We start from the raw sequence: 141,734 nt of genomic DNA on the forward strand, positions 1-141,734 counted from the left end.
AAAATGAAAAATAAAACAGTGGATGAATTGTACTGTATTTCCATATGCAGTGCTTTTTGATTCCCCATATAGTGTTTCCTTATGCATTTATGGCAGAACAAATGGGTAGTGGCCTCACCACCCACTACCTCTCAGGACCTTAATTATAAATTTTAGCTCCTCCCACAGTCCATGTTCTTTTTTCTGTCTTCACCTCATGTGACCGAGGGAAATGTAAACACAAAGAAGAACCAACAAGATCTGACGTAGGATCTGGTTTATTTGGGAGCAAGATTTCAGATTTGATTGGTAAACTCATAAAATCCAGAGGCTTGAGAATGATGGACGCTCCATGGGCACAGGCGAGGGATTGTCTAAGGTTACTGGAGGCAATGTCATCAACTATCCCCATGATATCCTGGGCACACTGGCATCTCAGAGATTTTAACCTAGGTATACCCGGTCCCACTTATTACCTGTATAATTTGACCCAGTATTTGGATCATTTGCTGGGGATATATTTCTTTAGCCCTAGCCCTCCATGGAATGGGAGTAGGGACTCCTCAATGTAAGTGTCCGCAAATTTCTGGTTAAGGTGGTTGATGAGGGTCCGTAATATGAAAAGGTGGCCATGGGCTGGGTTGTCACAGGGAAGATTAACAGTGTTATTATTAAAATGCAAGCAACTTGGCAGCATTTCATAGCGGACTCTGGACATTCTTGCAGAATATATGGGCATACATCCTTGGACTAGTAGTGGTGTTGGGTTTTTTTTTTTGTAAGACCCATGTGGAAAGGCAGGCTCCCAAACGTTTTTAAAAAAAATGTATTTGTGGACTTCCACTTTGCCACACAAGGTGAGGTGGGATTGGCCGCTATTGTTTTCTGGCCATAAATATTTGTCTGTTCACAAACAAATTACAGAGAAAGTGTCTGTAATAAACAGATTTAAAAATGCAGTGGTTGAATGCTCTCAATGGCCTCTCGTATACCACTTGGCTGTGAAGGCAGGGATAATTGGAGCCTCCATAGTAGAGGGTGACCACAGTGGGTTGCTAAGTTCATAGGGTAGCTTGTGCCTCTGTGCTACCCTTGATCACATGCTCTGCCTTAGCCTGGCAGCCCTCTGACCTCACTGACTGACGATGCTTGCAGAAACCGCACTGCCTGTTGCCCTCCCATCTGGTTGAGGTGATCCCCCTTCAGTAGCAGAATCAGTGTCACTGTTCATAGCAGGATCAGTGCCCCTTGCCTGCTCCTCTCTCCTAGCTCGCTGAGCTGGTGGTGGCTGGACACTTTATATCAGCGACTCCGAGACTTCTAAGGGAAGCCACTCCGCATCTGACGCTTCTAGTTTTTGCCCTCCGCTGCTGTCCTGCAGAATGGCCCAGGCCTCTTCTGTCGTATATATCCTCTTTGACATCTTAACGAGGCAGACACAGGTAGGTGGGGATATATATATATATACATATATATACATATATATATATATATATATATATATATATATATATATATATATATATATATATATATACACAGTATTTATATACCTGGGGATGAGTAGCACAAACCAAATTTTATGCAATACTATGCAAAGCATGCACGCAGCACTGGAGATCCCTAGTCTCCATAAGAAATATATAAATACAAAGGGGCTGCAGCACACAACAGGAAAGCAGTGACAGGGGCTCCTGGCCATGCCCCAACACGTCTAAGCTCACCAACTGCGCCAGTGTCCCCAATCTGGTGAGTCCTACTCTAACCAGGCAAAAATGCTATTTTTTTTAATCAGCGTTCTAGTGGAAACTATTCCCAAAGCCCAATGGTCAACTAAATGGGAGAAAGGAAATTAAAAACACCTCACCTTCTACTAGCTACTGATTGAACTATGAGCTCCGCTCATTTATATGCTTAACTGTGCTGGAGGTGGGCGTGGTTATGCACACTCACAGGGGAAAATAATATATACCAGGGGATGAGCAGCACAAACAAAATTATATGCAATACTATGCAAAGCATGCACGCAGCACTGGAGATCAGTTATCACGCTTTAAGAGTGGTGTGGCGGGTTCTGACATGGTAGCTTTAACCAGGCAATGTGCCCATTTACAGTGGCAGTGAAGCATAAGTTCATTGTATTGCAAGCTTCATTGTATGGTTGCACTGTGTTTTTAATACACGGTGCAACTTTTTGCCAGCGTTGTGTTGCGATGGTATTGAAACCCAATTGCATAGTGCGAATGGGCCCTATGTGTTTTTTACAACCCACATATATTGTTGTAATAAAATGATTCTTTAGTTAAAGCTGTGTTGTCATATTTTATTTTCTCAGCCTACCACAAGATAGCGCTTCTTGCTCACATGCTGTGCTGTTTGATTGGGATGGCTCCTTAAGGCGGATCCGAGATGAAAAACTAACTATAACAAGTAACTTGTCTATATATCTTATGTAAAGTTTAGATCGTTTACACAGCAAATCTAGCTGCAAACAGTTTTAATAGAATATGATTATTTAATCATGTGATACAATGACAGCAGCCATGTTGCTTGTAAACATTACACAGAGGCAAGCTTATCTGCATTTTGAGCAAAAAAACCTAATCCCCCCTCCTCCTCCCTCCTCCCCTCTGTCTCTGCCTCTGAAATCTCTGGCTAGTAATACCTCCCCCCTCCTCCTGCCCAGACTGAGCTCCCATGAGCCCATGCTACTGTCTGAAAGTGCCTCGGCTCTCTGAAAACCTGTGGGTCTGGCTCGTTTAGTTTATAGGGAATTAGAGTATTAAAACTAAAACAAAAAAGTATTTGGCTTGAGGAATGCCCTATAAACAATAGGAAAGGAACACAATTATGCAATGAGTAAAAGTTCATCTCGGATCCACTTTAAGTCATTTGTAACAGTTTGTTTGTTTGTTTGTTTTTTTGGCTGCCAAGGAAAAAGGGGGTGAGGCGAGGCCAAAGCTGTAAATCTGCTTTCTGAATGTTAAGAATGTTTTTTTTTCTTGTAAACATTACAGATTTTTGTGTAATCATTAACTGTGCTCTTATGGTAAATTAAGTAAATAAACTGACTTCAGTTCCCCTTTAAAAGATCTGTCTGCTTGGCAGAGTCATGATATGACCCAACAGGCCCAAGCCTCACATCTGGTACATTTGGTCAGAAATTACACAGTTTAAGAAGTATGCCTGATAGATGGTCAAGGGGAGACTTTCATATTAATATTAATGGTATGTTTTGCTTTCTTGACTTTAGGAGAGGTAGGTGTAAATGGCTGCTTAATTACAATAGCTGTAACTTCTTTAAAAACGTTAGCACTTTGAAAAGCGCTTGGCTAATGTATTTGAATTGGATGGATCACACCAGAGCAATGTGATTTAACGCGGGTCCTGCAGCATTTCTGCTGATTTCTGAGGCGATTCAGCCTCAATGTGAAGTATAGGAAAGTGGAAAATCGCTCTGAAAAGTGGTAGATGTGGGCGACTTTCCAAGCATTTTTGTTACAGAAGCTGTTCAGTTCCAGTTCTACTGTAACAAAAAATAAAAAACGTTACACCAAAACGCTCCAAAAATTGCTAGGCATGATTAGAAAATCGCTAGGCACATGCCTAGAATCGCTCTGAAAAATCACTACAAAAAGCGATGAGTGTTTGCGATTACACTAGTGCTTTTTGGTGTGCACTGACCCTAAGGGCTGGTTCACACGGACACTTGTGCAGTGGTAAAGGATGGCGCTTGTCGTTTAAGCTCTTCCCATTCAAATGAATGAACAGAGCCAGTACCATCGTTTGAGCAAATGCTGCATTTAGATCTTGATTTTTTTTCCGGTCCTCTGAGGCGATCATTGATGCAACAAGCTGAAATTTAAGGAGGAAATGTATAGCTGTGTCTTATAGTCACCTTCCTCAGTGCATGTGAGAATGACTGTTGACTCCACTTGGATATTGCATGAATACAGTACATCCAATTGTTATTTTGAAGAACAGACATACAGTTGCTATGGACACCATGTATAAATACTTCCCACACACAAAGTCCTGTGTTGCAGTTTTACCTCTTCTAAGGGTACAGAGAAACCTGTTCTGGTTTACTTGAAGACCAGGGCCAACTGATCATGCCACCAATGTCACATGACTAGAGATGATGACAGTTAGCCAACGGGAACAGCTTAGTGAGGCAGGGAGGGGCAGCCACAATTTACTACTCAGGCCTGAGTTTCACTCCATTCATATAAAAAATAGAGCTGTAAGGGAAAGCAGGACGAACTAAAAATTATGGGTATAAATACATCTAAATATAGATGTAAAGATATAAAAAACAGTTCTTTGAGATGATGTGTAAAGCATTTTTACTGCAAACATTTGAAATTGATTGCAGACAAAATCATATAAAAGTCTCAATGACACAACTATAGAAAGTCCTTTTCATGGCCATTCTGTGTAAATGTGCACATTATATTCAGAAACAATGCATAACGCATGATAATAAAAACATGCTCTTTTTTATATCTATGTATTTGCTCAGTATTTTGCAGTTTGTTTCTGCTTTCCATGGTTGTTCTCCTTTTTCCCAACGTTTTCCTTTGGGAACCTGTGGCATAAATGTTTGTGGGGAATTGTAAACCAGCATGACATGAGGAAACCCAAGTACCCTTAAAGGGACCTTAGAGCAGAGGAATGAAATGGAAATCTGTACTTACCTGGGGCTTCCTCCAGCGCCCTGTAGCCCTCGAGGTCCCTTGGCACTCCTTTGGGTCCCCCACCGTTCTCCCGCTAGTACATAGTCATGTCACTGACTGTCCTCAGAGGAGCTCACAATCTAATCCTACCATACTTATAGTCTAATGTCCTACCATATTAATATTATGTATTTATATAGCACTGACATCTTCTGCAGCACATTACAGAATACACACTGACTGTCCTCAGAGGAGCTCACTATCTAATCCCTGCCAAAGTCATAGTGTAATGTCCTAACATTATTATTATTATTATTATTATTATTATTATTATTATGTATTTATATAGCACTGACATCTTCTGCAGTACTGTAAAGAGTACATAGTCATGTCACTGACTGTCCTCAGAGTAGCTCACTATCTAATCCCTGCCATAGTCATAGACTAATATTTTCACTATAGGATTGTTTGGGGGGAAACCAGTTGACTTATTAGTATGTTTTGAAGATGTAGGAGAATATCAAGTATCTGAATGAAATCTGGGGGCACTTATACCTGGCTTCCTATATTGGGGGAACCTATACCTCGAGTGATACTGGGGGCCCCTATACCTGTACCTGGCTACCTAACCAGGGGGCACCTATACCTGGCTACCTAAAACTCATAGCAAAAAAAGACTTCAAGTGATCTCCACTACTGATTATCACTGTATGCGTGCCAAATGCAGTCCTGTGGAGCAGCTCACTATATACACCAGCCTGTAAAGAGGAACAATAACTGAGATGTGGCCGATTAAGAGGGGGGGGCGCACTTGGGCAGCTCAGCCTCTGTTGGTGATAGACCTTGTCCCGGCCCTGAATGGGCACCTTTATGTTGATAGTTTTAGTTCAACCAGAGGACACTTCCAGGGCTACGTAGTTCCCCTACTCCTACTGTATTTTCCCAACTCGGTCTGTGGGAGTGTGCATTTGATTTTTTAATTTTTTTTTAATATCAGTTTATTTTCAGTTTATTTTATGCATTGATATGGAGGCCTGGACTGAGTGGAACATTTTCTAATTGCAGATTTTTCTTTTTTTTTTCTTCAGACATGATGTGATTGGAAATCCTGCACACATATTGGCCACATCGTTCAGCATCGGATTTGGGTATGGTGGCAGCACTGCACACCTGAAGAGTGTATTAAAAGACCCTTGTATCATAAAATCTTTCTCAAAATCATGGCAAAAACAGTTCCTTTTCATTTTTGCTTCTCAAGCATTTCCATTTTTTTATCACTATTACGCAAGTTCCTAATAGAGCTACTTACAACATTTCATTTATTCTGAAAATGTTAATTGATCTTTAGCTAATGTTTCCCTCTCATTCATTTACTGTTCCCTCAACACTCAAGTGCTTGATGGGAATACAGCTATCAGCATATGTTGTTTTCATTTACTGTACACAGCAGACAAGCTGGATGGTGGTTAGTATTTACGCTTATGGAGCAGCTGCGGGCAGCTGTTAGCTTTGTACTCTAAATGTGATCATCACTGCATTCAATCAAATCAGTCAAATGTAACATGACGAACTCGAGTATGAAAAGACGTAACTAATTTGTTTGCCTTATGACACTTAAAAATTAAGATGTCAATGGTTACATTTATAAACAAAATGGGTATGAATGTTCTTGTGGGGCCCCATCTAAACCTGGAACATGGAGGAGGAATCCAATTGTAGGGAAAAGTGGAATAATGGAGTTTTAAATGCAAGCTGATTTAAATTTAGTAGCAAGAAAAAGTATGTGAAGCCTTTGGAATTATATGGATTTCTGCACAAATTGGTCATAAGATGTGATCTGATCTTCATCTAAGTCACAGCTATAGACAATCACAGTCTGCTTAAACTAATACCACACAAATAATTAAATGTTTTTATTGAACACACTATGTAAATATTCACAGTGCAGGTGGAAACAGTATGTGAACCCTTGAATTTAATAACTGGTTGAACCTCCTTTGGCAGCAATAACTTCAACTAAACGTTTTCTGTAGTTGCAGATCAGACGTGCACAATGGTCAGGAGTAATTTTTGACCATTTCTCCTTACAGAACTGTTTCAAATTCAGCATTATTCTTGGGATGCCTGGTGTAAATCACTTTCTTGACATCATGCCACAGCATCTCAATCGGGATGAGATCAGGACTCTGACTGGATCACTCCAGAAGGCGTATTTTCTTCTGTTTAAGCCATTCTGTTGTTGCTTTACGTCTATACTTTGGGTCGTTGTCCTGTTGCAACACCCATCTTCTGCTGAGCTTCAGCTGGTGGACAGATGGCCTTAAAGAGACTCTGAAGCGAGAATAAATCTCGCTTCAGAGCTCATAGTTAGCAGAGGCACGTGTGCCCCTGCTAAACCACCGCTATAGCGCCGCTGAACGGGGGTCCCTTCACCCCCAAACCCCCCATTGCGACACTTGGTCGCAGACTTGGTCGCTCCTGGAGGCAGGGCTAACGGCTGCAGCCCTGCCTCCAGTCGTGTCTGTCAGCGGCGCATCGCCGCCTCTCCCCTGCCCCTCTCAGTGAAGGAAGACTGAGAGGGGCGGGGGAGAGGCGGAGATACGCGCTGACAGACGCGCGTGGGGCAGGGCTGCGGCGGTTAGCCCTGCCCCAACCAGGAAGCGCTCCCCCGCATTACGGAGGGGATTTGGGGGATCAGGGACCCCCGTTAAGCCGCGGGATAGCGGCAGTTTAGCAGGGGCACACGTGCCCCTGCTATCTATGAGGTCTGAAGCGAGATTTATTCTCGCTTCAGACTCTCTTTAAGTTCTCTTGCAAAATATCTTGATAAACTTGGTAATTCATTTTTCCTTCGATGATAGCAATCCGTCCAGGCCCTGATGCATCAGCAGCCCCAAACTATGATGCCTCACCACCATACTTCACAGTTGGGATGAGGTTTTGATGTTGGTGTGCTGTGCCTCATTTTCTCCTCACATAGTGTTGTGTGTTTCTTCCACAAAACTTTTGTTTCATCTGTCCACAGAATATTTTACCAGTAGTGCTGTGGAACATCCAGGTACTCGTGCAGCAATGTTTGTTTGTTTTTTTGGACAGCAGTGGCTTACTCTGTGGTATCCTCCCATAAACTCTATTCTTGTTTAGTGTTTTACGTGTCATAGATTCGCTAACAGGGATGTTAGCATATGTCAGAGAATTTTGTAAGTCTTTAACTTAAACTCTAGGATTCTACTTCACCTCATTGAGCATTCTGCGCTGTGCTCCTGCAGTCATCTTTACAGGAAGACCTCTCCTAGGGAGAGTAGCAGCAGTGCTGAACTGTTTCTATTTATAGATAATTTGTCTTACCATGGACTGATGGACATCAAAGCTTTTATAACCCTCTCCAGCTTGATGCCTAGAACCCACTACAAAACACTATCGCTAATCGCAATTGCTAGCGTTTTGTATGAGCGTTTTGTAAGCGATTTCATGAGCGTTTTTAGTAGCGAGTTTAAAAAGTGTAAGGTTTTTGCCAGCGATTTTTTTAGTGATTAGCATTTTTAATTCTGATTGGTCCTTTCAATTAATTTAAATTTTTTTACAGTGTGCAGTAACTTCAAAACGCCAGCAAAATCGCTAAGCGTTTATATACTTTGCATTGCAGAAATGCTAACGCTAACCACTAACGCTACATGCTAAAAATGCTGCATGTCCTGAGTTTTGCAATTTGGTAATCGCAATCGCTCTAGTGGAATTTGGCCCATCCATTAACATTAGCTGAGCGTTTAGGGAAATCACTAGCGGTTTGAATCGCTCCCTAAACGCTCAGAAAATCGCTCTAGTGGGTTCCAGCCCTTATGCAAGTCAACAATTCTTGAACATAGGTCTTCTAAGAGCTCTTTTGTGGGAGGCATCATTCACATCAGGCAATACTTCTTGGGAAAAGCAACCCCAAAACTGGTGTTTTTATAGGGCAGGACAGCTGTAACCAACATCTCATTAATTGGACTCTTGGAGATGTCATTAGTCTAGGGGTTAACATACTTTTTCCACCTGCACTGTGAATATTTACATGGTGTGTTCAATAAAAACATGGAAACATTTAATTATTTGTGTGGTATTAGTTTAACCACTTGAGGAACGCAGTGTTAAATCCTCCTAAAGACCAGGCCATTCTTCATTAACCACCTGGGCGGTATGGACGAGCTCAGCTCGTCCATCACCGCCGGAGGCTGCCGCTCAGGCCCTGCTGGGCCGATTTGCGCCAAATAAAGAGCAGCACACGCAGCCGGCACTTTGCCAGCCGCGTGTGCTGCCCGATCGCCGCCGCTCTGCGGCGATTCGCCGCGAGCAGCGGCGAAAGAGGGTCCCCCCAGCCGCCTGAGCCCTGCGCAGCCGGAACAAAAAGTTCCGGCCAGCGCTAAGGGCTGGATCGGAGGCGTCTGACGTCAGGACGTCGGCTGACGTCCATGACGTCACTCCGCTCGTCGCTATGGCGACGGTGTAAGCAAAACAAGGAAGGCCGCTCATTGCGGCCTTCCTTGTTTATTCTGGGCGCCGGAGGCGATCGGAAGAACGCCTCCGGAGCGCCCTCTAGTGGGCTTTCATGCAGCCAACTTTCAGTTGGCTGCATGAAATAGTTTTTTTTTAATTTAAAAAAAACCCTCCCGCAGCCTCCCTGGCGATCTTATCAGAACGCCAGGGTGGTTAAATAGGCCACTGCAGCTTTAAGGCCAAGCTGCAGGGCCGCACGACACAGCACACAAGTGATCTCCCCCCCCCCCCCCCCTTTTCTCAGAGCTCTGTTGGTGGGGTCTGATCACCTCCAGGTTTTTTTGTTTGTTTTTTATAAATATTTATTTCATTATTTTTTATAAAATGTCTGTAGTTTTTTTTATTATTTAAATAACCCTTCCTCCCTAGCCTCCCTCCCCCCGCCTGCCTATCACAGCGATTGGCTTCAGCCTATCACAGCGGATCACTTCTGTGTCCCCCAGGGGGACAGCCGTGTCACCCTAGTACAGCCTAATTACAGCGCTGTACACCCTAATTAGACGGCGGTTTCGCCATCTAACAGTTTCCCGAGCGGCGATCACCACTTGGAGACTGAAGGCGCTCCGCTCACCAAGCAGGGGATGCGCGCGCAGCCTGCTGGCGATCTCCTGCAAAACAGAGCCCCAGGACTTTACGCCGATAGGCATTAGGCGGTCCTGGGCTGCCGCCGTGGCCACGCCCATCGGCGTGACGTGGTTGGGAGGTAGTTAAACAGACTGTTATTGTCTATTGTTGTAACTTAGATGAAGATCAGATCACATTTTATGACCAATTTGTGAAGAAATTCATATAATTCCAAAGGGTTCACATACTTTTTACTGCTACTATGTATATACCGTATATATACAGTATATTTTGCTTATCATCACAACTCAGCTTAGTGTCCAGAGAGCCATGGGTCATGTGCAGTCACATCCCACCTGGCAATTGCATTATAGTGGCAAAATAGGCTAAGGGATCTCAATTTGCAAACCCTTTGCTTAATAATGGTGCTCATCAATGAGACACTTCTATGTACAGTATTTGCGGGAATTCCTAAAGTAGCACATCAAAGTATAATCACTCAGTTTACCCTTCTACTACATATTTGGTAAGATTGTACAATCAAGATTGTATCATTAATGGGCGTTTTTTTTTGTAATTACTACACATTTATATAGCACTGACAAAATTTCTGCAATCCTTTGCAAAGTGCACTCAAGAAAATACATCACTTTCTATCTTACACATGCAAGTGGAGGAAAGAGCTGCCTGGAATGAGATAAAACTAGGTTCAAACTGATACAATTGAAAGGAAGAGGTGGCTTACCTCAAAGGATGACACTAAAAAGGTGTAAGAACACAATTCTTTATTTAGGCAGTGGCCACATGTTTTGTGGGTTCAACGTACTTCATCAGGCCAAATACTCGTCCCTAAAATCAGTAAAAACATTTACTAAAAACTCTGCATCTCTATTATCATTTCTGCTAGGCTGCATGTCCTTAGGTATTTAGACACATCAAAATGGTATACAGTATATCTGTGAAACACAACATACAACCTAATACAACATAAAACATATCAGAACCAGTAACAATTGTTCAAAAGCATATTATTTAGATAACATTGATGTAACTCTATAGATCACTATGATTGTGATCCTATGACCATGTATAGAAGTTATGACATTGGTCTTTTCCAAAAGCTATTTATATTATATATTATGTAATATATAATCTATGGCATATAATCTGTCAGCCTGTAAAACTACATAAAGAAAAAACTACTAAAAGATAAAAGCAATCCAATGAAGATGGCTTGTATATTTGACCTGTATATAAACTGTTACCTATATTTAATATCGATTTATTTGTAAAATTGATTTATTATAGGTAGATATATTTTTTCCACTAAAAAAACAGAAACATCACATGAGCATATACACATGTAGACCGTCCACAGGAGACTTGGCATGCCTAATATAAGTGACCTGTTGACAGAAGGTAAATTGCACACTTAAAGGGAAGGTCTACACAAATAAAAAAAAAAAAATCTACTTACCCTGAGCTTCCTCCAGCCCCTGGCAGCTGTCCTGTGCCCTCGCCACAGCTCCGCTTTCAGCCAGGGTCCCCTCCGGTGCAGTGTCTGTCATAGATCGCACAGGCCGGTCCTTGATTGGGTCAATCGCTCAGAGTCAGAAACTCGGTCTCGCTGTCGCTTTGCGCATAGATGCCCATATGTGGATTTGCAGTCTATGAACTGACTAGCCGAGAGGAGTGTCCTGACTCCAAAGGATTCACCACACACGTACAATTCAAAAGCTTGCCACCACCTTTGAATCAACACAAGACTGTAAATACAGGGAGTGCAGAATTATTAGGCAAGTTGTATTTTTGAGGAATAATTTTATTATTGAACAACAACCATGTTCTCAATGAACCCAAAAAACTCATTAATATCAAAGCTGAATATTTTTGAAAGTAGTTTTTAGTTTGTTTTTAGTTTTAGCTATTTTAGGGGGATATCTGTGTGTGCAGGTGACTATTACTGTGCATAATTATTAAGCAACTTAACAAAAAACAAATATATACCCATTTCAATTATTTATTTTTACCAGTGAAACCAATATAACATCTCAACATTCACAAATATACATTTCTGACATTCAAAAACAAAACAAAAACAAATCAGTGACCAATATAGCCACCTTTCTTTGCAAGGACACTCAAAAGCCTGTCATCCATGGATTCTGTCAGTGTTTTGATCTGTTCACCATCAACATTGCGTGCAGCAGCAACCACAGCCTCCCAGACACTGTTCAGAGAGGTGTACTGTTTTCCCTCCTTGTAAATCTCACATTTTATGATGGACCACAGGTTCTCAATGGGGTTCAGATCAGGTGAACAAGGAGGCCATGTCATTAGTTTTTCTTCTTTTATACCCTTTCTTGCCAGCCACGCTGTGGAGTACTTGGACGCGTGTGATGGAGCATTGTCCTGCATGAAAATCATGTTTATCTTGAAGGATGCAGACTTCTTCCTGTATCACTGCTTGAAGAAGGTGTCTTCCAGAAACTGGCAGTAGGACTGGGAGTTGAGCTTGACTCCATCCTCAACCCGAAAAGGCCCCACAAGCTCATCTTCGATGATACCAGCCCAAACCAGTACTCCACCTCCACCTTGCAGGCGTCTGAGTTGGACTGGAGCTCTCTGCCCTTTACCAATCCAGCCACGGGCCCATCAAGACTCACTCTCATTTCATCAGTCCATAAAACCTTAGAAAAATCAGTCTTGAGATATTTCTTGGCCCAGTCTTGACGTTTCAGCTTGTGTGTCTTGTTCAGTGGTGGTCGTCTTTCAACCTTTCTTACCTTGGCTATGTCTCTGAGTATTTCACACCTTGTGCTTTTAGGCACTCCAGTGATGTTGCAGCTCTGAAATATGGCCAAACTGGTGGCAAGTGGCATCTTGGCAGCTGCACGCTTGACTTTTCTCAGTTCATGGGCAGTTATTTTGCGCCTTGGCTTTTCCACACGCTTCTAGCGACCCTGTTGACTATTTTGAATGAAACGCTTGATTGTTCGATGATCACGCTTCAGAAGCTTTGCAATATTAAGAGTGCTGCATCCTTTTGCAAGATATCTCACTATTTTTGACTTTTCTGAGCCTGTCAAGTCCTTCTTTTGACCCATTTTGCCAAAGGAAAGGAAGTTGCTTAATAATTATGCACACCTGATATAGGGTGTTGATGTCATTAGACCACACCCCTTCTCATTACAGAGATGCACATCACCTAATATGCTTAATTGGTAGTAGGCTTTCATGCCTATACAGCTTGGAGTAAGACAACATGCATAAAGAGGATGATGTGGTCAAAATACTCATTTGCCTAATAATTCTGCACTCCCTGTATATTAACACACTGCAAACACTGTAAGTTAACCCTTAGCTGTATGCAGGGATCGGCACCAGACCTGTTTATCTGTGCCCTATTCGAGCATACGGGTTATAATTACAAGATACTCTAGAACACAAAGTAACGTTTTCGGGGGAGTAAGTACGATTGTGTACGTTCAGGAACAGGTCATAACCGCTAAACGATTTTTAAACGTTTAATAACAAAAATGCATTACACACATTTACATATACTAATTAACATATACACACAAAGCTTAAAATAAAAGGGAATAATTGTGAAAAGGTTTACTTAGCCCGTAATGCAGTCTGTGTGGGGATATTTCCTTCTGGGAGAAAAAATGCAAAGTCCTTCGTTTCAGAATCGGAGGCCTTTAGGTATACTTTGTAATCCAAACTGTGGTTACAGTTCCAAGATGGCTGCTAACCACATGGTCCTCCTGGTTAGCAGCAGCAGGTCGAGCTGTAATCCAGATGATGTTAAAATGGAGGACTGAAGTCCGCCTGCTGGCAATGGGCTTTTGATGAAGCTGGTTTGGGGGTGTGGCAACGCCTGCCCCCTCTGAATTACCCACCAATGACAGCCCACCTCCTTCTAGGAGGATGTTGAGCTTAAACTTTAAAACTCTCTAACTCATAAACTATACATGTCATATTTGGCTGGATAGCAGATTAATATTCCTCAGATTATGACAATTCCTATGACATCAGACTTGATAAGGGTAGAGGGTCCAGTTCCTGAGAAGTTTAATAACTTGGTTGTAGCATACCCCTTGCCCCTCAAGACTGGTATCAAAACATTCAGCAAGACACTAAAATGCCAGGGCAGTATAGGAACCCCGTAAGTGACCCTATTTTAGAAAGAAGACACCCCAATGGAATCCCGTTAGGAGTATGGTGAGTTCATAGAAAATTTTATTTTTTGTCACAAGTTAGCGGAAATTGATTTTTATGATTTTTTTTTTCGCAAAGTGTCATTTTCCACTAACTTGTGACAAAAAATAAAATCTTCTATGAACTCACCATACTCCTAACAGAATACCTTGGGGTGTCTTCTTTCTAAAATGGGGTCACTTGTGGGGTTCCTATACTGCCCTGGCATTTTAGGGGCCCTAAACCATGAGGAGTAGTCTTGAAACCAAGTGTCTCAAAATGACCCGTAAAATCATAAAGGTACTCATTGGACTTTGGGCCCCTTAGCGCAGTTAGGGTGCAAAAAAGTGCCACACATGTGGTATCGCTGTACTCAGGAGAAGTAGTATAATATGTTTTGGGGTGTATTTTTACACATACCCATGCTGGGTGGGAGAAATATCTCTGTAAATGGACAATTGTGTGTAAAAAAAAAAAAAAATTTCATTTACAGAGATATTTCTCCCACCCAGCATGGGTATGTGTAAAAATACACCCCAAAACACATTTTACTACTTCTCCTGAGTACGGCAATACCACATGTGTGGCCCTTTTTTGCAGCCTAACTGCGATAAGGGGCCCAAAGTCCAATGAGCATCTTTAGGCTTTACAGGGGTGCTTACAATTTAGCACACCCCAAAATGCCAGGACAGTAAACACACCCCACAAATGACCCCATTTTGGAAAGTAGACCCTTCAAGGTATTCAGAGAGGGGCATGGTGAGTCAGATTTCATTTTTTTTTTGTCACAAGTTAGAAATGGAAACTTTTTTTTTTGTCGCAAAGTGTCATTTTCCGCTAACTTGTGCCAAAAAATATAATCTTCTATGAACTCACCATGCCTCTTAGTGAATACTTTGAGATGTCTTCTTTCCAAAATGGGGTCATTTGGGGGGTATTTATACTATCCTGGAAATCTAGCACCTCATTAAACATGACAGGTGCACAGAAAAGTCAGAGATGCTTCAAAATGGGAAAATTCACTTTTTGCACCATAGTTTGTAAACGCTATAACTTTTACCCAAACCAATAAATATACACTTATTGGATTTTTTTTATCAAAGACATGTAGCACAATAAATTTGGACAAAAATGTATACAGAAATTTTACTTTATTTGACACATTTTATCACAGAAAGTAAAAAAAAATCATTTTTTGACAAAATTCATGTGTTTTTTTTTTTTAAAAGATTCTTTTATTTTGATTTTCAAACAGATATATGAGATACAACATACAAGATATATGAGACATAAAGAGAATACAGAGGTTTTGTCATAACAAGCATATACATCAAGGGAACTGTAAGACATCATAACTGAAAACTCTAATCAGTACACTTATGTCAGTATATATTAACTATCAAATCCAGCCACATACCAGCGTGACCGGTATTAACCACATACGGCTTGATTCACAAAGCGCTGCTAACTGTTAGCACGCCTGTGAAAACCCCCTTAACATGTCTAAACAAGCTTTTCGCGCACAAAACTTTATGCGCATAAAACTTTACGCGCGTACTGCACATTAAAGCCTATGGGACTTAGCACGCATAAAACTTTGCGCGCATAAAACTTTGCGCGCGCAAAGTTAGCGCGCGATCTGATTGAGAAATCCGGTGCTAACCTACTTAGCACCCTGGTTAGCGCGTCTAAAGACTTTAGACGTGCTAAGTAGGTTAGCACCGCTTTGTGAATCAAGCCCATAGTGTATTCTGGAAATCTTATGGGCTAACGGAAGTTTACCTTAGATGCAGGTGAGTGGGTGCGGGTGTCCACCTGGTTGTTTATATGCAAAGGGTGGTCCTGGGCCCTGAGGGAGCTAACACCAGGAGTCACCATAGCACTAGATTAAGGATGGAGGGCAAGTAGCACCCGCTTCTCCAGGCCCAGTATAACGGGGTCAGACTAAACTTAAAGGGGGAATGTCGGTCCATATGAGCGGACCAGTAGGCAAACCCCATAGTCCTGAAAATCCCTTGGGTTGCGTTGGAAAACTATGACCCAAGGATTGACAAAAAAGGAAAGACAAGGAGAAAGAAGGAAAGAACAGTGAAAATGAGTTTAGAGTAGACAGAAAAAGTAAGAATAAGATATGTCGAAGGACCGCCCCTAAAACCAACCTCCATTCCCTAAATGCCAGGGGAATATCATGAGGAGGACAATTAAATTATGGACCAACTTGCAGAGAAGTAGCTCTAGATCCTATACCTACAGGCTATACTCCCATCCCTTACCCCTGACCAAGACAGTTAGTGCCCTGGGCAAGCACAAGGGTCCGATAGCGGTCAGATTCTTTAAACTCAAACCAGCCATACCATGTCTTCCAAAATTGTTTATGTTTCTCATGTATGGTTGCAGTGAGCTCTTCCATACATCTAGTCTGATCAACTTCACGTAACCACTCCAAAGATGTGGGAGGGTCCGGGGATTTCCACTTTCTAGCTATCAAAGCCCGGGCTGCATTAACTAAATGCCTTGTAAGTGTTTTCTTATATTTTCGAATAGACCATGAGTTGTGGTGTAGTAAAAAGAAGGCTGGTGAGTCTGGTGGGAGGAAATCTGTAATTGTGTGCATAAGGTCCCTTATGTCTGCCCAGTATTGGGTAATCCTACTACATGACCAAAATATATGTAAGATAGACCCAGTATCCTGCCCACATCTCCAACAAAGGGGGGACGACCCTGGGAACATTTGATGCAACTTAGACGGTGTGAGGTACCATCTCGTAAAGATTTTATATCCTGCTTCTTGATTTTTGGAAGAAATAGAGGATTTATGAGAGAAGGTGAGGATTTTCTCCCATTGCTTATCGGAGAACGTTAATCCCAGGTCATGTTCCCACTTCTCTTTGTATGTTGAGGCAGGAGTTTCAGGCTTGTTAAGGAGTGAATACATAAATGAAATCATACCCCGCATTGGGCCTTCCCCTTGGCAAGTTTGTTCAAATGGTGTTAAAGATCTACTGAGGCCTATCTTGGAGCCTTGAGATAAGAGGAAGTGTCTAAATTGGAGCCAGGACCAGTGATCTAAAGTTGTGGAGTTCAAATCTTGCCGCAGTTTCTGTAGAGGGACCCACTCACCCATGGATAAAAAGCTTTGCGCTCGTAAATTAGGGCATTTGCGCCATGAAGGATAGCTTTTAGTGGAGAGTCCAAGGGGGAAACTGGGATTGTCCAGTACAGGGAGCAAGGGAGAGGGCCAAGGCGATATAGCAGAGTCTTGTCTATATTTTGCAAGGGTCTTGAGTGTCTGGGTTATTAAGGCAGCTGCAGGGTCTAGCCCCGTGGATAGCGGAGCAGACCAAGTCGATTGCACCAGGTAACCCGCCATTATCTCATCCTCCAAGCCCACCCAACGTTTGAGTTTTGCATGCCTGTGCCAGTCTATGATTCTGATTAAGATAGCTGCTGGGTGATAGAGGCGAGAGTTTGGGACAGCCATCCCACCTGATTCTTTAGGGGCTGTTTGAAGGGCATATTTAAGTCTTGGTTTACGGCCGTTCCAAATAAATTTCGAAAATGTTTGAGTAATTGCTTTAAAGAATTGAGAAGGGATAAAAATCGGGAGGGTTTGGAATAAATAAAGTAAGCGAGGCATAATAGTCATTTTGATAATATTCGCTCGCCCAAACCATGAGAAATGTGGTTTGTCCCATTGTTGTAGGTCTTTCTTAATGCGTTCGTGGGTGGGTATAAAGTTAGTCTGGAACAGGTATTTTGGGTTCTGAGTGATCTGTACCCCTAAATACTTCAGAGCTGCCTTGGGCCATTTGAAGGGGAAATTTGATTGCAATAAGGATTTTAGGTCTCTTGGGAGAAGGACACCCAATGCCTCGCTCTTATCGTAATTAATGGACATATTAGATAGTTGGCCTTATCTCCTAAATTCCATTAGTAAGTTGTGCAGAGAGATATGTGGGTTGGTGAGATAAAAAAGCAGATCATCTGCGTAGGCAGCTACTTTGTGTGATGAGGATGGGAGAGAGATACCTGAGATGTCGGGGTTATTACGTACTGTACGCAGAAAGGGTTCCAAGGAACGGGCAAAAATTAGGGGAGAGAGTGGGCACCCCTGTCTTGTTCCATTGCGGATAAAAAATGCCTCAGAGAGTACCCAGTTTGCTTTTACTTTAGCATGGAGACCGGTGTACAATGCCAAAACCCGCTTTCGCATTTTGTCCCCTAGGCCCACGTGACTCAGAGTCAGATCAATGAAGTCCCAGTCCACCCTGTCGAATGCTTTCTCTGCATCTGTGGATAATAGCAAGGTAGGGGTGGACCGGGACCTCACCCAGTGTAAGATATCCAGCATGCAAATTGTGTTGTCCCTTGCCTCCCTCCCCGGGATGAAGCCCACCTGATCTGGATGTACCAAATCAGGTAAGAGCGGAGCTAATCGATTTGCCAACATTTTCGCATAGAGCTTGAGGTCTACGTTTAAGAGAGATATGGGTCTATAACTTTGGCATTGAGATGGGTCTTTTCCCGGTTTTGGCAGGACTAATATTCCCGTAAAGTCCCTGCTATTTCCTCGTATTTATGGAGAAGCTTAGAGTTCTTATCCTTAATACCTGCAATATAGTTAGAGTTCTGTTGGGTTTTAAGGGCTCTTGCTAATATAGAGCTACATTTATTTCCGTATTCATAGAAAGTGCGACGGCATCGTTCTGCTGCATATTTAGCCCTATGGAATAGAAGATTTTTAAGGGACTCCCTCTGTCTAGTGAGTTCAGATAGGATCGTGGGGGACATAGTTTGTTTGTGTTTCAACTCCATATCTTTAATGGAGGTTAAAGTGTCATGTATTTCCTTTTCCCGGACCCGTTTCCTTCTGGCTCCTTCCCTGATCAATAAGCCTCTTGCATAGCATTTATGTGTTTCCCACAATATAAGTGGGGAAGTTGTTAATTAGGAAAAATTCCTCCATGTCGCTCTTGAATCTTTTTAAGAACGCTTGGTCCTGGAGCAGTGAATTGTTAAGGCGCCAAGAAGCAGAGCCTCGTCTGCATTCCCCTAGGGCAGGGGTCTGCAACCTTTAAGACATAAAGAGCCACTTGGACCAGTTTCCGAAAAGAGAAAAAAAACTGGGAGCCGCAAAACCATTATAAAACAAATCGTTAGCAGATATGACCCCCATATGCACAAATAGTTAGCAGATATGACCCCCATATGCACAAATCTATAGCAGATATGACCCCCATATGCACAAATCGTTAGCAGATATGACCCCCATATGCACAAATCGTTAGCAGATATGACCCCCATATGCACAAATCGTTAGCAGATATGACCCCCATATGCACAAATCGTTATCAGATATGACCCCCATATGCACAAATTGTTATCAGATATGACCCCCATATGCACAAATCGTTATCAGATATGACCCCCATATGCACAAATCGTTAGCAGATATGACCCCCATATGCACAAATCGTTAGCAGATATGACCCCCATATGCACATATCGTTAGCAGATATGACCCCCATATGCACATATCGTTAGCAGATATGACCCCCAAATGCACAAGCATTACACTGCAGGGCTATGAGAAAATGGCCGCCCGAAGTCCTGCACTGCACTGGTCCGGTGGTCTCTCTGATAGGCTGCCGGCCAGGGACAGCACACGTCACACGCACGCCGCAGCCACTGACACCGGAGCCGCGGCAAAGGTGAAAAAGAGCCGCATGCGGCTCCGGAGCCGCGGGTTGCAGACCCCTGCCCTAGGGCAAGATCCACCGATATCGGCGCATGATCTGACAGAGAGATGTTGCCAATCGAGGTGGAGGCAGAAACTGACAATAAGTTGTGAGAGATAAATATATAATCAATCCTTGAATAAGAATTGTGTGGGAATGAGAAAAATGTGTAATCTTTTTGGGATGGGTTATGCATTCGCCAGACATCTATTAGTTGCATGCTATGGAGAAGCGTCTTGCATTTATGAAGGAGCCGTCGGGAGATCGGGGATTTTTGAGAGGAGCAGTCTAGGCTAGGATCTAAAGTTAGATTAAGATCTCCTCCAATAGCTATGCTCCCTTCAGCAAATGTAGAGAGTTTCGCTAAGAAGGCCTGAAGAAAGGAGGTTGGGTGTTGGGGGCATAATAGGAGCCAATTGTAATTTTATGATTAAACACTGTACCTTTTATTAGGTTAAATCGGCCTGTGGGGTCATTATATTCTGCAGCCAAGAGGAAAGGGGTGTCCCTAGAGATCAGAATGGCTGTACCCTTTGTTTTAGAGTCCTGTGGGATGCTGTAAAAGGCCTGTTAATAATATCTGTTGTGCATCTTAGGAGGCTTAGGGCCCTTAAAGTGGGTTTCTTGAAGACATATAAAATGGGCTTTTTCTTTATGGCACATATTTAGGATAGAGGATCTCTTTTCAGGTACATTAAGTCCCCTGGCATTCAGGGACATCATCTTAAGTGACTTCTGGAATATGAGCCAGCAGGAGGCGGTCCCCTCGACATTTTGGGAGAGAGAGAATAGAAACAGATAAAGAGATGGATAGAAATGAGTTAGAAAATGACAGAGTTATAGGTAAGAAAAGGCGTGTAAGAAACCACGCCAATAGTAGTAGGATTAAACAAGCAAAACAAGAATTACCTTTAAGACACATGATGGCGTATGTGTCAAGGAGTATTATCACTTCTGACAGGGAACCCAGGTTTCATCCTGAGTATCTGGCAATTGCCGTGTGGTAAGAAAGGCCACACCCAAGAGGGTTGCGCTTCTCCGAACCCCCGGCCTGCTCGTGTGCACCTTATTTAGGTTATGAACAGTATAACTAGCCTACTTATACAATACTCTATTTTTCTCTCATAGGGGAAAATATTAAACCATTAAACTCCATTCCCGCAACCAGAAAGAGAGATAAAGTGCTATCCCCCACTGTCCCCCCCCCCCTCCCCGTACCGAACCAGTCCCCCCACTTATCCCATCCCTCTGCCCTCCCAGGATGGGGCTAAATATTAACCCAGTGCTCGAGACTATTGCATAAGTAAGATATTATATGGAAATACAAAAACCCCTGCTGGAGACTTATAGCATCACAGAGGGCACACTGACATTAAGAATCTGCAGAGAAAGAGGCTATCCCGACCACATCCCATGAGGGGACCCCTGCCTCCCAACAGCCTCCCCCCCATACCCCGCCCCCCCCGAAGCTAGGTGCTCAAATCCGCATCCCCCAAGCCAGAGGCAGCACAGCCCCCCCCCCCCCGGAGGCCCGCTCGCGCGCGTGCCCCAGGGGGGGCCACCCCCGGGAGGAGGGCGCAGAGGCCCATCATTGCGTCCAGGGAGAGGCCGGTGGGGGGGAGGCATATACAAAAACCCCCCCGCAACACCCCAGCACCCCCGAGTGACAGGAGCTTAGCAAAAAGTACCATTAAGCAAAGAATAGGAAACCAACATCACACAAAAAAGCCATAAACCTCTCCACCCTTCTCCCCATGAATGATCACAAAGTCCAATGAGTACCTTTAGGATTTCACAGGTCATTTTGCGGAATTTGATTTCCAGACTACTCCTCACGGTTTAGGGCCCCTAAAATGTCAGGGCAGTATAGGAACCCCACAAATGACCCCATTTTAGAAAGAAGACACCCCAAGGTATTCCGTTAGGAGTATGGTGAGTTCATAGAAGATTTTATTTTTTGTCAAAAGTTAGCGGAAAATTGATTTTTATTGTTTTTTTTCACAAAGTGTCATTTTCCACTAACTTGTGACAAAAAATAAAATCTTCTATGAACTCACCATACTCCTAACGGAATACCTTGGGGTGTCTTCTTTCTAAAATGGGGTCATTTGTGGGGTTCCTATACTGCCCTGGCATTTTAGGGGCCCTAAACCGTGAGGAGTAGTCTGGAAATCAAATTCCGCAAAATGACCTGTGAAATCCTAAAGGTACTCATTGGACTTTGGGCCCTTTAGCACAGTTAGGGTGCAAAAAAGTGCCACACATGTGGTATCGCCGTACTCGGGAGAAGTAGTACAATGTGTTTTGGGGTGTATTTTTACACATACCCATGCTGGGTGGGAGAAATAACTCTGTAAATGGACAATTGTGTGTAAAAAAATCAAAAGATTGTCATTTACAGAGGTATTTCTCCCAAAGCTAGGTGCCCAAATCCGCATCCCCCAAGCCAGAGGCAGCACAGCCCCCCCCCCCCCGGAGGCCCGCTCGCGCGCGTGCCCCAGGGGGGAGGGGGGGCCACCCCCGGGAGGAGGGCGCAGAGGCCCATCATTGCGTCCAGGGAGAGGCCGGTGGGGGGGAGGCATATACAAAAAACCCCCTGCAACACCCCAGCACCCCCGAGTGACAGGAGCTTAGCAAAAAGTACCATTAAGCAAAGAATAAGAAACCAACATCACACAAAAAAGCCATAAACCTCTCCACCCTTCTCCCCATGAATGATCACACTTCTACTAGCATACTACGCAGCAACTCGAGTATTCCCTGTCTGAATAAATGATGATCTTAGTTTCTATGGTCTGCATAGTAAAACACATGTATTTTAGGAAAACTTATAATTATATCTAGCAATAAGGGAGCACCGTAGCCATTAGGAAAAGGCGGATATGTGAGTACCCTATCGTTAATGTTGAATGTTGACCATAACAGACATTATAACAGGGGGATGTTAAGAAAAGTGCGATATCACCGTTTTCTCTAAACTTCCTCATCATGAGGGCTGTGGGTGTAGGGAGGCATATTCTCAGGGTAGTAGGGGGGCAAAAAGGAGCTCGAGGACCAGTGTATGATATATCGTGTCCAGATCAAATCTCCGGGTGCAGGGCTCACCGGGAACATCGACCCCCCCCCCGTGGTCGGACAGCCTGAGCGTGAGATAGTACGAGGCCTCGTGAGGAGCGCTGGAGCCAGGCCCAAAAGTTCTGTGCAAATGTCCAGAGGGGGTAGGTCACGCCAATGTCCGCTTAACCACTTGAGGACCTAGGGCTTTCTACCCCTTAAGGACCGGCCACTTTTTTTCCATTCAGACCACTGCAGCTTTCACGGTTTATTGCTCGCTCATACAACCTACCACCTAAATGAATTTCGGCTCTTTTTCTTGTCACTAATAAAGCTTTCTTTTGGTGCTATTTGATTGCTCCTGCGATTTTTACTTTTTATTATATTCATCAAAAAAGACATGAATTTTGGCAAAAAAATGATTTTTTTAACTTTCTGTGCTGACAGTTTTCAAATAAAGTAAAATTTCTGTATACATGCAGCGCGAAAAATGTGGACAAACATGTTTTTGATTTAAAAAAAACCCATTCAGTGCATATTTATTGGTTTGGGTAAAAGTTATAGCGTTTACAAACTATGGTGCAAAAAGTGAATTTTCCCATTTTCAAGCATCTCTGACTTTTCTGACCCCCTGTCATGTTTCATGAGGGGCTAGAATTCCAGGATAGTATAAATACCCCCCAAATGACCCCATTTTGGAAAGAAGACATCCCAAAGTATTCACTGAGAGGCATAGTGAGTTCATAGAAGATATTATTTTTTGTCACAAGTAAGCGGAAAATGACACTTTGGACAAAAAAAAAAAAGTTTCCATTTCTTCTAACTTGCGACAAAAAAAAAATGAAATCTGCCACGGACTCACCATGCCCCTCTCTGAATACCTTGAAGGGTCTACTTTCCAAAATGGGGTCATTTGTGGGGTGTGTTTACTGTCCTGACATTTTGGGGGGTGCTAAATTGTAAGCACCCCTGTAAAGCCTAAAGGTGCTCATTGGACTTTGGACCCCTTAGCGCAGTTAGGCTGCAAAAAAGTGCCACACATGTGGTATTGCCGTACTCGGGAGAAGTAGTACAATGTGTTTTGGGGTGTATTTTTACACATACCCATGCTGGGTGGGAGAAATATCTCTGTAAATGACAGTCTTTTGATTTTTTTTTACACACAATTGTCCATTTACAGAGAGATTTCTCCAACCCAGCATGGGTATGTGTACAAATACACCCCAAAACACATTATACTACTTCTCCTGAGTACGGCGATACCACATGTGTGGCACTTTTTTGCACCCTAACTGCGCTAAAGGGCCCAAAGTCCAATGAGTACCTTTAGGATTTCACAGGTCATTTTGCGGAATTTGATTTCCAGACTACTCCTCACGGTTTAGGGCCCCTAAAATGCCAGGGCAGTATAGGAACCCCACAAATGACCCCATTTTAGAAAGAAGACACCCCAAGGTATTCCGTTAGGAGTATGGTGAGTTCATAGAAGATTTTATTTTTTGTCAAAAGTTAGCGGAAAATTGATTTTTATTGTTTTTTTTCACAAAGTGTCATTTTCCACTAACTTGTGACAAAAAATAAAATCTTCTATGAACTCACCATACTCCTAACGGAATACCTTGGGGTGTCTTCTTTCTAAAATGGGGTCATTTGTGGGGTTCCTATACTGCCCTGGCATTTTAGGGGCCCTAAACCGTGAGGAGTAGTCTGGAAATCAAATTCCGCAAAATGACCTGTGAAATCCTAAAGGTACTCATTGGACTTTGGGCCCTTTAGCACAGTTAGGGTGCAAAAAAGTGCCACACATGTGGTATCGCCGTACTCGGGAGAAGTAGTACAATGTGTTTTGGGGTGTATTTTTACACATACCCATGCTGGGTGGGAGAAATAACTCTGTAAATGGACAATTGTGTGTAAAAAAATCAAAAGATTGTCATTTACAGAGGTATTTCTCCCACCCAGCATGGGTATGTGTAAAAATACACCCCAAAACACATTGTACTACTTCTCCCGAGTACGGCAATACCACATGTGTGGCACTTTTTTGCACCCTAACTGCGCTAAAGGGCCCAAAGTCCAATGAGTACCTTTAGGATTTCACAGGGCATTTTGAGGAATTTGATTTCCAGACTACTCCTCACGGTTTAGGGCCCCTAAAATGCCAGGGCAGTATAGGAACCCCACAAATGACCCCATTTTAGAAAGAAGACACCCCAAGGTATTCCGTTAGGAGTATGGTGAGTTCATAGAAGATTTTATTTTTTGTCAAAAGTTAGCGGAAAATTGATTTTTATTGTTTTTTTCACAAAGTGTCATTTTCCACTAACTTGTGACAAAAAATAAAATCTTCTATGAACTCACCATACTCCTAACGGAATACCTTGGGGTGTCTTCTTTCTAAAATGGGGTCATTTGTGGGGTTCCTATACTGCCCTGGCATTTTAGGGGCCCTAAACCGTGAGGAGTAGTCTGGAAATCAAATTCCGCAAAATGACCTGTGAAATCCTAAAGGTACTCATTGGACTTTGGGCCCTTTAGCGCAGTTAGGGTGCAAAAACGTGCCACACATGTGGTATCGCCGTACTCGGGAGAAGTAGTACAATGTGTTTTGGGGTGTATTTTTACACATACCCATGCTGGGTAGGAGAAATACCTCTGTAAATGACAATCTTTTGATTTTTTTACACACAATTGTCCATTTACAGAGTTATTTCTCCCACCCAGCATGGGTATGTGTAAAAATACACCCCAAAACACATTGTACTACTTCTCCCGAGTACGGCGATACCACATGTGTGGCACTTTTTTGCACCCTAACTGCGCTAAGGGGCCTAGAGTCCAATGAGTACCTTTAGGCTTTACAGTGGTGCTCACAATTTAGCACCCCGCCCACTTGCCAGGACAGTAAACAAACCCCACAAATGACCCCATTTTGGAAAGAATACACAACAAGGTATTCCATGAGGGTAATGGTGAGGTCATTGAAAATTTTATTTTTTGTCACAAGTAAACGGAAAATGACACTTTGTTAAAAAAAAAATAAAAAAAAAATTCTGCTAACTTGTGACAAAAACTAAAATCTTTTATGAACTCACCGTGCACCTCACATAATACTTTAGGGTGTCCTCTTTCCAAAATGGGGTCATTTGTGAAGTCTGTCCTGGCATTTTAGGGTCTCTGCAATCATTACATGTATGGCCAGTATTAGGAGTTTCTGCTATACTCCTTATATTGGGTATACGGGTAATGCACTCTGGGCTGAAAGGAAAAATGAACGGCAAACATACCTTGCTCCACATCAATGGCAGATCTTCCTCCACATCAATGGCAGTGATAACCTCAGGAGAGAGACACCCCGTGCCACCCTGCACTCAGGGTGAGCCACCAACTTATGTGACTGGGCCTCAGAACTTTAGTATACAGCATTATGCCTGTAGGATACAGCAATATGCCTGCCAATAGAGATGACTCTGTGTGGCATTAAAGCATCATCATAGGCCCAAATCACATATAAACCGGGGGTGTCCACACTCAAGGGAAATTCAAACATGCCGTCTTATATCGCCAACCCAGGACAGATCAGCAATATCAAGCATGAAAACCGATCCTTCTTCCGACTTTTATGCTTACCCGTTTGGTTTTCAAGCTTACCTCTCCTCTCCCTGCGACAATGTGCGAAAGACCACTGAGTGTGTGCCTACTCCTGTGTCTGGAGTTCCCTAGGTTCTAATAGTGTACCTGCTCGTGGTACCTCTCAAAACACTCCCCTACGCATAGGCCAGGGTGGTCAGGACATTTGGGACAATAAAAAACGGTGTCAGTCCTTCTTCTAGCACTGCTGCAGACACGACAACGTTTTCTTCGGATGCGTTGACCTGGGGTACTCGGAATCTGATAGGCGTAATGCCTTCCATGCAATCGGCTAGTTGCATCTGGGGGGGGGGGGGGGACCCTGACACCTCCTGGATACAGGATGTCCAGAATGATCTGTTCCTGAAATTGAAGGAAAGATCCAGTTCTCCCAGCCTTACTGTAGAGAACAAAGCTGTTGTATACTGCCAATTGAATCAGATAAAAAGACACTTTCTTATACCAGCGTCTTGTTTTCCGGGTAACTAAATAGGGCGCTAACCTCTGGTCATTGAAGTCCACCCCTCCCATGTTGACATTATATTCGTGGACGACAAGGGGCTTTTCAATGACCGCAGTTGCCCGTTGAATTTGGACTGTCGTGTCTGTGTGAATGGTGGACAGACAGTAAACGTCCCTCTTGTCCCTCCATTTCACCGCGAGCAGGTCTTCAGTACGCAAGGCGGCCCTCTGCCCCCGTTCAAGTCTGGTGGTAACGAGCCATTGGGGGAAGCCCTGGCGACTAGGCCGCGCAGTGCCACAGCATCGGATTCCTTCTAACTTTAAGTGCTGAAAGAGGGCCACACTTGTGTAATAATTGTCCACAAAAAGATGGTACCTCTTCCGGAACAAGGGTGACACCAAGTCCCACACAACCTTTCCACTGCTCCCCAGGTAGTCAGGGCATCCGACCGGCTCCAATTTTGAGTCTTTTCCCTCATAGACCCTAAAACGACATGTATAGCCTGTGGCCCTTTCACAGAGCTTATACAGTTTCACCCCATACCGGGCGCGCTTGCTTGGGATGTACTGTTTGATGCCAAGGCGCCCGGTAAAGCGTAAGAGGGACTCGTCTACGCAGATGTTCTGTTCAGGGATATAAGCATCTGCAAATGTTGATGACAGGTGGTCTATGAGGGGCCGAATTTTGTGGAGCCGGTCATAAGCAGGGTCTCCCTTTTCATGACAGGTTTTGTCGTCGTTGAAGTGCAGGAAGCGCAGGATGGACTCAAATCGTGTCCTGGACATGGCAGCAGGGTACAAGGGAACATGATTTACTGGGTTCGTATTAGACCAATACGACCGCAGTACATTCTGTTTCATTAGTCCCAAGTGAAGGATAAGGGCCAAAAAGATTTTAATGTTGGAAACTTGGACTGGTTTCCACCAGAAAGGCTGGGCATACATGCTCTCCGGGTGCTCGGTGATGAATTGTGTGGCTTTACGGTTGGTCTCAACCACAATTAAGTCCAAGAGAACCTGGGTGATGAACAGCTGCAAAAAGTCTAGTGCTGAAAGAGAGCCACACTTGTGTAATAATTGTCCACAAAAAGATGGTACCCCTTCCGGAACAAGGGTGACACCAAGTCCCACACAACCTTTCCACTGCTCCCCAGGTAGTCAGGGCATCCGACCGGCTCCAATTTTGAGTCTTTTCCCTCATAGACCCTAAAACGACATGTATAGCCTGTGGCCCTTTCACAGAGCTTATACAGTTTTACCCCATACCAGCCAGGCGCGCTTGCTTGGGATGTACTGTTTAATGCCAAGGCGCCCGGTAAAGCGTAAGAGGGACTCGTCTACGCAGATGTTCTGTTCAGGGATATAAGCATCTGCAAATGTTGATGACAGGTGGTCTATGAGGGGCCGAATTTTGTGGAGCCGGTCATAAGCAGGGTCTCCCCTTTCATGACAGGTTTTGTCGTCGTTGAAGTGCAGGAAGCGCAGGATGGACTCAAATCGTGTCCTGGACATGGCAGCAGGGTACAAGGGAACATGATTTACTGGGTTCGTATTAGACCAATACGACCGCAGTACATTCTGTTTCATTAGTCCCAAGTGAAGGATAAGGGCCAAAAAGATTTTAATGTCGGAAACTTGGACTGGTTTCCACCGGAAAGGCTGGGCATACATGCTCTCCGGGTGCTCGGTGATGAATTGTGTGGCTTTACGGTTGGTCTCAACCACAATTAAGTCCAAGAGAACCTGGGTGATGAACAGCTGCAAAAAGTCTAGGGCCGTTCCTAGATGAGCTGTCGCCACCTGGACTCCAGACTGGGCGGTGAAAGGGGGCACTACAGGTGCGGCTGAATCAGGCCATTGCCAATCTGGTTGTGCCAGCACCTCTGGGAGTCTATGGGTACTACGGGCCCGTCTTCTTCTTGGTGGCTGCGACGGGGGTACTACTGCACTTGCCACCGTACCAGTTTCAACTTCCATGCTGACGCTCACCACTTCGCCAGGGTCTACAGAAGTACTGGTACCAAGTCCAGGAGATGCTGCGCTGCTGGTGCCTGCCTCACCAAGAAAACTATCAACAGCGCTAGCACCACCCTGCTGCCCTTGAGGCGGATCCTGCGCCACCTGCGGTCTAACGACTTGGGGTCTGGTACGCCTGGCTCTAGCCGGGACCAAAGCCTCGTCATCACTTTCGGTCAGGGAACCACTGCTTTCTACAGGTTCAAATTCGGACCCGGAAGATTCGACGGATGATTCTTCCCAAAAGAACTCATCCAACTGGTCTATGTACCTGTATACCTCGTCATCGGAAAGCCCCCTTCTTGCCATTTTGGATTGCTAAATTTATGGGGTTTTCCTCCGAGACTACCCAGAAAAAAAAGAGCACCTACCTAGCAAAAAGGGAGTATTTGAGAGGTATTGGGGTTGGTGGGAAGTGGGGTCTCAGAGGCAATCAAACAATCACGGGACAATCAAATACAATTACAGCACAATCGACTCCAATCACAGCACAAGCAAATCTGATGTACTCGGAAGGTGGTGGTTGGAAGTGGTGGGGGGGAGGGTGGGGTTGGGTGTGGTGGGGGGGAGGGTGGGGTTGGGTGTGGCGGGAAGTGGGGTCTCAGGCAATCAAACAATCACGGGGCAATCGAAGCTGATCACGGGACAATCAAATACAATTACAGCACAATCGAATCCAATCACAGCACAATCAAATCTGATGCACTCGGAAGGTGATGGGGGGAGGGTGGGGTTGGGTGTGGCAGGAAGTGGGGTCTCAGAGGCAATCAAACAATCATGGGACAATCGAAGCCGATCACGGGACAATCAAATACAATTACAGCACAATCGAATACAATCGCAGCACAAGCAAATCTGATGCACTCGGAAGGTGGTGGCTGGAGGTGGTGGTGGGGGGGGGGGGAGGGTGGGGTTGGGTGTGGCGGGAAGTGGGGTCTCAGAGGCAATCAAACAATCATGGGACAATCGAAGCCGATCACGGGACAATCAAATACAATTACAGCACAATCGAATACAATCGCAGCGCCAAAGCAAATCTGATGCACTCGGAAGGTGGTGGTTGGAGGTGGTGGGGGGGGGGGGGAGGGTGGGGTTGGGTGTGGCAGGAAGTGGGGTCTCAGAGGCAATCAAACAATCACGGGGCAATCGAAGCCGATCACGGGACAATCAAATACAATTACAGCACAATCGAATACAATCACAGCACAAGCAAATCTGATGCACTCGGACGGTGATGGGGGGAGGGTGGGGTTGGGTGTGGCGGGAAGTGGGGTCTCAGAGGCAATCAAACAATCACGGGACAATCCAAGCAGATCACGGGACAATCAAATACAATCGCAGCACAATCGAATACAATCGCAGCACAATCAAATACAAGCGCAGCACAATCGATACAATCAAAGCACAGTCAAATACAATGCACTTGGACGGTAATTAGGGGGGGGGGGGCCTGAGGGCGATTTGAGGGGGTGGGGGGTTGATCAGGAGCCTGCACGGGGCAGACTGAGTCCTGATCTGATGAGAGGCAGACACAGGGGGTTACTGATCGCAGATCAGTTAGTGATTGCTGGGGAGGACAGATGTAAACAAAGAGCAGGGGATGTAATCAGGAGGGGGGTATGAGGGCAATCGAGGGCCTGGGCAGGTGATCGGTTACCCCCGGGGGCAGTTAGGGTCTGCTCTGATGGGTGGGGGTGCTGAGGGGTGATGGACAGGTGATAGACAGGTGATCAGAGGGGGATCAGAGGGGGATCAGGGGGTAAGGTAGCTGTATACAGATGTATACAGTATACAGGGGGGTAGTCTGGGATGGGGTCTGGGGGTGATCTAAAGGTGGGGGGGGATCAGGGGTGACTAGGAGGCAGTTAGGGACCTAAACTAAGGGGCAGCGTCGCTAGTTAGTGGCAGGTGGGGGGGGTGGGGGTTTTGCAGGGGTGCAAGGGTGCTGGGCAGGGGTCTGCTGGGGTGATCAGGGGGGGTATGAGGCCTGGGGTGGGAGATCAGGGGGGCTGTGGGTAAAAAAAAGCTGTGTGCTGGAAAGACTTACAAGTGCTTCCTCCTCGCTGGTGGTCTCTGCAACAATGAGACCACGAGGCGAGGAGGAAGCACGTATAAGGCACTTTGTTTACCTAACAAAGTGCCTTATACACTCTGATTGGCCCCATGCACGGATTCCTCCGCTCGCCGGCGCTGCTAAGTGGCCGGCGAGCGGAGACAAAATGCCGGGCTTCCGACTCCCGGCGGAGGATCGCGTCACTGATGACGCGATCGCTCCGCCCATGCCCCTACAAGGACTGCCGCCTTTGGGCATGAGCTGGTCCTTGTGGGGTCCACTTCCCGGCCGCCTCTGTGCGTTAGGTAGTCGGGAAGTGGTTAAAGCAAGGGTTGTAATCTGCGGGATCTGACCTTGAGGTAAAACGACAGGGACCCGTACAATTGGGTAGGAGAGGTAAAAAGCAGTCCGGGGGCTGGGGGGCAGCAGAGCGACAGCATGTGACAGTACTCACGTAAGTTTAGCGGCGAGGACCGCGTTTTTAATGCGGTCGGGTGACCTCCAGAGTGTCCGGGTCCCAATCAGGTAGAGCCACGGAGTCCATCAAAAAGGCCTGAAACAAAGCAGGCAGGTCTGTCGGGTGGCGAAGGGAGAAAGACTTGGAGCCATGTTTCATGACTAGCTGAAAGGGGAAACCCCAGTAGTATGTCGCTCCCATATTCTGTAGTACCTGGATCAAAGGCTTCAAGGCTCGTCGCTGTATCAGGGTGGAAGGTGCCAGGTCTTGGTATAGATTAATCTCCGATCCCTGCCAGGAAATGTCTCCTGCGTCACGCGCGGCCTTCATGATGCTATCTTTCTCCGTGAAATTATGCATTCTGCATATGATATCCCTTGGAGGTTCGTCATCAGCAGGCATGGCCCTTAACCACTTGAGGACCTAGGGCTTTCTACCCCTTAAGGACCGGCCACTTTTTTTCCATTCAGACCACTGCAGCTTTCACGGTTTATTGCTCGCTCATACAACCTACCACCTAAATGAATTTTGGCTCCTTTTCTTGTCACTAATAAAGCTTTCTTTTGGTGCTATTTGATTGCTCCTGCGATTTTTACTTTTTATTATATTCATCAAAAAAGACATGAATTTTGGCAAAAAAGTGATTTTTTTTAACTTTCTGTGCTGACATTTTTCAAATAAAGTAAAATTTCTGTAAACATGCAGCGCGAAAAATGTGGACAAACATGTTTTTGATAAAAAAAAAAAAAACCATTCAGTGTATATTTATTGGTTTGGGTAAAAGTTATAGCGTTTACAAACTATGGTGCAAAAAGTGAATTTTCCCATTTTCAAGCATCTCTGACTTTTCTGACCCCCTGTCATGTTTCATGAGGGGCTAGAATTCCAGGATAGTATAAATACCCCCCAAATGACCCCATTTTGGAAAGAAGACATCCCAAAGTATTCACTGAGAGGCATAGTGAGTTCATAGAAGATATTATTTTTTGTCACAAGTAAGCGGAAAATGACACTTTGTGAGAAAAAAAAAAAAAAAGTTTCCATTTCTTCTAACTTGCGACAAAAAAAAAATGAAATCTGCCACGGACTCACCATGCCCCTCTCTGAATACCTTGAAGGGTCTACTTTCCAAAATGGGGCCATTTGTGGGGTGTGTTTACTGTCCTGACATTTTGGGGGGTGCTAAATTGTAAGCACCCCTGTAAAGCCTAAAGGTGCTCATTGGACTTTGGACCCCTTAGCGCAGTTAGGCTGCAAAAAAGTGCCACACATGTGGTATTGCCGTACTCAGGAGAAGTAGTATAATGTGTTTTGGGGTGTATTTTTACACATACCCATGCTGGGTGGGAGAAATATCTCTGTAAATGACAATTTGTTAATTTTTTTTACACACAATTGTCCATTTACAGAGATCTTTCTCCCACTCAGCATGGGTATGTGTAAAAATACACCACAAAACACATTATACTACTTCTCCTGAGTACGGCGATACCACATGTGTGGCACTTTTTTGCACCCTAACTGCGCTAAAGGGCCCAAAGTCCAATGAGTACCTTTAGGATTTCACAGGTCATTTTGAGAAATTTCGTTTCAAGACTACTCCTCACGGTTTAGGGCCCCTAAAATGCCAGGGCAGTATAGGAACCCCACAAATGACCCCATTTTAGAAAGAAGACACCCCAAGGTATTCCGTTAGGAGTATGGTGAGTTCATAGAAGATTTTATTTTTTGTCACAAGTTAGCTGAAAATGGCACTTTGTGAAAAAACACAATTAAAATCAATTTCCGCTAACTTGTGACAAAAAAAAAAATCTTCTATGAACTCGCCATACTACTAACGGAATACCTTGGGGTGTCTTCTTTCTAAAATGGGGTCATTTGTGGGGTTCCTATACTGCCCTGGCATTTTAGGGGCCCTAAACCGTGAGGAGTAGTCTTGAAACGAAATTTCTCAAAATGACCTGTGAAATCCTAAAGGTACTCATTGGACTTTGGGCCCTTTAGCGCAGTTAGGGTGCAAAAAAGTGCCACACATGTGGTATCGCCATACTCGGGAGAAGTAGTACAATGTGTTTTGGGGTGTATTTTTACACATACCCATGCTGGGTGGGAGAAATACCTCTGTAAATGGACAATTGTGTGTAAAAAAATCAAAAGATTGTCATTTACAGAGGTATTTCTCCCACCCAGCATGGGTATGTGTAAAAATACACCCCAAAACACATTATACTACTTCTCCCGAGTACGGCGATACCACATGTGTGGCACTTTTTTGCACCTTAACTGCACTAAGGGGCCCAAAGTCCAATGAGTACCTTTAGGATTTCACAGGTCATTTTTGTTTCAAGACTACTCCTCACGGTTTAGGGCCCCTAAAATGCCAGGGCAGTATAGGAACCCCACTAATGACCCCATTTTAGAAAGAAGACACCCCAAGGTATTCCGTTAGGAGTATGGTGAGTTTATAGAAGTTTTTATTTTTTTGTCACAAGTTAGCGGAAATTGATTTTAATTGTTTTTTTTCACAAAGTGTCATTTTCCGCTAACTTGTGACAAAAAATAAAATCTTCTATGAACTCACCATACTCCGTATGGAATACCTTTGGGTGTCTTCTTTCTAGAATGGGGTCATTTGTGGGGTTCCTATACTGCCCTGGCATTTTAAGGGCCCTAAACCGTGAGGAGTAGTCTGGAAACCAAATGTCGCAAAATGACCTGTGAAATCCTAAAGGTACTCATTGGACTTTGGGCCCCTTAGCTTACTTAGGGTGTAAAAAAGTGCCACACATGTGGTACCGCCGTACTCGGGAGAAGTAGTATAATGCGTTTTGGGGTGTATTTTTACACATACCCATGCTAAGTGGGAGAAATATCTCTGTAAATGACAATTGTTTGATTTTTTTACACACAATTGTCCATTTACATAGAAATTTCTCCCACCCAGCATGGGTATGTGTAAAAATACACCCCAAAACACATTATACTACTTTTCCTGAGTACGGCGGTACCACATGTGTGACACTTTTTTGCAGCCTAGGTGCGCTAAGGGGCCCAACGTCCTATTCACAGGTCATTTTGAAGCATTTGTCTTCTAGACTACTCCTCGCGGTTTAGGGCCCCTAAAATGCCAGGGCAGTATAGGAACCCCACAAGTGACCCCATTTTAGAAAGAAGACACCCCAAGGTATTCCGTTAGGTGTATGGCGAGTTCATAGAAGATTTTATTTTTTGTCACAAGTTAGTGAAAAAATGACACTTTGTGAAGAAAAACCAATAAAAATTAATTTCCGCTAACTTTTGACAAAAAATAAAATCTTCTATGAACTCGTCATACACCTAACAGAATACCTTGGGGTGTCTTTTTTTCTAAAATGGGGTCACTTGTGGGGTTCCTATACCGCCCTGGCATTTTACAGGCCCAAAACCGTGAGTAGTCTGGAAACCAAATGTCTCAAAATGACTGTTCAGGGGTATAAGCATCTGCAAATTTTGATGACAGGTGGTCTATGAGGGGGCGAATTTCGTGGAACCGGTCATAAGCAGGGTGGCCTTTTAGATGACAGGTTGTATTGGGCCTGATCTGATGGATAGGAGTGCTAGGGGGGTGACAGGAGGTGATTGATGGGTGTCTCAGGGGGTGGTTAGAGGGGAAAATAGATGCAATCAATGCACTGGGGAGGTGATCGGAAGGGGGTCTGAGGGGGATCTGAAGGTTTGGCCGAGTGATCAGGAGCCCACACGGGGCAAATTGGGGCCTGATCTGATGGGTAGGTGTGCTAGGGGGTGACAGGAGGTGATTGATGGGTGTCTCAAGGTGTGATTAGAGGGGGGAATAGATGCAAGCAATGCACTGGCGAGGTGATCAGGGCTGGGGTCTGAGGGCATTCTGAGGGTGTGGGCGGGTGATTGAGTGCCCTAGGGGCAGATAGGGGTCTAATCTGATAGGTAGCAGTGACAGGGGGTGATTGATGGGTAATTAGTGGGTGTTTAGGGTAGAGAATAGATGGAAACACTGCGCTTGGGTGGTGATCTGATGTCGGATCTGCGGGCGATCTATTGGTGTGGGTGGGTGATCAGTTTGCTCGCAAGGGGCAGGTTAGGGGCTGATTGATGGGTGGCAGTGACAGCGGGTGATTGATGGGTGGCAGTGACAGGGGCTGATTGATGGGTGGCAGTGACAGGGGGTGATTGATGGGTGGCAGTGACAGGGGGTGATTGATGGGTGATTGACAGGTGATCAGTGGGTTATTACAGGGAAGAACAGATGTAATTAATGCACTGGTGAATTGATAAGGGGGGGTCAGAGGGCAATCTGAGCGTGTGGGCGGGTGATTGGGTGCCCGCAAGGGGCAGATTAGGGTCTGATCTGATAGGTAAAAGTGACAGGTGGTGATAGGGGGTGTTTGATGGGTGATTGATGGGTAATTAGTGGGTGTTTAGAGGAGAGAATAGATGTAAACAATGGATTTGGGAGGTGATCTGGTGTCGGATCTGCGGGCGATCTATTGGTGTGGGTGGGTGATCAGATTGCCCGCAAGGGGCAGGTTAGGGGCTGATTGATGGGTGGCAGTGACAGGGGGTGATTGACGGGTGATTGATGGGTGATTGACAGGTGATTGACAGGTGATTGACAGGTGATCAGGGGGGATAGATGCATACAGTACATGGGGGGGGGGGGGGGGTCTGGGTGGGGGGGTCTGGGGGGGGGGGGTCTGGGGAGAATCTGAGGGGTGGGGGTGATCAGGAGGGAGCAGGGGGCAGGGGGGGGATAAAAAAAAAATAGCGTTGACAGATAGTGACAGGGAGTGATTGATGGGTGATTAGGGGGGTGATTGGGTGCAAACAGGGGTCTGGGGGGTGGGCAGGGGGGGTCTGATGGGTGCTGTGGGCGATCTGGGGCAGGGGGGGGGAGAAATCAGTGTGCTTGGGTGCAGACTAGGGTGGCTGCAGCCTGCCCTGGCGGTCCCTCGGACACTGGGACCACCAGGGCAGGAGGCAGCCTGTATAATACACTTTGTAAACATTACAAAGTGTATTATACACTTTGTATGCGGCGATCGCGGGGTTAACATCCCGCCGGCGCTTCCGTATAGCCGGCGGGATGTTGCGGCGGGCGAGCGGTGACAGGCGCCAGCGGATGATCGAGTCACGGATGACGCGATCGCTCCGCCCATGCCCTTAGAAGGACCGCCGCCTCTGTGGGTGAGCCGGTCCTTCAGGGCTCCACTTCCCGGCCGCCCCTGTGCGTTAGGCGGTCGGGAAGTGGTTAATGCTCTATGCGCTCGGTCAAACTTCAGGCGTTGCTCCGGCGGGCGGTTCAGCAGGCCATTAAAGATGGATCGCAGGGTTGGTGTAATATCTTCCGCAGGGACCGATTCCGGCACTCCACGTACCCTAATATTATTACGACGGTTCCTGTTCTGTAAGTCCTCCATTTGCGTTCTCAGGACGCGATTATGGGTAAGTTGTTTTTCTTTTGCTTCCTTCAGCTGCGCCACTTCTGCGCGTAAAGTCTCTAGTCCGCTCTCCACCGAGGTGACTCTATCCGACAGGCCTGTGATGTCTGTGCAGATGGCGGCTATCTCCGCTCTTGTAGAAGTGACTATCCGCTCTGTCTGTTCGTCAAGGTCCTGCTTCGTAGGGAAGCTGCGGAGATACTTCCATATATCTTCTAAATTACACAGCGCTGCAGGGCCTGCTTTGAAGGACGAGGTAGTTTGTGATGCAGAAGGTGCGGCATCTGCCATGTTAGAGGCCTCTGGAGCCGGGCCAAGGGCCTGGAAATAACGGGTCACCGGTCTTTGAGTCGGAGTTGGAGGGCACCGGTCAACAGCAGGAGCTTTCTTGTCGCCCTTCATACCACTTTGGAGGCTAGGAGAGAGAATTTTCTCGGCTAGAATAGCTTTTAGAAGTACACGAGGCCAGGAGCTCAGCACACGCACGTCCTTACTCCTCCATGGTTGCCTCCGCCCCCAATTCATGTGTTTTTTGATGAATATAATAAAAACTAAAAATCGCAGCAGCAATCAAATAGCACCAAAAGAAAGCTGTATTAGTGACAACAAATGGAGGTAAAATTCATTTAGATGGCAGGTTGTATGACCGAGCAATAAACCGTTAAAGCTGCAGGGGTCTGAATGGGAAAAAAAGGCTCTGGTCCTTAAGGGGCGAAAAGACTGTGGTCCTTAAGTGGTTAACCTAGTTTTAAAAGTGACCCTTTCCCCCACTTGTATTGCTGTACTCCCGCTGGGAGTTGTGGTTCCTAGCTTTGGCTTGAGTCCTTGTTTTAAAGAAAGCGACAGTCTTGAGAAGATCCAGCGATCACGTGAGTATAGATGGGTTCATTATCCCCACCAGCCTACATCTCCCTCATTTTTCCTCTTGGATCCACCAGTACTGCACTATTTGGGCTCCTCTTGTCTCTGGGTTTTTTGAAGATGCTAATTCATCATATCCCCATGTTGTTTTATCTCACACATGGCTCACAATCTAATGTCCCTAAAGTATCAGCAACTATCAGTGTTTGTGTGTGTGTCGGGAGTAGAAAAATGCGGTCAGTATGTAGAAATATGTATTCTCCAATTGTTAAATGGTGAGAGAGACTTTAGAACTGAATTCCTGGAATTCCAGGACTTAACCGGTATACTGCTGCGTAGCCCTAAGCTACACATAATTAAGAATTGAAAAACTGTTTTTCTGTCCTATGGGCAATGTTAATTTGATTGCTGCACTGTAGTTCAGTCTGTGTCTGTGTGTGGCAATCTCTTATGCTGCCTGTGCGGCTGTGTGAAGTTGCCCCCTGACACTAACATACTAACTTGTAAAAATAAGTTAACAGTAAGCGTGCCACATCACGCTGCTTAGTGATGAGTTAACATGATCATTTTCGCTTCTTCATAATTTTCGCAGTAACGTCACATTATCACACAGATGAGCATATTTGTAAATATGTATGGGCATGAGAACACACATTTTCTCTGAATACATTGAAGCCTATGAGAATAAGAAAACGCAATATTTGCTCAACGCATTTAAAGAGGAACTCCAGTGAAAATAATGTAATAAAAAAAGTGCTTTGGGGGCGTGGCTGGCACGGTAAGGAGATGGCTGCTTCTTAGCTTCGCTCAGCGTGACCGACTGCTCTTGCTAATCTTTCCAGCTACCTAGCGACTTATTTGGCTCCCCTCTCTCATAAAAAAGTGCTTCATTTTTACAATAATTATGTATAAATGATTTAGTCAGTGTTTGCCCATTGTAAAATCTTTTAAATCCCTGATTTACATTCTGACATTTACTACATGGTGACATTTTTACTGTTGGCAGGTGATGTAGCTGCTGCATGCTTTTTTGGCAGTTGGAAACAGCTGTAAACAGCTATTTCCCACAATGCAGCAAGGTTCACAGACCGGAAACTGCCAAGAGTACATACTCAGAATTTCTTTGTGGGAGGGCTTTCACCACAACATCAGCCATACAGCGCCCCCTGATGGTCTGTTTGTGAAAAGGAATAGATTTCTCATGTAAAAGGGGGTATCAGCTACTGATTGGGGTAAAGTTAAATTCTTGGTCTGAGTTTCACTTTAAATCTATGGGTAGGAGAAAACATATTTTCAAGAAATTTCTAATTTTTGCAAAAATGTGTAAAATGTTGAGTCATTGTGAGTTCATGCATCATAGTTACGATTAAAGTGAACCTGCAAGAAAATAAACTGAAGAGATATACAAATGTATCTATTCTCCTAAAATTACTTTTTTAGATATCCAACAGTTTTATTTTACTTTTAAAAACTTAAAAAGTAAATTAAATGTTTTATTGTCTCTGCTCAATAACAGTCTTTCAAGTGCACAGAGCTAAAATATACGAACTGTTGACCTGCTTTATCTATCCCTTGCACTCAGAAGCTGTACTCTGCCAGGCAACGGTTTTATGACTGTAGTTCCTTACCAATGAAGATTATGCTATAGTTCAACTGGAAAGACACTGTAACTTGCATACCTGAATGTTTAACTCTTTCAGGCAGAAAATAAAAAAAGGAACACAGTCTAGTTATTAACATGCTTGGCGCTGTACATACACGTGTCTATTTCATCATGTCACATGACACTTCAAGTATCACATAAGTACAAAATTTATTTTGAAGTACAAGTTTCTGAAAGCGTTCTCTATCAGAGTCTATATAGTCCAAGCGTTATAAATAGTCCTTATCTTCCCTTTAGTACATATAATCCTCTCACCAGATGTTGTTGCTGATTATATTATAGATCAGCAATGACAGCATTGGTTGATATCTCAATCTTCACCGGAATCCACGTTCTCCAAGATACGAATTACCTCAAAGGAATATATATGGAACAAAACATAGCGTAATACTGTCACATGTATTGTGATAATCACCGTGCACCAACACACTGTGTATGCTTCTGCCTCACGCATATGAGCAAATTGTACGCTCACCAGATATTTATGCTGACCACATGGACCAGCCAGTGCGCTTGTAATTGATTGATCTCTCCTATAGATGTGCACGCGTTGACCTCACTCCACTGTGAAGTGTCCAAGTTGCTATAAACTCAAATCAGTAAAACAACATAGCGTAATCCAGTACACGGAATATGAATCCACTCCTTCACCTCAGTGCAAACAGCAAACCACCAGTGCTCCTAGACATGCAAATAGTACCAGCCATATAATGGCTGACCTCAAGATGACCAGCAATAGCGTTTGTATGGCGTTTGTATAATCTTCTATGGCCGTTACCATATACACAATCCAGTATCCTCCTGTGTGTTTGCAGCGCTGGGCGTATCTCACGTATGTACAGCCGCCTGTAAACCTCTATATGACACCTTACATTCCTCCAGAACCGGTTCTCTTTATGGTAATTACACGCCTGCCTGTCGTCTCTCCGGTGTCACCGGCTCAGGTGTTCCTCTTCCTCTGTGAGAGTCCCGGCACCTGCTGTCCGGCACGCCTGTCCGCAGGATTGTCACACAGCCGAATAAGAAGAATTGACAGCAGGAGGAACTGGAAGCAGACAGCTGTGATCGAGCTGTACATACGTGAGATACGCCCAGTGCTGCAAACACTGGTGGTTTGCTGTTTGCACTGAGGTTAAGGGGTGGATTCATATTCAGTACTTTGAAACTTCGCTTATGATTTCACAATGTAATTGCAAATTTTGCTGCAAAATTAATTGGAGCTCATCACGTGTCAAGTCTCGCTGTCAAGTCTCCTATTAGTTTCTTCTGATGGCATACTTTAGCATTTTGGAGAAGAAGCCACACATTTTCTGTGGATATAGGCTGCCTCAGACTATTTTGTCGCTTCATGTCATCCTGGAAACACTCAGTGATGTTGAGATCAGGTTCTCTGTGTGTGCCATATCACTTCCAGGAGTCCTTGTTTTTCTTTATGCTTAAGCTAGTTCTTAATTACATTTTTTTTAGTTGAGTTGTTGGAAGATTCGCAGTCGTTTTCCTGATCGCTTCCTGGTTGGATCTGTGCAGCCATTGCAAGCGATTAGAAAATGACATTCCCGATTTTAAAAGGCAGTTTTTTTCCCTTGTACCAACTGGCAGGAAGCCTGGTGCCTGTGACTTGTTAATTAGCAAGAGGTGTAAAACTCAGTTTGTCCAAGCTGATCTCACACTCAGATGTTAATTAACAAACCAAAAGCCCTTTTCATACAGGGAGAGCCCAGGAAGCTAGTCACAGCTTGAAACCAGACAGCCTGGCTACAGCAATAGCAGGAAGAAATGAATGTTGTATACGATTTTTTGCATATTTACGGAATACCGTAAATAGGATAGTTATGAGAGCAGTATCATTGGATTCATAGAGTCGTGCTGAATCTCTTGATACCAGTCTAGCGGGGCCAGGGGCCCCTACAACCAAGTTATTAAACTTCTCAGGAACTGGACCCTATACCTTAATCAAGTCGGATGTCATAGGAATTGTCATAATCTGAAGAATATTAATATGTTATCCGCGCTAATGTGGCATTTATCGGTTTTGAATTACAGTGTTTCATAAGTTTAACCCTAAATCTCTCTCAGAGGGAATGAACTGTGATTGGTTTGTAATTCAGAGGGGGCAGGCGTGGCCACACCCCCAAACCAGCTTCATCAAAAGCGCATTGCTAGCAGGCGGACTTCAGTCCTCCAAATTCCATCTTTATGAGAGCCTGTCTGCTGCTAGACAGAGGAGCATGTGGTTAGCGGCCATCTTGTCTGAACTTTGCTACTGAACTAGAACAAAAGAACTTTACAAGTTTTCCCAGAAAGGACATATTTCCACGAGCCTAAGTATTTTCTTCCCTTTTATTTTCATACTGGCTATTAATGTTTCTATAATTGTTGATTTTAACGATTTTCTGTATATATTAATTATTTATATTGCATTTTAATAAAACAACGCTAAAACGTCATTTTGTGTATTCAGCTACCCTGCTATTCAGCAGCACAAACTGAACCTGGTCTCTGAAGAGTCGCTACTATTGTCACTAGCTAGACAGAATAGAGTGTGTTTAACTGTTTTTATTTGCAGGTCTAGACTTAGCCAGTCAGTGGGCTCCCCTGTCCCATGGTAACAGAGGTGGTGGCAGTTCTACCCGAAAATAGTGTGTAATTTGTAATTACCGTAACTCACAGGCTCCCTTCTAGTCGGTCTGCTGCCAAAATTCAAGCAGTTTCTGCGCACCAATTGCGACCACAGCTTGCATGGTCTGTGTGCTGAAACAGATTAGAAGGCATTTTGTGGTCCGGCCACTAGGGGCCCTGTGACACTACTGCAGAATAAATTTGGGGTCATTCAGATGCCTCCCTTATGGTATTGCATGGTGAATAAGTATCTGCTTGTATTTCTCAGTATTGAGGACAACATTAATTTTAACCCAAATTCTAAGTTCCACTTGCAGAATTGCAGCCAATATTGCTTCATTGTTGTCTGCAGATACTCAGTATTATAATGCTCTCCAGCCCAATGTCAAACAAATTGCTTTCTGCAATAACCAACTATTTCAAATTTTGACTCATCAGTCCAGAGCACTTGCTGCACTCCAGTTCTTATATTTTGTGCATAACAGGGTTACCCAGGTTTGTTCTGAAGTGGAAGGTATGGATTTTATTGCCTGCATTTCTTCCATGGAGATCTCATCTGGCCAAACATCTCTGAACATGGACAGTAGATGGGTTTATTTAGGATCCACAAATTTGTGCCTCTTCTGAGCTGATGAACTCCCTTGACATTTTTTTTTTTTTAATGGAATTAAGGATGTAGTGTCTTTTCTCTGGCACACTAAGTTACCTTGGCTTTATTATTATTTACTAGAAATAAGCCCGCCAATTAAAAAAGGGCAGCACTCCTCCGAAACACACGCACAGCCGCCCATCCCCTGCACCTGAACCTGTACTTCTGCTGTCCCAAGTCCGCACATGCACACTGGCACAAACGTATGGACACAGGGACATGAGAGAATTCAGGGACAGTTGGCTTTATTATGTAGGATTGTATTTATAAAGCGCTAACATATTATGCAGTGCTGCACAATAGACACATGGGATTAACATACAAGGTAGGCCATACAAGGAGCTCACAACAAAAAAGTAGATCATGCAAGATCATGCAAATGTCTAACTGTAGTTCAATGTCTTTGGTAAAAATAGATAGTCTATTCCAATTTATGAGAGGGTGCATGATCAAGCACACTAGGCGGGAGGGCACTGTCAGTGGCATACAAGCTGAAGGATGGGGCTAGAGACACAATAGGTGCATGTGGTGAGAGGGTACCCAGCAGAACGTATTATGGTACTGATGCGGAAGGGGTGGGGGGTTGCGGGGGGTAGGTGAGTGTGAAAAGGTGGCTTACCATCACTGTCCAGTACTGGTACTAACACCAGAGGAGCAGCATGCCTCACCCTATTAGTGCAATGCATGTTACTGGGCAGGCCATGTTACTGGGCAGGCCCAGATTTAACTCACAGGTTGTCCTGGCACTTTACACTTCACCCTCTATGAACCTACAAACCCCACCACAAGTGTGCTGGTTGGCCCCACTGTCACTTCTTGTCACAGGAGCCCTAGTGGTCGGAACGCAATTTTCCTTCCAATCGGTTTCAGCACACAGACCATGCAAACTGTGGTCGCAATCGGTGCACGGAAATCGATGGAATTTGGGCAGCAGCCCGACTAGAAGGGAGCCTGTGAGGTACGGTAATTACAACTTACACACTATTTGAGGGTATATCTGCCACCACCACTGGTATGGGGGTCCCTTGCAGACACTTTTGAACAATGCACATCTTTGGGTGGAGTCTCAAGTACAGCCCAGGGGTTGGACAGGGGCGGTTAGCTCCCTGGGTGGGTTTCCCATGCCCACCAAATATGACATTTGTCATATCTCGGCTTACGCTTTCCGCACACACATGACCATCACATATTTATATACCTCAGAATATGCCAGTTTATATGATACCAAACTTGCTTAGGGTAGAGGATTCAGTTTCTGAGGAGTATAATAACTGGGTTGTAGGGGCCCCGGGCCCCTCTCATCTGGTATCAAGAGATTCAGCATGACCCTACGGATCCAATGATACTGCTCTCATAAGTACCCTATTTACGGTATTCTGTAAATAGGCAAAAAATTATATAATACCTGCTTCTGCCCGTCAGTCTGTGGGAAGCAGGTTTGGAATAGGCTTCCTGCTGGGAGTAGCTTCCTGGCTCTCCCTGTATGAAAAGGCTCACCAAATGGTGGGCAATTGACATCTGCCTGAGGTAAATAAAAATAAACATTCTTCCTGGACACAGGCTTGGCCCAAGCTAATTAACAAATCAAAAGACATCCTGTACCTAAGTACTGCTAGCTCTCTGCTGAGGAAAGAGGGAGCCCAGATTGACTGCAGATGCTCCTACACAACCAATCTAGATTCTATCGATCTTAACCGCATCGATGCAGAGAATAAATTGTTCTGCATGGGCGGTTCAAGGACGCGGCTGCGGCTAAGCAACCGTCCGTCACACTTCTACCTTACGTCTCTTGCTTGTAGCTTTGGATGCCACTTAGTATTAGGTAGCCAGAAGGACCCTCAATATTAAGTAGCTAAAGGTGCTCCCAAGTATTAGGTAGCTAAATGAACCACAGTATTAAGTAGCTAGAGGTGCCCCTGACTGAAGGGAGATCTCGTTAGTGGAATGCCGAGAGCTTGGTGAGTAACTTCTCATTTACACTCTTATCAGAACTCTGCATAGGGAGGGAGGGAGAAAGGGAGGTACTAGGGGAGGGGAGTGAGCCACCTTTCCATCATCGGGTGTCTGAAGGCACGTGCCTACAGTGCCTTATGGTAAATCTGGCCCTGCACCAGATGTTACCATACAAACAATAGGGTAATGAGCGCTGCTTTCCTTGTGATAGTATCATTAAAATTGTTTCGCATCAGGCCCACTGCAAGAAAAGTGTTATGTTAGATGTACGCATGTGATCTCAATAATTCAGGACCACCTGGACTGATTAAAAAAAACATTCTTACATGATTGCGGTAGCACAAAAACAAATTCACTTCCCTTCTAGCAATCCTTGCTATTGTGTGATATGACCCACAGTTTCAAACGTAGATCCCCAGAAGCAGACAAAGTCTGCAGGGTTATTGAATGAAATAACCAGAGATGCATACTGCGCCTGTATGGGATTTTGACATGCACAGTGTGTATCTCTGTAGAGAGACAGCCATGACTAATGTGAGTGCACCGTGGGGAGGGGCTTGGATATGCTATGCTGCCGTACAGGCATCATACCAAGCTGTAACAGGGTGACTCACACTCAAATGGTCCCGATGCATCCAGATGTGGGGGACATCGGAATGATCCAACCTTACTTCCACAGCCTCACAGGGGAGTATTGTACAATGCACAAATGGCTTTATTTACACTCCTCTGCCTTTCTCATTATTGTGGTTTTAACCAATAAGTCCGCCAGAAACTAGATTTGCTGCCAGTAAGTATTAACTTAATGTAACACCTGAAGCTATGGCGGCTGCGGATTTGCAGGCTATACCCGCAGCCGCCTTTGTTCCCTGTTCACAGGCCTTATCCGTCTCGGCGGCGTCCAGCACGCCGGGAATGGCATTGTCTCTTGCTCATAGGTTCTCTGTATCACACGGGCGCGTGCGGAAACAGGACCCTTATGCTGGAAGAAGGCGCGTCAGCTGACCTGCCGGTTGGCTGACGTCAGGAGTGACTCGCGCCGCTCGGATTGGCTGATTGCTAAGGGGCGTGGCGCTGGGCTCTCCTCGGCTTTTTAAGCCTTCACAGATCATTGGCAACTCGTCTGCTGTTGCGAATACACTCGTGTTAGCGCTTAGACCTAGTGAGGTTCCTGTTGATGATGGATGTATATGCAGTGTTTGCAATATACATCTATCTATAGTTAGTTATCATTACATTGTATTCTGATAACCTGTGTATGGTTCTGGCTACTCTCTGACCTTGCTATTTCTATACGATTCTGTATCTCTGCCTTTCTGACTTAGTTGCTGAACCTCTGCCTGATATTAACTACTCTCTTGCCTGCCGATTTGGTACAATCTCTGCCTTCCTGTTATCGAACCTAGCCTGTCTGACTACTCTACTCACCAGTGGGCCCTTGCCACTGGTGAGGTGCTCTTAGCTATTAGAACCTACCAGCAGGGCCGTGCAGAGGGTCCTTAAGTGGGGGGTGCTCAAATTTAAAAAAGGGGCCTGGCAATGCTTCCCCCACATGCCCCCCCCCCTCTCCTGCATCGTTTCTGGCTGGGGGGTATTGATTGTCATGCTACTGAATGCAGATGATGGGTGCCATGTGAGTTCTGGGTGTAAGTGCTGAGTGTCATGTGGGTTCTTCTGGCTATGGTTGTGTATCGAGTGCCATGTGGGTGTTGATTGCAAGTACTTAGTGCCATGTAAGATCTGGGTGCATGTACTGGATGTCATGTGGGTGCTGGGTGCAGGTACTGGGTGTGACATGGGTGCGAATACTTGGCGCCATGCCTGTACTAGGTACTGGCTATGGGTGGGCTTTGGGCATCACATGGGTTTTGAATGAAGGTACTTTGGGTGAGGGTACGGGTTAAGTAGGTGCTTGGTGCAGATAGTGGGGGCCATGTGGAAGCTGTGTGCAGGTGTGAGTACTGTGTGCAATTTTAGGCCTGGGTGCAGATACTTGGTGTCATGTGAGCGTGAGTACTGGGTGCCAGCTGTGAGGGGAAGGGGTGGCTGATGGGAAAAGTAGAGGTCAGTGTGGGTGCTGCAGGAAGTGGCAGGGCCATGCAGAGGATCCTCAAGGATGTGGTGCTCAACTTTGAAATCGATAAATCGTGCTAAATTGTGTATGTAATACCCCCTCTCCAGAAAGCATAAGGCAGTCTTACCCCCCCCCCCCAAACACACACGTTTATAGCGGTATCAGGCAGACTTTGTGTCTCCTTCTAACCAACTCTTTTGGTGGAGGCACAGACTCACCTTTCATTACTTCTGTCCCTCTTGATCAGCACCCAATCCTCTTTTCAGGCAAATAAGTGGTTACCAATATGCAGTGGTTGCTAAGCATTAGTAGATGCAAAACTGCAGTAAGTGCCAAGGTGCAGTGGGTGCCCAGATGCAGTAGATGGTAAGACGCAAAGGTTCACCTTGTGCTAAGTTGCAGTGGGTGCCGAGATGCCAAAGTAAAGTTTGTGTCAAGCTGCTTTGGGTACCAAGGTCCAGTTTGTATTGGGTGTTTATTTGCAGTGGGTGCTATGCAGTATTGGGTGCTGAATGAGTAGCAGATGGTGATAAACAATAGTGGGTGCCATGTGATTGCTAATTGGTACAGGGATCCATGTGAGTAGGGAGTGCCATGTGTGGTCTGGATGTGTGCCATGGGAGAGTACTGAGTCTCATACGGATTCAGACCAAGGATGGGTACTAGGTGCTACTTGAGTGCTGGCCATGGACTGGTACTAGGCACATATAATGGCTTTGGAACTTGGTGATGTGTGAGTACTGTGCCATGTGGGTGTTGATTATGGGGGTATGGGGGTCTTAGGTGCAAATACTGAGTGCCAAGTGGGTACTGGGAGTGAGTACATGGTGACATATGGGTGATGGGTGCTGGCTAGTGGGGTATTAGTTGTCATGTGGGTGCTAAAGGCAGATGCTGGGTGCCATGTGGGTTCTGGGTGCTGGCACAGGGTGTCATGTGGATTCTGGCTGTATGGGTGTTTATCACCCATCATGTAGGTGTTGATTGCAGGTACTCAGTCCCTTGTGAGTTCTGAGTACAAGTACTGGATGTCATATGTGAGTGTTTGGTGTGGGTGCTGGGCACAAAGTGGAGGCTTCGTGCAACTGGAACTACTGCAGATGAAACATGTGGGTGTTGGGTGCAGGTACTGGGTATCACATAGGTGCAAATACTTGGTGCCATGCCTGCACTGGGTGCTAGCTATGGGTGGGCATTGCGTGTCATGTGGGTTCTGAGTGCAGGTACTTTGGATGCTAGTACTAGTTATGTGAGTGCAGATAGTGGGTGCCATGTGAAGGCGGTGTGCAGGTGTGAGTAGTGAGTGCCATGTTGGGGCTGGGTGCAAGTACTGTGCCATGTGGGTGTGAGTACTGGGTGCCAGCTATAGGGTGAAGGGGTGCAGGTACTGGGTGTCATATTGAGGCCAGATGTGAGTATTGGGCGCAGGGTGCTTGGTGCAAGTACTGTGTGCTTGCTATAGTGGGGGTTACTGGTTGAGTGTAATGTGGGTGCTGAATATTGGTGGGATTGCTGTGGGTGCAGGGGGTGGGAGATCACTGTGGGTACTGCTATGAATAGCATAGTTGCTGCTAGGGGAGGTAGAGGTCAGTGTGGTTGATGGGGAAAGGGTAGGTCACTGTGGGTGCTGGGGGGAGAAGTAACTGTGGGTGCTGTGGAAGGTAGAGGTCAGTATAGGTGCTGGAGGTAAGGGAGGTCGCTGTGGGTCCTTTGGGAGAGATCACTGTGGGTCTCGGGAGGTAGAGGTCAGTATGGGTGCAGGGGGTGGGAGGTCACTGTGGGTACTGATATGAATGGCATAGTTGCTGCTAGGGTAGGTAGAGATCAGTGTGGTGGGGGAGGTTGAGGTCAGTGTGGGTGCTGGGGGAAGGGTAGGTCACTGTGGGTGCTGGGGGGGAGAAGTAACTGTGGGTGCTGAGGGGGAGAAGTAACTGTGGGTGCTGTGGAAGGTAGAGGTCAGTATGGGTGCTGGAGAAAAGGGAGGTCACTGTGGGTCCTTTGGGGGAGGTCACTGTGGGTCTTGGGGGAGGTAGATGTTATTGTGGGTGCTGGAGGAAGGGAAGGTTACTATAGGTGCTGCTGTGAATGGCATAGTTGCTGCTAAGGGAGGTAGAGGTCAGTGTGGGTGCTGGGGGAAGGGTAGGCCACTATAGGTGCTGTGGAAGGAAGAGATCAGTATGGGTGCTGGAGGAAGGGTAGGTCACTGTGGGTGCTGGGAGAAGTCAGTGTGGTTACTGGAGGAGGGAGTGGATGCTGGATGTTGGGAGAGGCCACTGTGGGCGCTGGCAATGGGAGAGGTTGCTGTAGGTGCTGCTTTTGGGATGGGAGGTCCCTGTGGGTGCTGCAGGGGACAGGAGGGTAGCCACTGGGGGAGGTAAAAATCACTGTGGGTGCTGGGGTAGACAGGATCACTGCTAGAGCTGGGGAGGGAGAGGTCACTGTGGGTGCTAGGTGGAGGGAGAGGTCACTGTGGGTGCTGGGGGAGGGAGGGGGTCACTGTGGGTGCTAGGTGGAGGGAAAGGTCACTGTGGGTGCTGGGTGAAGGGAGATGTCACTGTGGGTACTGGGTAGGGAGAGGTCAGTATGGGTCCTAGGTGGAGGGAGAGGTCACTGTGAGTGCTAGGGGAGGGAGTGGTCACTGGGTACTAGGTGGAGGGAGAGGTCACTATGGGTGCTGGGGGAGGTAGAGGTCAGTATGGGTCCTGGGTGGAGGGAGAGGTCAGTATGCCACACTAGGAATCCTTTCTGGGCCTCTTCACTTGAAAGTGTCCCAGGCGGAGGAGGGGCTTCCCACGGGCGGGCAGGGCTTATCACGGTTGGGGGCGGGGCTTATTTTGCGCGGAGGTAGGGGCCTTTTTTTGAAGATTTTAAAAAGGGGGGTGCCTGAGCACCCAGAGCACCCCCCTGTGCACGTGCCTGCCTACCAGCCCCTCTGGTGAGGTTCCGACCTATTTATATAGCTCTAGTGACTGATAGTATCTTGCCAGCCCCTCTGGCAAGGTCTAGTTAAACTATTCAGTCATTTGTGCTGTTAGTACCTTACCAGCTCCTCTGGTAAGGTTTAGCCAAACTTCTTTATTCTCTCATTGTTAGTACTTTGCCAGCTCCTCTGGTAAAGACCTATTGTTACTTGTGTTGATAGACCCTCCAGCTCCTCTGGAGAAGTCTATACTGTTGCACCAAACACCACACCTTACTCACTGCTAGCTATACTGGTATTGGTGATACTGCAGATCACCACATAATCAGGTATAGCGTCTGCATTATTGGTGATTCTGCAGATCACAAATAATCAGACATCTGAGTTGCAGCATCCAATCATTACACTTAAATAAAAATGATGGCAGCCCAAATGTATCTTTAAATATGATTTTTATTTACAAAATACTCTTATATATTTACTAGTAAATTTTTATTAGGATCTCTTTTTTAATATATTTTTAGTATGGCACCCTTTAAGGATCCTTCTTAGTGTCTCTGACACTACTTGCTATGTATGGGATTACTACGGTATGTTGCTTTAATTTCTGATTTTATATCCTCTGTCCCTTGGTCTGGTGCTTTTGTTTTAAACTTTTTTTTTTTAAATTTAAAAAAGTCCAGTTCTGCGTAGTGATAGACATATAAAGCTTATTTGTGGTGTTTGTATTCCTTCTTCTTTGCTTCTGTCCCGGCAGCAATCATCTCAGCTCAGTGGGGAAGAAGATTTCTAATAGCACCCATCTGTGTTTTCTGTGGCAGCCCCAGGACCACGTAACGCCAATTGGCGTCAAGTCCTGTGGCGGGTTTTGCAGTAGATTGTATGTGCCTGTGTGCACGCATCTCTACTTGATATGTCAGTCTCCCAGCGGCAATCACCGCTAGGAGACTATTAGACGGCGAAACTACATTGTACAGTGCTGCGATCTATGGCAGCACTCTGCTGGGGACAGCTGTGTCACTCGGTTGTCCCCTAGAAAGGCTTAGAAAGCGTACGGCTCTCATAGCCTGATGTCTATGAGAGCCGATCGCTGTGATTGGCTGGTGGGGGGGGGGGGATCGGATAAAGAAAAAAAATCATCAGTTTTATTTAAAAAAAAAAAAAGACAATAAAATGAATTTAAAAATAACCACTGCCTGCGGCAGCGATCAAAGCCTGTGGTCCTTAAGTGGTTAACTTCTGCAATGTTTTTGGAGAACCCTACTAATTCAGATAAAATGTCTGGGTCTAGCCTACCTCTATCTTGCCTACACTGGAACATATTTATTTTAAGACAAGATACGGAACATTTATATCGCACGTTTCTCCTGGTGGACTCAAAGCCCCAAAGCTGCAGCCACTAGAGCACGCTCAGTAGGCAGTAACAGTGTTAAGTAGTCTTGCCCAAGGATTCTTATTGAATATGTGCTGGCTTACTGAATAGGAAGAACTGAAATTCAAACCCAGGTTGCCTGTGTCAGAGGCAGAGCCCTTAACAAGTAAAGGTGGCCACACACGATACAATAAAATGATCCGATTTTACGTCAATTCGATAAATATGATCGAATCTCCCCCCAAAAATCTAAAGCTTTTTTCTCATTCGACTGAAAATTCCGATCGGATTTCCTGTTGTTTTTTTTCGATATTTATCGATCCTGAATGCTGGAAATTTTTCTTCAATTTTTCTAAAGATTGTATGGTGTGTGTTAAATTGTCAATTTATTAATATACACACCCTAGCAATTTTCTCAGTTTCCAATCATTTTTATCATAATTGGGGAAAAATTGAACCTATGTGTGTGGTACATATAATATAATGTTATAATCAGTCAGAAAAATTGATTGCAATTCTTAAATTAAACAGATATTTACAAAAATTGTATGGTGTGTGGCCACCTTAAGTTATACGTTTTAAGTTAAAATGCTGCTGGAATTTTTCTGATGGGCAATGTTTGAATTTATATCTTCCAATTTCCAATGTATGTATTTTCTTTAAACAATCTTACCAGTACTAAATCTATGATCAATGATGTTTGCCAGTTGGAAAAACAACAGGGTCATATGCAGACATCAAACCAACAGTTGTTGATTCAGGTAATCACTAAAGCCTGGTACACGCTTTCAATTATCAATTATAATTGGCCAATTACTGACTTATTTTACCACCTCCGTGTAGTATGGGGGCTTACCTACACAATCTGCTCATAGTATTCAAGCTCTGTTGACCCGCATAATACATGGCGGTGGTTACATTGGTTAGTGATTGGCCAATCATAATTGAAAGTGTGTACCAGGCTCATAGTGTTTCTCTGTCACATGCATACAAAAGGAGGCTGTCTCAGGCGGATATTCAGCATATCCTGTTTAATAATTTTATCTGCTGGTCCTCATGCTGTGACCATAGCCTGACATAGCTGTCTGCAGATAACAAGATCCTGTTCAGGTTAAACTCATCTTTGTTCAATTGTTTCAACAGCATCATGATATATTCTTGTTGATTTTGAAGTCTAGGGCAGTCACATGTGTCGGACACCCAAATGTGCTCACGGTGCACGAGAGGAAATTTCTTCTTATAGACTTGCTTCACATGTATATCATATCGTGTCTCCTGGCCAATTTTTCTTTTCTCCAAAATCTTGCCATGAATCACTACATATAAATAGGGAGAGCAGAAAATCAGTGATGTGTAATAATCTGATAGTGACAATCTTCAAAAATAGGATATCATAAAATCCCAAACAAACTGTATATTTAACATAAGTGTGTATCTCACCATTACTGAAATAATGCGTATGACTTGCTGTTATGTTCTATGGGCAGTAAATGCCATCAATCAGTGCCAGTTATATATTTCAAGTCAAAAAAATCCCTGCACTTCAAAGATTTATGTGAGTGGAATACTCCCTGGTAGTCCAGGCTAAATAAGGCAACATGTGGGGTCATGTGACTGTGAAGACTGGGAATCAAACTGCACTTTTTTGCAAAGGCAATAATACATGGCTCTGTGTTAAAAGCTGCTGCCATTTTCATAATATCCCAAAATGTCCATCCTTCTTAACTCGTACTTTGTTTTCCAGAAAGTTAAGACTTTGCGTTCCTTGTTTCATCCTCAGGTATACCGACACCAACAAAACCATAGAAAGGGATGCACTACTATTGTTACAGAACCATGCACCTGTATAACAACAAGTGGAGCTGCCTTAATAAATATTATATATAGGAATTAAGCTAAGGTCGCTCGGTGTCATGTCAAAACCTTTATTTGTATATTCAGTTATAAGACAATACTGTCAAAGGTGTACAGGGGAAAATATGCCCACTACCAAAATTAATAAATCTCATGCGCAAATCTGACCTAAATTCACCTTACTATGGACCGGTCCCACTTATAGTGTCACCAGCTCATTATGAGTGGGAATGCAGGTGCCAACTAAGTCATTTGCAAAGTGAAATAGAAAGATGTGTAACCATGATCTCACCAAGCCCCAGAGCCGTCAGTCAGGGATGAAGATGGAATATGGGCTTCATAATTTCCAAAGAGCATCCAGCAGGAGCTGGTACCGCTACTCATGTCACGTACAATCCAAAAGAGCTGCATACCTTTGTAAGAGTGGGTAGGGGCTGGTGCTGGATCCTTAAAGAGAACCCGAGGTGGGTTTGAAGAATATTATCTGCATACAGAGGCTGGATCTGCCTATACAGCCCAGCCTCTGTTGCTATCCCAAACCCCCCTAAGTCCCCCCTGCGCTCTGCAATCTCTCATAAATCACAGCCACGCTGCTGACAAACAGCTTGTCAGAGCTGGCTGTGTTTATCTCTATAGTGTCAGTCTGCTGCTCTCCCCACCTCTTGCAGAGCTCCAGTTCCCGCCTGCATCCCTTCCCTCCCTGCTGATTGGAGGGAAGGGACGGGGGCAGGGACCAGAGCTATGCAGGAGGTGGGGGAGCAGCTGAGACTGACACTACAGATGTAAACACAGCCTCACAGCAAGGCTGTGATTTATGAGGGATTGCAGAGTGCAGGGGGACCTTAGTGGGGTTTGGGATAGCAACAGAGGCTGGGCTGTATAGGCAGATCCAGCCTCTGTATGCAGATAACATTCTTTAAACACACCTCGGGTTCTCTTTAATAAAACGTATCAACAATTCCAGGGATGGATCCGCACACAAGCTAATTGCAGGAACAGTGTAAATTTATCCTACACACTTCAAGACATCTGACCGTTCACCACACACACGTCAAGACATCTGACTGTTTGGTGAACGTGTGCGATGGCGCAATACATTTACACTGTTCCTGCAATTAGCCTGTGTAAGGATCTTTCCTTGGAATTGTTCATACTCACATGTAAACGTCAGCATCTAAGCATCCCGAGTGAGAACCATGGAGTGTGCCACTGAAGGCAAATCAAAACTGCGGGAGCACATGATGGTATATAAAACTAGATGTTCTATAAAAGCCATTTTTCTATTACAATATATTCAATGGTCATTTAAACTTATGCAGTAACTTATGTCATGGGGATTGGACTGTCATTGTGTGCACACTGTTCATACTTGTATACTGTCTCTTTATGTAAAAATCACAATAAAATTGATTTGTTAAAAAATGGTGGGAGCACTCCATCTGTGTTTGGAGGTCAGAATGCAATCTGGTAACCCTCCACCCAGTTGCTTACATGTTTTGCCCAATCCATCGAGGATCGGGTTTTTCATAGTATTGTCTTGTAAGTGAATATACCAATAAAGGTTTTTAAACTATACTGATCACCCTTTCCTTTAATACCTCTATAAACTGACACTAACTATCATGAGCAGTGCCTCATTTACAGGTCACAAAATGTGAAGCAGATATGACCTACTACCTCTATTATCTCTATAACCTGCCCTGAAATGGTCCAGAACTTAAAAACATATACCAAAATAACTGAATTCACTGTAAATGTCACTTACCAAAATCACTCTGGCAAAAATGTTTCTTTCTCTGGGATCTTCCCTTGACCGGTGCACATTTCCGACAGTCTTTTCAATGAAAACAGAACATGTTTATTATGTCTAGCAGTAATGTTATAAAAGATTATTTAAAGATGAGAATCAAATCTGCTAAGTTAACAGCACCAGGCCCGTTCAGATCAGAAATGCGGATGGCCATGCGTGCGGACCGCAACGCGTACGAACGCATGGCCATCCGCGTTTGTGTGCGTTGCGTGGCTGATCCCATCACTGAAAAGTGAAAGGGACAGCCACGCGTTTTTGCAAAATCTGCGTGCAGCATGCGTTCCCGGACCGCACAGGTCCGGAACGCATGCAGTGTGAACATCAGACATTGCACTCTATGCAATGTCTGATGTCGTGCGTTTTGGCCACCTGCACGCGTTTCCAAAACGCGGCTGGAAACGCGTGCAGTGTGAACGGGCCCATGGATTTCCTGCAGGAGCCTTTAAAAATAGATACAATAGAAATAAATATTCTGATTAGATCAGGCTTTTGTAGAGACCCTGAGCTACACTAGTACTACATTAATTGAAGGATAACTATGGTTATAAGTGTAACTGAGATAGCCCTCGGTGTAATCCTCTATCTCCAAGTATGCCGGTCCTGCTGTTCTCCATGCAGCATACCAGTTGGATGGGTCCTTGGCATTTCACATTTTTATTATCTTGGATTTATACAACAGCAGCATCTTCCGTGGTGCTGATGCTAAGACCTAGTATAGCAATAGTAAACCTTTAAGAGTGCCCAAACTGCAACCCAAAGTTCACTTAATGTAAAGTTTCAACATGGGAATTTTAGGCCTCTTTCATGCAGGAGGCTGAAGTGCATGCTTGTTGGGAAGGTGAGCCTCCTGGGTGCCGGATGCAAGCTCCTTTTGGCTGCAATACATACAACCAAACGGCAGCATTTGTAGTTATATGTGTGTCATCATTTGGCTGAAAACCATGACATGTTGGGTCTAAGCGCAACTGCACTCAGATGTTAATCCATGATGTCCATGATCCATGTGAATCCATGAATCCATGATCCTTTTCATGTCGGTACCAAGCACGAGGAAGTGGCCCAGCCTAGGCACAGGAACCTTCCATGTGAAAGAGCCGTAACCTAAGTATTATCCCAGTATAGGTAGCCAGGTGCCCCCTCCCCCAGTATAGGTAGGTAGAAGATTCCCCCCAAGTAGCGACAACAGGATGACTATCCGAGAATAGGTAGCAGATGACCCCCCACTTACCCAGTATAGGTAGCCAGATAACCCTCCTTCCCTCAGTATAGGTAGCCAGATGATCCTCCAATATAAGTAGCCAGATACCCCCAGTATAAGTAGGTAGATGCCCACCTCCAGTATAGGTGGTCAACTGGTATTATTTGAAAGGAAATAAATATGGCAGCCTCCATACACCTCTGGTTTCAAGTTCCCTTTAAGGCATTCTTTGACATGGGCTTAAACTTAAAATTTGGATCTGCATTGACTACGAAGTACAAAATTTGAAAAGAACTGAGGTCTACGTCAATGAAACGTGCTGCTACCTGTTTTGACTTCAGAATGGTCATCTTTATGTTTTTCTGTCCCCACAGTGGTTCTTATGCTGCTGGGTGTAGCTGTGGTTATCCGGGTACCAGTTGCCACATCCATAGGCTCTTGAGTCGTCTGTCCATCTGAATCGCCTTGGATGTTGTAGTGTCTATCCCTTGGTATCCTATATTCATATTGAATGCCTCTATTCTGCTCTTGAAAAAGAACCTGCAAGGGAGTGTAAGACAATAGCTAACTTGTAAAATGTTACTATTAACTTGTGGTGTTTCAGTATAAATACTTAATGAAGAAGTGCTCTCACCAAAATATATAAGTCCTCATTTGTAGGCCCAGGAGCCTCCAACAATTCAAGGCTGGAACTGTGAGCATAACGGACCGTTGTACCCGCCACAGTATACACTCCTGGATAGGATAGTGCCCAGTTTCCGTTAATTACATAACCTTCGCTCTTGCTCATTAGGGCTATAAGGTAAACAGTGACAGATCATTATAGTAAGCTATATAGGACATGGACATAAGCAAGACAATCTTCTAGCTTAGACTGAGAACACAAAACAAGCTAAATGTGAGAACCATATTGCACAAAATGTAAAAACCATAATAAAGTAAAAAGAAAAATGCTAATTTATATAAATTATAAAACAAATCTGTTTTATCTGACAACAAACTTTTATGCTTTAAGTATTGTGCACTTAAGGGATTTATACCATTTGTGACCAGAAGGAAGGAGCTGATAAATGTAATACAAGAAGAGACCTTTATCATCAGGCACTTGCATACAGTGTATGGAATACAGTAGGTGTTCTTGGAAAACTTAGGGGTGCAGCCAATACTAGTGAGCTGAATGGAGGTACAATAGCTTCTTTGGGACAGAAAGCGTTTTTTCAACAGGAATGGTTCAGTGACAGGAGAAAATCTGGAGAGCAGATGTAATATTCCAACTTTTAATTCTCATTGGGATCTAGAAATGGACCACTGAGAAAGGGGAGCTTTAAGCAATGGAAGCTATTCCTTCATCACAGTGCGTAAAGCCAACATGGATAGCCTCCTGTTCCAGGAAAGAGAAGCAACTGAAGAGTCTAAGCCATTATGAAGAGGGTGAGGATTACAAGGCTATGCATGTAATGTGTCTGGAATTCCAATTTAAGTAAAGATAAAAAGGTAGTCAAATGTCAAACTAAGCAGAAATGTGTCAGATAAAAATGCTGATGGATTGGATGTTAGACGTGTTACATGTTGATACTGGATATGCATATTGCAGAGCAAAATCTTAGGGGAAACTGTTCTTTCGTCTTTAAAACGATATGGGGTACACTAACTTTTAAATTGCAATATGTTAGTGTGATTAATAATGTAATGATGCTTAAAGGGGACCTGAAGTAAGAGGTATACGGAGGCTGCCATATTTATTTCCTTTTAATCAATACCAGTTGCCTGGCAGCCCTGCTGGTCTATTTCTCTGCAGTAGTATCTGAATAATACCAGAAACAAGCATGCAGCTAGTCTTGTCAGATCTGACTTTAAAGTCTGAAACACCTGATCTGCTGCATGCTTGTTCAGGGGCTATGACTAATAGTTTTAGAGGAAGAGGATCAGCAGGGCTGCCAGGCAACTGGTATTGCTTAAAAGGAAATAAACATGGCAGCCTCCATATACCTCTCTCTTCAGCTCCCCTTTAAATTAAGAAACATGTTAAAGAGGGGCCAAAGCGACATACAGTAGAATGTCATGAATAATTTAGGCTATCCATTTCTATTGTAGTTATCCTGGCACACTTTTTATAACACAGAGGAGAAAATTACTATGCCACAGGGATTCACCTTGCCAGCAGTAATGATGCCGACATCACTGATTAATAATATACAGTGAGGTAAAATCTCCAATGAAAAAACATTGAGTGAATCATTTATTAAAATATATATACTGTAGTAAAAAAAAATGTTATATTCAGTTAAGTTATTAAAAAATCTATCATTGGCAAAAGCGCTGCGTAATATGTTGGCGTTTTATAAGTACAATAAATAAATAAGATAAAATATAAACTTCTTAAAGGAAACATAAATCTAACCTGCAGCCTGCGCCATCACGGAACTATCCTCTGGTTCCCCGCATCGACTCAGTTTCGATTTTTGCGACTGGGCCAGTCGATGGCCACTGCGCCCCGGCTGCATGCGTCCTCGATTACACCCTCGTTGCCAGCGTCCTGAAACTGAGGAGCTATGTGGAACTGGAGGATCGTTCTGTGATGGCGCAAGCACAGGTAAGAGGTAAGTGAAATTCTTTTTTTTAGGTTAGGTTTAGGTTCCCTTTAAGAGTCAGCACAGATGCCTGGATAGACTGAATGCACACTTGTGCAGAAATATTTTAGAATCATATTATTATTATTATTATTATTATTATTATTATTGTAGTTTGTTTCTTTCTACACAATGATGGTTTGGCATTTTGCCTAAACATGGCTTTATGGCTTAAAAGGCATTTTGTTTTCCTTAACTTTTTTGTTGTTGTAAAAACAGGTGTTGCTTTTGTCATCTATTATTTTTTCCTTATTCGGTGTATGAAGTACATGTTCAAGAATGCACAGCACCCCCAGAGTGCCTACTGGCCACCCTGATCATAAAAAGGTACAACTAACTAGGAATGTGTTTTTCTTATCCCTGACTAGAATTTCCTCCCAAGGGTGAAACACTGATTTGTTTGTCTTTACTGTACATAGTTTAATGAATAAAAATTATTATTTTTACAATATTAATGTATAAGTTATTTAGTCAAAGTTAGCCCATTGTAAAGTTTACATTCTTAAAGGACACCTGAAGTGAGAGGGATAATGAGGCTGCTATATTTCCTTTTGAACAATACCAGTTGCCTGGCAGTCCTGCTGAACTCTTTGGCTGCAGTAGTGTCTAAATCACTCAACTGAAACAAGTATGCAGCTAATCTAGTCCGACTCATATCAGAGCACCTGATCTGCATTTTTGTTCAGGATTTATGGTTATAAGCATTAGAGGCTGAAGCTCAGCTGGACAGACAGGCAATAAGCATTGTTTAAAAGTAAATAAATATGTCAGCCTCAATATCCCTCTCACTTCATGTGTGCTTTAAAATTATCAGAGATGCCTAACAAAGAGATTGGCCCTAACTAGCGAGATGTGTCTGGCTAATGCACATCAGTGTGGCTACAGGGTTCCAATTTAGGTGTTGTGGTGCTTTGGTGGCATGGACCATAAACCATACGAAGAGAAGGTCTATATAAAATCGTCCTTAAAGGACCACTATCGCGAATCATTTCATTTTTAATCACCTCACAGTAGATCCATCAATTATACAAAAGCCTTACTGTGTCATTTTTTTATTTTCTAACATGGCCCTTTAATGTATCACTGTACCCTGTTTCTGTCAGCCCCTGAAGTAATGCTGACTGACATTGTTACCGGTAAAGCCATAGCAGGGGGAGCCTTGTCATGTACTGAAAAAAAAACAGAGATAAAACAGATGGTTCAGCCTGGCTTTCCCTAACTGCCGAAACAAACTCACGTGCTGTCCCTCTTCCCCATCATTAGACGTTACTTCAAATGGATTCCCCCTGCACTCAGGCATCCATTGAGGGAGGCAGCTGTCAGTGCAGACTCTGCTGCGCAATGAGCCGCTCTCCCCCTCTATCCATTTGCTACGGCTCTGCCTGTGATGATGTGCTGCCAAGTTATGAGTCGCGGTGTAATGAGCCACTTGTTCATATTGCAAGAATTGGTGCAATTATATATTTAACTACTGCTTGTTTGGGGTCCTGGTTAGAATTTCTTGAAATTCTGTTGGTTTGCCTGAACTAATGTATGTGTTTAGCTACAACTTTTTTCTCTGTTGAAGATCAACTGAAAAACTTATTAAACTAGGCAGCATCAATGGAGGGCAGGGCCGGCCCGCTCATGAGGCGGGGTGAAACATTTGCCTCAGGCAGCAAACTTCTAGGGGCGGCACCCACCAGTCCGTGGATGCGGGGGGGGGGGGGGGCGGCCGCCGAGCCGGAGGGGTAGCGGGCAGGTCGGGGGTATTGGGCCTAGCGGTGGGGAGGGGGGTCGGACCCCCCTCCCTCGCCTGGGCCCCCCGATCTGCGCTCCCCTCCAGCTGTAATTACAAAGCAGCCGCTGCCCCATAGTAAGAGGCACGGGCGGGGAGGACTCACCTTTTCCGCGTTCCAGCGTGCGCTCCACTGACGTCACTTCCTGCATCGCCGCCCACTGACCCCCCTACCCACCGCTAGGCCCAATACCCCCGACCTGCCCGCTACCCCTCTGGCTTGGCGGCCCCCCACGGGGGGGAAGGGGGGTTGGGGGGCGGCAGCAGCCATTTTCTCCTAAATTTGCCTCGGGCGGCAAAAAGTCTAGGGCCGGCCCTGATGGAGGGTATCATATACTGGTGGGGGACAACACAGAACCCTGTAAAGAACAGTCCTGTATGGCATTCTTATATAAAACTTTTTAGTACAGAAGGTATCTATTAATCTCTAACTCTATTTGTATGTGTAGTTGATTGGCTTTACATAGAACTAAGGTAGCAGAAAGACTATCAATCTCTGCACTCACAAAAGCTGATTTTGCTTGATTAAAGTTCACTTATCATTACCATCATATTTTAGTGCATATTTCCATTTTTTAAGCAGTTCCCCTTGAGGGACAGGGTCGTTTTCAAGGTTGAAAAGGACATGCATCCATCAAGTTCAACCTCTTAAGTCTAGTGTACATCGATCCAGAGGAAAAAAAAGCCACAAGGGTAGAAGCTGTCTCCTTGCCTGGATCTCGGTATCATCATCTCCCACCAGGCTATCATAGCTGTGAATTTTCTTCAAAGCAAGGAAAGCATCCAAGCCTATTTTATTACACATCTTAACCACTCTTATTGTGAACAACTCCTTTCTAAACAGGAGGTAAAATCCCCTTTCCTCAATACATAGCTTATGTCCTCTTTACACCGACTTAGCAATAAAAAGATTGTCTGTAGCGCCCTGTACACACGTATGAGGACCAACACGCACCCACCATGGTTTGGGACCTGATCTCTCTGGTGACAGTTTGTGGCCTGATTCTGTAGAGCCACATCACAAGCCTGCAGGCTAGTGATGCGTCTGTTGCTATGGAGGAGGTGGAGGAACAGCGCATGGCGCACAACAGCGCAGCTTCCTGCTGGTGGAGTGACTGGGTAAACCATGTGCTCAGTGGTCACTAAAGATCTTTTGGTAATGTTGGGCGGTTGCTGTGCAGGAGTTAGATTCTCAACTGAGTCTGTCTTTATCGTCTGCCCTGGATGAGATCTAGTTTAGGTTGTTTCTATTCCAAGCTATAAATGAGTCAATACAAGACATATAACATTTATTTCCTGCCTTTCTCTTGGTGGACTCTGTGAGCTCAATTTGCTGAGATTTCAGTGCCAAGTAAGACCCCAAATTAATTTATTTAAACCTAAATACACATTGCCAAGTGACATTGTTTATATTATAAAACATCATTTATAAATTGACTTGACAGTATGGCAGCTATGGCTTTCTGTACACTGTGCTCTTTGCAGTAAGGGATTTAATAAGAGATAGGACCTGACAGAAAGTCAAATGAGACATGAAATAATAGCAGATCAGGGCTGCCCTCAACACAACTAGATAATAACTAATGAAACATTTAGAATAAGCGATAAAAGCGTATTTGTTTACCTAGAATATTGCGGCTACGATCTTTCACCTTGATGTGCAAAGCACCAGCTGGAATGCGGGTCACATTTTTGTATTCAAATAACCCTAAAAATAAAATTTTAAAACCTTGTTTAGAAAATGTTTCTTCCCTTTGCATTGTAATTAAGCTTATAGTAAACTGAAGTCATCTTTTATTTTCTAACTTGCAGTTTACATTGTGTACATTTTTCATTTGCACATAAGTTTGTTGCTTATTTATTTAGAATGCATTCAGTACAGCATTGTTTACAAATGATTTAGCAATCATTAAAAAAAATATATATATATATATATAAATATATATATATATATATATATATATATATATATATATATATATATATAACTAGGCATTTACAGCGAGTATAGAAAAGATTCAGCTTTGTAAAAATATTTACATTTTACATTTGGCTGATTTGCAGCCAGATATAGAGACACACACACAAAAGAAAAAAAAGAAAAAAAAATCCAGCTGTAAATATTTACTCAATGCAACTTATAGCAGCCAAATTATACATACAACAACAGTTCAGAAAAAAAAAAGGAAAAAATGCAATGGATAAAAGATGGTGGCTGCCTTCTGCATTGCACATGTCCCTGCAAAACTATCTAATGGCTAACTAGAAATACTGTGAACTATTAGGGCCCGTTTCCACTGGCGCGTTTCCGCGCCGCATCCGCAGTTTCCCCGCAGGCAAATCGTGAGGGGGAAACTCTGGCATATGGTACAATGGCGCAGCTGGCCGAATCACTTGCACTAGCAATTCGGCATGCCATCCGAAATGGTGTGGGAGGCTGCGAATCCCATAGCAGTGCATCGCACAGCTGATGGGATTCGTCTCAGTATCCGCACATCAAGAAGTGACACGCGTCACTCGCAGACGCGTGCGTCGCTAGTGGAAATGGGCCCTTGAAGTTATTGGGATTCGTTTTTTTTTTTTTTAAACACAAACAAACAAACAGCCAGATACTTACTTAGGGCTCTTTCACATCTGACAACGCGAACAGGAGCCGTTCTCCTGCACGCGTTGTCTGCCTGCGGCGTGCCGTCGGGTATCTGCGGTGCGACGCAATCAGCGGCGGTAGCTGGTAATTAAACCTGACGGAAACCGCCGGCTCGCGGGTGCGTTGGAGGAAAAACTGCGCCGGGGTGCGTCGGAACCGCAACGCATCGAAACGCAGCGTCGAGTGTGAAAGGTAAAATGAAAGTCTATGGACTTTCATCTTACCTTGGTTAACGCAAACGGCTTCCGTTTGCGTTAACGCAGAAAGTCTGCCCTAATGTGAAAGAGCCCTCAAGGAGAGGGAAGGCTCTGGGTCCTTCAGAGAGCCTTCCCGTTCTTCTCCCGGTCCCAGTTCCAGCGCTGGCTCCCCCATAGCAGTATTTAACCAGTTTGGTCAAATACTGCTGTCTCTACCACTGCAGGGAGGCTTCGGAAGTCTTTGGAAGCCCGAGTCCTCCCGAAGACGGGCCTCTACATACTGCACACATGAAAGTGCCCTCTCTCACGCACTTGCGCGTACGCAGTATTGATCCGCCTGTCTTTGGGAGGACTCGGCTCCCGAAGACTTCTGAAGTCCCCCACGGTGAAGGATTCAAACAGAGCAGCTGCCGCTGCAACAAGGGGACCGGGAGAGGAGAGGGAAGGCTCTAAGCAGTGTTCCCCAACCCTGTGCTTAAGGCCCACCAACACTGTATGTTTTGTATAACTCCACAGAGGTAGTTAATCAGCTCTGTTGTAAACTAATTACGCCACCTGTGATTGTGTGTGGTTTCCTGCAAAACATGTACTGTTGGTGGGCCTGCCCAACAGGGTTGGGGAACTCTGCTCTATAGGACCCAGAGTCTACCCTCTCCTTAGGTAAGTATCTAGCTTTTTTAAGAAAACAAAAAGTACCAATGACTGAAGGATGAGCTTCCAAGTTCTCATTCCAAGCTTCGTATGAAACAAAAGCTTTACATTTGTGCACCACAGCAGGACAGGTTAACTCACCCTTGTCACTATTGATGTGTTTTCCACGTCGTATACCAAAGAGACACATCTACTGTATATGGTGCACATTCCTTGCAATAGTGCATACGGTACGGTACAATTGTCCTGCAGCATGAGAGCCCGGGGCAGGACAATCACACCCCCCCCCCTAAATCCCCTGCTCACCAGATCACTGCTTGATAAACAGACACGTAGGCAAACACTGCAGCAGACAACTAAAATAAAGCATAAAGAATTCGCCTTGCATAGCATAAAATCTTTCTTTAATATGGGTATAGCCCAGAACCCCCTTCCACGAACAGTGACCTTCTCCCTGCTGTATGTCACTGCATTTTGGCCGATCGGTACATGCGTTCGACACCACCACTGAACAATCTAAGTAGATTGTTGCAGTGTTATAGTCTCCAATGCAATTGCCTGTTGTGCTGGACCGCTCAGCACCGCATTGCAGAGTCTGCGTCCCCTTTGCATCATCGTAACCACTTCTGCCACTTTGCGTCGTACTGTGGATAGTGTGGCCAGACTCATATAGACTAATGATCACTGCGACAGGGGAGCATACCTTGACACAATGCAATGCACTATGTGTGAAAGGGGCCTTAGCCTAACACACTGTGCAGTACATCAGAATCTCGGTGGCTCAAAAGTCATTGGTGACCACAAGGAACCCAAACAATTCAGACAGCTGACACTTTCACACACAAACCCATTGTCTCTTCCTGTGTAGAAAGAGCCACAAAGGAAAACAAGGAGTTGTGTGCAATGTAGAATTCACAGAAATGCATTATGACCTGTAGAAGTGTAAGGATCACGAAAAACCTTTTGGATAAAAATGCAGGAGTTGTTTTTGCCACCACATCTTCCACATGAGTCAGTAGTCAGTTTAGATCCCAGCAACTTATCACAACCTGTTTTCTGTCAAATAAGAACAAATGAATCAATGGAAGAGTTGCTTCAGATGGATTATGTCATATAATGCATACATTGTTTAATGTAGTGTAGTCAAAAGCTTGTGGATCTCAATGAAAAAAAAAAGACCTTGTAGCAGGATCATAAGAATAGCCCAAAAGTTGTGTGGCAATTGGCTGTTTGGCACTTGTACATCAAAAAGGAGTAAGGAGGACCTTCCTGCCATCAGAAGCAGGTAATGTATTGTGAACAGGAGGTGTATGTGTGCATGCAGGTGGCTGACATCTATGTGGGGGACATGATACAATTACACCCCTGCCTTGGCAGTGAGCAGAACACAGAGGCTGCCATATTTTTTTAGCCTGTTCCATGGCTGCTAACCTTTCTGGCTTCAGTAGTGTTTGTATCACACACCTGAAAGAAGCATATGGCTATGGTTAAGCAGTGTTCAGACTTTAGTTTCAAAAAGTTTTATTGAACAAAAGCTCAAGTTTTAAATTTACAGCAATAACAAGGGGGAAGTGAAATTTTTTAACAAGAACATGAATATACAATATTCCACACAAAGGTAAAGGAACAGATAAAAGTGAGCAATACAGGAGGCAATCGAGGAAATTGTATCTAGGTGAGAGACAAAATATCCTTGAGTTAACATGGTATATGACACAGCTCATGGAGTAAGGACTAGGGACCGTAGTACTGGGTTATCAGAATAGTCCAGCCATGGTTGCCAAGTTTTGGTAGACACATCCATATTGTCATTAACTATAGAAATTAATCTTTCTGAGATTAGTATATCTGTAATAATCGTGATTGTGTGTGAGAAAACGCGGAAAAGCCGCTGTAAGTACTCAGAGCAAGGCGGCTGATTCCGCGTCCAACGCGGCAGGTTGCGCGCGTGGGTCTGCATCCACTGGCATGACGGAGCGCGAGGAAACCGCCACATGCTTTGTGAACAGGGCGGCGGATTCCGCGTCAGACGCGGATGTTGGCACGCATAGGCATAGTTCTGACAGTGCTGCTGAACGCTGAAGAACCGCCGCATGCTTGGACAGCGGTGCGGCTGGTTCCGCATCCAACACAGCAGAAACAGTACAACACATGCCTGGTGTGGCTGGGACTGATAGTCCACACAGGTTCAGGAGGACACACGCGCGCGCGGAGAGGCAGAGCCTTTATGACAGTCAGAAGGGCGTCAGCTGACCAAGTCGGTCAGCTGAAAATTCCAGAAGTTTTCATTGGTCCAGCACTTAGGGGTGGCGCTGGAGAGCGCTGGGGTATATATACTGGGTGCTGGTCATTTCTCTGGTGTCTGGCGTTGCGATCACTGCATGCTAGCACTCAGACCTTCTGTCAGTATCTGTGTTATTATCTAGATCAGTTTCCAAGGTGTTGATGACCAAGGAGCTCACACCTTAGTCTAGGAATCCTGTTATTATCTGTGTTATTATCTGTGTTATTATCTAGACCAGTTTCCAAGGTGTTGATGACCAAGGAGCTCACACCTTAGTCTAGGAATCCTGTTACCATCTGTATTATTATCTAGACCAGTTCCGGGGTGTTGATGATCTAGGAGCTCACACCTAAGTCTAGGCATTGTTGATTATTTGTTATGACCTTCTGCTTTCCTGACCACTCTTCTGATCTCTGATTAGGTACTTCGCTATATCTGATACTCTGTTGCCAAACTCTGCTAGTCTTAGGATTCCGCACCTGTCTCCTGTTTCTGTACTTTATCTGTCTGTGTGTTAACGACCTGGCCTGTCCGACCTCGAGAACTATTTCCCCTGTTGGGAGATAGTTCACAGACCTGTCAGTGACACTTCACCCCTGGTGTCACTCACACTCTGGTCCTTCCCACTCTCAGCCTGGCTCCGCCCCTTGGGGAGCCTCAGGCCATTGGAAGGAATCTGTTCTTTAGGCAGTACCTCATACTGCCTTGCACCCTCTGTACGGGTGCTTTCCTCAAAGTATTACTGTTGCACCAAACACTCAGTTATTACTCAGGTGTCCAGAGGTTAGAGATATATCTGATTATCGGTGATACTGCAGATCATCTATAATCGGGTATATATCTGTATTCTCGGTGATACTGCAGGTCACCGGTAATCAGATTCTCTCTGTGTTACACCGATCGTTACATTGTGATATCTAGAGAAAGGGTTGGGGGTTTGCCACATTCTCGCTATATGTAGTTTAGCTGCTTTGGCTATGTGTTGTGGTAGTCTGTGTGGAGGGAATTTCCAACCTTTGGACTTATGCCCTAATAGTAGTACAAATGGGTCAGGGGTTATATCCTTTTCCAGGACTGAACTAATGAGTGAGGAGATTGAGGACCAATAAACCTTAATTTTCAGACAAAACCACCATATATAGGAGTGGTTACCCTCTCTTCCACACTGTCTAAAGCATGCCTTTGGCCTACTGCTGTCCATCCCATGTAGCATAGTCGGCGTGATGTGAGTTCTATGAAGCACCTTCAGACCTGTCTCTATGTGCGAGATGTAGCTACTGCCCCTATTAATGGTGAGACAGCACTTAGTCCATTGGGGTACGGTTAGAGAGGCGCCAAAATCTGATTCCCACTGTATTATGGATCTCAGTTTGGTAGGTTCTAAAGGCTGGGAGAGTATAGAGTATAGATGGGAGATAAGGCCCCTTGACAGGGGGGGAGTTCTCGCACCATCTTTCAAATTGGGTGGCAGCAGCAGGCCCTTTGGCATCTCGAGGAACAGATTTGAGGAAGTGGTATATCTGCATAGCAGGGAAGAATTCAGTAGGGGGGAAGTTATTTTTGAAGGTGAGTGAGGTTATTAGATTTCCACCAAGTAAAGGCTCCTAGTTCCATCCCAGGTGGGAAAGATGGGTTATTAAAAATAAGGTGGGGACAGAGCTGACTGGAGATTCTTTGTAAATCTCACCCTATACCATAAGGATAGAGTCTGGTAGGAGATAGGGGAAATCGACTTAAAAAAACTATTTATGTGTTAGTTGATCCTATAAGGGATTGTAGATTGAGGGGTGCTAACAGGTCATTTTCTAATTGAACCCAGAGTGGTGGATTACATTTTGCAAAGGCCGGAGCAAGCTGTGTGATTCTAGCCGCCCGATAGTAGTTGAAGAGATCAGGGAGGCCTAAACCCCCTCTATCCCTACTCCAGTACATTATTTTTCTGGAGATTCTGCTTCGTTTGTGGGCCCATACAAATTTAAAAGTTAGTCTTTGGAGTTCAGATAGGGAATTTTGTGTCACGGAGATGGGTAGGGAACGGAACAGATATAGGATTTTGGGCAAAAGGGTCATTCTGACCGCATGTATCCTTCCTGTCCACAAAATTGTAGGCGAATTCCATATTACAAGATCTTGTTTCAGTGGTCAGACTTTAATTAGAGCAGATCTGCATACTTATTCTGAGTTAGTAGCTTAGAATATTATAGACTGAGGAGGACAGCCAGAGAATTATCATTGTTGAACTATTTTAGAACCGCAAAGATTGAAATCTACGCCCTGTTTTGGTGGCTACCTGGCTGGCAGGGCGTAGATTTCAAACAACCGACGCCGCTTTGGTCACTCCCGATGATCTCGCTGCTGTCTTCCCGCCACAGCTCACTCGCTCTGCCATCTCTATAACGGCAGAGCCCTGTGAGCCGGTTAGGAGCCGATTTCATTTTCTCCTGACCCTGTCTATTGACGTAAGCCACTCCCATTGGCTGACATTGATAAGCAGTGCCAATGAAAGCGGCTCCTGACCGGCTCACAGGAACTCTGCTGTCATAGAGATGGCAGAGTGGATGGCCCAGGTTCCCGACGTGCGGCGGTGACATTGATTGCGGCGGGTATGTGCGGCTAATGTCTGTGTTCTGCCTTTTCTGGTACCAGCGGTCTCTGGTCCTGAAGGGGGCAGAGACCGCTGGTACTTAAGTGGTTAAAGAGAAATTAATATGACAGTTTCTACATCACTCTTTTTATAGGGTCACTTTAAATGCAATGGGCTTGTTATGCTTAATGTGCTGTAGTGCGCGCTATACCTGCCTTGCATAGCAGTGCTCGCTGCCATGTAAGGAGAGTGCCTTCCTTAGTTACGCACATTGCTTCCTTAGCAATACGCCTAAGATTAACTGCGGGTGGTCCTGCTCCTGTGAAGTATCGCTACCGCGATACTTCACTCGCGGCCGCTATTATGTTTACCTAGTAGCGATACTTCACAGGAGTAGGACCACCCGCAGTTAATGTTATGTGCATTGCTAAGGAAGCATAACTAAGGAAGGCCCTCGCCTTACATGGCAGCGAGCGCTGCTATGTAAGGCGTGCATAGCGTGCACTACAGCACATTAAGCTGCACTGCTTTAGCAGCACAGCTTGATGAATCAAGCCCAATGACATAAAGTAAAATGGGATGTAGTCCAAGGACTAAGTGAAGTGTCTAGCAAATACATAAATAATCACTGCCATGCCATTGGTATTGGTATGAACCTAACTAGAATTCAATGTGTGGATAGAGTACATATACAAGGGTCATCCAGAAAGTAACAGACATTTGCTTTTAGTTGGCGCGCAAGGTATTCTTTCACTGTAATTTAACCTGCATTTGTCAGGTTAACATCTTCTCTCCATACACCGCTTGTCACATGACTGCAGAATGCCAGTAATGGTCTGTTCAGCAGCATTAAGATGATAACCCTCCTCCCCCATCCCTCCAACTCATAGGTAAGGAGTTTGATGTTGTTACAATAAAGGGATTGAAAACCTTGTAAAACATATGATACATGCTTAACATGTACCTGAAGGGGGGGAAAATGCCCCTGGAGGTACTTAGCTCAGAAGGGGGAAGCCTCTGGATCCTAAAGAGGCTTCCCTTTTCCTCCTAACTAGAGGGGATCCAGCACAAAAATTCCTTTGTTGTGCAGGCGTAGTCACGGTTTTCCGATGGGCCCCCGTGGAAATAGTCTGATCGGGTCCGCTCTATTGCGCACAGGCAGTTCACGTCTGCTCAGTAAAGCGGGCCCGATTGGGCTCTTCTATTTCTGCTGGAGCCCGAGCAGGAAAGCTGCTACTGTGCCTGTGCTTTCAATATATAGCTGGGTCACACGTGCCAGTGTCGGTGCTGATGAGCCGGCTCTGGAACGATCTGGCTGAAGAGGACAGGGGAAGCCTCATTAGGATCCAGGGCCGGCGCTACCATAGAGGCAGAGGAGGCAGCTGCCCCAGGGCCCCAGAGCTTGTAGGAGCCCCCAGTGGCTACAAGAGGAAAAAAAAAATTTCAAATCGGCCTTATAGTTTTTGAGAAAATCGATTTTAAAGTTTCAAAGGAAAAAAAATACACATTTAAAAACCTGCCAACTTTAATGTTTGATAGCAAATCCACCTTAAAGAGGAACTCCAGTGAAAATAATGTAATAAAAAAAGTGCTTCATTTTTACCATAATTATGTATAAATGATTTAGGCAGTGTTTGCTCATTGTAAAATCTTTCCTCTCCCTGATTCACATTCTGACATTTATTACATGGTGACATTTTTACTGTGGGCAGGTTATGTAAGCTGCTCCTAGCTGTTTTGGCTGTTAGGGACAGCTCTAAACAGCCATTTCCTGTCTGTGAACATTGTTACATTGTGGCAGTTTGCCCAGAGTACCTTACGGTACCAGAGCCTCTTGTGGGAGGGGTTTCAGCACAAAATCAGTCATACAGCGCCCCCTGGTGGTCTGTTTGTGAAAATCATTATATTTCTCATGTAAAAGGGGGTATCAGCTACTGATTGGGATAAAGTTAAATTCTTGGTCGGAGTTTCTCTTTAAATGCTAGAAACCCTAAGTTTGCAGGATATGTTAAGGAGATCATTAGGAATAAGAGGAAAAAACAATTTTTCAAAAAGACCTTATAGTTTTTGAGAAAATCGATTTTAAAGTTGTAAATGCGGTAAATGTCACTTTTAGTAGCAAACCTAACGGTACTGTAATTTCACATGCATCAAACTAAAGCGCAATAAATTTCCTGACGGTGTTTCCAGGGGGTCTATACGCTTTGGCCAGGGATCGCTATACAGCCGCAATATGGCTGTATGAAGATCCCTGGCATTTTTTTTTCTATTTTCCCAATTTTTTTTTATGTTTAGAGTGTGGGAATTTTTTTTTTTTTAAATTATGTGGGGTCCCCCCTCCTGAAACTTTTTAACCCCTTGTCCCTCGTGCAGGCTGGGATAGCCAGAATGTGGAGCTCCGACTGATTGGGACTTCACACACTGACTATACCAGCTGCAAAAAAGGTCCCCTAATGCCGATTTTTGTTCCGGGGTATATGTTGGGGGGCCCCCCAGGTTTATTTTGCCCTGGGGCCCCATTGTTGCTTAAACCGGCTCTGTTAGGATCCAAAGGTTTCCCATTTCCCAAAGGTAAGTACTCCTCAGGAGCACTTCTTTCCCTATGGGTTTACTTTAAATAAAGAAGGTGATTATGTGGAGAAATAATCAGAAGATGTAGGGGCCCTTTTATTCAGTTCACGTTTTCTCTTAAGTATTCTCCTGGGAGATAATATTTCAGCTTCTGTTTAAAATAACTTTTCAGCACTTTGCAATTTAAAAAGTACCAAAAAGTAGGAGAACATGTTTTTGGGTATATTCTTTCATGCTGGTGGCTTAAAAGGAATTTTATTGATAAGGTGTGAAAATATCAACTAGGAGAAAACTCAGGAGACAACATGAATTGAAAAAGGGTCAGCGTGTCTAAATGAAAATACAGTAAAATCTCGTTATAGTAAACCTTTAGAAAACCTTTGGATATAGTAACCTCAGTCCTCAGGTCCCAGCAAATGCATCTGTATAAATATACAAAGTATGACCAATTCTGATATAGTAAACTTCTGATATAGTAAACACCTTTTCCTGGTTCCTTGGATTTAACTATAAAAGGAATCTACTGTAATTAAAATGTTTCCTTAACTGATTACCGTAAATTAAAATGGCTGTTACTTTCCGGATGACCTTCGTATTTATAAGGTAACATGTTTGGATACCCGAGCTGAATAGTGAGGGTTCAAATGAGGCCATATATAGGTGTGGGTAACCCATGTTCCAGATTACTCCCAAGCCGCTGCTTTTTGTTGGGGTAGTGGGCGTAGTTATTGTACTGCCGCCAGTGAGCTGGGCACTGGGAGAGTCGGGGGGACACATAACTCGGGGCTATTGTCGGCACTAGAATTACACGTGTGTGGTTCACAGACTATAGTGATGTACCTATAGTAGCATCCATATCAGGTGCAATGCGGCCGCGTCCATGCTCATGCGCTGAGATAGCCTGCTTCCTTTTGCATGAGAATGGAGACTGCGGTCACAGCATTCAGAACTGATAGACTGAGCATGTACAGAGCTAATACCTCCAGGTCAGGCTGGCGACTTACTACCTCTCGGGAGTAATCTATAACATGGGTAAGGCTCAGCACACGTGCCCTCAACTATGTAAGGCCTCATTTTCACACTCACCATTCAGCTTGGGTATCCTGCAGTGAACTGGTGAGTTACTCCAGTGGATCTATTACTAGTTAACAATTACAGTTTTCACTGCAGGCCAAGTAAGTTTTTTACTTTTTACTAGATCAGCTAGTTTATAATGATCTGATTTCTGTCACTTGACAGACAGGCTGTACACCTTGATGTTTTTAAGGCAGGGATAGCAGGAGAAAGATCCTGGATGGAATGTAGATTTTGGGCAAGGAAGAAGGTGGGAGACATATGGCGGGAGCAATGTAGTCATGTGTAGCCATGAATAGGCAAATATCAACACACTTTTGTGTGGGAATGAAAACACTATTTTATTTTTCAGGAACCCTGAGATTTTATGATCAGCTCTTATGGAAACATAAATGGCTTGCCTTTTACATTTGTGCTTACCGTTGTGTAGCAAGTTCATTGTACTGCCACATGTCGGGTCTCTCCAGAGCCCACGCAACCTTCAAAACATCAACATCAAACTACAGACCCTCCAACCCCATGACTGCTGCCTGGCATCTGCCTTAGTGCATAGGCTGATTTATGATAACGGTCATTTTACATGTACTTCACTATGTCACTGGTTCTTAGCAATGTTTGGCATTTTCTAGTCTTTGCAACTTGCAGGGACAATGAGATTTGCAGTTTTCTAATGAGACCACTTCACATTAGACACAAAACAGATTTTGATTCAAAAATCAATTATACTATAATAATGTACTGCATGGCATATTGAGGGCACTGAATACTGATTTGGATCTTAATATTAGGACAAATGGCATGTCCCCAGTCCTCAGATACACTAGCAAATACTACCTTGTGGTATCACACAGCACTAGTAAGTAACCACCAAGAATAACTTCTGTTGACACTAGACAATGCCAAATTAAGAGATTCTGGGTTGAGTACTACTGTACCACTGCAAGTGTTACCTGGCCCCCACAGTTGACTTGGTAACAATTATATCATATGTTTACCCCTTAGTCTGTCGCCCTGATATCTTTTAGCGGACTAGTTATTTTATGGTTTTCCATCTATTTTCTGATATTTTCTTCTATGATAGCCAGCACAAAAGACTTTTATCTTCACTCCTTCTCTCTAGAACGCAAGCTTACTCTTGAATCATTTGAGTTCTACAGCTAGTAGAGACAGAGTCAGAACACCTCAATTGCATGCTTCCTTCTGGGTCAGTGATTCATGGAACCTCATTTATTACCATTGCAGAAATCTAATGGAATAAAATCATGATTGCACGTTTACTAATCTAATAAATCCTGTGCTTAACCTACAATAACACATTGAGAATGTACTATGCAATTCCTAGCCATCTATGTGCGTCTGCTAATGGCTGACATGATGACTGGGAATGCTGCTGGTTCTGTATGACAGCCCTGTCTAGAAAAATATTCAGAACACATGCCTGCAAGAGCAAATACATATATTCATATATAAGTATTATTAAATAATTTCATTTAAAAAAAATTATAAAAAACAAAGTGGTCCCATTAGCCTATTGTAAATATGTATTCCCCAAGCAGGTTGTGTTGCTAAGCTATTAAAGGGACACTTAAGTAAAAAAAAATGAGTTTTACTGACCTGGGGCTTCCAAAAGCCCCCTGCAGCTGTCCGGTGCCCTTGCCGTCTCCCTCCAATCCTCCTGGCCCCGCCGGCAGCCACTTCCTGTTTCGATGACAGGAGCTGACAGGCTGGGGGGCACGAGTGATTCTTCGCGTTCCTGGCCACAATAGCGCCATCTATGCTGCTATAGCATATATCATATACCATATAGCAGCGTAGAGGGTTCTAATGTGTCTGGGAACGCGAAGAATCACTCGCGTCCCCAGCCTGTCAGCTCCTGTCACCGAAACAGGAAGTGGCTGCCGCCGGGGCCAGGAGGATCGGAGGGAGATGGCGAGGGCACCGGACAGCTGCAGGGGGCTATTGGAAGCCCTAGGTGAGTAAAACTCTATTTTTTTTTGTTTGAGTTAAGTGTCCCTTTAAAGCAGAGCCCCTTTTAATGGGGGTACATGACAAAAGGGGTGGAAAATACCTCCACCACAACACCTTTCCACTTGCTATGTACCCTTGTTAAGGACAAGTTACTCTTTCCCACCTCTGTTTGCCCTGTGAAGAAGATGGGGATAATGTAATGAGGGGAACTTATGATGGACCCACTTTGGGCATTACAGTATAGAGCTGCCACACATTTATGATGTGCACGGTTCTAGGTGGGGTGCTAATATTAGCCTGTGGGCTGTATGTTGCACTGTGTGCGTGTTTCATCTCATTGAAAGCTCCATAACTGTTGCAATACTAGTTTTCTGGATCCGTGACACAGCAGATACAGTGTAAAAGTAACCTAAGTGAAAGTTTAGCAGAAAATAGACAGTTTTCAGTAAACATCATTTGCTGCTTCAGTTAGTTGTGTAAGCTGTTTTAAGGATATTACCAAGCAATTGCCTTTGATGCAGGTACCAAGAAAGCGTGGTCCACAGCTGGTTCCATCCAGTGCTCGCCCAAAGGTATAATAAAAGTTATAGCCAGTGGCAATACAGTTTAAATCACAGGCAGCTGATTCTGAAATGATGCATATAGTTGAAACTTTCTGAAATAACTTACTGAAACAGAATTGAAGTACAACTCCAGCCTAAACTATTTTGGTTTTGAATCCAGCTGAAAAAGAACCTCTGTCAGTTTGTTTCTATTGTCTCTGTCTGTTGGTGAGAGTTTCTCCCAGCTATGGTCTTTGAGACTTCTGGAGTTTTAGTTTGAGCCAGTATTACCAGGGATGGAAAGCAAAGTGACTGACCAAAGTAAAACTTGATTCTTCCTTCCATTACATCTGCAAAGACACCTAGTCTTGCCACAGGCTTAACAGCACTGAAGCTTCCATGTGTGCAGATTTGCCGATTACTGCAGGGGATTACTCCTCCAGCATTGCAATGCTTCCTAGTCTGGGCAGCCAATTATTCGCACAGGATTTCACAGATGGAAGCAACTCCCTCCTGGGCTTATAGGGCTCTTGAGGCAGGGAACACACTTGACTGTTTTCATGCGAGTTTTCTGCACAGAAAAGCTGAGAACTCATGTTAATCAATGGGCTGGTTCAGACTCAATATGTTTTTCGCATGCAGACAAATGCATGACTGTGCAGATTTTGTCAGTTTTCTCTATCAATTACATCAGCTCCTGTGTAAAAACGCGCATGTTTTTCTGCTTAGAAACACACTTGGTGTGCAGAAAAAATACGCAAAAAACATTCACGCAGAAAACTGAAAGACAAGTGTGTTCCCTGCCTAAAGGTGGCCACACACCATAAAATTTTTTAAATATCTGTTCAATTTAAGAATTGCAATCAATTTTGCTGACTGATTGTAACATTTCAAAAATATGACCAATGTACCACACACGTATGTTAAATTTTTCCCCCAATTATGATAAAAATGATTGGAAACTCTAACAAAATTGCTAGGGTGTGTATATTAATAAATTGACAATCCAACACACACCATACAATCTTTAGAAAGATTGAAGAAAAATATCTGGCAGTCCGGATCGATTAAAATCGAAGAAAACGGGAAATCCGATCGGATTTTTCAGTCGAATGAAAAAAAAGCTTTCGATTTTTTCGGGAGATACGATCATTTTTATCGAATTACTGTAAAATCGGATCATTTTATTGTATCGTGTGTGGCCACCTTAAGACATTCTTAGCTGGATTCAAACTGAGATAGGTACATATGGGTATATATTTCAGAAGCATTAAAATACAAAAAATGACTTGCGTAGCACTGATACATGTCATTGCATTTTTTTTTATGAAAGTGGAATATCTCCCCCAACATGGATAATGACAACCATGGAACCCAAAAGCAGTTGTAATCCTTTTTTAAGAATGGAAGTTTTGGGTGGCGTTCGAGTTCCATGGTTCAGTCTGCAGGTATCATAGAATGACACAGACAAAATAGAAGACATGTTTATGATAACATTTAAAGCGGAATATAACCCTGCATTTCAACTTTGCTCTAAAACATTATTTACAGCATATTATATGCAAAAAGCATTTTTTTTTTTTTTTTTACTAGACCAGCATTGGAAGGGTTAAACACAGAGGTTTAAAGTTCCGTGGAGAGATATGCAGAAGTTCAGATTGTTACATTCTATTTAGTTAAATGTATCTATTGAGAAATGTTACACACTCTTTGGCTGTCCTCCAGCTCCTTCTCAGTCAGAGGGAGTGAGTCACATTCAACACTTAGATACATTTATGTAAACAAAATGTATCTATGTCAGCTTCGGATGCGTCTGCAGAAATCTACAGGCACTTTAAAGCACTGTGTAACCCTTCCAATGCTGGTCTAGTAAAAAAAAAATGCTGGTTGCATATAATATTGTAACGATTGTGGAACTTTCTCCGTGATCAGCGCTGACACGGCGCTGACACGGCGGAAATCCTCCACAAGTGTGTAATTGCAGGCACCCAGCAAAAGGTGCTACGCACCTGTAGAGGGAAATTCCTGTCGGCAGATGGCGCTGGGGAGTGCAGAGGAACCAATCCTCAGTACCTCCAAAAATGCCAGACAGGAATTGTACGAAGCGCAGAACGCAATCGCAAGAGAGGCAATTGCGAATGAGAACGAGCAAAGGGACAGGTTGTATGTGTGTGCGCCAATCCAGTCACCACCCCACGACCGCGCACACACAATAGCAGATATGAAATAGGAACGCGATCGCGAGAGGTGTGATCGCCAGACGTGACACAAGGCAGATCAGAATAGAATACGAGGGTAGCAAAGGCACAGCAAATAATACAATGAGAAGATGCAGAAAATAACAAATGCTAGCTAACCGCGAACACCGCACTCATTCGCAACAGTGCACACGGTTATGCGCGGTCTCCACGTGATAAGCACAATAGAGACAAGCACGCCTAACTAACCATCGACAGACAAACATGAAACAGGGGACGCGACCGCTTGCTTAACGGTTACCTCACCGAGCCTCCAGCAAGCGGTCGTAGCAGACAAGATAGACACACGAAAACAGGGACAAGCGAGAGATAGGATCCACAGCACTAGCGAAAAGTGGCTAGCGCGATCCAGGAAGACAGAACAGAAGGATCCACAGCGCTAGCGAAAAGTGGCTAGTGCGATCCCAGGAGACAGAACAGAAGGATCCACAGCGCTAGCAAAAAGTAGCTAGCGCGATCCAGAGAGGCAGAACAGAAGAGATAGCTGGTAGCAGCCGCTGCACCAGCTATGCTCCAAGAACAGAGATCAGAACGACTTCCTATCGACCACCGCTGTGACAGGACAATCGCAACAGACAAACAAAACAGATAAACAATCCTAATCTGCACTAGGGAAATCTACCTAGCACAGTTTCCAGGAATTACTCTAAGCTGATCTTCAAACAGAGAGTAAGGCTGACACCCCACCAGGAGTGTTACATAGGACGAAATCCTTATGACCAGCCAAGCATTATGGGAAAGACATACTACTTATAGTACATGCCTCCAATGAATGTGGCCAGGCAATTTGCATGACAACGTATGCAAATTCCTCTGCAAGCACAAGCTGCAAAACTGACAGAAGCTCTTCTTTCCAGAGTCCTGCAGCATGCAAACCTACACAATGGTCAAAAGGCTGCCTGCCTGCACAGGCAGCTGAGCAAATCATCACAAATATACTGTAAATAATGTTTTAGAGCAAAGTTGAAATGCAGGGTTATATTCCGCTTTAATGGCTAACTGAAAAAAGTTTCATTATGCTTACTTGTAAAGCAGGTTGTGATGGACAACATTTTTCTCATAAGCTATTTTTTTTTAACTCTGTTTATGCAATACCTTCTCAGCACTCATGAAGTAAGCTAGCACAAAAGATAAGGTGACAGGTAATATCAAACTGCATCAATCAGCAGCCTTCTATTTTTGAATTCTTACAAACGCTCTTATTTGGTTGGATTGGAGAGAGAATTGAAGGTGCTCACCCTTGGCAATTTGGCGGCTGAACGGCTTGGTAAATGTGCCGTTTTACCATTTAAGTGCAATCTGAACTTTATGGCAGTTTTTTAGTAGATAGCCAACTGTAAACTGAAATTGGAAGGTACATTTTAATAACGTTAAATTGAAAAAAAAAAACATTTGTGTAGAACTAACACATGTTTATAGCAAACGTTTACTACAAGTGGATTTTCACTAAGCAAAAAACCATTCAGTAACACTGAATGAGATATATGGCACATCTGCATTAATTTATAGACATACCGTAATTAGTTGAGTCTTGAGATAAGAATGTGCCTAAAAACTAACAATTTTACCACCACCGACCCCAGGGTAGAACATCATGAGACTTTTACAGTTATACATTAAACTATACCAAAGCATTCTCACATTTTTGACAAGTTTGTCTGTGCCATTAAAACACATATAAACTATATAATACTGTACTTCAAGGAATGAAATCTGTTCCAGGACTGCACATTTATCTGGCGTAAAGCAGAAACACCTTTGTGATGAAATCACTTCTTCCCTGTCCTGTATGCTGCAAGGTTAGAGTCAGAGCAGTATATCTCAGAATAAATGTAGTTTTACTGTCACAAAACTAGTAAGCAGCACAAGGTTTACGATAACTGCTTCAATTGATGCCGATTTTCTTTTTTTAGAAATACCTTTAGTGTAACTTTACTTCATATGGCATTCGTTATGTAAGCCACATGTGAGCAATAGAAATGCTTTTGCATGCCTGCGCTGCACAAACTTTGCCAGGTGCTCCAAGTTGCTGCAAAGATAAGTTTGCTCAAATGGACAGAATCTTCTTGGGTAATATCTGATAAAACATTGGAACTTTATTTGTGAGTGTTGAAAACAATCCCGCCTTTAGAATTCTTGCTAAAATAATGATGTATGTAGTAAGATAAAGCAAGGGCCACTAAGGGGTTGAATCAACAAATTGCCCTGGTGCAAATACTGCCTGTTTTAACTCCTATTTTAAGAATTTTGCTGTGTTCACTTTATCTCCAAATTCAAAAATACGTTGTGATCAAAAATATGCATTCATTTAGCACATAATAAAGCATGTAAAATAACACTTTTTTCATAATTAGTGCATAAATGAACATTTTTTAAATTATGGGATTGTTTATCTAACGCTTACAACCGCTGTAGCTTAGGGACTAATTTAGCACCTGCATACAGCAGGCATTCTGTGATACCGCACAGAAAAGCTCTGCAATTCTTATGGAAAAAACCCTCCTGCAGCTCAGATCTCTCTCTCGCCCTCTCCCTCTCTCTCGCCCTCTCTCTCTCTCTCCCTCTCTCTCTAAAACATGCTACCTTGTAGCAAGAGGAACCATACTGCAATCTAGGCTGCTGATGCAGATGTGAAGATGGGGAAACAAACCTGCAGTCCATACAACATAATATCAAAAATGTAGCAAACTGTGTTACAGTAAGCTACACCTAAAATGGCTCTCAAAATTAATTTGCAGCATATACCATACATCCAAAAACAAGGAAGTTGGTGGTCCGGCACTACCTGTTGTTGTTAAAACCGCTTTATTTTAAATGGCTATGCATACAAAAGTTTGGCGCTTGAATAAAGTTAAAATGATGTTCCAAACCACTGTGGAGCAGCATGGAAGCGGTGGCCTGCCTAAGATGAGATTCACATGTCTCACGTCGGAGGCTTTACAGCACATGTGAAACGATAGTTAGGGGCAGCCAATGTTGCCACAGCAGCACCGCCACAGTGTTTTGGTATGTCCTTTTAACTTTATTCATGTGCAGGATTTTGGAATGCATGGCCATTTGAAATAAAGTGGTTTTAACGACAGTGCTGGACCACCAACTTTCCTGTTTTTGGATATATCTGCACTGGCTAACCATTAAGTCCTGAGCACATCTGTACTGTCAATGCCACGACAACCATCACTATCAGCTCCCCAATTATCTCCCATCCCTGCAATTGAAGTAACATCTAAACTGCAGTGCCAGCTCTTTCTTCTACATATTGAAAGCATGTACTATGATATTATGCTACATAATCATACCAATATAGTATATAGCATAAACAATAGGACAAACATGTGTACAGTAATACATCTGCCTACATAGATATCATCCCAAAGCCGCTGTTCCTCACTAGGTCAAATACTACTTCAGGATCTGGAAAAGAGAAAGCAGGTTACTATGAAAAAAAGGCATTTAAAACTCAAATATGAATGTAGCCCTATCTAAAGAACCTGTACCATTCTGTGTCCCTTTCTATGAAAATATCTACAACTAGCGTATCCTTCCTCCTCTGAGTAATATGTGTGTTTATTTGCAAATAGGTACAGGGCCATTGTAGTGTACACCCACACAGGCATTTGATCTTATTTTCAGCATGATGCATTTATCAGGCATTTTTGCAATATCGTGTGGGTGTACTACCTTGTCCCCTTTAGTTATTAGTCTAGATAAAATCTGCTACATTGAAGTCATAATGATCATCAAATATTTATAACTTGAGGGCACTAGCTTAGAGCAGAGTGCGGAAAGGCTTGGGCACTCTGTCAGGTTTTATTGCTCTTCTCACCAGTACGAAGTAAGTTAAATATTCTTTACTGGAGAAAGAGAGCTGTCAATTTTTTTTTCTCTTAGTGGAGTGAAAAAGGTAATATCTTCTGACACTGTGAACTTCCACTGAGAAGATTCCGGTCACTTCCTGTCCTAGTGGCAAGTGTCACCATGAACAAGAGTTACAGATTACCCAGCAAGCTCATGGTGAACCAAAACTCCTAGAAGTGTACAAGAGAGTAGACTCACACAACAGAAATGCATGCACAGTGGTGCTAATTTATCAAACCAAAGCATTTCAAATTGCACTCCCACAGCTTAGTATAGGGTGACAAATTTGGTCACCAAGCAGGATTGCGGCCTGAGCCTATTGCGGATTTTACCGAGACTGAAAGTGGCACAACGGAGAGGACCGGGAGGACAGCAAGGGACCTGAAGGACTACAAGGGGCTAGAAGAAGCCCCAGATCAGTTAAACTACAATCCCAAGTCCTTTATGCCAGCCTCCTCTGCCATCACCACTGGGTCCAGGACTGATGATGCCTTAGCATCATGAGGTTATGATTCGGTGCTGACTTGTCCATATCAAAATGAAATATGATACCTCCACCAGCAACCTACCAGCAGCATTATGATAAGATATCTTGCAAAATACAGTTTGTATTGTTTTAACTATAGTAGTATATAGTTTAACTATGGTAGCATTGCTTATCTGAAAACTGGTTGAATACTTTTTTCTTTTCCTCTTAAATCATTTAAAAAATAAAACAATTCATGAAAAAAACACCACTCAAAAAAAAGTTAAAATGATCTCTAAAAAAACAATATACTGTGCATGTATATTTTACTGAAAAGAAATTCAGGCATTTTATAGATTGTTTAGGCATTCTGTAGCATGCCTAAATCAGGTCAGGTAGAATACATACTTCCAATACCGATACAGATTAATGGATATTATACTTATTAACTCGATAATTTTGAATAATTACCTCCATAAAATGGCACCCAATTGTATGTCTGTTCTGGCGAACCTGGAATCGGTAAGTTGTTGTAGAGAGAACATTGCATATTTCTGAAGGGCACAGCATCTACTGGACACAGCTGTAAAATCATACGTTACCAAAAAGAAAAAACAAGAAAATTATTTACTCACTGATTGCATTTATATTAAAGTTATTTTTTTTGGTGAAAATCAGTTAAAGGACAACTGACATGAGAGTCATATGGAGGCTTCCATAAAATGATTTGCATGTATATGAAGCGGGGTAATACACACAGCATTGCAAGTGAAGCAGCGAGATTGGGAAGTGGTGCTGGGCAGGTTCTTTCAGGCAAGCATTTCCTGGGATGAGGCATGTTTGGCAAGTGGTGCCGGAGCAAGTTTTACGATAGCAGCAGGCGTACTGGCAGAAATATTTGGCTAGCAGAGTGAGTGCTCAATTAAGTATTAATTAATTAAGTATTAAAAGCATCTAGGAAGTTTATTAATTTAACCCCAGTGTGACAAACACATCACCTGCTATGCTAACGATGCAATACCAGCATTTTCTGTGGCCTTGTTTAAATGCAGTAAAATATGTACTGAGGGCTCAGTCTTCCTTCTGTATATGTACATTTAAAGACTATGGCCCATATGCAATTAACTTTTTCTCCTAAGTTTTCTCCTAGGAGATAATTTTAATCTTCTCTTTAAAATATCTTTCAAGCACTTTGCTATTCAAAAAAAGTATCAAAAAGTAGGCGAAAAAGTACTCTCATTATTTTGAGTACCGGTACTTTCTTGCTGGCTGGTAGTTTAAAGGACAGATTGACGAGTAGAGATGGCCCGAACCTCCGAATTTCGGTTTGCGAACCTTCGGAAACATTCGCGAGCATGCAAACTTCGGCGAACCGCAATAGACTTCAATGGGGAGGTGAACTTTGAAAACTAGAAACATTTATGCTGGCCACAAAAGTGATGGAAAAGATGTTTCAAGGGGTCTAACATCTGAGTTTTGGATGGAGGAGTGGGATAGACGCCAAAAGTCCCGGGGGAAAATCTGGATTTGACGCAAAGCAGCGTTTTAAGGGCAAAAATCACATTGCATGCTAAATTGGAGGCCTAAAGTGCTTTAAAACATCTTGCATGTGTATACATTAGGGAGTGTAATTAGAGTACTGCTTCACACTGACAGACCAAACTCACTGTGTAACGCACCACAAACAGCTGATTGTGTTGTGACGGCCATGCTGGACTGGTGCGCACCATGGCGAGAGTGCAGGCGATATCGGTTTTCAAGCCCATATGGTCGCCAGGCTGAGGTAGTTCAATGACAGAACATCAGTGAAGCATAGTTGCCAGCTTATTCTGCAAGTGCTGCATCTTTTCTGCCTTCTGGTGATTTGGAAACATCTCCACCACTTTGTACCTATACCGAGGGTCTAGTAGCGTGGCCACCCAGTACAGCTCATTCCCCTTGAGTTTTTTTATACGGGGGCCCCTCAGCAGGCTGGACAGCATGAAAGACGCCATCTGCACAAAGTTGGATGCAGAGGTACTATCCATCTCCTCTTGCTCTTCTTCAGTGATGTCAGCTAAGTTCTCCTCCTCCCCCCCAGCCACGAACAATACCATGGGAAAGTTGAGCAGCACAAGCCCCCTGCGACACCTACTGCGGTTGTTCTTCCGCCGCCGCCTCCTCCTCCAGAGAAACACCTTTCTCATTATCCGAGTCTGAATCCTCTTCCCCACATGACTCTTCCTCCTCCTCCCCCCTCTGTGCTGCCGCAGGTGTTGAGGAATCATCTGCTTCTGCTGAGAATTGATCCCACAACTCTTCCTCCTGTTCCTATTCACACTCCTCCACTTCTTGGGATCAAGTCGCTGATGGCGCCTTCACTGCGACTCACCAGGTTTGTCACCTCCTCAAACGGCCGAATGAGCCTGCAGGCATTTCGCATCAGTGTCAAATATTTCGGCCAGAACATCCCAATCTCCCCAGACTGTGTCCTTTGACTGTAGTTGTAGAGATACTGTTTGATGGCTTTCTCCTGTTGACTGTTGTAGCAGGCAGTCAAACATCAGGAGGGTCGAATTCCAGCAAGTCGGGCTATCGCAAATCAAGCGCCTCACCGGCAAGTTGTTTCTCAGCTGAATATCGGCAAAGCGTGCCATGGCCATGTAAGACCGCCTGAAATGCCCACACACCTTCCTGGACTGCTTTAGGACGTCCTGTAAGCCTGGGTACTTAGACACAAATCTCTAAATTACAAGATTGAGCACATATGCCATGCAGGGTACGTGTCAACTTTTCCAAATTCAAAGCCAAAATGAGATTGCTGCCGTTGTCACACCACGTTGCCGATCTCCAGTTGGTGCGGTGTCAGCCACTGATCCACCTGTTTGTTCAGAGCAACCAGTAGAGCTGCTCCAGTGTGACTCTCCGTTTTGAGGCAAGACATGTCTAAGATGGGGTGAAACCGTCGTACCTGGCATGCAGCATAGGCCCTCAGGAGCTAGGGCTGTGTAGCTGGAGAGGAGATCGCAGCACCAGAAGAGTTGAACTGCCCCTCAGCCAAGGAGGAGGAGGACGACAGCGAAGAGGATGTAGCAGGAGGAGAGGAGGTGGCAGCAGGCATGCCTGCAAGCCGTGGAGGTGTCACTAGGTCCGCTGCACAGTCACGTACTCCCTACTTGCCAGCAGTCACCAGGTTGACCCAATGGGCCGTGTAAGTAATGTACCTGCCCTGACCGTGCTTGGCAGACCAGGCATCCGTGGTCAGATGGACCCTCGACCCAACGCTGTGTGCCAGAGATGACACTACTTGCCTCTCAACTTCATGGTAGAGTTTGGGTATCACCTTTTTGGAGAAATAATTGCGAATTGGTATCTTCCACTGCAGTGTCCCGATGGCCACAAATTTTCGGAAATCCTCAGAGTCCACCAGCTAGTATGGTAACAGCTGGTGGGATAACAGTTCCCCCAAGCCAGCTGTGAGACGCCGGGCAAGGGGGTGACTGGCAGACATTGGCTTCTTCCGCTCAAAGATTTCCCTCATGGATACCTGGCTGCTGCTGTGGGCAGAGGAGCAGGAACCGCTCAAGGTGAGAGGCGGAGTGGAGGAGGGAGGCTGTGATTGTGAAGGTGCAAGGGAGAAAGCGGCTGAAGATGATGCACCTGAAGGAGGAAGAGGAGAAGGAGGGTGGCTTTGCTTTTGTGTGCTGCTTTTCCTCAGGTGGTCTTCCCATTGCAGTTTGTGCCTTTTCTGCATGTGCCTTCGTAAGGCAGTTGTCCCTACGTGGGTGTTGACCTTTCCACGGCTCAATGTTTTGTGGCAGAGAGTACAGATGGCAGTGCTCTGATCTTTGGCATACACACTAAAAAATGTCCACACCGCTGAGCCACCCTGGGGTGTGGGCACTATGGTGGCGTAAGCAGCTGACATTGAAGGGCATGTTGGCTGGCTGTCCATAGGTGGTGATACATGGCATCGGACACTGCCACCAGCTGTTTCTGATGATGAGCTCCCCCTGCTTCTTTCAGCAACTCGTCTCCTCCTACTCATCTCTGACTCCCTCTCTGAACTGTCCTTGGCATCCATGGCAGTATCATCATCATAATCATCGTCTAAAGCTTTGCTTGTATCAGACACCTCCAAAACTGCACCAACAACAGGTACTTCATCCTCCTCCTCCTCACACCTTACGTCCATAGTGTCGCCTAACTCAGACATATGAGGTGGTGTAACTTGCTTAGCACCTTCATCTTGTTGTAACAATAATGGCTGTGAATCAGTGATTTCCCCACAAAATAACTCCTGCGAAGTGTCAAATGTAGCGGATGTGGTACTTGGAGTAGCGCTGGTGGATGCGGAAGATGAGGTGTTCTGTGTTAAATAGTCAACCACGTCCTGACAATCTTGGGAGTTGATGGGACGGGCCTTCTTCTGAGCACTGTACTTTGTGCCAAGGCCGCACGAAATCACGTCAGCACGACCTCGAACAGACCTGCCGGGTGGCCTGCCTCTGGGTCTGCCTCTGCCTGTTGTTTTGTCCATATCGAGGGGGATGAAGTGAAAGGTATGCACTGACTTGACTAATACAATGTGCAGTCACACAGGTGCAGGGAAAAGTAGCAGTGACTGGTATTACAATACAATGTGCAGCTGTCACACAGGTGCAGTGAACAGGTATGCACAGACTGGTATACTAAACATCGTGTGGTCACACAGGTGCAGTGAACAGTTAGCAGTGACTGGTATTACAATACAATGGGCAGCAGTCACACAGGTGCAGTTAACAGGTATGCACGGACTGGTATACTAAACAGCGTGTGGTCACACAGGTGCAGTGAACAGGTAGCAGTGACTGGTATTACAATACAATGTGCAGCTGTCACACAGGTTCAGTTAACAGGTAGGCACAGACTGGTATACTAAACAGCATGCGGTCACACAGGTGCAGTGAACCGGTAGCAATGTCTGGTATTACAATACAATGTGCAGCTGTCACACAGGTGCAGTTAATAGGTATGCACAGACTGGAATACTAAACAGCGTGTGGTCACACAGGTGCAGTGAACAGGTATGCAGGGACTGGTATTACAAATGTGCAGCTGTCACACACAGGTACCGTGAACGGGTGCAATGACTGGTGGTATATTAGACTGCTTGCGCTCACGTAGGTAGGTAGGTGCACTGAACAATGAACAGGTGCAGTGAATGGAATTACAAATGTGCACCTGTCACACACAGGTACCGTGAACAGTTGCAATGACTGGTGGTATTAACAATGCGTGCGCTCACGTAGGTATAGATAGGTAGGTTGGTGCACTGAACAGTGAACAGGTGCAGTGATTGAGATTACAAATGTGCAGCTGCCTCTCACACACACGGGTAGTCACTGAATGTGCTGGGCCTGGCAGTGGCACAGTAGGAATTACCAAGGCTGTCTATGCAACACAAGTGTTTGTGACACACACACACACACACACACACACACACACACACACACACACACACACACACACACACACACACACACTAGACCACAAGAACAAAATTATCTCTCAAAAGAGCTGTTGAGGCTACTGCAGGCACACGAGTGAGTCCAATGCCTGACGCTGCCTGCCTTTTATAAGGGGGGGGGGGGGGGGGTGATGCTCCAGGAGGGAGTGTAGCCTGATTGGCTTCAATGTGCCTGCTGACTGTGATGTAGAGGGTCAAAGTTGACCCTAATAATGCACTATGGGGGCGAGTCGAACTTCGGGAAAAGTTTGCGGTTCTCCGCAATCGCGAACCCCGGAAGTTCGCCAGTTCCTGTTTGCCAGCGAACCGTTTGGGCCATCTCTATTGACGAGGTGTGAAATATCACCTAGGAGAAAACTCAGGAGAAAAAGTTAATTGTATGGGGGAAAACCCAGGATTTTCAAGGGGGGATTCCTGAAAGGTCTCCCTGAGCCACACACAATACAGTATAATAATATGGTAGGACATCATGCTGGGTACATAATGCAATTTCCCGTCTGACTGACAGAATCTGACAATTATTTCTGACATGTCCGATCTGCTCCCGATCGACAACGGGATCAATAAGCAGTAGTTTGGGTACAGATAATAATGAGGACAGCTGACAATGCTAATGAAGGGGAAAGTGAAGCATTCACACAGCAGGGGCACAGGGTTGTGCTCATACCTGACTCTGTGCTTTGTCAAGTTCCCCAGAGCTGCTTCATGCTCTGCCCAAATGCTGCTGCTACATCCATAGTCAACTGTACCTGGGAAAGAAAGGGGTCGGGACAGCACAAAGTGCAGGATGCAGCATGGTGCTGTAAGCTGACATTCTGGTGTCTCAACTTGTGCCTGTCCCCAGTCACTGCGCTGGCCCACGATCTGAGGGGGGATTCTGGGCTGTTGCAATCATCCCCTGAACTTGCCTATGTTGTATATGGACCTATATGTAGCTGTAAAAAAATCTCAGTAATAGGTTGTCTTGGTACTAAATAAGGTGAACAGAACCGTCAATGTAGTCTGAAGTATGTTAGGTGTATTCCTGTAATGACATAGATTGTATAGGTGTGCATGTTGGGGGTATTGCTATGTGTGACAGATCTAGCTCTGCCACACCTGGTGCAATAGACTTACCTTGGACTGACAAGATTTGTATTGGCGTGGCTCTCCTACGCATGTGTTCTCTCCAGTGGCCCTTTAAAATGTGAAGGCAACCCAATAAATGAGTACTAGAATCCCGTTAGCTATAAACATTTGCACAAATGGGAGTTAGTAGTGAAAAAAAACATAATTAATAAAATTGCTTATTTTTTTACAACATTCATTTATAGATATTTAGTCAGTGTTTGTCCATTCTAAAACCTCTCCCCTACCTAATTTACATTCTGAAATTTATCACTGGTGGTGACATATTTAGTTCTGCCAGGTGATCTTTACGGAATGTTCATTACTGAGAGTTCTAACTTCTATGCACAAAGGGAGATATTGCTTGCTAGGCAGTTGGGAAAAGTCATTATTTCCCACAAAGCTAGAGGTTCACAGACAGCAAACTGTCAGGACCTTGGTCATGACATCACACTGTGGGAGGGTTTTCACCACAATATCAGCCACACAGACCCCCCCCCCCCCCTGATGATCAATTTGAGAGAAGGTAACGATATCTCGAGGGAAGGGGGGGGGAGGTGTCAACTACTGATAGGAATGAAGTTCAATCTTTGTTTAAAGTTGCTCTTTAAGCTTCTTTCACATTGCACCCACTGTGGTACCTTTGTTGTTTAGCTGAAACCAGATATCAATGGTAATTGTAAAACCTCTCTGTTCATTTGAATGGACCTGATCACATGTGTCCATTACGTCATCTGCTATGCTAATATATAGCAGAGTGCCATCATCAACACCGCAGAATACGTTTCCATTCAGCAAATAAATGACATACCTTTGCTGTGGCAAGGGACATATTGTGTAGACAAACATACGTTGCTCTGAGGGTATGCCTCAGCAATTTGTTTATACAGTATGTGAAAGGAGGCTAAATGTATATCTCTACTTAAAGGACCACGATCGCGAAAAAAGTAGGCAGTTAAAATCGGACAGAACCGACAGGTTTTGGGCCAGTCCATTTCCTCATGGGGGATTCTCAGGGTTTTCTTTGTTTTCAACAGCACTTCCTGAATGGCAGTTGCTAAGTCTAACTGACAAAATAGTGTGCAAGTGAGTAGAGAGGCCGGCTGGTATCTTACTATTTTGGCAGTTAAACTGCTGTTCAGGAAATGCTGTTGAAAACAAAGAAAACCCTGAGAATCCCCCATGAGGAAATGGACTGGACAAAAACCTGTCGGTTCTGTCTGATTTTAACTGCTTAGTTTTTTCGCGATAGTGGTCCTTTAAGCTTTGCTGTGAAGGCTTGACACTGACCTACAGGATCAGTACAGCAGCCTTTACCTTTGAGCATTTTCACCTTAATTTACCCTTTGGAGACCTCAGGGCCTGTTCTCACTATGACGAATAGCGGGCGATTCCCGCTAATTGCCAAAGCGCTAGCACCTTTTAAAGCATTAGTGCTATTCTAACCCTATGATTACGATCGTGGGCTATTAAAGCCAATCACAAAACGTGCTACCTGCAGCATTTTGCTGCGATTCTGGAGCAATCCCAGTACAGTGCTTAATAAAGCGCTGATCACGATCGCTCTGAATCGCAGAAGTGTACAGTGATTTTACCACGCTAATCGCAGTAAAATCACTTGCGCAAAACGGTAGCGCTTGTTTTGTGCTTTTAAGTGTGAATGGGCCCTGAGAAAATCCTGAACACCCACTAAGGAGAAGTGAAGCCACATATTGGGGCCCAAATGTGTGAATTCTGGAGTAAATGCAACATTACTGGACTTCTGGGTAAATAAAAGCAACCAGTGAATGGTTCAATTTACCAGACAAAAAAGACAACAAAAAAAAGACAAAAACATAAAGTCAATCAGGGACTAATTAGGCTGGATCACTTGCATCAGCAATTTCTTGCGCGTTTTCGTTCTGCGTTTGCGATTGCATTTTCAGCCAACGATACACAATTTTTTGGATTGCAACACAATGTATTTCATCCCAGCATAAATCACGAATGTAAAACACCAACCAACACAAATGACATGTGATACCTGAGCAATGGCCAGTGTAGAAGTGCTTGTTTTGCTATGTGCGGCGAAACGTGCGCAATTGTAATGTGTGCTTCCTGCCTTAGAACTTTAGGGGGGAAATAGTGAGAAGATGAATCTCATGGCAAAAGTTTCATGCATTCAGTACTATATTTCTTACATACTTCCAATTCCGCAAGGCTTAATCCATATGCACAGCTGAGGTTGCGTTTAGATCATCTAATGCAGGGCTTTTCAACCTTTCACTAATTATACCACTTTTATTGCCTGAAAGTTTTCAAGTACCACTAGTGTGCCTGCACAGTAGATTGGACGCAATCGGGCTTGGCTGTTTCTGCTGGAGCCTGAACGGAGAGCAGCATAGCGCATGCGCACACACCGACAAGGAGAACTTTGGGGCTCCCAGCGCTGGATCCCCTCTACTGAGGAGGAAGGGGAAAACCTCTTTAGGATACAAAGGCCTCCCCTACCCTGAGCAGGGGCGTAACAATAGACCCTGCAAAGGATGCAGCTGCAGGGGTGCCCAGAAGCTGCAGGGGGCCCTGTGGGGGGGGGGTGGAGTTTCTTTTCCCTGTCCTTAGAGACTGACAACTAAGGGTATGAAGAAAAAAAATTTCTGCTCTCTACACATTTTTTCTAATGACTGCATCTGCTCAGCCACTGAGCCGTACAAAGTTTTGCAGACACAGATTTGCAGACAGTCCCTATTCAGTGTTCAGTAGGGTCAAGGGGGCCCCCATCCAAAGTTTTGCAGGGGGGCCCAATGAGTTCTAGTTACGCCACTGACCCCGAGGTAAGTAACCACCGGGGGACTTTTTTCTTACAGGTACACTTTAAGAAAAAAGGGCATATGGGATAATAGAAAGAAAAAGGCGGAGGGGCGCTCCGTAGTGTGTTACCCTTTAATAAATAAAAACAATGCGCTTACAAAATTGCACTTACTAGATACAAATTGTAGCAGGCGTATAACATAGGCTGAACAGCCGTATCATCAGCAACCAAACCGGAGACCCTGGGAACAGCTATGGCCAGTAACCGTCCTGATCCTGTGGATGTTATGGATCTGTGGTGTCCGACGTGGTGCTGCTCGTGTGCTGGATGGCGTCACGACGCGTTTCGGCGTATCCACGCCTTCGTCAGGTGAACCATCCAGCACGCACACGACGTTTAAATAGTAACAATAATAATGAATCCCCAGTCCCGACCCGCAGGAAATAGGTGGGCGTGGCTGGGGGTGGGAAGAGGAAGTGTGGAGGGCTGTATCTACACTTGTAAACAACCCTATCTGTAATGTTATAAAAAAGGAGGATTCCAATATAATAAAATAAAATAAAATCCAATGAAAACTGAATAGTTCATCTCATAGGTCCTTCAGTGTCAGGTGAAGCCTGACAAATAGGTAGAATTAATGATACTGATATTTACGGCATCTCTGAATCCCCATGGACTGCATGCAGGGTCGCTGTGGGTTACCTGAGCTCTGTTGTGCGCAAGGTCCAATCAACTGCGCTGGATGATCGGCGCTGTGAGGCGGAAGTGTTTCCGCGTTGTGGTGTCCTGGGGGACCATAGGGCGCCGGCATGCTCTGTTGCGGAAATGACGTAGCGTCAGAGACGCTCCATAGTAACCAGGGAGACGCCAATGCGTCTCACTGGTGTCATTCCGAAAGAGTACGTGGCTAGCCGGGGGTGGGGAACGGAGGATTGGTTACTCCCCCTCCCCAGTGAAATGACATACGGCGCTGTGATATATCAGCCTGGCCACATACAAATCATCATATATGCGCAAATACAAATTTCATCATATACAAACTTACACAGCTTCAGCAATAGTGCAACATTAACAGGGTGACCCATTGATAATGTTTCAAATGTCGCTATTAGTAGATAGAATTATGAATATAGAAAATGCATATACATAAAAAGAATATGATTCAATGAAACCTATATATAAAAAATATATATATTAATAAAAAGAAAATAATAATTTTTAAAAATAAAAAGAAGAAGTACCCGACCATGCCGTATACAAATACACATAAAAACAAATGTCCATGGGGTATAAAGCATATGTAGTCCACAAGATATATAGAACAGAGTTGACAGCACCTAGGGGTACAATACCCCGGTCCGCCTTAATGGTGCTGTGTGAAGGAGAAGGGGGGAGGGGGGGGTTTGGGGGGGGAAACAACAAAAGGAAAACAATACCGTAAGGATTGGTATAATATGACGAATTGGGAGTAAAACTGTATTCTAAATAAAACTGGCTGTTTCTACTTCCTCGTTCAGACCGATAGGTGCTAGTGTGGCCAGCTTAAATATCCAGTACGCTTCTCTCTCGCAAAGTCTTCTATATCTAAGGCCTGAAGGCAAGTCCGCAGCTATCGCTTCCAGGCCCATCACTGTCAGCCCCTGGGTATTTTGGTTATGAACCTCTGAAAAGTGTCTAGGGACACTATGATTGCTAGCTCCATCTTCTATCCCACGTCTATGCTCCCCGAATCTTTCTCGAAGGGGGCGTGTTGTCCTACCTACATAAAACTTACAACAACTACAGGCCAGCAGATAAATCACATATGGTGTCCCACAGTTGATGAATTGTTTTATCTGTATGTTTACTTTAGCAGTCTGTAAGTGTTGCACCCGATGTCTCATGAATTTACAACACTTGCACCTCGATTTCCCACATTGAAAATTGCCCACTATATTCGAAACAGCTCCTTGTGGTGGATCGCAGTTTTTACCTATGTTACTTTTAGCCACCTTGTTTTTTATGGACTTTGCTTTGCGGAATATGGTTCTTGATGTGGTTGGTAGATCTTGATTAAGTAGGGGATCACGCAACAATAATGGCCAGTTGGATTTAATTATGGCATCAATTTTGTTAGCCTCAGTGTTGTAAGTGGTAATGAAAAGAGGACCCTTTTTGTTCGTGTTATGCTTCTCCTCTATTTCTTTCGATCTTTTCAATGCTTCTCTGTTTTCAAATTCCTTCCTTGCCTGATCGATCTTTCTTAAGTTATGACCCTTATCAATGAATTTTTTGGTCAAATATTTGGCCTGTTCTTGATAATCTTTATCATTGGTGCAGTTTCGTCTTATACGGCAGAATTGGCTTCTTGGCACATTGTTAATCCATCTTGGGTGATGACAGCTGTCCTTATGTAAAAAGGAATTCCCTGCAGTCGGCTTAAAATGTGTGCACGAGAAGATATGGCCATCTCCATCATGTTCTAGTTCTAGATCTAGGAAAATGATCTTCTGTTTGTTCTTCACAGATGTAAATGATAGGCCGTATGGGTTATTGTTGCAGTATTCATGGAACTGGTCAAACTTCTCTGTAGGACCCTCCCATACTATTAATATATCATCTATATACCTCATATAGAGGGCGAGGTTTGCTCCAAATGGGTTGTTGTTCCAAATGTAATATTCTTCCCAGAACGCCATAAATAAATTGGCAAAACTGGGAGCAAACCCCGCCCCCATGGATGTCCCACATGTTTGTAAAAAGAATTCTCCAGCGAACGTAAAATAATTATGTGAAAGTGAGAACTCTAAAAGATCAAGTAGGAACTGGGCTTGGGCGGGATGGAAAGTTCCGTCTGTAGTTAGAAAATAATTGACTGCATCCATTCCTTGGTTGTGAGGAATACTAGTGTACAATGAACATACATCTAGTGAAGCCCACATGTAGTTGCTCTTCCATTGGAAATTCTTCAGAGCGTCTAATACGGAGCTAGAATCTCGGGTATACGCCTTGGTGGAAGTCACAATTGGCTGTAAGAAATGGTCTATATACTCTGAGATGGGGGCCAGGAGGCCCTCCATCCCGGCTACAATAGGTCGTCCAGGTGGATGTTCTTGATTTTTATGAATTTTAGGGATGTGGTAGAAATACGGGATGAGAGGATGTTCACTGAGGAGGAAACGTGATTCATCTTTTGTGATTATTCCCTTCCCCAACGCTTGCTGAATGATTTCTTTGAGTTTTAGTTGGTAATTGTCTGTGGGGTCTTTATCTAATTTCTCATACGTGGAGACTTCTCCCAATAGTCTCCATCCTTCATCTAGATATTTCTGGTGATCCACGATCACTATTCCTCCTCCTTTATCCGCCTGCCGAATCACGATGTTCTTATTTTCAGCCAATTGGTTCAATGCATCTCTTTCCTTTTTAGTGAGGTTGTTGGTCCTATGGTGTTGTCTTTCTTGTTGATGGTCGTTACATAGGGATTTTATCTGACACCAGACTGTTTGGTAAAAGTTATTAATATGAGGTCCTTTGGCATGTACTGGGTTAAAGATCGATTTTGGCTTAAAATCGCTGTGCACTATGTCTGGTTCTATCCACAGATCTAACCAATCTTCTTCATCCTTTGTTTGATCTGTTAACAAATCTTGGAGATCCTGCAGGGGAACTGATTCATACATCTCCACTTCACATGATGGTGTTGTGGGGACCGATTTGTTTCCTGCCCCTTTCTGATTGAAGTACCTCTGAAGAGTTAGTTTTCTTATTAGTTTATGCAGATCCTTGAAGAGCTGGAATTCATTTGGCCCCGATGATGGTGCAAAGTTCAGGCCTTTATTTAGGAGTGAAAGTTCACTGTCACTCAGGGCATAAGAAGATAAGTTGTAAATTTTTACCGTGTCAAGGTGAGGATCGACCTCTCTCTCTTCTCCTACCTTTTTTCTTTTTTGGACTTCACGCCCTCCTCGAGTTCCTCGTCTCTTTCTAGTAATCTTTTCCCTAGACTTGGGGTTGGTGGTGGATCCACGTCTAAAAAATGTACTTCATCCTGTCGGGGATCCCTCAGTCCCTCCTCATTGGACACAGCTCCCACCAGAGCAATGGAGCTGTCCAATAGACGGGATCTATTTGAATCTTCGTTTTCCTGTTCTTCTACTGCAATAGACCAATTTAGCATTTCTTCATGTGTATTGGAGCCGTTTTTTTCTTTTACGATTTCTCGTATTCTCCTTAGAGTATCTACTCCCGTTTTCTTTCCTTCTGGTCTATGTCTATTGTCACCATTTTTGTGTTCAGGAACCTTGTGTACATTGGATGACCGCCAGTCATGATGCTCCCACCGGGAGAATCTTCTAGCTGTAATGGTTTTTTCGGATCTGAGGGTGACAGAATTTTTTGTATCATTCCAGTCTTGCGGCTTTATAGGACCTCTATATTTTGTTTTCCTGCTTTTACGTCTAACCACTTGCCAGTCAGATTCCGTTCTATGAGGATAGTATGATGCTGGCTTGATCTGCGGGTTTCCTTCATGTCTCATCCCAGGCCGTCTAGGCAGGGGGGTCCCCGAGGGGCCAGCATCACTCTTCAGCATCCTCCGTTCCCCACCCCCGGCTAGCCACGTACTCTTTCGGAATGACACCAGTGAGACGCATTGGCGTCTCCCTGGTTACTATGGAGCGTCTCTGACGCTACGTCATTTCCGCAACAGAGCATGCCGGCGCCCTATGGTCCCCCAGGACACCACAACGCGGAAACACTTCCGCCTCACAGCGCCGATCATCCAGCGCAGTTGATTGGACCTTGCGCACAACAGAGCTCAGGTAACCCACAGCGACCCTGCATGCAGTCCATGGGGATTCAGAGATGCCGTAAATATCAGTATCATTAATTCTACCTATTTGTCAGGCTTCACCTGACACTGAAGGACCTATGAGATGAACTATTCAGTTTTCATTGGATTTTATTTTATTTTATTATATTGGAATCCTCCTTTTTTATAACATTACAGATATGGTTGTTTACAAGTGTAGATACAGCCCTCCACACTTCCTCTTCCCACCCCCAGCCACGCCCACCTATTTCCTGCGGGCGGGACTGGGGATTCATTATTATTGTTACTATTTAAACGTCGTGTGCGTGCTGGATGGTTCACCTGACGAAGGCGTGGATACGCCGAAACGCGTCGTGACGCCATCCAGCACACGAGCAGCACCACGTCGGACACCACAGATCCATAACATCCACAGGATCAGGACGGTTACTGGCCATAGCTGTTCCCAGGGTCTCCGGTTTGGTTGCTGATGATACGGCTGTTCAGCCTATGTTATACGCCTGCTACAATTTGTATCTAGTAAGTGCAATTTTGTAAGCGCATTGTTTTTATTTATTAAAGGGTAACACACTACGGAGCGCCCCTCCGCCTTTTTCTTTCTCTCTTCTAATCCAGCTGTACAACCCAGCTTGGAGGTGCCGCTAGAGTGTGTAACCTGCGATCTGTCTGGCGGACTGTGCAGCGCAAGATTGCCCATCTCTTGTTCCTTTTGTTCCACGGTTGTTTTGATCTTGCTGCAGCCTCCCACCATGGCGGAGTCAAGTGGCATGGACGTCCATCTGAACAAATGGGATGCCCTTGAAGAAGATATCCAAGTCAAGCTAAGTGCAATTAGTGATGACATCGCTTTGGACCCTAATAAGGGTCATTGTTTTAATGATAGTGAGAACACTATAGCATCTGATTATGCCTCTAGACTGAGCTCTATGATAGGACTGTTCAGAGAAGTAGAGGAGGCACAAAAGTTTGAATTGACACAATGGGCTGATGCTTTTTTCCTGTCTGAATACATCCGACATCACATTGCCCCTAGGGGCATGAGAAACAGGAAGGAATGTGACTTCCTAGACTCTGACCTTGTAGATCGGTGGGAAGTTGCATCCAACACATGTACCACCACATGGATGACTGTTGCCAAAACACAGAGAGAACGAAATCTCAAGAAAGTCAGAGCAGTCATTCCTGACATAGAGAGAGAGCTGTCACACTTTCTAGATTTAACAGACTATAGGGTATGGGAGAAAAGAATAGGAGACTCTTTGAAAAAGTTTGAAATTGAGTTATTAGAGAAAAAGATGAGAAAGTTCAAAAGAGATAAAATAGATTACGCCTTGGGGAATGTTTACAACTGGGACAGTAAACCTAATAACAGGCCAGAACACAGCATGGGGACCGGGGCTCGAGGGGGCCAGCAGCATCGTGCTCCCCTAATAGTGAAGAGTGATGCTGGCCCCTCGGGGACCCCCCTGCCTAGACGGCCTGGGATGAGACATGAAGGAAACCCGCAGATCAAGCCAGCATCATACTATCCTCATAGAACGGAATCTGACTGGCAAGTGGTTAGACGTAAAAGCAGGAAAACAAAATATAGAGGTCCTATAAAGCCGCAAGACTGGAATGATACAAAAAATTCTGTCACCCACAGATCCGAAAAAACCATTACAGCTAGAAGATTCTCCCGGTGGGAGCATCATGACTGGCGGTCATCCAATGTACACAAGGTTCCTGAACACAAAAATGGTGACAATAGACATAGACCAGAAGGAAAGAAAACGGGAGTAGATACTCTAAGGAGAATACGAGAAATCGTAAAAGAAAAAAAACGGCTCCAATACACATGAAGAAATGCTAAATTGGTCTATTGCAGTAGAAGAACAGGAAAACGAAGATTCAAATAGATCCCGTCTATTGGACAGCTCCATTGCTCTGGTGGGAGCTGTGTCCAATGAGGAGGGACTGAGGGATCCCCGACAGGATGAAGTACATTTTTTAGACGTGGATCCACCACCAACCCCAAGTCTAGGGAAAAGATTACTAGAAAGAGACGAGGAACTCGAGGAGGGCGTGAAGTCCAAAAAAGAAAAAAGGTAGGAGAAGAGAGAGAGGTCGATCCTCACCTTGACACGGTAAAAATTTACAACTTATCTTCTTATGCCCTGAGTGACAGTGAACTTTCACTCCTAAATAAAGGCCTGAACTTTGCACCATCATCGGGGCCAAATGAATTCCAGCTCTTCAAGGATCTGCATAAACTAATAAGAAAACTAACTCTTCAGAGGTACTTCAATCAGAAAGGGGCAGGAAACAAATCGGTCCCCACAACACCATCATGTGAAGTGGAGATGTATGAATCAGTTCCCCTGCAGGATCTCCAAGATTTGTTAACAGATCAAACAAAGGATGAAGAAGATTGGTTAGATCTGTGGATAGAACCAGACATAGTGCACAGCGATTTTAAGCCAAAATCGATCTTTAACCCAGTACATGCCAAAGGACCTCATATTAATAACTTTTACCAAACAGTCTGGTGTCAGATGAAATCCCTATGTAACGACCATCAACAAGAAAGACAACACCATAGGACCAACAACCTCACTAAAAAGGAAAGAGATGCATTGAACCAATTGGCTGAAAATAAGAACATTGTGATTCGGCAGGCGGATAAAGGAGGAGGAATAGTGATCGTGGATCACCAGAAATATCTAGATGAAGGATGGAGACTATTGGGAGAAGTCTCCACATATGAGAAATTAGATAAAGACCCCACAGACAATTACCAACTAAAACTCAAAGAAATCATTCAGCAAGCGTTGGGGAAGGGAATAATCACAAAAGATGAATCACGTTTCCTCCTCAGTGAACATCCTCTCATCCCGTATTTCTACCACATCCCTAAAATTCATAAAAATCAAGAACATCCACCTGGACGACCTATTGTAGCCGGGATGGAGGGCCTCCTGGCCCCCATCTCAGAGTATATAGACCATTTCTTACAGCCAATTGTGACTTCCACCAAGGCGTATACCCGAGATTCTAGCTCCGTATTAGACGCTCTGAAGAATTTCCAATGGAAGAGCAACTACATGTGGGCTTCACTAGATGTATGTTCATTGTACACTAGTATTCCTCACAACCAAGGAATGGATGCAGTCAATTATTTTCTAACTACAGACGGAACTTTCCATCCCGCCCAAGCCCAGTTCCTACTTGATCTTTTATAGTTCTCACTTTCACATAATTATTTTACGTTCGCTGGAGAATTCTTTTTACAAACATGTGGGACATCCATGGGGGCGGGGTTTGCTCCCAGTTTTGCCAATTTATTTATGGCGTTCTGGGAAGAATATTACATTTGGAACAACAACCCATTTGGAGCAAACCTCGCCCTCTATATGAGGTATATAGATGATATATTAATAGTATGGGAGGGTCCTACAGAGAAGTTTGACCAGTTCCATGAATACTGCAACAATAACCCATACGGCCTATCATTTACATCTGTGAAGAACAAACAGAAGATCATTTTCCTAGATCTAGAACTAGAACATGATGGAGATGGCCATATCTTCTCGTGCACACATTTTAAGCCGACTGCAGGGAATTCCTTTTTACATAAGGACAGCTGTCATCACCCAAGATGGATTAACAATGTGCCAAGAAGCCAATTCTGCCGTATAAGACGAAACTGCACCAATGATAAAGATTATCAAGAACAGGCCAAATATTTGACCAAAAAATTCATTGATAAGGGTCATAACTTAAGAAAGATCGATCAGGCAAGGAAGGAATTTGAAAACAGAGAAGCATTGAAAAGATCGAAAGAAATAGAGGAGAAGCATAACACGAACAAAAAGGGTCCTCTTTTCATTACCACTTACAACACTGAGGCTAACAAAATTGATGCCATAATTAAATCCAACTGGCCATTATTGTTGCGTGATCCCCTACTTAATCAAGATCTACCAACCACATCAAGAACCATATTCCGCAAAGCAAAGTCCATAAAAAACAAGGTGGCTAAAAGTAACATAGGTAAAAACTGCGATCCACCACAAGGAGCTGTTTCGAATATAGTGGGCAATTTTCAATGTGGGAAATCGAGGTGCAAGTGTTGTAAATTCATGAGACATCGGGTGCAACACTTACAGACTGCTAAAGTAAACATACAGATAAAACAATTCATCAACTGTGGGACACCATATGTGATTTATCTGCTGGCCTGTAGTTGTTGTAAGTTTTATGTAGGTAGGACAACACGCCCCCTTCGAGAAAGATTCGGGGAGCATAGACGTGGGATAGAAGATGGAGCTAGCAATCATAGTGTCCCTAGACACTTTTCAGAGGTTCATAACCAAAATACCCAGGGGCTGACAGTGATGGGCCTGGAAGCGATAGCTGCGGACTTGCCTTCAGGCCTTAGATATAGAAGACTTTGCGAGAGAGAAGCGTACTGGATATTTAAGCTGGCCACACTAGCACCTATCGGTCTGAACGAGGAAGTAGAAACAGCCAGTTTTATTTAGAATACAGTTTTACTCCCAATTCGTCATATTATACCAATCCTTACGGTATTGTTTTCCTTTTGTTGTTTCCCCCCCCAACCCCCCCCCTCCCCCCTTCTCCTTCACACAGCACCATTAAGGCGGACCGGGGTATTGTACCCCTAGGTGCTGTCAACTCTGTTCTATATATCTTGTGGACTACATATGCTTTATACCCCATGGACATTTGTTTTTATGTGTATTTGTATACGGCATGGTCGGGTACTTCTTCTTTTTATTTTTAAAAATTATTATTTTCTTTTTATTAATATATATATTTTTTATATATAGGTTTCATTGAATCATATTCTTTTTATGTATATGCATTTTCTATATTCATAATTCTATCTACTAATAGCGACATTTGAAACATTATCAATGGGTCACCCTGTTAATGTTGCACTATTGCTGAAGCTGTGTAAGTTTGTATATGATGAAATTTGTATTTGCGCATATATGATGATTTGTATGTGGCCAGGCTGATATATCACAGCGCCGTATGTCATTTCACTGGGGAGGGGGAGTAACCAATCCTCCGTTCCCCACCCCCGGCTAGCCACGTACTCTTTCGGAATGACACCAGTGAGACGCATTGGCGTCTCCCTGGTTACTATGGAGCGTCTCTGACGCTACGTCATTTCCGCAACAGAGCATGCCGGCGCCCTATGGTCCCCCAGGACACCACAACGCGGAAACACTTCCGCCTCACAGCGCCGATCATCCAGCGCAGTTGATTGGACCTTGCGCACAACAGAGCTCAGGTAACCCACAGCGACCCTGCATGCAGTCCATGGGGATTCAGAGATGCCGTAAATATCAGTATCATTAATTCTACCTATTTGTCAGGCTTCACCTGACACTGAAGGACCTATGAGATGAACTATTCAGTTTTCATTGGATTTTATTTTATTTTATTATATTGGAATCCTCCTTTTTTATAACATTACAGATAGGGTTGTTTACAAGTGTAGATACAGCCCTCCACACTTCCTCTTCCCACCCCCAGCCACGCCCACCTATTTCCTGCGGGTCGGGACTGGGGATTCATTATTATTGTTACTATTTAAACGTCGTGTGCGTGCTGGATGGTTCACCTGACGAAGGCGTGGATACGCCGAAACGCGTCGTGACGCCATCCAGCACACGAGCAGCACCACGTCGGACACCACAGATCCATAACATCCACAGGATCAGGACGGTTACTGGCCATAGCTGTTCCCAGGGTCTCCGGTTTGGTTGCTGATGATACGGCTGTTCAGCCTATGTTATACGCCTGCTACAATTTGTATCTAGTAAGTGCAATTTTGTAAGCGCATTGTTTTTATTTATTAAAGGGTAACACACTACGGAGCGCCCCTCCGCCTTTTTCTTTCTCTCTTCTAATCCAGCTGTACAACCCAGCTTGGAGGTGCCGCTAGAGTGTGTAACCTGCGATCTGTCTGGCGGACTGTGCAGCGCAAGATTGCCCATCTCTTGTTCCTTTTGTCATATGGGATAATAGTAGGAGGCATTGGTGGAGGTAAAGATTACAATTAGATTGCTAGCCTACAGATTGTCAGTATTGGCAAAATGGAGGTAGATTGCCAATATAGGTAGCCTTACAAGTTCTCTCCCCCCCCTCCCCCCACTTAATTATAGGTAGCCTGGCCCCACCACCAGAGAGCTGAGAGCTAGGCAGTGAGTCACACCTCAGATCATCGGTAAGCCAGCCGCAGTAAAGAAACAGCCAGGCAAACGGTGCACGGTGACGGCGTGTATACTTCAAATACAGGAAGTGAGCAGTGATGTCACTTTCTGTATCTGCGCCATCACTGTGCACCGGTCGCCTGGCTGTCTCTTCCCCACTGATCTGAGGTCTGAAGTATGCCGCAGAGTATCACAGCAAGGAGTGAGGGAGGGGGAGCCAAACTTTGTGGAGACAGGACAGGACCAGAACAAGTGGCATGTGGGCAATAAAGTGGCATGCAAATCTGGTGTGTACCACCTGGCCAACAGCAAAGTACCACCGGTGGCAAGCGTACCACAGGTGCAAAGCCCAGGTCTAGAGAGATTAGCCTGTCTAATTAGGCCTTTATAAGCAAGTAAACAGCAAGTGTAAATTAGGTGTGCCACTCTGTGCCATAGTTTGGGCTAATATTTAAACACAGGAGGTTAACCCTTTTGTGCTCCTAGTACACCAGAAAGTAAACACTGCAGGGTTTCTGTAAGATTTCAGTTGTAACAATAAATGTTTTTCTTTAAAGTTATTATGCTGTTGCTTTTCTCCTTAGAGCAGAGAGGAAGCTGTGAGTTTAGGTCTTTAAAATCTGACAGGACCAACAGGTTTTGGACTAGTCCATCTCCTCACGATGGAGTCTCAGGGTTTCCTTTGTTTTCAAAAGCATTTGCTAAATGGCCATTGTTAAGTCTAACTGCCAAAATAGTGTGCAAGCGAGTAGGGAGGCTGGTTGGTAGCTTACTATTTTGATTGTTAGGGTTAGCAACTGCCATTTAGGAAATTCTTTTAAAAACAAAGAAAACTCTGAGAATCCCCAATGACGAGGTAGACTAGTCCAAAACATGTTGGTTCTGAAAGATTTTAACTGCTTACTTTTTCACTATAGTGGTCCTTTAAAAATGGTAGTTTGATAACAACCGTGAAGGTCAGGATGCACTGCTGCATTGCTGAGCTTATTTCAGTAATGTGTCTGACTCTCATGTGCTGTGCTGCAGTGTGTTCTGACAATAAACTGCTGCATGCATGTCTGTGGTTGGCACTCCAAAAGTAAGTGGTTGGCACTCCAAAAAATTGGTACAGAAAGATCTGTAAATTCATGCTGCAATTAATATAATCCAGCGTTTCACAGCAACAAAGTACCTCTTTATCAAAAAAAAACAGTGCATGTTCATCTGAAAAACAACTCGGCAACAATAAATCACCACAATGTATAATAAATAAATACATTTGAAGTAAACCAAGAAAAAGAGGAGGAACATGAGTACCAAACACTGTAGAGAATGTGTGGACAAGTTTCAAAGGTGACTAAAAGTGCTGCTAGCCTCAAGGGAGAACCACTATGAAAGTTGAAGCCAATAAATGGGTCATTAGACTTCGGAGCAAGATAGGAAGATAAAAAGCCAACATAGGCTTTTTCTTCCACTCCCTCTTCACAGTTATGCATCTGACACCTGTGACTGTTTCATCTGGTTATGGACTTTGTAGAGATTGCCAGTTTTAAATTGTGCAAATTATGATGCAAATCTAGCCCCAAAACATAAAATGTGGTAGCAAATCAACATTCAACATTGAGGACCTCAAGGCTTGTGTTTGCAAAATAAATAAAATAGGAAAGGAAGAAGGAAACAGTTGGAAAAGGATAGTTGAAAAATGGAAGTTGAAAAATGACAGTTGGAAAATGAAGGTTGAAAACAACAGTTGAAATTTTGCAGTTGGAAAACAACAGTTGATGAATAGCAGTTGAAAACAATCTGTTGAAATTTGGCAGTTGGAAAATTACAGTTTTAAAATGGCAGTTGAAAAATGACAGTTGGAGAATAAGTGTTAAAAACGATTGAAATTTGACAGTTGGAAAATGGCAGTTGAAAAATGACAGTTGGAAAATGACAGTTGGAAAATGACAGTTAAAAACAGCAGTTGGAAATTGGCAGTTAAAAATGGCAGTTGAAATTTGACAGTTGGAAAATGGCAGTTAGAAAATGGCAGTTGGAAAATGACAGTTTAAAACAGCAGTTGGAAATTGGCAGTTGAAAAATGGCAGTTGAAATTTGACAGTTGAAAATGGCAGTTGGAAAATGGCAGTTGAAAAATGGCAGTTAGAAAATTACAGTTAACATTTGGCAGTTAGAAAATGACAGTTAAAAACAACAGTTGAAATTTGGCAGTTGAAAAATGACAGTTGGAAAATGGCAGTTGACAGGCCATTTTCCAACTGCCATTTTCCAACTGCCACATTCCAACTGTCATTTTCCAACTGTCATTTTCCAACTGCCATTTTCCAACTGCTATTTTCCAATTGCCCTTTTCTAACTGTCTTTTTTAAACTTGTATTTTCCAACTGTCAAATTTCAACTGTTTAAAGGACCACTACTATGAAAAAAGTGAGCTGTTAAAGGAGAATTGAAGTGAGAGGGATATGGAGGCTGCCATATTTATTTCCTTTTAAGCAATGCCAGTTACCTGGCTATCATGCTGATCCTCTGCCTCTAATTCTTTTAATCACAGCCCCTGAACAAGCACATGCAGATCAGGTGTTTCTGACATTATTGTTATAGTTTAAAAGGAAACAAATATGGCAGCCACCGTCTTCTTATCACATCAGTAGCCCTTTAAAGGGTAACTTCAGCCTAAACAAACATACTGTCATCAAGGTACATTAATATAATCTCTTACCCACCCTGTTTTAAAAAAACAGGCAAATGTTTGTGATTCATGGGGGCTGCCATCTTTGTCATGGGGGCAGCCATCTTTTTGGTTGAAAGGAGGTGACAAGGAGCAGGAGACACAGTTCCAACTGTCCTGTGTCCTGATTACCCATCCCAGCTGCACACGCTAGGCTTCAAATGTAAAATTCAAAATGTAAAAAAAAAAATTGCACCAAAACAGCAGAACGAGAGCAACAAAATCAGAAATCCCATCATGCTTTGCACAGCATCAGGGGAAAAAAGCCCGGGCAGTTTTCTTCTGTGCAGCTAAAAATGAGGCTTGTATAAGAGAAACAAAGTTCTGATACTGTGAAACTGTTAAAGAAACACCAAGCCTTTTCAGTGCTGCTGAGTCGATTTTTAGTCCGGAGGTTCACTTTAAAGAAGACCTAAACTAAAGCACTGCAGTCAAGGAAAACAAATATAGTTTCTGAGAACGTGTGTGGTGTGTGTGTGTCTAGAGCAGGGTTTTTAATCCTGTTCACTAATTCTACCACTTTTATCACCTACAAAGCACAACCAGTGTACCTGCACAGTAGATTGGACCTGATTGGGCTTGGCTGCTGGAGCCTGAATGGAGAGCAGCTACTGCGCATGCACACACACTAACAAGGAGAGCTTTGGGGCTCCCAGCAGTGGATCCCATCTACTAAGGAGGAAGGGGGAAACCTCGTTAGGATACAAAGCAGGGGTCGAGTCGAGCGTGAACGAGGGTGGACGACGTCCACCTGCTTTTTTCAGAGGGTGGACAACGTCCACCCTAGCATGTGTGGAGGGAGAGAGCACAGAGAAGAGGGATCGGTGGGCACAGCGGGCAAGGGGGGACGTTTTCCCTCCCCTCCCTCACCTTGGGGCTCCCCCTTCCTCACTCTCTCCCCCCCAGAACTAAAATTTGCGGGCGGCTGGCAGCGGGCGGGAGCCAGGACTTACCTCCATCTCGTTCCAAGCGCTGGTTAAGTAGTAATGTCCGGTTCATTTGAGCCGTTTCTTTCCTTTGAGTTGAGTGATCCGGCTCATCACACTGAACCGAATCAGTTCCTGTCTCATCCACTGAACCAGGGGCGTTTCTAGGGTCCTTGGAGATTGGGGGCACCTGTGGGCACTAGGTGGGGAGGTGGCAAAAATGGGCGTGGCCATGAGGTGAGTGGGCGTGGCCATGGGTGGGGCAAATGTACATGAACTTAGCAGCGGTGTAAGCTACAGATAACGGGCCTGCCCATCGAAATATTGGATGGAGCCCCCTGTCCTTTATTTAATTTACTATCAGTATAGGCATAGATCAAAGATGTATACGCACATACAATTTTGAGTGGTCAATCACTGACCAATTCTACCACCGCCGTGCAGTAAGTGGGCCAACAGACAGTGAATTTGATGAACAGAGCTAAAATTGGTTAATCAAAATGTATATGTGTACCAGGCTTTACAGCTAATACTGTACATACTGAAAGTAGCAGGGATCAGCATACGATACAGCTGGTTTACAATCAGTAAAGGCACAGAGTAACACCTTACACTGTACACACTGGAGGTAGTTCAGCATACAGTGCAGGCACTAGAGAACAGCTAATACTGTACATACTGAAAGTAGCAGGGATCAGCATACAATACAGCTGGTTTACAATCAGTAAAGGCACAGAGTAACACCTTACACTGTACACACTGCAGGTAGATCAGCACACAGTGCAGGCACTAGAGAACAGGGTATACTGTACATACTGTAGGCAGCAGATTCAGCACACTGCAGCTAGCGTGCCGAAAAATATGAGGATCACGTTGTGCGGTTCGCTTATCGCGCCGCCTGAAAAATGGGTGGGCCATGGACCAGAATGTAGGTGTGGTAAGTAACGGGTGGAGACAAATTTACATGAACCTAGCAATGGTGGGACATTAGACTAGGACAGTGGTGGCGAACCTTTTGGAGGCCGAGTGCCCAAACTGCAACCCAAAAGTCACTTATCTATCGCAAAGAGCCAACAGCAATTTAAACTAAATACTGTACAAACGTTTTAACTCATACATGAACATTATGGAAAATCCAAGTTGAAAATAAACTGTGAAGATAAACAAGTTCATCAATCCTACTCCTGAAAAATGTATTAAATTTTTTAGAACCTCCCAATTTTATTTTCTGTTTTAAAAAGCTAAAAAAGTAGGTTTAATGCTATTGTCTCATATGATAAGGATTCAGCTTTTCCCATAGTCTCGCAGTTAGCAATCATGTGACCCCCAACAAGACAAATTCAGCAATCATGAGGCCCCCAACAAGACAAATTCAGCAATCGTGAGGCCCCCCGACATGACAAATTCAGCAATCGTGAGGCCCCCCGACATGACAAATTCAGCAATCGTGAGGCCCCCCGACATGACAAATTCAGCAATCGTGAGGCCCCCAACATGACAAATTCAGCAATCGTGAGGCCCCAGACATGACAAATTCAGCAATCGTGAGGCCCCCAACATGACAAATTCAGAAATTGTGAGGCCCCCAACAAGATAAATTCAGCAATCATGAGGCCCCCAACAAGACAAATTCAGCAATCTTGAGGCCCCCAACAAATCATAAGGCTTCCAACAAGATAAATTCAGCATTTTACTTAAATAGGCATAATGCCCCTTAATATGGTAGCCCCCCAGGTTAGGTAGTGAGTGACAGGGACCCCAGTTAGTGAGTGACAGGTACCCCAGTTAGATAGTGAGTGACAGGGACCCCAGATAGTGAGTGACAGGGACCCCCGATAGTGAGTGACAGGGACCCCAGTTAGTGAGTGACAGGGACCCCCATTAGTGAGTGGCAGGGACCCCAGTTAGTGAGTGACAGGGACCCCAGTTAGTGAGTGACAGGGACCCCAGTTAGTGAGTGACAGGGACCCCCATTAGATAGTGAGTGACAGGGACCCCAGTTAGTGAGTGACAGGGACCCCCATTAGTGAGTGACAGGGACCCCAGTTAGTGAGTGACAGGGACCCCAGTTAGTGAGTGACAGGGACCCCCATTAGATAGTGAGTGACAGGGACCCCCATTAGATAGTGAGTGACAGGGACCCCAGTTAGTGAGTGACAGGGACCCCCGTTAGTGAGTGACAGGGACCCCAGTTAGTGAGTGACAGGGACCCCAGTTAGTGAGTGACAGGGACCCCAGTTAGTGAGTGACAGGGACCCCCATTAGATAGTGAGTGACAGGGACCCCCATTAGATAGTGAGTGACAGGGACCCCCATTAGATAGTGAGTGACAGGGACCCCAGTTAGTGAGTGACAGGGACCCCCGTTAGTGAGTGACAGGGACCCCAGTTAGTGAGTGACAGGGACCCCAGTTAGTGAGTGACAGGGACCCCAGTTAGTGAGTGACAGGGACCCCAGTTAGTGAGTGACAGGGACCCCTGTTAGATAGTGAGTGACAGGGACCCCAGATAGTGAGTGACAGGGACCCCAGATAGTGAGTGACAGGGACCCCAGTTAGTGAGTGACAGGGACCCCCATTAGATAGTGAGTGACAGGGACCCCAGATAGTGAGTGACAGGGACCCCAGATATGACAAATTCAGCAATCGTGAGGCCCCCAACATGACAAATTCAGCAATCGTGATGCCCCCAACAAGATAAATTCAGCAATCATGAGGCCTCCAACAAATCATGAGGCCCCCAACAAGACAAATTCAGCAATCTTGAGGCCCCCAACAAATCATAAGGCTTCCAACAAGACAAATTCAGCAGTCATGAGGCACATAAATAGACAGCATTTTACTTAAATAGGCAGAATGTCCCTTAATATGGTAGCCCCCCAGGTTAGGTAGTGAGTGACAGGGACCCCAGTTAGTGAGTGACAGGTACCCCAGTTAGATAGTGAGTGACAGGGACCCCAGTTAGTGAGTGACAGGGACCCCCGTTAGTGAGTGACAGGGACCCCAGTTAGTGAGTGACAGGGACCCCAGTTAGTGTGTGACAGGGACCCCTGTTAGATAGTGAGTGACAGGGACACCAGATAGTGAGTGACAGGGACCCCAGATAGTGAGTGACCTGGACCCCAGTTAGTAAATGACAGGGACCCCCATTGGATAGTGAGTGACAGGGACCCCAGATAGTAAGTGACAGGGACCCCAGATATGACAAATTCAGCAATCGTGAGGCCCCCAACATGACAAATTCAGCAATCGTGAGGCCCCAGACATGACAAATTCAGCAATCGTGAGGCCCCCAACATGACAAATTCAGCAATCGTGAGGCCCCCAACAAGATAAATTCAGCAATCATGAGGCCTCCAACAAATCATGAGGCCCCCAACAAGACAAATTTCAGCAATTTTGAAGCCCCCAACAAATCATAAGGCTTCCAACAAGACAAATTCAGCAGTCATGAGGCACATAAATAGACAGCATTTTACATAAATAGGCAGAATGCCCCTTAATATGGTAGCTCCCCAGGTTAGGTAGTGAGTGACAGGGACCCCAGTTAGTGAGTGACAGGTACCCCAGTTAGATAGTGAGTGACAGGGACCCCCGATAGTGAGTGACAGGGACCCCAGTTAGTGAGTGACAGGGACCCCCATTAGTGAGTGACAGGGACCCCAGTTAGTGAGTGACAGGGACCCCAGTTAGTGACTGACAGGGACCCCAGTTAGTGAGTGACAGGGACCCCCATTAGATCGTGAGTGACAGGGACCCCTCATTAGATAATGAGTGACAGGGACCCCAGTTAGTGACAGGGACCCCCGTTAGTGAGCGACAGGGACCCCAGTTAGTGAGTGATAAGAACCCCAGTTAGTGAGTGACAGGGACCCCAGTTAGTGAGTGACAGGGACCCCATTTAGTGAGTGACAGGGACCCCAGTTAGTGAGTGACAGGGACCCCATTAGATAGTGAGTGACAGGGACCCCAGATAGTGAGTGACAGGGACCCCAGATAGTGAGTGACAGGGACCCCAGTTAGTGAGTGACAGGGACCCCCATTAGATAGTGAGTGACAGGGACCCCCATTAGATAGTGAGTGACAGGGACCCCAGAGAGTGACAGGTCTGTGGTGTGGTCTGTGGTGGAGGCGTGTGGCAGAGGCACTGCGGGGGGCACCGGCCGGGCAGTAGTGGCTGGTGGGGCACTGAGGCGGCGAGGCCTGCGGTGTGGTCTGTGGTGGGGGCATGTGACAGAGGCACTTACTGTGGGGGGCACCGGCCGCGCAGTGGTGGCCGGTGGGGCACTGAGGCGGTGAGGCCTGGCTGCAGCGAGGCCTGAGGCGTGCTCTGTGGTGGAGGCGTGGGGGCAGTCTGATGGTCTAGCGGCGCCGCGGGCGGAGTTGGATCGTGCTTTGGCGGGTGCTCCGGGTGAGGAGGAAGCCGGCGCCGCCATGATGCCATTGCCTTGCCTGGGTCAGCCACCGTCCGCAGTGGCCACGCAGGGGGCGGAGCTGGTCACGCTTCACACAGCTTCAGACCCCTGCCTTTCAATAGAACTCCACGCCCCCTGCCAGGTGCTCCTCCGCTTCTGATTGGAGCAAGGGGTGGCAGGGGGCGGATCAAGCCTGTCACTTTTTAAGTTGATGTCGGGACTCGGGAGCAGCCGGAAATAGAAGCGGCCGCCGTATCGTGCGAACGGCGGCCGCGTGTTAACTTATAACTTAAATGCGCCCAATACATTCGGGGCACCTGTGTTGGGCACCCCCAGGTACAGATTAGGGGCACCCCTAGGCCAGGTTCGAGGCACGTGCCACGATTGAATAGCGATAGGAACGCCCCTGCACTGAACTGATTCGGTTCAGTGTGATGAGCCGGATCACTCAACTCACAGGAAAGAACAGACTCAAATGAACTGGACATCGCTACTCACCCAGCAAAGGAGGAAGGAGGAAGAAGGTTAGTCCTGCCGCTGCCAGCCACCTGCAAACTTTAGTTCTGGAGGGGGAGATGGATGAAGGGGGAGCCCTGAGGGGGGGAGGAGATGTTCCCTGCTGTGCCCACCAATCCCACTTCTCTGCGCTGCCTCCCCTCCTTGTGGGGACATCTGGCTACTTATTCTGGGGCACCTATAGACCTGGCTATACTGGGGGCACCTATAGACCTGGCTACATATACTGGGTACACCAATACACCTAGTTACATATACTGAGCACATCTATACACCTGGCTACCTATTCTAGGGACAACTATACTCATAGCTACTTATACTGGGAACACCTATAGACCTGGCTACCTATATGCTGGGGGTACCTATTTTGGGGGAACTGTTGTCAGATTATCTGTATTTTTGAGGAACCGCTGTTGACAGATTACGTGTATTTTGGGGAACTGCTGTCAGATTGTGTATGTTTGAGGGACCACAGCTGCCAGATTACATGTATTTTGGGTGTTACGTGTATTTTGGGTGATCCACTGCCAGGTTTCGCGTATTTTGGGGAACTGCTTCCAGATTGTGTGTATGTTGGGGGAACTGCTGCTGCCAGATTGTCTATTTTGGGGGAACCACTGCCATATTATCTGTATTTTGGAGAAACTTCTGCCAGATTACGTGTCTTTTTGGTGAAATGCTGTCAGATTACATCTAATTTTGGGGGATACACTACGGCAGAGCTCAAACTTCCCCGGCAGACCTTTTACATGACTGTTAAGGTCATGTATATTTGGCCCCACCCATGTCCATGCCCGCAATATGCTTGACCACACCCATTTTTTGGCGCGCCACGCTATGTGCGGCGCAGGGGGTTTTCGGGTGAGTCCACTCACCTCTTTTCCCAGGACTAGACCCCTGATACAAAGGCCCCCTCCCTGAGGTAATTACCCCCCCCCCCCCGGGGCATTTTTTTCTTAGAGGTACACTTTAAGAAAAGAGGGCATATGGGAGGGGAAAAGTAGGAGGCATTGGTGGGGAAAAAGACTACAATTAGATTGCTAGCCTACAGATTGTCAGTATTGTCAATCTGCAGGTAGATTGCCAATATAGGTAGCCTTGCAAGTTCCTTCCCCCCACCCCTGTTCAATTATAGGTAGCCTAGTCCAACCACTGGAGAGCTGAGAGCTAGGCAGTGAGTCACCACAAAGCTCGGCTCCCCGCTTGCTTGTTTCTTGCTGTGCTGCCCTGAAAGATATATCTATATATATATATATCTATATATATATCTATATATATATCTATATATATATCTAAATATATATATATATATATATATATATATATATATATATATATATATATAGTTTACACCTCAGATCATCGGTAAGCCAGCCGCAGTGAAGAGACAGCCAGGCAAGTGGTGCACGGTGACGGCGTGTATACTTCAAATACAGGAAGTGAGCAGTGATGTCACTTTTTTATCTGCGCCATCACTGTGGACCTGGCTGACTCTTCCCCACTGATCTGAGGTTTGAAGTATGCCGCAGAGTAGCACAGTGAGGAGTGAGGGAGGGGGAGCCAAACTTTGTGGAGGCAGGACAGGACCAGGACAAGTGGCATGCAGGCAATAAGGTGGCAGGCAAACCTGGTGTGTACCACCTGGCCAACAGAAAAGTACCACCGGTGGTACGCGTACCACAGGTTGAAAAGCCTTGATCTAATGTAAACAGATATCATACTGTGTACAGTCAGTAACCATTTCTCAGGAAATCTTCTGAGACCTCTCACTGACCTGGAAAAGGACTCCTTCGAAAGACCTTTGTTCTCTTAAAGTGGAATGCCATCTAAAACTTATATTTTACCTTTGAATGGAGCGAGGAATGGAAAATGGGTGCAGATTAGGGGCAGTGAGGGTTTTCTCTAAATTCTTGATCCACTCTGAAGAAATTGTCCAAAAGGTTAAGGGATAGTGTACTGTGCTCAGTTGTGTTGCAGAATAATTCTGCATGTCAACTCAACGCCAATACAATTCTATGGGCCTGTTCACAGTACTTTAACAGATCATGTTATTCTAACTTCCTCCATGTAGGCTTTGTATTAATGTTCTCTAGAATAAATGGTAAGCTTGCAAGGGCAGGGACCTCCTCCTAGTGTTTCTTATATTGCTGTAATTTACCATATGAACATGTACCAACTTTAGATATCTCAAACTATACATTAACTATGTATATATTTGTACTTGTGCTTTTGAATGTCATAACTGTACAGTGTCTTGAACTTCTCATGTATATACGTTCCCTAATATTTGTTCTGTACTATGTACAGCGCTACAGAAGATGTTGGCGCTATATAAATAAAAAATAATAAAAACAAAGTCTATGTCCAGTCTCCATTGCGGTTCAAAATCATTGTAACGTGTGCTTTATGCAACTGAGCACTGCGAATCCAGCCTCAAACCTTTTTTTTGAGAGATTTAATTTTGCCCTATTTAACAAATACTACTGACTTTTACAGCTATCAATAGGTTCAGTTTTATTCAGTTAAAATAATTGTGGTTCTTTTACTGTAACTAAACAAGAGTTTTTTGTTATTTTTCTTACTAGTAGAGATGTGGTGAACGGTTCCGGAACCGTTCGCTGGCGAACATCTCTAAATCCATGGGCCTCTTACTACTTCCGGGTCGCAATGACCCGGAGTAGTACGCCTGCGCTGCCCGGCGGAGCGCGACCTAGATCACGCTCCCGTTGCCGGGCACTCTCTGCGCATGAGCGTGACGTCACTCATGACGTCACGCACATGCGCAGAGAGTGCCCGGCAACGGGAGCGCGATCTAGGTCGCGCTCCGCCGGGCAGCGCAGGCGTACTACTCCGGGTCATTGCGACCCGGAAGTAGTAAGAGGCCCAGAGAGGTTCGCCAGGCGAACTGTTCGGCCCAACACTACTTACTAGGTAGTTATACACCTGTGAATGCTACAAGCGGTGCTTTTATATAATAAAATGGTAACACACCTAACCAAGATGCACCTGACAGACACTCACTGCATAGGGCTAAGTGTTTTTATGTAAAGCATCTTCTACGTTATATGAGCTAATACTTTGAAAAGTTTCCTGCGGCTGTACCTTAGACACTTTCGGGTTCTAAGTAACACTCCTTTCCCACAAGTGCTGGAGCAAGCAGTCCATGAGCTCCATGTTGTCCACAGTCCAAAGAAAGAGAGCTGCTGTCTTTCGCTTTGTAGACTTCTGTTGTCTATCATCTATATTATGAAACAAGAAGAGATTTCATTTTACCTCTAGGACACTTTAAAGCCGACCTGACCTGACCAAAACCTCCTCCAGGCTATGAAAACCTTCCTGACATTGTCATCAAGTAGTTTTATTAGAAAAAATAATAATTTGTCTGGTCTGGGCTGGTTTAGCAATAGTCTCCAAGGAAACAAATGCATTTTGCAGCCCGTACCCATGATGCAATTCTTCTGATGATTTTTTTCTAACGACCAGCGATACTTTGAGCAATGATCGATCATTTCCGTAATCTCACGATGTGGGTACAAGTGCGCGATCACACGTACATCATTTAGCGTTGTGCAGTGACGATCTTTAAAATCCCTACCGTACCTGATTGACTTTGCACCCATCGTGTGCCTTGCATGTACCCGTCGGCCAGAAAATGGATCGTAGAGCACTCGTCATGAGGGGGACGTTGCTGGATCCATTTTCCTCCGTCAGGTGGTGAGTATTCAGCTTTAGAGGAACATCATCTGTGTGTGTGTGGAAAGGACTAGTGCAACACCTGGCTGCAGATGCAGAAATTCAGTGTGTTGGATATGTATGCATTCAGTTATTTTGTGTTATTCTTTTTTAACCTCATCTCATTTTATAGTGTTCTGGTTTTACTTCGACAGGAAAAAGTCTATTTCTGTCCAAACACTGGAAAGCCGTCCCAACTTTATTGAGAAAAAAAACTAGTCTTCAGCTTAGCTGTATGTATTGCAAGAGTTGATGGCAAACATTTTTCAGCTTGAGTGATTTGGTTTGTGTGCATATAAAACACTGGCATTCCAGGGTGCCACTGACAGAAACTGTTAGATAGGAGCAGTGCTGGTTCTAGTTACAATGTGGCCCCTGGGCAAAATTAACCGTGGGGGCCTCTCTGACACTCCCCCCTCAAGTGGCATTAGGGGCCCCTTTGTTGCTTGCAAATTCACACACCAACCTCCAGGGCTGCCAGGCCTCCCTCCCATTTTATTGTGATCCCCAGGGCCCCTGCAAAGTTTCCGGCAACACAGTGACTTACTTGTCCCAGATGGAGCCCTCCTCCATTAGTCTGTGTATTTCTGTCTTCATCCTCACAGGGATGCCTCTCCTCCATGTCCCTGTGCAAATTACTATGTAATCAAATTTGCTGGGTAGCTGAGAAGATGCATCCAGACGGGAACGCACAGACTGAGGAGCGTGTCAGTCAGGATAGGCGAGTCACCATGCTACTGGAAACTTTGTAAAGGACCACTATAAAGTTGTGGAAAACTTGGAGGGGGGGCGGGGCAGCAGCACTTCAGGGCCCTAATGCATTTCACAGGTTGCCCAGGATTAGAGTGTCATAGTTCTCTGCTAGCTGGTGAATTAGTGCAGGTGTTGAAAATGAGTAACAAAGCATGGTTGCTCTTGTACCAAGGTGTAAAAAAAACAAATACTGCATACTGTATATAATACAAACTACACCTACCTTCAAACTAACGGGGATAAAACTGGGACAGTACCAGGAAAAATCATTTCCAGCATCAAGCTGCATATCCTGGAAAAGTGCTGGCGATTGTGGAAGGCACATCTTTGGGACAACCGATAAGAGTGTAAGAAACAAGTTGTGCTATTAGCCTAATAAATATGATGTCTGTGTATGACATGGCACACATATAACACATACAGCATATGTATGGACATGTTTTAATGTAGGTTCTTGATAAAATGAAAAATCTCATATGGGGAATAAGGACATGTTTTTCTTTCCTCAGCTTTTCACAGATAAATTCCAATTTTCTTGGGAATGCTGCATGAACTTCACTGTTCCCGGTATGCAGTATGCAGAGGATAAAAATGTAATTGGTAATCTCAAAGTTTGCAGAAAGCACATTGTTTTCATAATTCAAATGCTTGTGAGTACTTGTTTTCCTACGTGGAGGGGGGAGCAGTAATAACACTTCAGAGGAGCTGATATGTTGCCTGAGAGTGTACAGCAGCAGCTGCTGGCAGCAGGACTCAGGCAGTGGGACTATACACTGCATTATACAGGATTCCTCCCTAGCCCAATGGCAAGCTCAGGAAAGATAAACATCAACACATCAACTTTGTTATGTTTACATGATACAGGTAACTTCAATCACTTCTCATAACTTGGTGCTTATCTATCTGTCTATCATCTCTCTATTCCATTTATCTCTTACAGCTTTCTAGACAGGGAACAGGAATATCTTCTAGAACCTAGAGGTGCGTACACACACACTACTGCCGGCAACGACGGGTCTGCCGGCAGTAGCACGTGTGTACGCGCCGTCGGCGGACTGATAAGGCTATTTCTGAATGATCCGCTGAGCAGATCGTTCAGAAACAGCCTTATAATTCTGCCTGACAGACTGTACACACGCACTACTGTCTCTGGAACACCCGCCCAGCGGGAGGGTCCGACGGACCCATTGTTCATTGCGGTGGTGCGTGTGTATGCACCTTTGGTCCTCAACAGGTGGTACGTGTACCCCTGGGGGTACTTGCCCTGGATTTAGGGGGTATGCAAGCCTTTCTAAATTAATCTATTACAATGAGTTTTTGGATTTAAAATATGCTAAATGATGCCTAAATTAGCCCAAATAAGTATTTTAGTTAATTAAAAGCATAAAGGAATGTTTTAAACTATTGTACATGTACATATAAAGTGCTTCCAACGCATATATATTTAAAAAGGGTACTTGAGATGTTGTTGTTCACAATATGGGGTACTCAGCAAAGCCTGTCTCTTGTAAACGGGTACATGCTGTAATAATGTTGAGGTACAGTGTTCTGGAGGAAAATATTTAGGAAAAAGATAATACTGTATATATTTCTCACTGCCGACCACGAAAAAGGACATCGGAAAAATATACTGCATTTTTGCATTTTAAAAAGGCCAAATATATTAGTGACTTTTAGTTAAATGGCAAATTTATTACATACTGTCCTATAAGATCTGAAAGTCTGACAAATGAATGAAGAATAGGCAGATTTATGTAGCTCCAGAGAAAGGACTACACCTACAAAAGGGAAACAGTTACTATTTCTGTCTTTCTGTCTATTTTTGTAGAGGGAAAAAAAGCATAAGAGAGAGCGAGAGAATATATGTATTTTTTTGCCAATAAGGACACTGTATTCCAGTAACAAAACTACCTAGTGAGCCAAGCCTATAATAAAGTTTATTTCTTATGCACTCCTCACCTGATATTGGCAGACTGCATGGATCATGAACAAACCCCAAATCACTCTAGGATCTGGCATCCTAAGCCTGTTAAGAAACAATGTTGACACTTATAAAGACTTGGTATCTAACATGAAATGATACTTTATTAAAAATGATTTTAGTTATAAATAAAATCCCACATTGAAAAACTCACCAGGTTTCTGACCACATACTGAAACACCAGATGAAGAGATGCCAGAAATAACAAATTCTCAATAAATCCACACAAGTATTCTGTTTAAGTATCCCAGAAATATTCCAGCGCAGCAGTTCCCATTATTAGCTCTCATGCAGTAGCTACATTCTGTGCTGCTTGCAGTAAAACATTTCCATTTCACTGATCTCACAACTTGAACTTTTATTGTTCCTCCCGGTGAACACACCCATTTCACTATAAAGTTGGTAGCAGTCTCCCTCCAATGGCACGCTGTTCATCTGAACTGTTACACAAAGTGTCGCTTTCACCTAAAAAAACATTAACTCCCTGGTGCTCAGCCTGCAGTCCTTTAGTATCTACAGTGCAGCTCCTGGACTGTTTAATCCTTGGAAAAAAAATTCCAGTATCAACCTGTCATAGCATAACACACACTTTTGCAGTCCTTTCCTCAGTAGTTACATACTGTTGCAATGTAACTATCTTAATAAAGCCTACCTAAAGCGACATGTAATATGATAAAATAATCATAGGGAGCTCTCAATTTGACATCATGGGGGAAATGGGTTGCACTTGGGGACCTTCAACTATCCTTCAATTCCCCGGCTCTAGATGCTTGGCGTTTGCTTCAGTTCAAGCACCTCTTTCTGTCTCGTGGGCCTAAAGCGGTGTTTGGCAGCTCTCTTACCCCGTCTGAGCAGGCTTGCATGGGAGAGGGTCCCATCCGTGGCATACTCTCCCTAGTCTATACTCTCATGGATGATGCTGAGGAACCGTGTCAGCCATACAGAGCTTAATGGGAAAGGGAGCTTAACATGACCTTTTCTGATAAGCAGTGGCACAAAATCTTAATTTTCTCGCCTAAATCCTCTATATTCTCTAGAAGCCAGGAGGCAGGCTACAAAATCTTCCTCAGGTTTGTCACAGGAGCCCTAGTAGTCAGACCGCGAAATGCCTTCCAAATGGTGCCAGCGCACGGATCGTGCGAACTCTGGTCGCAGTCAATGCGTAGGAACCGTTGGGAATTGGCCGCAGACAAACCAGAAGGGAGCCTGTGAGGTACGGTAATTACAACTTACACACGATTTTAGGGTATAAAACTGCCACCACCACTGGTATGGGCCAGTGGACCCGACTGACTGACTAGTCCTGTGAATAAAAATGGTTAAACACACTCTATTCTGTCTAGATATCAACAATAGTAGCGTCTCTTCAGAGATCTGAGTTCAGTTCCTGTGTATGCTGAATAATAGGGTAGCGGGACAGTGAATGACTTTGGTAAAATCTTTATTCACGGCAATATAAATAATTAATATATACAGAAAATTATTAAAATCAACAATTATTGAGACATGAGATAACACAGTATGAAAATAAAGGGGAGAAAAAAATACTTAGTTCCTGGAAAGATGTCCTTTTGTGGGAAAACTTGTAAAGTTCTTGGTTTTAATCAAAGTTCAGAGTTCAGACCAGGTGGATGCCAGCATATCCTCAAGCTGGCACAGATGAAATCAGGATGATGTTTCAGGGTGGAGGACACTGAGTTTGTCTCCTCTGCCATTCTTATGCTCCTGATCCAGTAGGAGGGAGTGAGGGCGGGAGCCACACACCTCCTTAAAATATGAGATGAGTCCTCCCCTTGTCCTGGGGACCAGAAATCATATCAAACCATATATGGGCTCTATCTCACAGAACCTTACAGGTCAGGGCAGATTTACTAACATTTTCAGGTCTGTCTCGATTTACCCAGCAGTCTGATACCCAACATGAGGGGTGGGACCCCTGTGGTATCATCAGGGCACTTTCGAACTGCCTAACTGGCAGTCTTTACCTCAGAATGTTCTGAAACTTCTTCAGAACCAGCACCAGATAGGGCCAAGCATGCTCTGTTAGTTTGTAGGGTCTGCCAGCCTGGCAACACAGAAAATATGACACATATAGCAGTTTATGGAATATGAGATACCTCTGGGATTTATAGCAGGTCATTCCCAGGCAAAGGCTCTTTGAAGTTTGGGGGCAGCCAGCTACGTGTCAGCTCCCCTGCTGGGAGGGAGCCAGAGTGTCTGACTTTTCCCCCAACTAGATTGCTTCTGCCATCGTGCTTGTCAACTATACCTGATGGATGGGCCATCAGCACAGCTTGAAGCCAGGGACACTCTGCAGCAGGCTAGAGCCCTTTTGGTGGAAGGAGGGAAAGAGAAAAAAAAAGAAAAAAAAACAGTTCTGATTCCTGTAATGGCTGCACAAATTTAGCCAGAAAGCGATCAGAAATTGGACTGCGCGGATCCTTCCAATTCGCCCACGTTTGTTCCGTGACAAGGTTGTTCTTGACTCCCTCGAGCCTCCATCAGATGTTTCCAATGGCTTCCCCCTCTGTGCTGCTCCACGTATTTTGGTCTTTCAGCAAGCTTGCACAGTTCTAGGTGGATGTGAAAGATCTAATGCATGTTTTGATGGATCATCTTCCTCCCGACTCTCCTGCTTTCTTTCTGTTGCATCATAACCAGTGGTTGGTTAGAAAGTATAAGAAGACTCTCACCCGACAGCTAGTCAATGCTGCTAAAGTCTTGATCGCCCGGCAGTGGAGGCCTTGCGGAACCACCTACTGTGCAGGATTGGTTTCGGGAAATCAACTGAATACAAAAAATGGAGAACCTAAACACCACTATGCAGGGGAAGCAGGAGCAGTTCTAGAAGACCAGGTTCAGCTGGTTTGAATTTAAAAAATCTCCCAGATATGTATCTCTCACAACCGTGAAGGCCTTTTTTTCTGTGGTGCTGGTATGGGAAGTCGGGGTCTTCAATTTGAAACCCCCGTGGCGTTGGACTGCTTAGCAATGTACTAAATAGTTTAAAGAGGCGCCCTGGTGGTATATAAAAGCATTTAAAAGCAGTTTAAAACCGAGAAAGGTTTGAGGTTGCTTACCTCAAGGACGACAAATCTTTGTAGGGACAAAAGATTTTATTGGTAGCACAGGCAACGCGTTTCACGGGTCTGAGCCCGCTTCCTCAGGCCAATAGCAGTGCCAGGCCAATTGAAATAGCAAGCTAAGGGAGCCTCTAGCTAGAGGCTCCCTTAGCTTGCTATTTCAATTGGCCTGGCACTGCTATTGGCCTGAGGAAGCGGGCTCAGACCCGTGAAACGCATTGCCTGTGCTACCAATAAAATCTTTTGTCCCTACAAAGATTTGTCGTCCTTGAGGTAAGCAACCTCAAACCTTTCTCGGTTTTAAACTGCTTTTAAACGCTTTTATATACCACCAGGGCGCCTCTTTAAACCATTTAGTGCATCCCTAACCCCCATACGATACCCGTGTGAGGGGTGGAGGCAGAACATATGTGGTTTACACCACGGTGGACATCTGCCTCCCTTCTTTTTTCCAAGGAGAGTGACCGCATCCAGGTCCTTAGTGACCTCCCCGAGTGGAGTCGGGTTAATTGTCTACACTTGCTTCCTGTGGTCGGTTGCCCCCTTGCAACCCACTCTTGTGAGTAGATTTTTATCTTCTACATTGACAATTTTGACTAAACATATTACACTATTGGGCTCCCGTGTTTTTTGTTTCCTGTGCCTTTTCCCCAGAAGGTGTCCTGACACCAATCATCCACTACTGCTTAGCAATGTAGTGCCCAGGTCCTGCATGAGTTCTCCCCCCAACTCTTTTACTGCCTTTCTCTCCTTATCTGACTCTTTTCTCCCTCTTTTCTTTTCCTCCTTTCCATCATTTTGGTACTCTTTTTGTTTATTATCCTTTGAGAACGTATATAGCATCCCAGAATGCTAGATCCCTGTTATCAGCACCTAAAGTAGAATCCCAGGTGTAAGAGGTAGGAGAGATGACATGGGGAGTTGAAAAATAGGTATTCAGTAGAACTGACATGGGGTGGAAAGATAAGTGAGGGGTGGGTGTGTAAGTAAATAGAGGTGGGCCAGAGGTGATAGATAAGGGGTGGTTCGGTGGGTGACAGGGGGTCAGGAATAGTGACCTGTTTATATAATTATAGGTGAGGGACAGGAGTAAAACGTGGGTAGGTAAGGGATGGAATTGACATAGCTACAAAAGAAAGGCATGGTGTGTGCTCATGACCATGTACCACCTGTTTTATAATGGCAGCAGATAAGCCTCTTGGCTAATTAACCTCCCAGTTGGTTTATTTCCAGATTTTAGGGTCTAAAAGTAGTGCAATTTTTTTAGCATGCTTTTAGACTCTAAAATTGGTGGGGAGAAATCACACTGCAGAGAGATCTGCAGCGGGCAACCCAGCATTTACTCACCTCCCTGGGATCCAGTGGTGCAATTCTCCATCCATCCTCCAGGTGGCGCTGTAACCCTGTAGTGAGATTGCAGTCTGTCGTAATGACGAAAGGCGGCAATCTCACCAAGGGGATGCACATTCTCCAAAGACAGGAAGGAGAATGGCTGCTGGCGTCTGAATCCTGAGGGAGGTTAGCTAAAATGCCCACTGTACATTACCCTCTGCATAGAGCTTCCGGCGACTACCCCGAGTCAGGCTCGGGGTTACCACTCCTGGCTGCTTTTTTCCACCCCGAGCCTGACTCAGGGACACCGCCAGGGAGGTTAAAGGGGCACTATGGCGAAAAATTGTAAAATTTAAAATATGTGCAAACAAATAAGAAGTAAGTTTTTTCCACAGTAAAATGAGCCATAAATTACTTTTCTCCTATGTTGCTGTCACTTACAGTAGGTAGTAGAAATCTGACAGAAGCGACAGGTTTTGTACTAGTCCATGTTTTCATAACAATTTTGTATACAGCTGAATGTATTTTGATATCTGGTGCAGTTTTTCTATATATTTTTACAGTCATATTTTGAGGTTTCACTTTTGTATGTGATATATATTGTATTGGTTCACACCATTTTAAAACATATATGTATGTCTCTAAGACCTGGGGTGACACCCATGGGCGTGTTCACCCACCTATATAATCTGTGCAATACCTGGAGTTGTAAGCTATGATTAAGGAGCCATTCTTGCTCCGATACGCGTGAGATTTTATCTGTATGCTGTGATGTTGGATTGAAGAATAAAGATTTTCCTATTTCACCTAACCATCTGGTGCAGCAGGGTATTCCTTTGTTTACTACTTGACTTTGGCATTGATTTCCCTGCTCCCATTTGCCTGGTGAGTGTGAGTGCAGCAGCCTCCTTCCATGTTCTAAGTTAAATTACTCCTTAAATCCAACGCAAGTACCCCTAGGGGTATTCATACCACATTTTTAAAACCTAGGGTCTAGATTATACTAAAGGTCACACAAGGCTGTAGTTTTGCTTTAGTTTTAAATAGTAAAAATACCTACACCTCCAATCTGATTCCCAGCAATTTTATCACTGAGGTCGAATCTGTCAGCAATCAATAGCACCATAATGATGTAGATCTAAATTGATAGAAAGTAATGATTAGACAGGACTGAAAATTTCCACCAATTGGGGTGGGGCAGGAGAGGTACCCGATTGATGAGCCATAGTGTTACACTGCATCGAACAGTGCAACATGCGGTTGGATCAATAGATTTCCTGCTTTAATCTATTAGAAATCAATGTGCTGTGTGTGTTAAGGTGGCCATACACTGGCCCGATTCCCGGCCGTTTCGACAGCAGATTCGATCCTGGGATCGAATCTGCTGCCAATCGTTCGCGGTAAACGCCGCCGACGATCCGATTTCCTCCCGAAATCGGATCGGTCCGTCGATCGCGCCGTGCGGGAAATTACCCTCGACCGCCCGCGGTTAAGTGCGCGTCGCTAGCGGCGGCCGATCCGATGAAAAATACATTACCTGATGCGGGCTCCCGGGCGTCTTCTCTGCATCTTCTCAGCGCTGCACCCGCTCCATCCCGGCGCTTCCTGGGTCACTGCAGTGACCCAGGAAGTTCAAATAGAGGGCGCTCTATTTGAACTTCCTGGTCACGGAGTGACACAGGAAGCGCCGGGATGGAGCGGGTGCAGCGCTGAGAAGATGCAGAGAAGACGCCCGGGAGCCCGCATCAGGTAATGTATACGGGGGGGGGGGGGGGGGGGGGACAGGCGGCAGGAGCAGCTGAACAGATTGTGATCGGTTTCAGGCTGAAATCGATTCACAATCTGTTTGCAGTAAAGGCAGCCATACGATCCCTATCTGATCAGATTCGATCAGATAGGGATCTGTCAGCTGGTCGATCTGATGGCACATCGACCAGTGTATGGCTGCCTTTAGGAAATTATCACAACCCAATCAGATTCTGATCAGAGACTGATCTAATGAATTGGTGCATCAGGTCATAATTTTGCTATCACTCAGCATGGGCAGTCATGGGGCAGCTACCGTACAGAGTCAAATCTGAGCGCAGCCGTGTTCCTGGTCAGGTGTGGCAGTACTCTTTTCCTGCTCACTGAATCCACTGCGTGTCACACTGGATGCATAGAAGCATCACATTTTTAAGCAGTGGGTGCACGCACGACCGCCGCTCATACCTTGGTGGCATTTCAGTATCGGCAATTGTGGAAGGGAAGCAAGGCTTCCCCCGAACCAATCACAGTGCCTGTAATGAGTGGACATGACCCCTATGGGAAGTTTAACTTTTTTTTTTTTTAACACTTTCTGGTAAAATCGGGATTGTGTCTCTAAGTCTACCAAGCAAACACACGTTAAAAAAAAAAAAAAAAAAGTAAAAAATAGTTGCCATAGGGACTCAGCCCAAATAATATATTGGCACCATACATTGTACTGGCGACATAATTTAAATTTTGCGATAGCCAGGACTAATGGGCAAATAAAATGTGAAGAGAAATAGTGTATTTTTTAATTTTTGTTTCTAGCATCTGCCTATATAAAAAAGCTTAATTTGTTCACCCCCCCCCCCAAAAAAAAAATATGGATCATTGAAGTGTGAGCAGAGAAAAATTATGGCCAAATGAATGGGAGCAGTGCTGACAGGTAAAAATGGCTTTTGGTGTTAACCACTTGAGGACCACAGTGGTAAATCCTTTAAAGACCAGGCACATTTTTACTAAAATGGCCACTGCAGCTTTAAGGCCAAGCTGCAGGGCCGCACAACACAGCACACCCCTGATCGCCCCCAAGTTGTTTATTTTTTTAAAAATAAATATTTATATCTTTATTTTGTTAATATTTTTTCCTATTTATTTATTTCAAATCCCTTCCTCCCCCCAGCCGGCCAATCACACGGCTGTCCCCAGTACAGCACTGCTGCTGATCACAGCACTGTACATGTAAATAGACGGCGGTTTCGCCGTCTTTACAGTCTCCCGAGCAGCAATCACCGCTTGGAGACTGACGGCGGGGCGGAGCTCCGCCCCTCGACCAGGAGATGCGCGCGCACCCTGCACGCGATCTCCTGCAAAACAGAGCCCCAGGACTTGACGCCAATCGCCGTTATGCGGTCCTGGGGCTGCCACGTCGGTGGCCACAACCATCGACATTAGGCAGTCGGCAAGAAGTTAAGGTAAAGTGGCCTGTAGGCTAAAGTGGTTAAACAATACCAGTTGCTCAGCTATCCTGCTGATCCTCTACCTCTAATGCTTTTAGCTATAAACCCTGAACAAGAATGCAGATCAGATGTTCCTGCCTTGACACTACTGCAGCCAAAGAGCTCAGCGGACAGCCAGGCAACTAGTATTGTTGAAAAGGAAATATAGCAGCTTCCATAAACACCTCTCACTTGAAGTTACCTTAAGGCCTCATTCACAGTGCGACGTTAAAGTCGCACGTTAGAAAATGTTTTAACATGGACTAACGCACAGCAATATTAAGTCTGTGCAACATTCCCAGTGCACACTGTGCGTTGTGTGTAACGTGTAGCAATATTTAGAAAGTGCTGCATGCTGTGCGTTTAGCAATAAATCTGCTGCGTTGTGTGTGTTGCAGATGCTTAGTAATGTTTTTTTTTATGTAACGCATGCGCTGTTTTCGTTCCATCACTGTACGACGAAAACGGCGCACAAAACGCAGGGCTAAATAATGTACTATAATGTCCAAGTTATAGTCTTTCAATGCGTTGTATTCGTGGGGCAAGTTATGCGACCTTAACGTTGCATCAAACGCAATGTCCCACTGTGAAAGAGGCCTTAAAGACAAACAAAAAGAAAACGATGTGGGTGACCCAGCAGGTTCCGGAAGGCATTGTGCCCAGAAACCAAAGTTACACTGCATTTTAAAATAAAATATTTAACATATGGAAAACAAAATGCCTATTTAGAAATGTCTGGGACCAAGCTCTGGCTGCTTCTATAAGGTCTAAATAATAAACTTAAAGCACTAGTCTTACAGTTTACAAAATGTTAAAAAGCAGTAGAGTATTGTAACGTGCTAGCCATAAGTAAAAGCAAGAAGTTTTGAGTCAAGATGATAAATGGTATCATCCTGATTCAAAACTTCTTGCAAAATGTTAAAAAGCCATTTGCTGTAAATAAAATAAAATGCTAAAAATCTAAATCCATATTGCCATCTAGTGGACATTTTTTTTAAAGCCCTTCGAAATAAGATATGAAGGCTACCATATTTACTTCCTTTTTTGATATTTAACCACCTTGGCGTTTTATCAACATCGACAGGGTGGCAGCGCAGCACTATTTTTTTTTTAAAATCATGTAGCTAGCCTATCGCTAGCTACATGATTCCCCCCTCCCTGCGGTGTCCCTCCCTACCCTTTGATCGCCGCCGTCGCATTAGCCCGTCCGGAAATCACTTGCTAGCTGCGTGATTTAAAAAAAAATGAAGAAAACCGGCCCAGCGGGGCCTGAGCGGCGCCCTCCGGCGGTAATGGACGAGCTGAGCTCGTCCATACCGTTAAGGAGGTTAAACCATTGGGCATTAATGTATCCAGTAAAGATATACACTGCTAAAAAACCAAAACACTTAACCTCTTGAGGACCACAGGTTTATACCCCCTAGTGACCAGGCCCTTTTTTACAATTCAGCACTTCACAGCTTTAACAGTTTATTGCTCGGCCGTATAACTTACAACCCAAATGAATTTTACCTCTTTTTCTTCCCACTAATGGAGCTGTCTTTTGGTGGTCTCTGATTGCTGATGCAATATATATATATTTTTTTTTTAATTAAAGATTATCCTTTTTTATAAAAAAAAAACAAAAAACCAAATCCCTATTTTTTTTAAATTCCCCTTTCGCCCACTAAATTAGCCATAGGCTGCGATACAGACACTACACTACCGATACATAGGCATCAGCCTATGTATGGGATTATATTGTAAACTGTTGCAAGGGACAGTTAAGTGACAAGGCTGTCCCCTGTACAGCGCTGCACCAGATCGCAGCGCTGTAAACTTATTTATTGCCCTTTATTTTTATTTCAGCCTGCCAGCTCCGATCGCGGTTGGCAGGCTGATCGCCGCGGCCCAGCTCTGTTTACAGCAGGGAACCTGTGCACCAGCGAACGCCCATTCCCTGTTAAATTTACGAGGAGCGACATGATGCCATTCGGTGTTAGGAGGTTCTCAGAGTGCCACTCTCTCCCTGCCGATCGGCGTGAGGTGGTCGGGAGAAGGTTAAACAACACAATGTGACTTCAAGTTAACCAGACTTCTGTGAAATTAAACTGTTCACTTAGGTAGCAACACTGAATGACAATTTCACATGCTGCTGTGCAAATGGAATAGACAACAGGTCGAAATTATAGGTAATTAGCAAGACATCCACAATAATGGAGTGGTTCTGGCTGATGTTTTGGTCAATTTTGAATGCTGGCCATGCTTTCACTCTAGTGGTAGCATGAGGTGGAGTCTACAACCCACACAAGTGGCTCAGGTAGTGCAGCTCCTTCAGGATGGCACATCAATGTGAGCTGTGGCAAGGTTTGATGTGTCTGTCAGAATAGAGTCCAGAGCACAGTGGCACTACCAGGAGATAGGCCAGTACATCAGGAGACGTGGAGGGGGCCATAGGAGGGCAACAACCCAGCAGCAGGACTGCTACCTCAGCCTTTGTGCAAGAAGGAACAGGAGGAGCACTGCCAGAGCCCTGCAAAATGACCTCCAGCGGGCCACATGTGTCTGCTCAAAAGGTCAGAAACAGACTCCTGGAGGGTGATATGGGGGCCCGTCATCCACAGGTTGGGGTTGTACTTACAGCCCAACAGTGTGCAGGACATTTGATGTAGAACACCAAGATTGGCAAATTTGCCACTGGTGCCCTGTGCTATTCACAGATGCACTGAACACATGACAGAGTCTGGAGATGCTGTTGAGAACAGTCTGCTGCCTGCAAAATCCTCCAGCATGACCGGTTTGGCAGTGGGTCAGTAATGGTTTGAAGTGGCATTTCTTTGGAGAACTGCACAGCCCTCCATGTGCTCGCCAGAGGTAGCCTGACTGACATTAGGTACTGAGATGAGATCCTCAGACCCCTTGTGAGACCATATGCTGGTGTGGTTGGCCCTGGGTTCCTCCTAATGCAGGCTTTCTCAACCATGGTCCCCTGGAACTCGAGTACTCTGCAGGGGTTCCGTGGCATTTTCCCCCATCGGAGGGGGGGGGGGGGAAGTATAATAGAGCACACTATAATAGATGGTACTGTAACAGGAAGCACTAAATTGGGGGGGTCAGGGGACAGTATAATGAGTGGCAGTGTAATAGGGGGTGGTGAAATAAACAGCCACACAGATTTTTAAGACCATGCCTCCTGCAAAACAAATACAGGGGTTCCTCGAGATCAAAAAATTGTTTGCAGGGGTTCCTTGAGATCAAAAAGTTATTTTCAGGGTTCCTCCAGAGTAGAAAGGTTGAGAAAGGCTGTCCTAATGCAAGACAATGCTAGATGCATTGTAGGAAGGTCATACAGGCACATGGAGGCGATGCACTACTGAGCCTCATTTTGACATATTTTAACCACTTGAGGACCATAGTCTTTTTTTCCATTCAGACCACTGCAGATTTAACGGTTTATTGCTCGGTCATACATCCTACTATCTAAATGAATTTTACCTCCTTTTCTTGTCACTAATACAGCTTTCTTTTGGTGCTATTTGATTGCTGCTGCGATTGTTAGTTTTTATTACATTCATCAAAAAAGTCATGAATTTTGTAAAAAAAAAAGAAAAAGATTTTTTTAACTTTCTGTGATGAAATTTGTCAAATAAAGTAAAATTTCTGTATACATTTTTGTCCAAATTTATTGTGCTACATGTCTTTGATAACAAAAAAACATTCAGTGTATATTTATTGGTTTGGGTAAAAGTTATAGCGTTTACAAACTATGGTGCAAAAAGTGAATTTTCCCATTTTGAAGCATCTCCAACTTTTCTGAGCACCTGTCATGTTTCATGAGGTGCTAAAATTCCAGGATAGTATAAATACCCCCCAAATGACCCCATTTTAGAAAGAAGACATCCAAAAGTATTCACTGAGAGGCATGGTGAGTTCATAGAAGATTTTCTTTTTTGTCACAAGTTAGCGGAAAATGACACTTGAGACAAAAAAAAAAAAAAAAAAGTTTCCATTTCTGCTAACTTGTGACAAAAAAAAAAAAAAAGTGAAATCTGCCACAGGCTCACCATGCCCCTCCCTGAATACCTTGAAGTGTCTGCTTTCCAAAATGGGGTCATTTGTGGGGTGTGTTTACTGTCCTGGCATTTTGAGGGGTGCTAAATTGTAAGCACCCCTGTAAAGCCTAAAGGTTCTCATTGGACTTTGGGCCCCTTAGCGCAGTTAGGCTGCAAAAAAGTGCCACACATGTGGTATTGCCGTACTCAGGAGAAGTAGTATAATGTGTTTTGGGGTGTATTTTTACATGCTGGGTGGGAGAAATATCTCTGTAAATGACAATGTTTTGATTTTTTTTTTACACACAATTGTTCATTTACAGAAAGATTTCTCCTACCCAGCATGGGTATGTGTAAAAATACACCCCAAAACACATTACACTGCTTCTCCTGAGTACAGCGATACCACATGTGTGGCACTTTTTTGCACCCTAACTGCGCTAAGGGGCCCAAAGTCCAATGAGTACCTTTAGGATTTCACAGGTCGTTTTGAGACATTTGGTTTCAAGACTACACCTCACAGTTTAGGGCCCCTAAAATGCCAGGGCAGTATAGGATTTTACATATACCCATGCTGGGTGGGAGAAATATCTCTGTAAATGACAATTTTTTTTTTTTTACACACAATTGTTCATTTACAGAGAGATTTCTCCCACCCAGCATGGGTATGTGTAAAAATACACCACAAAACACATTATACTACTTCTCCTGAGTACGGCGATACCACGTGTGTGGCACTTTTTTGCACCCTAACTGCGCTAAGGGGCCCAACGTCCTATGAGTACCTTTAGGATTTCACAGGTCATTTTGAGAAATTTGGTTTCAAGACTACTCCTCACGGTTTTGGGCCCCTAAAATGTCAGGGCAGTATAGGAACCCCACAAGTGACCCATTTTAGAAAGAAGACACCCCAAGGTATTCCGTTAGTAGTATGGTGAGTTCATAGAAGATTTTATTTTTTGTCACAAGGTAGCGGAAATTGATTTTTTTTTTTCACAAAGTGTCATTTTCCACTAACTTGTGATAAAAAAATAAAAACTTCTATGAACTCGCCATACTACTAACGGAATACCTTGGGGTGTCTTCTTTCTAAAATGGGGTCACTTGTGGGGTTCCTACACCCCACAAGTGTAGGAACAGATGTAAACACTGCACTTGGGAGGTGATCTGACGTCGGACCTGCGGGCGATCTATTGGTGTAGGTGGGTGATCAGATTGCCCGCAAGGGGCAGGTTAGGGGCTGATTGATGGGTAGCAGTGACAGGGGGTGATTGATGGGTGATTGACAGGTGATTGACAGGTGATCAGGGGGATAGATGCATACAGTACACGGGGGGGGGGGGGGTCTGGGGAGAATCTGAGGGGTGGGGGGGTGATCAGGAGGGAGCAGGGGGCAGTTTAGGGCATAAAAAAAAAATAGCGTTGACAGATAGTGACAGGGAGTGATTGATGGGTGATTAGGGGGGTGATTGGGTGCAAACAGGGGTCTGGGGGGTGGGCAGGGGGGGGGGGGTCTGAGGTGTGCTGTGGTCGATCAGAGGGCAGGGGGGGGGGGGCAGATCAGTGTGTTTGGGTGCGACTTAGGGTGGCTGCAGCCTGCCCTGGTGGTCCCTTGATCACTGGGACCACCTAGGCAGGAGGCAGCCTGTATAATACACTTTGTATACATTACAAAGTGTATTATACACTTTGTATGCGGCGATCGAGCTTTTACATCCCGCCGGCACTTACTACCGGCCGGTGGGATGACGTCACGGGTGGGTGGAGCCTGTTGCCAGGGGCAGCGCACGTCACCAGTGACACGATTGCTGCCCCTACGAGCCGAAAGGAGCCGCCGCCATTCGGCGTATTGCGGTCCTTTCGGCGTCCACTTTGCTGGCGCCCATCGGCCGTCTGTGGGCAGTCGGCAAGTGGTTAAGGACATTATGACAAAGTTGGATCAGCCTGTAGTGTTTTTTTTACACTTTAATTGAGTGTGACTCCAAATCCAGACCTCCATGGGTTGATCAATTTGATTTCAATTGATAATGTTTGTGTGAATTTGTTGTAAGCACATTCAACTATGTAAAGAACAAAATATTTAATAATATTTCATTCATTCAGATTTAGGTGGTCTTATTTTTGTGTTCTCTCTTTTTTTTTTTTTTTTTTGAGCAGTGTATATTTTTTAAGAGACTTTTTATTAAAGTTTTATTCAAAGTATAAAAAAACAATACCAACCCTTTAATCCCACCCAACCCCCCAAACAGTATACAAAAGGAAAGAGGTCATAGATATACACTTGCATCAAAAAGGGTATGGACAGAGTATTAAACACAATACAGTAATATTGAGTACAGACAATTTATTGCATAAGCATATTACAATAACATAGGTGAATCCAAGTGCTCATGGATAAGTATCTGACACACTGACCGTAATGGCAAGATTAGAAAAAATAATTAATAATTAGAAAAAATACTATCCTCCGCCCACTTTCCCAACACCTTATCAAATTTATTTAGGTGACGACCCACTTGGTAAGTTAGCCTATAGAGAGGGAGGTTTTGATTGACCAAGGGCTTAAAGTCTTCCAGTGATGGAACCCAACTTAATTTCCACTTAAATAGTAGGCATTTTTTTGGCATAAAAAATGCAGTTCTAAGAAATGCTTTTTTATGTTTGCCACAAGTCATTTTGTCAATAATCCCTAACAGAGTGGCTTTAAATGAAAGGTCAATTGGATGGTGTACAATTTCAGCCAGAAACTTAGTAATAGATTCCCAGAAGCGTGGACTTCCGCGCAACCCCACACACAGTGGATAAAAGCTGCATCGGGGTGTCCGCATTTATAGCATTTCCAATCAACTCCTTGCCCTATTTTAAATAATTTATTCGGAGTGTAATACATTTGGTAAAACCGTTTCATTTGAATCAGTTTGTTGGGGGCAGGGCAGACATACAGTGCTGCCCATAATTATTCATACCCCTGGCAAATTTTGACTTAAAGTTACTTTTATTCAACCAGCAAGTAATTTTTTTGACGGGAAATGACAGAGGCGTCTCCCAAAAGATAGTAAGACGATGTGCATTATTGTAGAAAAAAAAAAACATTTGTCAACTTTTATTTACATTTGAGCAAAAGTGTCCAGTCCAAAATGATTCATACCCTTCTCAATAAGCAATAAAGAAAAGCTTTTATTGTCTATTACAGCAGTCAAACGCTTCCTATAATCACAGACCAGTTTTTTACGTGTCTCCACAGGTATTTTTGCCCATTCATCTATAACAATGAGCTCCAAATCTTTCAGGTTGGAGGGTCTTCTTGCTATCACCCTGATGTTGTCATTGAGAATCCTCATGTATTGCCCTTTTTTCATGGTGGTGTTTAATGTGATTAGGTTCCCTGGTCCATTGGCTGAATAAACACCCCCAAAGTATTCGGTTTCCACCACCATGTTTGACAGTGGGGATGGTGTTCTTTGGGTTGAAGGCTTCTCCTTTTTTACGCCAAATGAAGGAAACATCATTGTGACCAAACAATTCAATCTTTGTTTCATCTGACAATAACACAGAAGACCAGAAGTATTCTTCTTTGTCCAGATGAGCATTTGCAAAGGCCAATCAAGCTTTTTGTGTCCCTTATCTGGAGAAGTGGCATCCTACTTGGTCTGCATCCGTGGAACCCAGCAGTGTCCATTGGATTGTCTGCCTTGAGACATTGCCACCAGCAGAGCCCACATTCACCAGGATGACCCTGGTGGTGATCCTTGGATTCTTTTTCACCTCTCTCACTGTTCTCCTGGCCATCACAGGTGTCACTTTTGTCTTCCGACCACATCCTCTGAGATTTTCCACAGTGTGAAACATCTTGTATTTTTTTAATAATGCTTTGCATTGTAGCCACTGGAACTTGAAAACATTTAGAAATGGCCTTGTAGCCCTTTCCTGACTTGTGAGCAGCCACAATGCACAGCCGCAGGTCCTCGCTGAGCTCCTTTGTCTTAGCCATGACTGTCCACAAACCAACTGCAGAGAGCTGCTGTCTTTCACCTCCTGAGTTGATAAAAACAGCTGTTCCCAATTAACCAGGGTAATTAGGATGCTTTAGAACAGCTTGGACTATTTGGAATGGTAGAACTTTGGATTTTCCCACAGACTGTGACAGTTTGTGAAGGGTATGAATAATTTTGGACTGGACACTTTTTGCTCAAATGTAAATAAAAGCTGAGAATTTTTTCCCACAATAATGCCTCTTGTACATCGTCTTATCTTTTAGGAGAGACCTACCGGTATGTCATTCCCCGTAAAAAAAATTACTTGTTGGTTGAATAAAAGTAATTGTAACTCAAAATATGCCGAGCATTATTATTTATTTATAAAGCGCCAACATATTCCGTACAATGTAAGAAAACAAACAAGGAATACATAATGATACAGACAATGATATACATCAAATATGAACACTGATACACAATACAGCACTGCTGATTACAATTTGATTTAACATGATGACTAAAATGTATAAATGTCTAACAGTGTGCAAGCAATTAAATTAATAACATTCCATGACACAAAACTCCCCCCCCCCCCCCCCTCACCTAGGGGCCCCCCTTCCGCGCTCCCCCTCCCTCCATAATTGCAGCCAGCGGTAGCGAGCGGGGAATAGCTTACCTGCATAATCACTCTCTCGCAGTACTTCCTGTGAGAGCGTGATTAGACAGCGCATTGCAGGAGACGGAGACCAGCCAGCGGCACGCAGAGCTATGGATCTCATGTCATGCCGGTAGGCTATTCCCCGCTCGCTGCAATTTTGGAGGAAGGGGGAGCGCGGAAGGGGGGGCCCCTAGCTGAGGGAGGGGGAAGCTTCCCCCCCTCCCCGCCACTCTGTGCACACTGCCCCCCCCTATCAAGCTGGCGGGAACTTAGACCTGCCTACCTAACTGGGAGGTGGGGGGCTCCAGGTGAGGGAGGGGGGAGGCTTTCCCCCCTCCCCGCTGTTCTGTGCCCACTGCCCCCCCTTCCAGCATGGGGGCCCCCACTAACTGGGGACCTGCTTTTGTGGGGATATCTGCCGCAAATCTAATTGCATTTTGTGGGGATATCTGTCGCCAATCTAATTGCATTTTGTGGGATATCTGCCGCCAATCTAATTGCATTTTGTGGGGATATCTTCCACCAATCTGATTGTATTTTGTTAGGAAATCTGCCGCCAATTTGATTGCATTTTGTGGGGAATCTGCCGCCAATCTGATTGCATTTTGTCGGAAAATCTGCTGCCATTTGGAGAGGTGGCGGGCCCCAGGCTGAAACTTCTTCGGTGGGCCCTTAGTGTCCCAGTCCGACCCTGCCCATTTGTGTTCTTTTGTCATCCCGAAGTTGAAAATAATGGGATAAAGAGTGACGTGGAAGCCCACACTCATTCCTAAGTCTGAAAAATGATTTGAATTCTCCATCAAAAAAAAAGGTGGTTGACATACTTAATGCCGTGCTTAAACCCGAAGTGACCGTCCTCTATTTTAAGAAGCTCGGCCAACCGAGGGTTCACCCAAACAGGAGTACTAGAGAAAACAGCTTGAAGGAGACAAAAGGAAACGGACAGCCCAATATAGTGTAGTATCTCAGTGACAATTAGAGATGGCCTGAACGGTTCCCGGCGAACTTTGGTGGTTCGCATTCGCTAGCAAGTGCGAACTTTTCCGGAAGTTCGGTTTGCCCCCATAGTGCATCATGAGGGTCAACTTTGACCCTCTACATCACAGTCAGCAGGCACATTGTAGCCAATTAGGCTACACTCCCTCCTTCTAAAAGGCAGGCAGCCTCAGGCTATGGACTCACTTGTGTGCCTGCATTAATTAAGAGAAGGGAAAGCTGCTGCAGACTAGGGAAAGCTTAGTTAGGCTCTTGTAGGCTTGTTAGCTAGCTCCTTGCTGATTCTTATTGCTAAAAAAAAGCACCTCTCAACAGCTCTTTTGAGAGCTAATCTTGTTCTTGTGATTTATTGTTTTTTTTTCTGTGTGTCCCACTGACACTTAGGTTGCATAGGCAGCCTTGATAATTCATACTGTGTGTATGCCACTGCCAGTCCCAGCACATTCAGTGACTACCTGTGTGTGTGACAGGTGCACATTGTAATACCTATCATCACTGCATATACCTACCTACATGTTGTTCACAGTGCACCCACCTACCTACGTGAGCGCACGCAGGGTCACTGTGCCTGTCCGGTACCTGTTTGTGTGTGACAGGTGCACATTGTAATACACATCACTGCATATACCTACCTGTTGTATTCAGTGCACCGACCTACCGTGTTTCCCCTAAAATGAGACACTGTCATATTATTTTTTGCTCTAAAAGATGTGTTAGGGCTTATTTTCAGAGGATGTCTTATTTTTGGGCAAACACTGGTAGTTATCCTATACAAAATGTTTTTCCTGCATGCCATGCTGAAACACAAGCAGCATGCACAGAGCTTGTGGTTTGCAGATATTGGCTCTCACAAGAAATTGATTCTGCTGATCATGTGGGTAAGAGTCTATTTCTTGCAGGCAGAGAACTCTGTCAGGCTCCCCAGAGGTATGATACGATAAGCTGTCTGTCCTGGGAAAAGGTGAAGAGGTGAAATGCTGCTGATGCTTATCACGACAGATCAGGAGGGCTGGCTCTAACAAAAACATGAATTGCCTGACACATATACAGGACTGTAGAACTCACATTATACTGCTGCTCTCCTGTATCCAGGCTTTGTATTGAGCGTGACTTGCTGGGGTCCCGTTCGTTGATCTAAGCCCCACAATGTGGTGGGCAGCGCGATCATTGTGAGAAAAAACAAACACTCACATAAATAGTTACCTTAGGGAGTGAACTTTTTAAATATTTATGTCAAGAGGGTATAACACTGTTACTTTATAAACTATGGGCTTGTAATTAGGGATGGACGCAAAACTGAAAAAAATGCACCTTTATTTCCAAATAAAATATTGGCGCCAAACATTGTGATAGGGACATAATTGAAACGGTTTTATAACCGGGACAAAAGGGCAAATAAATTTCATGGGTTTTAATTACAGTAGCATGCATTATTTAAAAACTATAATGTCCGAAAATTGAAAAATAATTATTTTTTTCCCCACATTTTTTCTATTTTCCCATTAAAACACATTTAGAATAAAATAATTCTTGGCATAATATCCCACCTAAAGAAAGCCTAATTGGTGGCGGAAAAAAGAAGATATAGTTCATTGCATTGCGATAAGTAATGATAAAGTTATAGACGAATGAATGGAAGGAGCGCTGAAAGGTGAAATATGCTCTGGTGCTCAGGGGGTAAAACCCCTCAGTGGTGAAGTGGTTAAGATGTCAAGAAACAATAAAAACACATAAAACATAGCAAGCATCCAAATGGTATGCAAACTGAAATTATGGTCGAGCCTGGAGAATGGGAGTACTTGCACAGGGGTTGGACAGGTTGATGATATCGGTATTAACTAAATTTGGAAACTGTGTGTTACGCTTGCAATGTGTTCTATAATTAAATGCATAGAATAGTATGTTGCTAAAAATTGCATCAAACGTTGTCATCCGTTTGAAAACAGAAAAAACAGGGGTGGGTACAAATATTATACACATTGTGAGCCGTGAAGCCTAAAAACACAGAACTTCCAGATAAAGATTATATAGACAAATCAAATGTCTTAATGGGGGAATCAATAAAAATAGTATTATATAACGCTACTCATGTGGAAAATAGGCTATACTGATAAAGGCAGTGGATAAGAATTCTGTAGGGTTCAAAACTATATCTTCACAGCATTAATGTTTTTATGGATACAAAATTATGCAAATATTGTAAAGAATTGCACGAGTTATCGAAAAATATAAAAATTGTGATTAAAAAGGAATTAAATAAGGAAAAGGGAATGGAGCAACTTGCATAAAATACAAGAAGCATAAAATCGAGTGAGAATAAGAGAAAGGACCAGTCGGAAGACCTTTAAAAAGTAATAAGTCTAAAGTATAACTAAATTCGTATGATTTTATTAGTATAATTTTTCTAGTTGCTCATTCAACCCTTCTAGCGTTGGTGTCTTAAAGAGAATCTGTAACGTCAAAAACGTCCCCTGGGGGGTACTCTCCTCGGGTGGGAGAAGCCTCAGGATCCTAATGAGGCTTCCCACGCCGTCCTCCGTCCCTCAGGGGTCTTGCTGCAGCCCTCCGTACAGCTGTGACGTCAATATTTACCTTCCCGGCTCCTGCGCAGGCGCTCTGACGGCTGTCGGCTCCGAAGTAGGCAGAAACACCCGATCGCCGTCGGGTCTGCTCTACTGCGCAGGCGCAAGTCTCTGGCGCCTGCGCAGTACAGCGGACCCGACTGAGATCTGGTATTTCCGTCTACTTCGGAGCCGAAAGCAGCCACAGCGCCCCCGCTGGAGCCTGCAAAGGTAAATATTGAATTGACAGTCGGGTCTGTCGGCGGCTGTTCGGAGGGCTGCAGCGAGACCCCCGTGGGACAGAGGATGGCGTGGGAAGCCTCATTAGGATCCCAAGGCTTCCCCCACCCGAGGTGAGTACCCCCCAGGGGATATTTTTGATGTTACAGTGTCTCTTTAAAAGGGGAACTGAAGAGAGGGGTATATGGAGGCTGTCATGTTTATTTCCTTTTAAGCAATACCAGTTGCCTGGCAGCCCTGCTGATCCTCTGCCTCTAATGCTATTAGCCATAGCCCCTGAACAAGCATGCAGCAGATCAGGTGTTTCAGTGGTTCAGACTTTAAAGTCAGATCTGACAAGACTAGCTGCATGCTTGTTTCTGGTTTTATTCAGATACTACTGCAGAGAAATAGACCAGCAGGGCTGCCAGGCAACTGGTAGTGCTTAAAACGCAGGGGCGTAGCAATAGGGGGTGCAGAGGTAGCGACCGCATCGGGGCCCTTGGGCCAGAGGGGCCCCGAGGGGGCCTCCCTCAAGTACAGTATTAGCTCTCTATTGGTCCTGTGCTCATAATAATCACTTCTATAGATACTTTGAATAGTGGTAATCATTAACAAACTGTTCCCCATCCCCTTCTTGCACCTCTGACACTGTAGTTGCCATTGGCAGGTTTTGGTGTGCTGTATCAATTATTATGTATAGGGTGCTTGGGGGGCCCCATTGTAAAACTTGCATCGGGGCCCACAGCTCCTTAGCTACGCCACTGCTTAAAAGGAAATAAACATGACAGCCTCCATATACCTTTCTCTTCATTTCCCCTTTAAGGATCTGGATCCAAAACATTTCCTTACTCCTCAGGCCCTCAAAAGCATTTTGTGTTGAGATGGATTCAATGAGCGTGAATTTAAGTGTTAGTGGATATTGACATTATTTGACTAAGCTCAGTGACGGGTGATATCAGTGGACGTGAACTGGTAACAAGTAAATTGTGGACTGATAACAAGCAAGTTGTGATAAAGTTCAGTTGAAGTAAAAAGTATGGGAGTTTCACTTACCAAAATCGGGTCAATGGCCTGGCTGAACGCCTCTGTAGAGGTCAGGGACGCTCCCTCATAAGACACTGCTCAAGCAAATCTGCATTCACTTTCGCATGCCAGGATATGTAGGGTTTTGCCAACTAACTCTCCGCAATTTTTTTTGCCCTGTGGGGGATTAGTTTGCGCAGCATTTAGCACTTATCCAGGATCACCACGTGGAGGGCCCCCCCAGGATCAGGGGGGCCAACAGGGCACTCCAAGCACTCTCACTGCTCAGAGACTCTGTAGCCACCCCCCTGGGGGGGAGGTTAAGAAGTGCAGGGCACCCTCCCCCCAAAGCGCTGCCACCACCAGGGAGGGCCGCCCGCACCCACCTCCCAAAGGATGGGACCTACCTTATTTCGTATTGCTTCAAAGTGCATTATTATGCCAGGCCAAATATGCGCAACTTGGGAACAGAGGGGGGGAAGCATAGGTCACTCCAAGCCTAGTAAAGCTCAGGGGTGACTCTACAGCTCCACACCCCATGAGGAAACAGGCTGCAGACAGCCCATGGAAAGAGGGTCATCTACCACCTGCTTCCAGAGGAAGGAAATTGAAGTTGCGCACTTTTGGCCTGGCATAATAATGCACTTGGACGCAATACAAAATAAGATAGATCCCATACTTTGGGAGGTGGGTGCAGGTGGCCCTCCCTGGCAGTGGCAGCGCTTGGGGGGGGGGGGGGGCGCCCCACACTTCTTAACCTTAAACGAATCCGCCGCAGTGCAAAAATTTTGCTGTGAGTTAGTTGGCAAAACCCTGCAGATCCTGGCATGCAAAAGTGAATGCAGATTTGCTTGAGCAGTGTCTCATGAATAAGCTAATAAGGCCTTATCTGCAAAACCAGGTATATAAGGGTTCACTTGGTGTTTGATGCACACACCCTTTTTGAAATATGTTTTCAGTTCCTTTGCTCTGGAGGCAGGTTGTGGACGACTCTCTTTACATGGGCTGTCTGCGGCCTGTTTCCTCATTGGGATGTGGAGCTGTAGAGTCACCCCTGAGCTTTACCGGGCTTGGAGTGACCTATGCTTCACTCCTCCCCGTCGTAGTACTCCCAAGTTGTGCACTTTTGGCCTGGCATAATAATGCATTTGGACGCAATATGAAATAAGGTATGTCCTATCCTTTGGGAGGTGGGTGCAGGCGGCCCTCCCTGGTGGTGGCAGCACTTGGGGGGGGGGGGGGCGCCCCGCACTTTTTAACCTGCCCCCAGGGGGACGGCTGCATGGTCTCTGAGCAGTAAGTGCTTGGAGTGCCTTGTTGGCCCCCCTTTTTCTGGGATCCTGGGGGGACCTCCACGTGGCGATCCTGGAAAAGTGCTAATTGCTGTGCAAACGAATCCCCCGCAGGGCAAAAATTTTGCGTGAGTTAGTTGGCAAAGCCCTGCATATCCTGGCATGCGAAAGCAAATGCAGATTTGCTTGAGCAGTGTCTCATGAATAAAATTAGGCATTATCTGCAAAACCAGGTATATAAGGGTTCACTTGGTGTTTGAAGCACACACCCTTTTTGCAATACATCAACTCTTTTTTTCCCCCAACCCCCCCACATTAGTCCTTTAAACAACCGTTTAGGGATTTGCGTAGGAGACATCTGCATAATGTACAAGAGCTTGGGAGCAAGGACCATTTTAAATCACAGTGGCTTTTGCTCCAAATCTTACATTTATCCCCCAAACCTCTGATTAGAGGCATTAGATTGTCTTGTATAGATCCTCCCACCTCACGGGTGACAACCACTCCAAGATACCTAAAGGACTCCGTTACCACCAGTTGCAAGGAAGAATGAATCACTCGTTCCGCACCTGGGTCCAGGGGAAAGAGAACTGACTTAGACCAATTCACTCTCAGACCCAAGACCTTCCTAAAGGAATCAAATTTTGAATACCTCACCCAATGATGGACCCCGGTCTGTGAGACACAGAAGTACATCATAAACGTATAATGAAATATGCTCTTCCATTCTGTGCACCCGGAGTCCCCTAAGGACCATGGAAATCTTGACGTATTCTGCCTGGGGTTCTATTGCCAGTGCAAACAAGAGAGGGGGAAGTGGACACCCCTGCCGAGTGCCTCTCTGGATTGTAAAAGGTGCAGAAATATGAGTTTACCCATATTAATGCTCAAAGCCTAGCGTACAAGATGTTAAACCATTTCCTAAACTTTTCCCCAAACCCCATCTTAACCAGGACTGCCCTCAATAGACGTTTGATATTTAATGTAGTTGATCTGCCTGGCATAAAACCCGTCTGGTCTTCGTGCACCAAAGGAGTGATGTATTGGTTAAGACGGTTAGCCAGGACTTTCGCCAAGATCTTTTGGCATCCGTGTTAATTAAGGATCCAACAGTCTTGGATGATCAATTCTGTTGACCCAAGTTGCAAGTGTATACACACTCTGACCCTACAGGCAAGTATCCCCAAAGGCGACTTACACACAACTTGTAACCACCCACAAGGAGATTTACACACAGATGACTTTAACCACTTGAGGACCTAGGGCTTTCTACCCCTTAAGGACCGGCCACTTTTTTTCCATTCAGACCACTGCAGCTTTCACGGTTTATTGCTTGCTCATACAACCTACCACGTAAATGAATTTTGGCTCCTTTTCTTGTCACTAATAAAGCTTTCTTTTGATGCTATTTGATTGCTCCTGCGATTTTTACTTTTTATTATATTCATCAAAAAAGACAAAAATGATTTTTTTAACTTTCTGTGCTGACATTTTTCAAATAAAGTAAAATTTCTGTATACATGCAGCGCGAAAAATGTGGACAAACATGTTTTTGATAAAAAAAAACCCATTCAGTGTATATTTATTGGTTTGGGTAAAAGTTATAGCGTTTACAAACTATGGTGCAAAAAGTGAATTTTCCCATTTTCAAGCATCTCTGACTTTTCTGACCCCCTGTCATGTTTCATGAGGGGCTAGAATTCCAGGATAGTATAAATACCCCCCAAATGACCCCATTTTGGAAAGAAGACATCCCAAAGTATTCACTGAGAGGCATAGTGAGTTCATAGAAGATATTATTTTTTGTCACAAGTAAGCGGAAAATGACACTTTGTGAGAAAAAAAAAAAAAAAAAAAAAAAAAGTTTCCATTTCTTCTAACTTGCGACAAACAAAAATGAAATCTGCCACGGACTCACCATGCCCCTCTCTGAATACCTTGAAGGGTCTACTTTCCAAAATGGGTCATTTGTGGGGTGTGTTTACTGTCCTGACATTTTGGGGGGTGCTAAATTGTAAGCACCCCTGTAAAGCCTAAAGGTGCTCATTGGACTTTGGACCCCTTAGCGCAGTTAGGCTGCAAAAAAGTGCCACACATGTGGTATTGCCGTACTCAGGAGAAGTAGTATAATGTGTTTTGGGGTGTATTTTTACACATACCCATGCTGGGTGGGAGAAATATCTCTAATATCTCTGTAAATGTTAATTTGTTAATTTTTTTTACACACAATTGTCCATTTACAGAGATCTTTCTCCCACTCAGCATGGGTATGTGTAAAAATACACCACAAAACACATTATACTACTTCTCCTGAGTACGGCGATACCACATGTGTGGCACTTTTTTGCACCCTAACTGCGCTAAAGGGTCCAAAGTCCAATGAGTACCTTTAGGATTTCACAGGTCATTTTGAGAAATTTCGTTTCAAGACTACTCCTCACGGTTTAGGGCCCCTAAAATGCCAGGGCAGTATAGGAACCCCACAAATGACCCTATTTTAGAAAGAAGACACCCCAAGGTATTCCGTTAGGAGTATGGTGAGTTCATAGAAGATTTTATTTTTTGTCA

At 44.5% G+C, this 141,734-nt stretch overlaps 2 protein-coding genes and 1 long non-coding RNA gene across 4 annotated transcripts in view; 1 reads left to right on the forward strand and 2 right to left on the reverse strand.

Annotated features, from left to right (window-relative positions):
• The window catches only part of LOC137549735 (CTD small phosphatase-like protein 2-A), a 93,530-nt gene extending 89,444 nt beyond the window's left edge, over positions 1-4,086 (reverse strand). Inside the window, exon 1 of the mRNA XM_068271224.1 lies at positions 4,032-4,086. The gene's annotated coding sequence lies outside the window, so the exon portion shown is untranslated. The remainder of the gene's footprint in view (positions 1-4,031) is intronic.
• The window catches only part of LOC137549761 (uncharacterized), a 17,478-nt gene extending 11,605 nt beyond the window's left edge, over positions 1-5,873 (forward strand). The window contains exon 2 of the long non-coding RNA XR_011026852.1: positions 5,744-5,873. This is a non-coding gene — a long non-coding RNA (uncharacterized lncRNA). The remainder of the gene's footprint in view (positions 1-5,743) is intronic.
• A 46,078-nt stretch (positions 5,874-51,951) lies between these two features.
• On the reverse strand, positions 51,952-117,080 carry ADAMTSL5 (ADAMTS like 5). Of its 2 annotated transcripts, XM_068271226.1 has the most exons (12): positions 116,919-117,080; positions 116,743-116,809; positions 113,401-113,537; positions 87,909-87,969; positions 81,776-81,887; positions 74,680-74,807; positions 64,632-64,755; positions 61,829-61,912; positions 56,432-56,592; positions 56,124-56,337; positions 54,555-54,623; positions 51,952-52,251 (listed from the first exon to the last, which is right to left on the reverse strand). In XM_068271226.1, the coding sequence occupies exons 1-12, from the start codon at positions 116,933-116,935 to the stop codon at positions 51,953-51,955; spliced, it is 1,473 nt and encodes a 490-aa protein (XP_068127327.1). In that variant the 5' UTR covers positions 116,936-117,080; the 3' UTR covers position 51,952. The 2 variants fall into 2 exon arrangements, with proteins under 2 accessions (XP_068127327.1, XP_068127328.1); XM_068271227.1 differs by lacking the exons at positions 64,632-64,755; positions 74,680-74,807.
• Between the last annotated feature and the right edge of the window lie 24,654 nt (positions 117,081-141,734).

The sequence above is a fragment of the Hyperolius riggenbachi genome, chromosome 1, assembly GCF_040937935.1.
Source record: "Hyperolius riggenbachi isolate aHypRig1 chromosome 1, aHypRig1.pri, whole genome shotgun sequence".
NCBI lineage: Eukaryota > Metazoa > Chordata > Amphibia > Anura > Hyperoliidae > Hyperolius > Hyperolius riggenbachi.

Excerpts from the sequence above, each read along its gene's own strand:
- ADAMTSL5 (XM_068271226.1), bottom strand. Across the intron at positions 64,756-74,679 it reads GCATCAAAGGCAATTGCTTG|AAAACAGGTTGTGATAAGTT; the intron begins GTAATATCCTTA and ends CTTATTTGACAG. Across the intron at positions 52,252-54,554 it reads TTTTTGCCAGAGTGATTTTG|TGATTCATGGCAAGATTTTG; the intron begins GTAAGTGACATT and ends ATTTATATGTAG.